This window comes from Vigna angularis, chromosome 1 (assembly GCF_016808095.1).
Source record: "Vigna angularis cultivar LongXiaoDou No.4 chromosome 1, ASM1680809v1, whole genome shotgun sequence".
Taxonomy (NCBI): Eukaryota; Viridiplantae; Streptophyta; class Magnoliopsida; order Fabales; family Fabaceae; genus Vigna; species Vigna angularis.
In genome coordinates, this window is record NC_068970.1 from 40,234,264 (window position 1) to 40,378,442 (window position 144,179).

Here is a 144,179-nt window from a genome sequence, read left to right on the forward strand (position 1 = left end):
AACCATCAATTAATCTCACTCAATTTCCGCTGCATCCACACTGTTGTTTTCCATCCACTGCACCAATACTGTTCTCTGGTTTTGAAGCTTTATCTGTAAGGTCCGGTCATTCAAGCATGGATAAGCTTCCATCATTTATGCTTGATTTCAGTGTTTTTGTGCAGATTTTAAGGTGAATTTAGTGAAAGAAGTGAAGAATGAGAGAGAGGGAATCAGAAAAGGAATCAAAGAGTGCAAAAAGAGAAGCCGCAACTGCCGCTCAGCGGCAGTTTACCGCTGAGCGGCACTCAGAAGCTCACGGGAGGACCGCTGAGGGGCAAAATGGCCGCTGAGGGGAAGAACCGAGCTGACGCACTTACCGCTGAGCGGTAGTTTACCGCTGAGCGGCACTTTAATGGGCTTGGACCTAAAATTTTGTAATTTACGAATGATATATAAGCCTTAGGGTTTCCTAGGGTTAGGCATCTTTGGCAGAAACGAGGCAAACACTTTCTCTTCCACCCCTTTGAAGGAGGATCTTGGATGCTCAGGCTACCTCTTCACCTTTTTAGGGTTTATTCTTTCATACTTTCATTGTAATTCATCTAGGTTCACCATGAATATGGTGAACTAAACCTTGTATGTTTGTTGGGGAATCAATGTAATCTCTTGAAGCTCTCATATATGGAATTTATGCTTGCATCTTAATCTAAGATTTATGCTTTCTTTCATCATTAGTTAGGGTTTTTCCTCTTTGCTTAATGCTTGCATTGTTTAACTCATTCGATGCATGATTATTGGTTTTGTCGATACGGGAACGTACGGGGAAGTCTAGATCCGGGGAATTTCTCCCAATATGATATTGGTTGTCGTTAAGCTCCTGCACTTATGAACTGATCATTAGGAATGCTAGGAATTGTATGAACTCGTGATTGGGGAGAAGCCTTCTAGAAAGGTACTTTAGAGAGTGGCATTAACAATGATGATTTGAATGTTGAATTCCTAAAATATATGAGAGTGGATAAGATGAAATTGACCCCCAACAACATATTCATTCATATATTTCATTGAAAGTGTTTATCTTTTGCTTTTTGCCATTGATCAAAACTTCATGCATACATATTTAATTTTCGTCTTTTGCATATAAGATCTCAATTATTTCGTTTGTAAGTCTTAGCTAATCAACAAATCACATAACTAAACTAGGCCGTGAGTCCTTTGGGAAGAACGATACTTGGTCCTACCAAGTTTATTACTTGAACGATTCGGTCATACTTGCCGATTGAAAAACAAGTTTGTGACATCATATTTTGGTGCTCATAAATTTGTCCATCAAGTTTTTGGCGCCGCTGCCGGGGACTCGTGGTTTAACTAGTTAATTTGTGTGATTATTGATTATCTTTGACTTTAATTTTGAATTTCTGTTTTTATTTTTCTGTTTTTATTTTTTTTTTCTGTTTTTATTTCATTTTATTTTATTTTATTTTATTTTATTTTCTGTTTTTATTTTATTCTCTGAATCTTATATCTTCTTTTATATCTTTTTGTGCTAACAATTGTTTTTAGGGTTTTGTGCCTAATGTCTGCAGAATGCAATTTGGTCAAGAATTTAATAGGCACTCAATTCTACTAAGGTAATTTCAACCACTGGTGGGATCTCACTCAGGCATGGATAATGATCAATTTTGGCAAGTTGTCAAACAATTTAAGAATCGACCACCACAACAATGGCAGCAAAAACCCTCTCTATCGGGAAAAAGGAGAACGTTGGAGGAGGCAGTTCAACAGTACATACAGATACCTGATTGTCATCACAAAACCACTCAAGCTGCCGAAGAATTTGATAGGCCGCCACCACAACAATGGCAGCAACAACCCTCTCTATCAGTAAATTTGGATGACACCCTTCAACGATTTTTGAAAAATTCCGACTCTACTCAGAAAAGCATTGAAGAATCATGTAAAAGGATGGAGATGCACTTTCGTTACATTAGTCAGAGATTGAATGATGAGGTTAATACTGAAGTTAACCTTAAGGAGGAAGGGCAAACCAATGTTACTGAAAGTGACAAGATTCTTGATGAGAAAAAAATAGAGGGAGATGAGGAAAAGATAGAGAGAAAAGAGAAAGAAGAGTTGAGTGAGAAAAATAAAGATGAAGAAAAAGAGAAAGAAGTGGTTGAGAGAGAAGAGAGAAAGAAGATTTGTGTGAAAATAAAGAAGTTGAAAAGAAAAAGAAAAAGGAAGAAAAAAATAAAAGAAAAGAAAAAGAGAAAATTTAGGGAGAGAAAAAGGAAGAAAAAGAAGATGAGAGGAAAGAAGAAGAAATCATATGAAAAATCCCATCCTCATCTAAAGAAGAATCATGGGAAGGAAAAGAAATTCAAGTGCTTTATGGAAATCTTCAAGAAATTGGAGATTAAAGTTCCTATGATTGAGACACTGCAACAGGTTCCTGGTTTGATCAAATTTCTGAAGAAGTTCAGTAGGAAGAAGAAAAAGAAGAAGGAACTTGAGCTTTACTGGGTCAAGCTAATGACGTTAAAAGAGCGCTTGCTGGGAGGCAACCCAGTGATTTGCAAACTTTTGATTTGGATTTTGGTTTTGTAATTTTTACTTTGTGGTCATTATTTTTGTAAATATTTTGTTGGATCCAGCATCTACGGAAGGATGCTAGGTGGTTAAGTATCTACTGAAGGATACTAGGTTTGAAACACCTACTGATGGGTGTTGGTGGATTTTGGGTCAGGCTCGTGACATTAAATAAGCGCTACCTGGGAGGCAACCCAGTTGATTGATTGTTTCTGTTTGTTTATTTTAGTTAGGATTTGCATAAGCATTTTTAACATTGAATTGCAGGGAACCCATGAGGGGCATGTAGGGAAGACACGTAGGTTAAGAAAAGAAGGAGAGGAACACATCACGAAAGTGCCGCTGAGCGGTATTTTACCGCTGAGCGGTACTCTCGCAGATTGGGCTTTAGTTCCCCTTAGCGGGACCCGAGCCCATTAGGGTATTTTTAAACCCTAAGCTGCGCAAAGTCTTATACTTTCTGCTTTTCTCTGCACAAACACTTCCACACACCTTCTCCTAGGTTTTCCACATCTTTTCACTCTTCCCTCTTAAGAAAATATCTCTTCCACTCATTTTTTCACTAGTGTGCCATCAAAGTTTGGGGTTGGAAGAGAGCATTCTAGCTTGGAAGCACTCTCATTGCATCTAGCATCTCCACCCAAGTAAGTAAAATGCATTTTGTTCATTCTAGGGTTCTTGAATTTGAATGTGATTGTCAAAGCATGAATATTTAGGGGTTTTGATTTTTATGCATGATTTGATGATATATTTGATGTTTGAACCGATTAAACTACATGATCATGAACTGGAAAACTGAAAATTGCATTTGGGTGGAGTTAGGACAGCTTTAAAATAGGTTTTTTCAAAAATCTGCAGAGTTACCGCTGAGGAGTAATCTGCCGCTGAGCGGCACTCTGCCAGATTTGGTTTTTCTGAAATTTTCGTGTTGGAATGTGGCACTGGTGGCGCTGAGGGGAAATTCTGGCCCTCAGCGGTGGTTTAGCTTCGAAAGGAGTTGTGTTCTGTGTTTTACTAATGATTAACATCATGTTCTGTGGTTTTGTTTGTGTTTTGAATGTAGGAATGGCATCTTCATCAGGAAAAAGATTGAAAACCATGGCAACTAGGAGAAAGGAAAAGGAACCAGAGCAACCCCATTCTGGCAGGTTCCTCTCTAGGAAACATGAGAAGCACTTTAGGGTGGTTCAGGACAGGAGACTTCTGATGGAGAGAAAGGTTGGAATGATACCTAACTTTGCTCCTCAATTTGGAGAGCAAGTGTTAGGGAATGATTGGGGAAAGCTAGCCACTTATCCTGCACCTGCCAACATAGCTGTGGTGAAGGAATTTTACACCAATGCAAAGAAGATTGGTGATTATCCAGCTGAGAATTATTTGGGCTATGTCAGAGGCCATGCTATCAGGTATGACCCTGATTCTATCAACAACTTCCTGGATACTGTGTGGGCTGGTGAGCAATGTCAGTTTGCTCTTTGCATGGAGGAAGGTGCTGATTTTGAGGATGTGGAGAGAGTGTTGTGTATACCTGGAGGACACTTCCAAAGGAGTAGATCTGGCTCAGTGGTTAACATTAGGAGGATAGATTTGAATCCTCTTGCAAAATATTGGATGGCATTTTCTCATGCCAACATTCAGCCATGTTCACATGTGTCAGATATTACTCTCAGCAGGGCACTATTCATCTACTGTGCTATCAGAAATTTGAATGTTAATATTGGGCAGGTGATAGCTGATGAAATTAGTGTATGTGCTAACACCTCAAACAACAAAGCACCACTAGGACATCCTTCTTTGATCACTCACCTTTGCAAGCTAGCTGGGGTGGACACTTCTGTTCCACCATTTGAGAGGCCAAGAAAAGCTATTGATGAGGCTTATTATAGACAGTATTGTGGAGGTGAGGATGTAGCTCAGCCAGTTCCACCACGCCGGGCTCGTAGAGAGAGAGGGCCAGCACAGAGCCAGACGTCTGCTGATACACATGAAGCAGAACCATTCCAGATGAGGGACATGTATATGTCTCTTATAGGTGCTCAGTTGCAGTCCATTCACAGAGGGCAGGTGGCCACTGCTGAGATGATAGTGGGGATGTATGATACACCTCCAGCCCACAGGTGGACTATGGATGAATTCCACAATGTAGTAGCTTGGCCAGAAGAACCAGTACATGGAGGAGGAGCTGGAGCAGCTGAAGCTTCAGCTAGAGATATGGAAGAAGATGAAGCTGAGGAGGAGGATGCATTTGATGATGATGAAGATGAGGAGGAAGAGGAAGATACAGAGGACAGCTCAGACTGATGAGGAGCTGAGATAGCATTTACTGATGAATGCTATCATATGATTATGCTTTTGTGGTTTAAGTTTTCTGAACTTATTTGTTTTTGTTTTTAGATTAGGGTTTGATGTACTCTATTGAACACCTGGTTTGTTATGATGGTTTGCTATTAACTGTGATTGTGTGATAAGTACTGCTTGATGATGCTTATTGATTGATGTTGAGATAGATGTGCACATTAAAATGCTTATACAGGTGGTTCACAAGCTTTGTGAACAAATGCATGATATTATGATTGTGATTGTGAGATTAAGCAGGATGTGTATGTCAAATGTGAATGAGCTTATATGTGAGGTTTTGAGCTCCAGAGTTTTTGGTATGATTGAATGCTATTACTTTGAAAGCATGAATGATTTTACCCAGGTTTTCTATGATTGAATCAATTGCTTGTTTTGCATCATGTGATCAAGGCCATTTGTTGGAACCCTTTTTATTGGCCAAATTCATAAAGTTAGCCTACTAAAAGAGAACACGTTGTGTTCTATCCTTTGAACCCTTAGCCTTGAACATACACTGAAAACCTTTGATTGAAAATCTTTACCTTGAGTTAAGTAGAAGATCTTGTATGGTATTGTTAAATGTTCAAGTTTGGGGTTGTTGGGAAAACATGAAAAGAAAAGCATTGAGCTAAGAGCTAAAAAGTAAGAATATGCAAAGAGAAAAGAAAAAGAAGTAAAGCTCAATGCAAATGCAAAGGTAAAAGAAAGTTGGGAATGAATAAGATGATTGTGTTGTTATGATTCTCTTAACTCAAGGATTTTGTGATCCAGAAAAACCAATTTTCTTGTTAACCCAGCCACATTATAAGCCATTGAAAAATCCTTGTGATGATGCATGCTTGTGAATGTTTTTGATTGTGGTAAAATGAAAGGTAAAGTTGATTCATGTGACATTGTGATAGTAGAGTGAAGGAGTGAAACACTTTACCTCTTATACACTTGTGTGTTGAGTGAAACACTTTACCTAGTGAGGAAATAGTCCATAAGCACGTGAACATCCATGCTTAATTGATTGATCATTCATGAAAAATAGCATTTGTTGGAATTTAAATGACTTTGTGAACACTAAAGCATGTGCACATCTTGAATGAACTCTTGGTCATAAGTTTGAGTGAAGTTGTTATTTATCTTGAAAAAGAGGATTTTTGAATGAGTGAACCATCATATGAATTGGTTGGAGATTGAGTTACATTTTGTTTGCTTGAGGACAAGCAAAGTTCTAAGTTTGGGGTTGTGATAACAGTTGAAAAACTGTTATTTTCATGCTTAAAATTGATACTAAAAGCAACCTTTAGACTTAGAAACTAGCTTGAAATCATACTTTTATCCATATTTTCAGAAATAAGAGAGCTGGACAGGTTTATGCTTGATTTCAGTGTTTTTGTGCAGATTTTAAGGTGAATTTAGTGAAAGAAGTGAAGAATGAGAGAGAGGGAATCAGAAAAGGAATCAAAGAGTGCAAAAAGAGAAGCCGCAACTGCCGCTCAGCGGCAGTTTACCGCTGAGCGGCACTCAGAAGCTCACGGGAGGACCGCTGAGGGGCAAAATGGCCGCTGAGGGGAAGAACCGAGCTGACGCACTTACCGCTGAGCGGTAGTTTACCGCTGAGCGGAACTTTAATGGGCTTGGACCTAAAATTTTGTAATTTACGAATGATATATAAGCCTTAGGGTTTCCTAGGGTTAGGCATCTTTGGCAGAAACGAGGCAAACACTTTCTCTTCCACCCCTTTGAAGGAGGATCTTGGATGCTCAGGCTACCTCTTCACCTTTTTAGGGTTTATTCTTTCATACTTTCATTGTAATTCATCTAGGTTCACCATGAATATGGTGAACTAAACCTTGTATGTTTGTTGGGGAATCAATGTAATCTCTTGAAGCTCTCATATATGGAATTTATGCTTGCATCTTAATCTAAGATTTATGCTTTCTTTCATCATTAGTTAGGGTTTTTCCTCTTTGCTTAATGCTTGCATTGTTTAACTCATTCGATGCATGATTATTGGTTTTGTCGATACGGGAACGTACGGAGAAGTCTAGATCCGGGGAATTTCTCCCAATATGATATTGGTTGTCGTTAAGCTCCTGCACTTATGAACTGATCATTAGGAATGCTAGGAATTGTATGAACTCGTGATTGGGGAGAAGCCTTCTAGAAAGGTACTTTAGAGAGTGGCATTAACAATGATGATTTGAATGTTGAATTCCTAAAATATATGAGAGTGGATAAGATGAAATTGACCCCCAACAACATATTCATTCATATATTTCATTGAAAGTGTTTATCTTTTGCTTTTTGCCATTGATCAAAACTTCATGCATACATATTTAATTTTCGTCTTTTGCATATAAGATCTCAATTATTTCGTTTGTAAGTCTTAGCTAATCAACAAATCACATAACTAAATTAGGCCGTGAGTCCTTTGGGAAGAACGATACTTGGTCCTACCAAGTTTATTACTTGAACGATTCGGTCATACTTGCCGATTGAAAAACAAGTTTGTGACATCATATTTTGGTGCTCATAAATTTGTCCATCAATGACGCAGCGGAAAAAGGACAAAAACTCGAAGAAGAACAAGAACAGAAGGTTAAACTTGAATAGAAAACCCTAAAATCATGAACGAACACTAGAAAAGAGGGAAAACTCAAAATGAACCGATTAATCGGTTCAAACATAAGATTGGAGGAAAACAATCGGTGGAAAAGAAGGATGAACGGAGGAAATAAGGTTTGTTCGGTGAAAAATGAAGGAATAATGAAAATGAAAGAGGAAGCGAGACGAAACCCTAGAGGAGAAGATGAGATTCGGTGGAGAACCTGGATCTAGAGCTGCAATGACGGAAGCAAGGTAGAATAGAGGTTGATCCTGGAATCTGTGATGAAACCAAAGCAAAACGGTGAAGAGGATGTGGTTGATGGCCGAGAAGCTATTGAGAGAGTGAAATGCAAATGACTGTGGCTGAGGCGTGATGGAATGAAGAATGTGAGGTAGAGCGCTGACGCATGCTCTAATGAGGTGGCAGCGAAGGAGAAATCAGTGTGGAGGATGAGAGAGAAAGCACCGTGAAATTTTGGAGAAATGGAAGAATGAGAGTGTGCTTGGAAGGTGGCTAGAGGGAGTCTTTGGACTCTTGATGGACAAATTTGTAAGCACCAAAATATGATGTCACAAACTTGTTTCACAATCGGCAAGTATGACCGAATCGTTCAAGTAATAAACTTGGTAAGACCAAGTATCGTTCTTCCCAAAGGACTCACGGCCTAGTTTAGTTGTGTGGTTTCTTGATTAGCTAAGACTTACAAACGAAATATTTGGATTATATTATGCAAAAGACGAAAATAAACATGTATGCATGAAATTTGATCAATGGCAAAGACAAAAGATAAACACTTTCAATGAAATATATGAATGAATATGTTGTTGGGGGTCAATTTCATCTCATCCACTCTCATACATTTTAGGAATTCAACATTCAAATCATCATTGTTAATGCCACTCTCTAAAGTACCATTCTAGATGGCTTCTCCCTAATCACGAGTTCATACAATTCCTAACATTCCTAATGATTAGTTCATAAGTGCAGGAGCTTAACGACAACCAATATAATATTGGGAGAAATTCCCCGGATCTAGACTTCCCCGTACGTGTCCGTATCGACAAAACCAATAATCATGCATTGAATGAGTTAAACTATGCAAGCATTGAGCAAAGAGGAAAAACCCTAACTAATGATGAAAGAAAGCATAAATCTTAGATTAAGATGCAAGCATAAATTCCATATATGAGAGCTTCAAGAGATTACATTGATTCCCCAACAAACATACAAGGTTTAGTTCACCATATTCATGGTGAACCTAGATGAATTACAATGAAAGTATGAAAGAATAAACCCAATAAAGGTGAAGAGGTAGCCTGAGCATCCAAGATCCTCCTTCAAAGGGGTGGAAGAGAGAGTGTTTGCCTCCGTTCTGCCAAAGATACCTAACCCTAGGAAACCCTAAAGCTTAAATACCATTCGTAAATTACAAAAAGTCAAGCCCAAGCCCATTAAAGTGCCGCTCAGCGGTAAAATACCGCTCAGCGGTAAAATACCGCTCAGCGGTGATTGCGCGTCTCGTTTTCTCCCCTCAGCGGCCATTTTGCCCCTCAGCGGACCTCCCGCAACCTCTTGAGTGCCGCTCAGCGGTAAAATGCCGCTGCGCGGTGACTTCGACTTCTTCTTTTTGCACTCTTTGATTCCTTTTCTGATTCTATCTTTCTCCTTCTTCACTTCTTTCACTAAATTCACCTTAAAACCTGCACAAAAACACTGAAATCAAGCATAAACCTGTCCAGCTCTCTTATTTATGAAAATATGGATAAAAGCATGATTTCAAGCTAGTTTCTAAGTGTAAAGGTTGCTTTTTGTGTTAGTTTTAAGCATGAAAATAACAGTTTTTCAACTGTTATCAACTCTCTAGCCTGACTTTCAAGAGAGAATTGTTTCTATTTCAGAAAACTTAATTCTCATTAATCTCAAAAGTGCTAATACAAGAGAGGAGTTGGGTATTTATAGTAACCCATGCTCCTTAAGAGCTAAGCTAGGAAAAGTAAAATTACAAAAGGAGGACTACGTCAAGGAGGATTCCATCAGTTCATTTTCCAAGGTCTTACAGCAGGCGTTGTAGGGTGCTAATACCTTCCCTACACGTAACCGACTCCCGAACCAAGAATCTCAGTTTCGCAGACCATGCCTTATCATTTTATGGTTTTTCGGTAGTTTTCCAGAATAAACTATGGTGGCGACTCCAAATCTCTTTTTCAAAACCGTTTTATTTTTGGATCGTCGTCCCGTCGCGATTCCGGTTGCGACAGACTATTACTATTTTATTAATAGTCAATCAACCATAGGAAATTTAATTAAAATATGTTTGGCTAAATTGTATTAAAAACGTTTAAAAAAGTTAATTATTAGTGTTTTTTATGGATATGTGTAGGACCGAGAGACGTACCTTTCTGATGGAGTTTTCCTGTAAAAGTCACTCTCACGTTGAAGTTATGCGTAATACAATCCAGTATTTGGAATATAGTAAAGCGTACTTACCCTTTTGGACTTAACATTCTATTTATAAGTTATCTCACACTTAGCATAGGTCCAATATATTAAAAATAAACTTACCTTTAGATTTGATCAGTTACTCGTAAACAGTTTATTAATATCTTTAATCAAATATCCTTAATTAACATTCTTTAATTATTTTGGTACTATTTTATTACCTGTTAGATTATTGGTCCAACCATAATATAAGTGTTAACTCAACTATGGTCCATCATAAATAACTCAGGGGTGTTTCATCCTACACCTCCAACATCTTATTCTGCACCTCCAAAAATTATAGTTTTCTTCCTCCTGGATCAAACACGAATCTGCAATACACATCAAATATATCGTCGGTTAATATCAATCCAAGAAAGAATTTTTCTTTAAAAACAAGAGAATAAGAACTTCTAATACTTTGATTAGCAATCTTTGACAATTTTAGAAGTCCAAATTCAATTTTATCTTGAGTTAATTGTTTTCTTAAAGATAACAATAACTCAAGATTTGAATTGTCATATTTTGAAAATGTTTTCATGACAATTGGTTTGAAAGAGAAGTCAAAAATTGAAAAGTAATCAATTATTGGAAAAGAAGTAATGATTTGGAAACCTTCCCTTTTAGGTTCCGCAGTCTTTGAAAGAATAGGATTTGTCATCAGTAACAATTTCTCCTTTTCTTTCTTCTCTCTTTCTTGCCTTTCTCTCTTTTCTTCTTTTCTCTCTTCTTCTCTTCTTAACTCCTCTCTTCTTCTCTCTTCTCTTTTCTCTATTTGTTCTCTCTCTCTCTCTTCTCTTCTTCTTTCCTTTCTTCCTTTTCTTTTCTCTCAATCTCTCTTTCTCTTTTCTTATCCTTGATCTCCTTAAGTCTTGCCCCAAATTCTAATTCTCTACGAAGAAACCCATGATCATTTAAACTCCCAAGAAATAATTTTCCATCATCAATGCAATCCCTAATTAGTTCTAGGTTTCTTTTAATGCTTGAAGGCACAAACTTTCTTCTCATGCAAGCTTTTAAATCATGCCAATCACGAATGGAAGACTTTCTACCTTTCCTAACATGATATTGTCTTTCATCCCACCACTCACTTGCATGCTCTTCTAACTTAGAGAGATATATGCTAAGGACATAATATTCACTCTCTTCATAAAACCAAGGATTTATTTTATCAATTTCTTTTTCCCAAGCTAGATATGTTAATGCACCTATGTCTTTACCAAAGAATGGAAGATTCCTAGCTTGTTTAAACATTTCATCAACTTTATCTAACCTAGAAGACCTATATGAACCATAAGAAGACATCTTTGTTTTTAAAAGTTTTCTTAATCTAAAGGGTTCAAAACTTTCACTTAGACAAGTCCCAGGTAAGAGAGGTGAGCTAAAGAGCTGCTTAAGTACCAAGTCTTGCCTTGCCAGAAATGTCTTAGGCTACTAACTAATTACCCCTTAAACTAAAATCACCTTTAGAAACAAAGTACACAACTCAAACAATCACAAACAATTAAGCACAATTAAAAGACTAGACTCTCGGACTCTAATGTGTGAAAAGGCTTAGAGTTTAATCCCTTTTAGCCTAATCACCCCTAAACGTGAACACAAAAATCAAATAAACAAAAAACACTAAAGAAACCAGCGGACTCTAATGACCCCTACGAGCTACACAAATCAAGTTAATATTAAATTCTACTCCTATGGTTAAGCTTGTAGCTTTGGCTAACAAGACACATTCACCTATCTAGCTATGCTAAAATTAAAGCAAGTTAAAGTTGCCAAGAGTTTGAAAGAGCACCAAGGACTCTTCCAAAGAACTTGGACTTTATAAAAGGCCCTTTTACAAAACAAAAGTTAAAACCAACAGTGGGCTAAGACAAGCCCATTACAAATCAGATGAATCAAACAAATACAGAGAAAATAAAAAAAATCAAAACCATGATGCGGTCCTAGACCACTTCTTCATCTTGCACGAAATCTTCCAGAGGCCAAATATTCCTTTCAATTCTCGGCCTAAATCAAGAAACTAGCTTGTCCAATCCTGCAATCACACATGCACAAAACTGCTATGAGTATTCACTTGGTTAAAACAGATTGCAAAAGAGGATATAGGGCAGTAAGAACTTCCCTTTCTCTTGGCTGCACAAGCTTTCCAAGCTTTCCACTAAGAATCTGCTGCTGCTCAATTAATGGTCTCAACTTATACTGCACAAACAATTCCAACTAAAATCAGCAGATCAAACAATTCTAATCCTACTGATTGCAGGCCATACTAAAGAATTTAAGCATATCAAAACAATTTGAGATAAAAGAAACTCCCTTTAGTTCAGATGACTGTTACTGTCTTCACTGAAACAGCTCACAATTTACAATATGCTACAGTACCATCAATATTGCTTTTCCCAAACTACACAGAAAATTCACACTAAATCAGCAGTTCATGCAGTCCACAATGAACAATTTTAAACCAAAGCAATGTAAACAATCAGAAGCAATTAAAGTAAATGACTCCCTTCAATTCAAAGCTTCCACATGAAGTGCTTAGGTTTTTGTCTTCTCAGTAAATTTCTGCTCAAGCTAAACTCTCAAGTATCAGCTCTGCACACACCAAAATCAAACCAGATTTCATTATACACATGCAAATGGTCATTATACCAGAATCAAAAGGATATAAGTCTACGCTGAAACCAAACTGATTAACAACCACCCTAGTCTAATCAAAATCAGATTAATCCAATGCAATGCAGAACAATTCCAATTCAGATTCAGATTCAGATTCAGATTGGCTAATCCTAGTGTACAAAAACTGTCATACCAGATTCAACATTATAGCAAGAATATTTCAACCAAAACAAAAGCAATTTAAGTTGAAAGAAACTCCCTTCAGTTTAACACTCCCACGTGAATTGCTTCTGCTTCTGGTTGCTCATTCTAAACTAATATCAACTTCTATTGGACACCCTGCACTGGTTCATTTCTGCATACAAAATCAAACCCAAATCCAGCAAATACAAATAGGAATGGACATTAACCAGATGCAATGGATGTAATTCAATCAATCTGAACAAAACTGAAATCTGCATGTGATTAATACCAGAAAAATATTTTCTATATGCATTCGGAAAAATGATCTCAACAAAGAAAGAATGATGGTGCTAATAAGGACTCAACAGATTTCAACAATTGTAAGCAAACCATGAAATCAGTAATCACATTCAGACATATAATATCTCAATGATTTCAGCAAACAGTTTATAAGCCAAAATGAATGCAATGTCAGTTTAAGCAAATCACAACTGCTCCAATCTAATTGATCCAATTTCTTTTCCTGCACAATGAACAATCACAAAACAGTTAGATTAACAATGAATTCTCTATTTCAAAGTGCCAAGGAATTAGGCCAAATTAGCCTCACGAAACTCACTACACTCAGGCTTCACTTTGAAAACTTAAAGCACTCAAAATGGAAAGGTTTGGAAGGGAGATTCTCCCTTGGCAGTACAAAGCTGGAGAGTCTTTCAGACCACCACCACCTAAGATGCTACCAAGCACACAAACCCTCTTTCAAATTCCAGAAACTAGAGTGTAACAACTTCTCAAACAGGCAAAGGATAGGCAAGGCAAAGTGATATGCAAAACAGAGCAGGACAGCCACAATACAATGACAGCATAGCAGATCTATGGCTTAAGACAACTCTAGATCAGATGAATAAAGCAATCAAAGCTCAAATTATGAACAGCAGAATAGATTGCACATGTGATAGACAAAACCAGAGTTATCAACCAAGACAAGCAAGAAACAAAGCTTTGAATAATGTGAGCACACAAACAGAACCTAACAAGGGATCTAGAACAGATTAAGAAAGCAAATAAAAAAATGCAGTAATGAATTGCAGAACTTGTTGGTGAACACAAGTTTCAGATGCAAAATTGAACTTGTCCCATAGCTATTTTTAGCAATTTCAATTCTGGACACAATTGCACACTGAAATCCATTCGAACAAGTTTAATGATGCTTGTTTTGATCATTCAAGGCCAGTTTACACAATTTCATAGGCTTTTACTCAAATTCACATGTTCAGTTCCTTGTTTTTCTTTTCAGAATTTGCCTCTTTTGAACTGATTTACTCAACTCATGCCTTTATTTCATTTTGGACCAAAGCAGTGATTAACAAGCATTGAAACAACTTAGTTCTGCAGTTTAGAAAGTTTAAAAACGGTTTGCAAAGACTCTAGGATTAAATATACAGAATTCCAGCAATGATCTACTACTGAAATGAACAAAAACAAAGCAAAATACTCAAGCAATGAAATATGCAGTTCGGCCTACTGCTTGCAAGTAATTTCTGCTGTGACTTTCACACTAACAACCAAGCTAATGCTGAGCATATCACGGCTTTTCTGGTTGGCTCTTTGTTACTAGTCATCTCAGCATTCCAGCTCAATTTTAAAAGTGCAGAATAGCTTCAATGTTCAGATTCAACAGCTTATTAAAACAAAAAAATTCACAACAGCAAATTCAAATCAGATCTGCTGCTCATTTCATGCATCCGAGCTCTCAGTATTGAATGTCATAGCTCATACGGTATGCACATTGAACATATAATCAGATCACCACAAACACAACTCAAATAAGAAATACAACTTGAAGTTATAACAAGAAAATTCAACTAACATGACTATGACAAAACAGAATTCGATTTAGAAATTAAAAGACTCAAACAAATTGGATTCACCGAATAAAATGATAAAAATATTGACTCAAGGCACAGAACAAGTCAGAACACTCAAGACAATGAAGGAAAATGATGAACACCTCAGAAATGAAAAGAAACAACACAAAATACTCAGAATTAAAAGCAAACCGAGACAAAATAAGATGAATGAACACCACGTAAATGAAGAAAACGCAACAGAGATGCGAAACAGAAACGCGAAACAGAAACTCAGAATCAAGATATCACAGACACAGATTCAACAAAAGACTCGAAACAACTCAAAAACTAAAGAAACTCAGAACAGAGACGAACCGAGATACTTACCTTCAAAGCGTGTTCGACCTTGCTCTGAATACCACTTGATGGACGAACGCCCGAGAAGCTGACGACCGAAGCTGTGCGAGCTCGATTCGGACTCCTCGAAGCTTCCTCCAGAGAGATGACGCAGCGGAAAAAGGACAAAAACTCGAAGAAGAACAAGAACAGAAGGTTAAACTTGAATAGAAAACCCTAAAATCATGAACGAACACTAGAAAAGAGGGAAAACTCAAAATGAACCGATTAATCGGTTCAAACATAAGATTGGAGGAAAACAATCGGTGGAAAAGAAGGATGAACGGAGGAAATAAGGTTTGTTCGGTGAAAAATGAAGGAATAATGAAAATGAAAGAGGAAGCGAGACGAAACCCTAGAGGAGAAGATGAGATTCGGTGGAGAACCTGGATCTAGAGCTGCAATGACGGAAGCAAGGTAGAATAGAGGCTGATCCTGGAATCTGTGATGAAACCAAAGCAAAACGGTGAAGAGGATGTGGTTGATGGCCGAGAAGCTATTGAGAGTGTGAAATGCAAATGACTGTGGCTGAGGCGTGATGGAATGAAGAATGTGAGGTAGAGCGCTGACGCATGCTCTAATGAGGTGGCAACGAAGGAGAAATCAGTGTGGAGGATGAGAGAGAAAGCACCGTGGAATTTTGGAGAAATGGAAGAATGAGAGTGTGCTTGGAAGGTGGCTAGAGGGAGTCTTTGGACTCTCTAGCCTGACCTTCAAGAGAGAATTGTTTCTATTTCAGAAAACTTAATTCTCATTAATCTCAAAAGTGCTAATACAAGAGAGGAGTTGGGTATTTATAGTAACCCATGCTCCTTAAGAGCTAAGCTAGGAAAAGTAAAATTACAAAAGGAGGACTACGTCAAGGAGGATTCCATCAGTTCATTTTCCAAGGTCTTACAGCAGGCGTTGTAGGGTGCTAATACCTTCCCTACACGTAACCGACTCCCGAACCAAGAATCTCAGTTTCGCAGACCATGCCTTATCATTTTATGGTTTTTCGGTAGTTTTCCAGAATAAACTATGGTGGCGACTCCAAATCTCTTTTTCAAAACCGTTTTATTTTTGGATCCTCGTCCCGTCGCGATTCCGGTTGCGACAGACTATTACTATTTTATTAATAGTCAATCAACCATAGGAAATTTAATTAAAATATGTTTGGCTAAATTGTATTAAAAACGTTTAAAAAAGTTAATTATTAGTGTTTTTTATGGATATGTGTAGGACCGAGAGACGTACCTTTTTGATGGAGTTTTCCTGTAAAAGTCACTCTCACGTTGAAGTTATGCGTAATACAATCCAGTATTTGGAATATAGTAAAGCGTACTTACCCTTTTGGACTTAACATTCTATTTATAAGTTATCTCACACTTAGCATAGGTCCAATAGATTAAAAATAAACTTACCTTTAGATTTGATCAGTTACTCGTAAACAGTTTATTAATATCTTTAATCAAATATCCTTAATTAACATTCTTTAATTATTTTGGTACTATTTTATTACCTGTTAGATTATTGGTCCAACCATAATATAAGTGTTAACTCAACTATGGTCCATCATAAATAACTCAGGGGTGTTTCATCCTACACCTCCAACATCTTATTCTGCACCTCCAAAAATTATAGTTTTAACCTTCTAATATCTATCTCATCCTGCACCTTCAACTTTTTCAAAAAAATAATTTCCTAATCTTAGTAAATATTTTTTAACTTTTTCTCATTTTTATTAAAATAACCCTCCACCCCTTTAACTCTACTCTCTTTTAATAAAAGAATTTAAAACTTTGTTTCTTATTTATAATTTAATAAATATGTGTAATGTAACATCCCAAAATACAGTAATTACCATAAATCAGAATTAATCACATTTAACAGTAAAGCAATGCAGTCTTTACACTAAGATTAAGATCCAAAACCCGTAAGGGCTTAAATACAGAATTCAGTACAATAATATCAGAATAACAGAAACTGAGACGAACGGTTTTACATAATTTAATAACCGAACGTCCAATTAAAAGTGAACATCTAAAACTAAAGAGAACGAGCGTTCTACTGTTCTGCTTTAACTTCCACTTCAACTAAGTTTTCTTCTTCAATCACGTCCTCCAAAGTGGCCTCGCCTTCTGCTCCCATCCACACGGATGATCATTGCAAGACAGGACGAACGTACATAGACAGTAGACAACACAAGGAAAAACGAAAGGGTAAGCTTATGTAATTTAATTTATACATCAACATATAAAATAAACATTTCAATCCACACAAGCACATAATTTAACATATAACATCATCCAAAATCTATATATATATATACTAGACCGACCGTCCGAACTGTATGAATCTGTGTAGTTACAAGCGTCCTTGCACCCGAGTGATGTAGTAACTGGGATACACTCAACAGCTGCCACTCGAGGTTAGTCCGTTCTTACGTCGCCCATGTTAACTTATGGACTAAGGACCTCCTGCCGTTCCCACACATGACATACTCCCTCTACATGAGGATGAGTATTCACAGAACATAAGGATGGACAACAAGTCTTAACTTATCCACAGTCATACTTTACCAAATTCAATATTCAATATATGTAAGAGTCGTTCCTCCCTGGAACGCTCGTTCAATTTCCATAATCGTATAATCATTCAATATAGTGTTCACACTTCAACATCTTATAATTTATCATCATCTTTATCTTCAGTTTTGAAAGTATAAAATAACGAACGTTCATACTTCTGAAGAACGAAGACGAACTCTAAAGACTAGATTTAGCAGACTCGTTGTCAAACAGAATAAGTTGACACATACTTATATGACGAACGTCACTGCTACCCGAATCAGTTGAATGAACCGACTCTTAGAGATATACAATCAATGTTCAGAATAATTTAGGTACAAAGACTCTAGGCCGAATCCAAATGAATAAAGACACAACAAGACAAATAATTAATTAGACTGAGAACAATTGGTTTAAAGAGATCGACTGCCAGTCAATGACCGAACGCGATAATATACATTTACTAATAATTTGGACGGACGCTATTTACGCCCCTATAGAAATCAAAGGTAAGGACGAGCGTTCGGTATAAGACCGAACACTTCTTAGGACGAACGCTAGTTATAAGGCCGATAATTAATTAGGACGAACGCTTGGTATAAGACCGAGTACTAAAGAGGACGAACGCTCCGTATAAGACCGAGCGCTACTGATTTGTAAGTATAAGGGGATAATACATTATGACTTAATTTAAAATATAAGGTTACCACTAGGCTGAGCCGAACGCTCAACATAGTATTTCACGGGACGCTCGTTCTCGATCAGAACTCTTTCCAAATGAAAGAATTCCTTTTTAAGCAATTGATTAGAAACCGAACGGTATAAGACCGTACGATGACGAACGTATTTTATCATAGTAAGGATTTCATATTTTCGATTTTCATCTAGTTCAATTATCAATTTTCACCGTATCAGTTCATACTTTATACTTCATATCAATATCAATTTCCAAACTTTATATGATTCACATTAATCATTCATACTTCAAAGGAATAAATCATCTCATATTCATGCGTATCAACCATAAACATACATTTCAACCAACCTATATTATATTCATTCAATACAATAACGTTCGTTCATGCATACTCAACCAGCATACATCTCATACATTCAGTTCATATCATGATTGCATACGACATACAAGTATCAATTAAATTACTAAGCTTCCCTTACCTGGATAGCAGTGTACGTCTAATAGTATAACTTGGACTTGCCCAACTATGGCTTTCTACCCTCCACGATCTTTCTTACGCTCTTCAACTAAGTCTAACCAAAGAAAACTCAGAGAACTCAGTTTATACCCTTGCATGCAACTGAATCTTAGTTTGCATGTAACACGGAAACAACGTCCAGAGTCGAGTGACTTACCGGTTACAGAACTTGGATCTGTTCGGTTCAGATTGAAGCTCACGGCGCAGGGAACGTTCCTACGGTTCTGAATGTTAAACGGAGAAGAAACGGGTGAGTAACAGTAGAGAGAAGTTGAAGGATTTCTAGAGAGAAGTTGGAGAAGAAGAAAGGTCAGAGTCTTGGTGGAGAAGAAGATGCATGCAGAGAGTGGGAGAAGTGTTTTCAGAAAAATTAGTTTTCTTCCCAAGGTCAAACGGACGGGCACTCTCATGCGGACACCTGTTTTCCACTACAGATTCAGAAGGTTCCAAAGTGACACTTGGCAGGCGTGCGTCAGAGTGTGTGAGTGCGTTTTTAATGAGACTGAATGTGTGTCATGGTGCATTAATGAGAGCAGCCAGGTGATTCAGCAGTGCATTTAATTGGATTAGACAGATGGCTTACGGTTAATTTTCCAAGGCCTCACATGTAACACCCCAAAAATACAGTAATCACCATAATTCAGAATTAATTACATTTAACAGTAACACATTGTAGTCTTTACACTAAGATTAAGATCCAAAACCAAAAGGGCTTAAATACAGAATTCAGTACAGTAATATCAGAATAATAGAAGCTAGGACGAATGGTTTTACAAAAGGAAATAACCGAACGTCCAATTCAAAAGTGAACATCTAACACTAAAGAGAACGGACGTTCTACTGTTCTGCTTTAACTTCCACTTCAACTAAGTTTTCTTCTTCAATCACGTCCTCCAAAGTGGCCTCGCCTTCTGCTCACATCCACACGGATGATCATTGCAAGACAGGACGAACGTACACATACGATAGACAACACAAGGAAAACGAAAGGGTAAGCTTATGTAATTTAATTCATACAGCAACATATACATTTAACATTTCAATCCATACAGCATGTAACTTATCATATAACAACATAGAAATATATATATATTTATATATATATATATATACATATATATATAGACAGACTGTCCGGACTGTATGAATCTGTGTAGCTATAGGCGTCCTGTTACCAATAAGGAGTATTGGTAAAACCTGAAGATGTGTTTTGATGATGTTGCAACTTATAGATTTTGGATGTAGTAGGAAAATATTTAAAAAAGCAACTTGTAGATTTTGAATGTAGTAGGAAAATGTTAAACATTGTAATTTTTACTAGTATAATCGATTATGGTTAAGCAATAATCGATTATCACAAGTCATACTTGAATAATCGATTATCACTTCATATAATCGATTATCACATTTTTGAAAACCTGTAACGGACTTGAATAATCGATTATCACTTACAATAATCGATTATTCATGGCAGTTGAGAGCTGACCTTTGGCACTCAGTGTACTTGGCTATATAATTTGATTTGGAGAAATCAGAAGGTAACGTTTTTGAACTGAGAAAGTTTAGAACACTGTGTGTCAGAGGAACGTTCTTAGAGAGCTTTTTGTTCATTGTTCCCTTGCTTGGTCTTGTGAAAGGAGAGGCTCGCGTATCGTGTGTCGATAGTCGGACCAGGATAAAAATTCTGTGTTGATCTTCTTATTCCCTACACTCATATTATTTTACGTATATCAACTGTTTGATTAATTTTCTGAAAGAAAATTATTTTTACTAAAAGGACAAAATTAATTTTAATTGTGATCGAATACGCTTTCCGCTCTCTGAGTTTTAATTCCGCTGCGCTATACTCTTCGAAAAATACCCCCTCCGATACCATCACGTCCTTGCACCCGAGTGATGTAGTAACTGGGATACACTCAACAGCTACCACTCGAGGTTAGTCCTATCCAAAGTACCCCTAAGGAATAGAACCTCCTGCCATTCCCACACATGACATACCCCCTCTACGTGAGGATGGTACTCACGGAATATCAGGATGGACCAAGCCAGCATTAGCATGACCACAGTCATACTTTACCAAATTCCATATTCAACATATATGAGTCGTTCCTCCCTGGAACGCTCGTCCAAAATCCAATATCATATAATCGTTCCATATAGTGTTCACCTTTTTAAATTTCATACTTTATTATCATTTTCATCCTTCGTTTCAAATACCCAAAATAACGAGCGTTCAACTCTCTGAAGGACGAGGACGAACGTGAAAAGCGAGATCGAGAAGAACTCGTTGCCAATCAGAATAAATCGACACATGATTATTTGACGAACATCATTGCTACTCAAATCAGTTGAATGAACTGACTCTAGAGTGATACCATCAATATTCAGAATATTTTAAGTACCAAGATGTTAGGCCGAATCCAATTGGATGAAGATACAACAAGACGAGTAATTAACTACGCTGAGAACCATTTGTTTAAAGGAATCGACTACCAGTCAATGACCGAATCGCGATAATATACATTTACTAAGTATTTGGACGAATGTTATTTACGTCCGTTAAGAAACCAAGGTAAGGACGAGCGTTCGGTATAAGTCTGAACACTACATTAGGACAAACGCTAGGTAGATGACCGAGCACTGATTAGGACGAACGCTTAGTATAAGACCGAGAGTTCTTTAGGACGAACGCTAGGTATACGACCGAGCACGACTTAGGGCGAACGCTTGGTATAAGACCGAGCGATATTTAGGACGAACGCTTGGTATAAGACCGAGCGCTACTTATCTTAAAGTAGAAGAGTGTAAAATACTATTATTTAATTTAAGGTATACGGTGCCACTATGATGAGTCGAATGCTCAAACATAGTATTTCCCAAAAGGACGCTCGTTCTCGCTTAAAATTCTTCCCGAATGAAAGAATTCCATTTTAAGTCACTTACTAGGAAACTGAACGGTATAAGACCGTACGATGACGAACGTATTTCATCATAGGGAGTAATTCACATTCAGATTTTTCATCTATTACAGATCCCAGATTTCAAAATATCAGTTCATACTTTATACTTCATATTAATGTCAATTTATAAACTTTATAACATTCATTCTAATAATTCATATTCAACATCATCATACAGATTTATTTCATACCCCATAAATATTCATGTTCATATTCATACATCTCAACCATCATCCATCATGCATTCATACTCATACGGCATACATACATTCATTCATTCATCAACATGCATTCGTTTTCAGCAAACATACAACAACGTACGAATTAAATCAATAAGCTCCCCTTACCTGGATTTGTGAGCAACTTGTCCTAAGCGCAAGATTTGTGGCTCAACCAACTAACGTCTTTCTACCCTCAGTGGTCACTTAACTCTTCCAACTCAAATCTAACCATAATAAAATCACAGTACTTAGACTATATCCATGCATGCAACCATAACTTGGTTTTGCATGAACCCTAAGAACGAATGACTAAGGGAGGAGACTTACCAGTTTCAAACGTGAGCTTGTTCGGTTTAACGGAAAGGACGCCGGGATCTCTTCTACGGTCTCTGAAATGGGATCGGAGTAGAGAACGATAAGTTACAGAAGAGAGAAGATGGAGGCTTTTTAGAGAGAAGTTGGAGAAAATGAAATCTGAGTTCTAGGAGGAAGAAGGTGCGTGCACGATAGTGGAAGGGTTTTTCAGAAAATTCATTTTGTTTTCCCCACGTCCACACGAACGTGCGTCTCTCCTGTCGACACCTGCAACCCCATTTCTGACTTCAATTCTTTCCTGGTGACACTTGGCGGAAGTTGCAGAGTTAAGGAAGTGGGTTTTAATGAAATCAGAGAAGGTTATCAGTGCATTAAATGTGATTTAACAGGTGGAGGCTGGTTTAAATCTCCCAGGTCTTACAATATGTAATTTAGTTTAAAAATATAATATTATATAATATATTTTCATAATTTAATAATTATTAAAATATAATTTGTATTATTATAATAGTTATATTAAAAAAATTTAAATTAAATAATTAAAATAAAAGTAATAATAATAAAAATAAAGAAACAAAAATAATAATATAAAATCTGATTTAATATATATAAATATATTAAATTATATTAAAATATTAAATTATTCTAACGAACGCTCAAAGATTAAGCCTAGTTCGAACACTACCTTTGACGAGTACCTCCTGAGGATTAACATCATCGAGAACGAACGCTCACAATCACAATTAAACCAACACTATTAATCCGGACACCATTAGGACGAACGTTTTGATTCTTGGTCGAACCCCTGGGTCACTTTGCCGAACACCTAAAGTACTGGACGATCGTCTAGAATCCTGGCCGAATGATTACAACTTAATCGAACAGTATTAAATCAAAGCCTGACCGAACGATACCAAAATCAAGACTTAACCGATCAGCAGAAACTAACGACCGAACGCTCATTAATCACTAATACCCCAAAACCGATCGTTCCAGATCCAAAACTTAAGAATAAGCAACTTAAAACCGAACGCTCACTTATACTCAAAAACCGAACGTTCAAGATTCAAACCTAAGAAGGTTAACTTATTACCGAAACGCTATAATCACTAATACATCAAACCGACCGTGTAAGATTCAAACCTAGAATATCAATTTAAGGCCGAACGCTCACAATCACTTATTCACCAAGACCGAACGATTTAGATTCAAACCTAAGAATCCAAATTAAGACCGAGCGCTCACAAGCTAAACCTGAGAATACCTCATCAAAACCGAACGCTTACTATTACTAATACAGAACCAAGACCGAACGCTAAGGATCACCGGCTGAGACTACCAAATTAAAACCGATCGTTATAATCACTAATATACGAAGACCGATCGCCGAACGCTAACGCTCGTTACTGTAGGAGGCAAGACCGAACGGTTAATTGTCCGACCATTAGGTTCAGCACTATTTGAGCGAACGCTCGTTCTACAATTTATAATTTGGCCGACCACTATTTGGTCGACCACCAAATGGACGTACTCTCGTTTTACATCATCTATATTTTGTCCGACCACTATTTGGTCGATCACTGTTTGGACGAACGCGCGTTCTGCAGAATTCTACAAAATCGCACCAGATTTCCAGATTTCCCAAAAACCCCAATTTTCATCCCTTCTTCTCAGATTTGCATCAAACACAGTATATTTCAACAATCAAACAAATAGATCTAGCTCCCCTTACCTTCTACCCATCATACACTATGTTATATCCCAAGTTAAACCCCTTACCTATGGAAGACTTCCTTTGCAACCTTGAATCCATGTTCACAAGGCTTGCAGCACCTTGGCCTCCTTGCAACTCTAGAAGCTCTCAACTTCACCTCTCTCACGGATTTTGATAGAGACCTTTTACATTACCGATCGTCCTTAACGCTCGTCATTGCTGTTCGGACGATCGGTTTGATTGTTATCCTTTTCTTTACCGATCGTTCTTACCGATCGTCACCACTGTCGACCGTCTCTACTCTCGGACGATCGGTCGTTCCGTTCGACAGGTTTAGTTGTCTGCTCTCTACCGATCGTCTCTATTCTAGGACGATCGGTCTAGGAAGTTGCTCGGTCTGCGTTTTACTTTTCTTAGTTGTTTCTTCTTTTTCCTGTATAAATACTTTGTTTTATTGTAATTTCTACAACTTTTTCAATACAATTAATTTTCAGTTTGTTCTTTCTGGTTTTCTCTTTCTCGTTTCTCTGATCACTTACAGATTTTGCAGCAACAACTCCACTCCCACAAGTGCAGAACCCAATTCCTCCTTTTCCCACACCTGTAGATCTGTCCAAGAGACACCATGGTCCCTTAATCCCCTAAGAAGCACTTGTTAATTGGAAAGGAGGTCTGTCCACGTCCCTCTCTAGCCCAAGGGACCGACCATTATGGTTATAGAGCATATTCCCCAACTTTCCACGCAATCCCCACTCATTGCAGATCTGGAAACTGATACCACTCGCGCCGGACGCCCCATTAGCTGCGCCGGGCGCCACTTTTTGCGCATGCCTCGCGCTTGGGCGACCCAGAGAAAAGGGCGCTGGGCGCAAGTTTCCTAGCAGCACAACTGTTACAACTTTGACAGTCCGGTTGACCCCTTTCCCGAAGTCGAAAATATGCGTATGAGTACTCAAATCGAAGCTCTTTGAGTCTACTATCCAATAAAGAAAAGATCAACTCAATTGATATTTTCTACAAAAAGTTATAATTAAAATAGTAAACCATGTCAAACTTTGCCAGCATTCTATTTTATATTATAACTTGAACTTTTTACAACTCTGTAAATTCTTGAGGTTCTAGGGTCTTACATAAACCAGATAGAAAACTAACTCATATAAAAAAATTATATTTTTTTCTAACCCAATCCACCTCAAATAAGTGGTGGGCCAAATTGATTCGCCGATTACAACCTATTTTAAGAACACTGTTAATTAAAAATATGTTAATATGACAAACAATACTATTATATATGTTCAAAAGTTAATGAATGAGTCAACTGTAGCAAATGAACTTACACCCAAGAATGTTATTTGTTATATTAACAAGTCTTTAATGTAATTTTTTAACTACATTTATTCATGACAAAATTAATTCAAAGAACGTTACTAAACTAAAAAAAATTCTACATTATATATATAGAGAGAGAGAGTTTTGCATAAAAATTTAACTAATTACAATAGTGTTATGTTTAATTTATTATTTTCTTTAACTGTGTTATTAACACGGTTTGATAGATTTTACTTGAAAGTATTATCTTATAGAAAAAAAGAAGAAAGATATAATAATTAAAAGGTTTAATAGGTTCGGAGGTCCCTATATTTGTGGGTTCGTTTCAATTGGGTCCTCCAATTTTGAAAGTGATCAATTTGGTCCCTAATTTAACAAAATTGAGTCAATAATACCCTTTCCGTTAAATGCAATGGACGTCATTAACTTTTTAAACATGTGGTATGTTGAAGCATCCTTCAAATAAAACTGTGCCACCTACAAATAAAAGGATGCCTCAACATGCCACATGTTTAAAAAGTTAACGCCGTCCATTATATTTAACGGAAAGGGTATTATTGACTCAATTTTGTTAAATTAGGGACCAAATTGATCACTTTCAAAATTGGAGGACCCAATTGAAACGAACCCACAAATATAAGGACCTCCGAACCTATTAAACCTAATTAAAATTTAGAATATAATGTTATTTGTGACATCCTAAATATACAGTCATCAACTATATAATAGAATAATCACATTTAATAATAATTCAGTACAGTCTTAAAAAAAAACGAACGCGCAAGGACGAACGTCCTTACAGAAGAGTTACAAAGTTAAATCCGAACAACATAGGTAAATAACTGACCGAACGGTTTACAAGAGAAACTACCGAACGGTCGTACATAGAAAGTAAGGTGATCGAACGACCACTGTCAAATGCATATACTACTAGCCGAACGTCTTACTGTTCGGTCTTCACCTCAACTTCTACTAAACTCTCTTCTTCCAGCGCATCTTCCAGCCGCTTGTCTCCTTCTACTCACATCCACACGGATGATCATTGCAACGATAGGACGGACGTACAAGGACGAGACAACACAAGGAAAAACACAGGGTAAGCTTATGTAATTTAATTCATACATCAACATTTAAATTAAACATTCCAAACAACACAAGAATATAGTTCAACATATATACATAATCATACGAAAACTATCTCTAGACGGACCATCCGGACTGTATGAATCTGTGTAGCTACAGGCGTTCTTGCACCCGAGTGATGTAGTAACTGGAATAATCTCATCAGCTGCCACCCGAGGTTAGCCCTAACCAAAGTACCCCTAAGGACTAGGACCTCCTGCCGTTCCCACACATGACCTACCCTCCTCTACATGAGAATGGGTACTCACGGAACATCAGGATGAACTGCCAGCATTAGCATAACCACAGTCATACTTTACAATTTCCATAATCATCCAAGAGTCGTTCCTCCCCGGAACGCTCGTTCAAAAGTCACAACATTCTTTTCATCTCATATACTTTTCGTCATTTATCATTCATCATTTATCATTTTACATTCATCTTTATCATCAATGCGAAGACCACTAAATACCGAACGTTCTGTCCTCACTAAGACCGAGGACGAACACTGTGGACGGGACCAAGAAGATGCTCGTTCCTATTCAGAATACGACTGACAGAGTCACGATCAGATTTGAGTAATATCAGATTCCAAGTGACGAACATTATTTACCATGTGAATCAGTTGAATGAACTGACTCTCGTGAGTTCAAACCAATACTTAAGGAATAAATTAAGTATGGAGGCCTTAGATCGGATCCAATGTAAGGAGGAAAAATCAAGATGTTAAAGACTATATTTAGAATAGTTCACATACGGACGTTCAATGCCAGTAAATGACCGAACATGGTAAAGGAAAATATTACTGAAGTTGGACGAACGCTATTTTATCAAGGTTGATTATACAATAGTACGAGCGCTTGGTATAAGATCGAGCACTACTTAGGACGGACGCTAGGTGTAGGACCGAGCGCTTCTTATTACTAACGCTAGGTATAAGACCGAGCGTTACTTATTACGAACGCTAGGTGAAAGACCGAGCGCTACTAACTTTAAAGTACCAGGGTATAAATATATATTACTTTATTTCAGATATCCAGATACCACTAGGCTGAGCCGAATGCTCAAACATAGTATTTCACATGAGGACGCTCGTTCTCGACCAGAGTTCTCTCCAAATGAAAGAGTTCCATTTTAAAGAGTTTACTAGAAAACCGAACGGTAGAGGACCGTTCGATGACGAACGTACATTATCATAATGAGAAGTTCATATTCAATTTTGCAACTATTTTCAACTTAAGTTTTCAACATATCAGTTCATACCTTATAAATTCATATCAAATAACCATTTACATACTTTATAGCATCCACATTAATAATTCATACTTCAAATTGATAACTCATATTCACATTTATACAAATCAAACATCATCATACAGATCAACCAGCATACACCATATTCATTCAATCAAACAGCGGTCGTTCATACAAAACACAACATACGAATTAAATCAAATAAGCTTCCCTTACCTCTAAAGGTTACTGAACGTTCCCAAACGCAGAAACACAACTTCTCTACTACAGGTTCTCCTACCGTCAACGCTCGTTAATCCCAACTACAACAAGTGAACCCTGACACCATCAGATCTACTCATTTTAAGAATGGTGATCAACGTACGAACTCATAACTGAGTTGCATGCTTGGAAAACGAACGACAGAGAGCAGGGAAAGACTTACCAGTCCATCTTCACAAACCGAACGGTTTCTCTAGAAGCTCTTGTCACCGTGAGTCCTTCTAGTGTACCGGAATACTGATCGGAGGAGAGGAAGTGGTTGTGTTCTTAGAGAGAAGGTGGAGAAGTCGTAGAGAGAAGGAGGAGAGGAAGGGTTTCTTCGGAAACGAGAAAAGAGGTTGCATGCAGAGAAAGTGGGTAGATTTTCTGAAAATCTAAGTTTTGCTTTACACGTGAATTTCACTAAACAATACGTGCATGGATTTTACTGGTTTCTGACTTCTGATTTTACTGGTTCTGACATTCCCCCTAACTACAAAAATTTTCGTCCTCGAAAATTAGGACATACTAAAGAATAGACTAGAGTACTTGTCTCTGCTTGAAATATTCAACTTCCCACGTAATGTCGTCAATCTTCTCGTCCTAGACTACACTTACCAATCTGATGACTTTCCTCTTGTAGCACTTGGTTTGGCTATCTCCAATACGTACTGGTTGTATGTCTACCGATCGGTTCCCACGAATACGAACGTTTTCTAATTCTAGCACACGAGACGAGTCTCCAATATACTTCTAGAGTTGAGATACGTGAAGACGGGTGAAGGTTGGAAGCTTGAGGAAGCAAGGCAATGTCGTACGCAACTGGCCCGATTCTCCTTAAGGGTGTGTTCGGTTGAAGGGAATTCACTGTTTACAGTGATTTGTGAGCGACGATGGAAAGAGCGAACGTGTTCGTTTGTAGCGATTGTCGACGACGGAAAAAGGATGGATTTGCGGGATGGCACGGTTTGATCGATCGTCGCACTACTGAGATGATTTGAGCGGATTGTTACCACATTTACACATTTTCCCTGAGCCATTTCCATAATACCCAGGAAGATGCACGGTCAAAGGCCATGCGAGTGCACGTTATTAACTTTGGCTGGCAAACGCGTAATCGGTTTCAACCATACCGATCGGTTATATTTGAGTAAGGCTGAATGATTATGGGAAGAAAATGAACTATGGAAGAACTCTGACGTAAAGAACTGGTTGATAACATTCCATTAAAGAGATAATGGCTTTGAAAGGTCGACCGACTGATGACATAAATACAGAATAGGAAAATTACTAGTAGGAAATCACGAGTCTTCCAAAGAAAAAGGTGAAATGGGAAAGTTTATCACTGTTTGATTCGAGTGTGAAACAGAGAAACAGAAGAAACCAGAAAATAGAGAAGAGAAAACACAGAGAGGAAAAATTTGAATATCACAGGGTTGAATTATTATTGAAAACCAAGGCAAACTAATATATGTGTATAGTTATATTTATATATATAGAATCAATCAAAGTAAAGGATGGAAATAACGAACGTCCAAGAAGAGAAAATAGAACACGAACGTTGATGAGTGCATATTTATGCCCACATTTATGTTTGAAAATTAAAATTTTGATGGGAAAATTGTGTTTAAATGGTTGATTTTAAGTGAATTTGTGATGATTGGAATTATTGGGTTTGGGAAATATAAAGACGTAAAAAGTGAGTTTTAGCGCATAAATTATTCTTGGATGTTCTAATGTTTATTTGTGCAGTTGAGAAAATAAGTTTTATTGGTCCAAATGGCAATTCAAGGCCCAAAATCAGATTTTATTTGGAAAATTCAGAATGGGCTAAAGTGCAGATAGAAGAAATTTCAGGGCATTTGTGCAATTTTGGAAAGTCAGAAAATCTAAAAGATAAAATTCAGTTGTTGAATTTAATTTGGGAATATCAACAGAAAATATCTTCCAAATAATTTTATCATTATCTAAATAATTTAGTTATTTGGAAGATATAGGATATAAGATAATTAAGTTAATATCTATCAAATATTCTTTAAAACTGATTTAATCTAATGAATATTTGAAAGATATAATATATCAACAAACGTCCAAGAAGAGAAAATAGAACGTTCGTTTATAACCCACGCGTAGAAGGAAGAGAAAGTTTTGCCACAAACGATTAGACGAAAACCGAACGACTAATCAGCAAGGAAACTGTAACGCCCCGACAATCCGAGAAGGTCACCCATCCCAGAATTACTCCAGGCTAAGCACGCTTAACCATGAAGTTCTTATGAGTTAGGCTACCGAAAAGCAAATGCATTTTTGGTGATATGAGTAGTCAAATCAATTCCTTTAAGTTATCCTTCAACTGTATAGTCCCATACCTACACAGTCTCCAGATCCCTCTCATTCCGGTGTATGTTCGATTCATCCATGTGTCCCTTCCACTCGAAGCCTGCCAGGAGCCGCTCCTTGTCTATGCCCCCTACACCATGCCTCTTGCACCGGCGTCACTCCCCGCCCTCGTCTCAGTGCCCGGGTGTCACATGCCCACCAGCTTCCGTCTGGTTCATCCTCGAACCACACCGTACTGGGAGAGGCTAGGCTCTGATACCATCTGTAACACCCTTTCTCGGAATGTCACAGAAATTTTTTTCAAAATAATTGTTTACATTTAAAGGCACAACATTTAATATTACTACCGAAAATACATCAAAGTATTAGAGGGTAATTATTGGACTACAAACCGAATATGAAAAGTTGTTTTAAAATTACAAACCATAACAAATTAAAAGTCTGCTTAAAATACAATACTTCACAACAATTTATTTTCACACTTTAAAATTTCCATGTAAATTTCCCAACACGCTCCCCGTTCTAAACTTCTTCAGCTTCACCTGGAACATCATCTACTCCCGTATAACGATACGCGTTATACGATCATCGTAGTCACACAAATAGGGTGAGCTAACCATAATCATAAAGATAATAATTTACAGATAAGCATACGCACTATAAACATCTAATAATATTAATAGCGTATTAATGAGATCGTAACACCTCTTGCCGAAAGAATTTATTACCATAATTGAAATTGACTAGGCAATTTATTCATGAGTGAAATTAAGCTTGTTTATCTTCTTGTACTATATCATGTAAAGCTTAGATAACTAGAGCAAGGAAATTTCTTCGGACATGACTCGAAGTTATCAGACTTATTGATTTTGTCCTTCACACGCAGCTAATGGACGTTGGTCCTTCACACGCAGCTATTGGACCTAACTCGGTTCTTGTCCTTCACACGCAGCTATTGGACATTGGTCCTTCACACGCAGCTATTGGACCTATCTCGGTTCTTATCCTTCACACGCAGCTATTGGACACTGGTCCTTCACACGCAGCTATTGGACCGCGGATAAGAGTCGTCCTCCACACACCGCTTTAGACATATCTTCCCAGATCTTCAAGGACTTACGAGTAAAACATTGGTGAGTAACATCCATTCACCAAGCACAATACTTAGCACGAGTTAGAATTTGACGGGCTAGATATATGTATTTCCCTCAAAAGAGTAAAATGACAGAACTCGTATCCACCTATCGCCTTATATAGGCAAAAGGAAATTATCCTTTTAATTGCCGAGATACAGCATAAAAAAATATTTTTGATTATACACGATAAGACTATAAAATTCTTAAAGGCTATCTAATTAAATCCCACGAAAACAAAGTACATGCCATCTTGCATTAAATACAGAAATCACAGTACAGAATATATATATATATATATATATTCAAAACATATTGCACACTCAATTCAATCCGGAATAAAAGCAGAAGAACTTAGAACCGAACACTATTGGCTGGGCACTATTTTCCGAACACTATTTGGCCGAACACTATTCATCGACCGTTATTTGGATGAACACAATTTACCAAACGCCATCTGCCGAACGCTATATTGTCGAGCCCTACGCTACTTGGACGGACGCTAGGAGATCCAACATAATCGGGCCGAACGCTAAAAACGAGCACCATATTAGATTGAACACTATTACAACGAACACTGTTTGGACGAACGCTCACTATGGACGATCACTAGAAATAAACATCAGTAAAACCGAACGCTACCTATCACTAATACAACGAGACCGAACGCTTAAGATCGAAGCCTGAGAATACCTAGTCAAGATCGAACGCTAACTATCACTAATACAGCAAGATCGAACGCTTACCAACTAAACACCAGAATACCCAATCCAGGTCGAACACTAACGATTACTAACAGATATCAAAACCGACCGCTCAAGATTACTATCTAAGGATAATAAATTAAGAACGAACGCTTATAATTACTCTTACGCCAAGACCGAACGCTTAAGATTCAAACCTAGGAATCCAAATTAAGACCGAACGGTACAAACTAAACCTGAGAATACCTCATCAAAACCGAACGCCTACAATTAGTAATACAGAATCAAAACCGAATCGTAAAGATCACTCTCTGAGAATACTAATTTAAGGACGAACGCGAACGATCACTATCTCACGAAGACCGAACGCTCAAGATTGAAACCTAATAATATCAATTTATGAACGAACGCTTAAGATCACCATCAGAGACTACCAAATTAAAACCGAACACTACAATCACTATCACACCGAAACCGAACGTTTAAGATTCAAACCTAAGAATACATATTAATACCGAACGCTCATTATTGAGACCTAAGAATACCACATGAAGACCGAACGCTCAGGATTAAAACCTCAAAATACCAATTTAAGAACGAACACTCAAAATTGAAACCTAAAATACCCAAAATGAGAACGAACGCTCACAAGCACTAATCTACCACGATCGAACGCTTAAGATTGCTTCATAAGAATACTAAAGGACGAACGCCTAAGATCACTAATTCACTGAGTTGAATACTATTGGACGAACGTTTCATGTATTACTAACTTTTTGTCCAAGGACGAACGCTAATGCTCGTTACCTTAGAACACAAAACCGAACGCCCACTTTGGTCGACCACAAATTGGTCGAGCACTGATTGGACGAACGTGCGTTTCTGCAGAATCGCACCAGGTTTTCCAGAAACCTAGAAACCCCATTTTTCATCCCCAAATTCCCAGATTTGCATCAAAGAGCAGAATATAACAGATCTCAAACACAGTTTAATATTTCTACAATCTATAGAAACAGATCTAGCTCCCCTTACCTCTTTCTCCAGCAAAGATTGGTTGGTTCCTTAAGATTTCAGCCCTGACTTTGTTGATCTAAGTCTCCTTCTTCCTTAGTTTCTCAACTTCACCGGCAAGAACGATCATCCAAAAGTGACAATAAGGGACGATCGGTTGTGGATGAATTCCTGGACGTTTTTCCGGAAGAAATACCTGGACTTCCCCCTCCTCGTGAAGTTGAATTCACCATTGATTTGGTGACGACGACAGCACCCATCTCTGTTCAGCCTTATCAAATGTCGCCTGCTGAGTTAGTTGAACTTAAAATGTAGATTGAAGAATTGATGGATAAGCAGTTCATCAGGCCGAGCGTATCACCCTGGGAGCGCCGGTTCTTTTGGTGAAGAAGAAAGATGGCAGCTCTCGGCTGTGTATAGATTACAGGCAATTAAACAAGCTGACCATCAAGAACAAGTACCCATTGCCAAGGATAGATGATTTGTTGGATCAACTACATGGGGCCACAGTGTTTTCGAAAATTGATTTGAGATCTGGATATCATCAAATCAGAGTTAAGGAGGAAGACATCCAGAAGACAGCGTTCAGATCTCGTTATGGACATTATGAGTACGTAGTGATGCCATTCGGAGTAACGAATGCCCCAGCAGTGTTCATGGAATATATGAATCGCATCTTCAGGCCATACTTGGACAAGTTTGTGGTCGTCTTCATAGATGATATTCTCATCTACTCCAAAACCCAGGACGAACATGAGGAACACTTGAGAATTGTACTTGGCGTACTGAGGGAGAAGGAGTTGTACGCCAAGTTATCAAAATGTGAGTTCTGGATGAAGGAAGTTCAGTTTTTGGGACACGTGGTATCGGCTGGAGGTATCTCGGTAGATCCAGCTAAGGTACGAGCGGTATTGGAATGGGAGAGTCCCCGTTCGGTCACTGAGGTTCGTAGCTTTGTGGGGCTTGCGGGTTACTACAGACGTTTTATTGAAGGATTTGCTAAGATAGTGGCTCCGCTAACTCAGTTGACCCGGAAAGATCAGCCGTTCGCATGGACCGATCGGTGTGAAGCGAGCTTCCAGGAGTTGAAAATGAAATTGACGAGCGCTCCAGTTTTGATTATTCCAAACACAGCCAAACCGTTCGAGGTATACTGCGATGCTTCTCACCAAGGTTTGGGTTGTGTGCTGATGCAAGAGAAGCGAGCGGTAGCGTACGCGTCTCGTCAGTTGAAGATTCACGAGAGAAATTACCCAACGCACGACTTGGAGTTGGCAGCGGTCGTTTTCGCACTGAAGATTTGGAGGCATTACTTGTACGGATCCACATTCCAAGTCTTCAGTGACCACAAGAGCCTCAAGTATCTATTTGATCAGAAGGAGTTGAACATGAGGCAGAGACGTTCGCTGGAGTTCTTAAAAGATTATGACTTCGAACTGCTTTATCATCCGGGAAATGCTAATGTAGTGGCGGACGCCCTAAGCAGAAAAGCAGTTCATGTCTCGGTTATGATGGTGAAAGAACTCAGTCTAGTGGAGAGCTTTAGAGATCTAAGGTTGTAGTTCGAGTTGGAACCGAACAACATCAAATGCTGTAACCTTAGAATATCTAGTAACGTTTTTGACCGAATCAAGATGAAGCAACGAGAGGATGAAGACCTGGTAAAGATTTTGAACACGCTCGGTTCAGATCAAGCTAAAGGATTCAATATTGGAACGGACGGCCTATTACGTTACCTGGGTAGGACGTGCGTTCCAAACGATGGAGATTTGAAGCGGATTGTTTTGGAGGAAGGGCATCACAGTCGTCTTAGCATACACCCTGGTATGACTAAGATGTATCAAGACCTCCGACAATCGTTCTGGTGGCCTTGAATGAAGAATGATGTCGCTCGTTTTGTGGCATCATGTCTGACTTGTCAACGAGCGAAGGCTGAACACCAGAGACCAGGCGGTTTGCTTCAGCAGTTGGAGATTCCTGAATGGAAGTGGGACAGCATTTCCATGGATTTTGTGACCCACCTACCACGCACGGTCAGAAATCATGATTCAATATGGGTGATTGTGGATCGGCTAACGAAGAGCGCCCACTTCCTGGCAGTCAACTTGAAGATGTCGATTACCAACTTAGCTAAGTTGTACATCAAGGAGATTGTTCGTTTGCATGGAGTCCCTTCAAGCATCATTTCTGACCGAGACACGAGATTCACATCTCGATTTTGGCAATCTTTGCAAGGAGAATTGGGAAGCAAGCTGCAGATGAGTTCAGCTTATCACCCTCAGACGGACGGCCAGTCTGAACGGACCATCCAAAAATCTCGAAGATTTACTGAGGACGTGCGTCCTAGATCACTTAGGCGCTTGGGATGAAGTCTTGCCGCTAGTGGAATTCACGTACAACAACAGTTTTCAGTCTAGCATCGGAATGGCGCCGTTTGAAGCTCTCTATGGTAGGAAGTGCCGAACGCCACTTTGTTGGTTCCAAAAAGGAGAGAACGTGCTAACTGGACCCGAACTTATCCAGCAAACGACTGAGAAGGTGAAGCTAATACAAGAAAGATTGAAGACGTCACTTAGCAGACAGAAGTCCTATGCGGATAGACGAAGAAGACCCTTGGAGTTCACCTCAGGAGATCATGTGTTTCTTCGACTAAATCCGATCACTGGGGTAGGCAGAGCCGTTCGTCCAAAGAAGCTATCCCCCAAGTTTGTCGGGCCGTATCAAATCTTGAGAAAGATCGGACCAGTGGCGTATGAATTGGCCTTACCACCCCAATTGTCCAACCTTCATCCGGTATTCCATGTTTCCCAACTCCGAAAATACATAGCGGATCCCTCCACATACTGGAGTTGGAAGACGTTCGTCTTAGTCAAGACCGGACGCTGGAGATGCAACCCGTACGTGTGGAAGATAGTCGCACCAAGTACTACCGGGGAAAGGACGTTTGTTTAGTGAAAGTGGTGTGGAATGAAAGGACTGGCGACTCTACATGGGAAGTGGAAGAGGCTATGAAAGATTTATATCCTCACTTATTTCCGGGTAAGTTTTAATTTTCGAGGACGAAAATTTTTGTAGTTAGGGGGAATGTAAGACCTTGGAAAATGAACACCATTAATCACCTGTCACATCCCCTTTAATTACTTCCAAAACCCTTCTGCAGTGCATTAAAAACGCACTTCCATACTCTCTGCATTCTCGCCAAGTGTCGCGATGGAATGTTCTGAAGTCAGTTAATGGAGTGCAGGTGTCAGCAGAAGAATGCACGACCGTTTGGACGTGGGGCAAACAAAATGAATCTTCTGAAAAAAATCTGCCACACTCTTCTGCATGCACCTTCACCTTCCAAACTCTGACCTCCATTTTTTCTCCTCCTTCTCTCTAGAAAACCTCTCCCTTCTCTCTACTGCAACTCACTCTTCTCTGCTTCGATCACTGTTCAGGCACCGTGGAAGGATTCCCGACGTCCTGAGCTTTCATCTGAACCGAACACTTTAGAGTTCTGAAGCCGGTAAGTTCTTTTCCCTTCAACGGTTCGTTCTGGTGAACATGCACACCCAACTCTGGATGCATGAGTTCTTAAGTTAAATACTGAACCCCGTTTTCATCTGTCTTTGATGTTGATTCATAGAGTAGTAAGTGTTGCGGGTAGAAGGGAATCGTAGTTGACAAGTCAAGTTGCAAACTTAGGACGAACGTTCACGTTAGAGGTAAGGGAAGCTTATTTAATTTAATTGATACTTGTATGTGGTATGAGCGTCCGTTATTGACTGAATGTATGAAGTATATGCTGATTGAATATGTATGATGATGGTTGATATGTATGAATGTGAATATGGATAATTATTGTGGGGTATGAATTGTTAATATGAATCCTATAAAGTATATGAATTGATAATTGATATGAAATTATAGGATATGAACTGTGTGATAAATGTTGAGTTAGAATAGATGAAAAATCTGAATATGACATTTCTTACTATGATAATGAACGCTCGTCATCGAACGGTCTTATACCGTTCGGTTTTCTAGTAAATGGTTTAAAATGGAATTCTTTCATTCGGAAAGAACTCTGGTCGAGAACGAGCGTCCTCCTGTGAAATGCTATGTTTGAGCGTTCGGCTCATCCTAGCGGTATCCGAGCCTCTGAAATAAAATAATAATATTTATACCCTCGTACTTTAAAATGAGTAACGCTCGGTCTTACACCTAGCGTTTGTAAGAAAAAGCGCTCGGTCCTATACCTAGCGTTCGTCCTAAGTAGTGCTCGGTCTTATACCAAGCGCTCGTATTATTATATAATCAACCTTGATAAAATAGCGTTCGTTCAATTACAATAATATTTCCTTTCCTTACGTTCGGTCATTTACTGACATCGAACTTCCGTATGTGAATTACTCCAAAGATAGTTCTAAATGTTTGGCTCTTCTTCTTACATTGGATTCGGTCTAAGGTCTTCATAATAAAATTTTCTCTAAGTACGAGTGTAAATTCAAACGAGTTAGTTCATTTAACTGACCGCGTAGAAAGTAACGTCTGTTACAGATTTCTTAGTTCATTCAGTCCATTTTCTTATCGTTCGTCCTCGTTCTTCAGAGGGCTGAACGTTCGTTATTTTATGTCTATGAAACTAAAGATGAAAATGATAATAGAATATAAGATTTTAAAGGGTGAACATGATATGGATTAATTATACGATTATGAATTTTGGAAGAGCATTCCAGGGAGGAACGACTCATATATATTGAATATTGGATTTGGTAAAGTATGACTGTGGTTATGCTAATGCTGGCAGTCCATTCTGATGTTCCATGAGTACTCATCCTCACGTAGAGGGGGTAGGTCATGTGTGGGAACGGCAGGAGGTCCTAGTCCTTAGGGGTACTTTGGATAGGGCTAACCTCGAGTGGCAGCTGTTGAGTGTATCCCAGTTACTACATCACTCGGGTGCAAAGACGCCTGTAGCTACACAGATTCATACAGTCCGGACGGTCTGTCTAGTAATATATTTTCTACGATGTTATATGTTGAATTATATGCTTGTGTGAATTGAAATGTTTATTTGATATGTTGATGCATGAATTAAATTGCATAAGCTTACCCTTTCGTTTTTCCTTGTGTTGTCTATTGTCTTTGTACGTTCGTCCTGTCGTTGCAATGATCATCCGTGTGGATCTGAGCAGAAGGCGAGGCTACTTTGGAGGACGTTATTGAAGAAGAGAACCTAGTAGACGTGGAGGTTAAAGCTGAACCCTAGAGCGTTCGTTCATTTTAGAGTTTAGTTGTTTTAGTTTTTTTTAAACGTTCGGTTAGTTAATTTTGTAAAACCGTTCGTTCTGAATTTCTAGTAGTACTGAATTACTGTATGGAATTCTGTAATTAAGCCTTTTGGCTTTTGAACCTTGAGTCTAGTGTAAGACTGCATTATTTAACTGTTTAATGTAATTAATTCTATTATATGGTGATTACTGTATTTTGGGATGTTACAGGAATCATGTTGGTCACTAGAAAAGGATAATATTGGTTCTTAAGGTCAAAATTTCGTTCAATGTCTCCCACAGAGTCGTTTCATGATGATAGTTTTGTCCTATTGTGTGCACTTAAGAAGATATTGTGTTTTGTTTACACAAAAGGTGACCCCAAGGTAAAGAAAATAGACCATAACCGTGAAGAGTGGAGAAAGCAACAATAATAAAAATTATCAAATGAAGTGGGAAAAGGTTGGTCATGGTTGAAGGAGAAAAGATTCATGCTACTCAATATGGCCCTTAGTATGCACGAAGATAAATTCTTCACGTGGCCAATGTATATACATTCAAGCTTTCAGAACTAAAAAAAAATATGAAGAATTAATTATAATGATAAAAGACAAACAAACAAAATAAAGAAAATTATGAAACTTTGAAAAGAAGAAAAATGTTAACGGTTTTGCAGAGAAGTCAAGATGGAATTGTAAGAGTTCTAAACCCATTTAATTCAATAACCATGATAGTTTAACAAAGTAAATAACATAATAGAATTACATCTTAAACACTTAAATACACAATTACCATCACAAAAAAAAATAAGAAATTCTTACTAACTAAATATTAGTTGCAAAATAAATTATCTTATAGTATTAATTTTTTTTTTTTGGGTCTTACAGAAACCAACTAAATAAATTAAAAGTTGGTCTAACCGACAGTTACAGGGCATATAAAATTTTCCAAGTGATTGATGGAGAGTATCAAATATCTTAGGTTTAGGCAAAGACTGGATTTCTTGGTCATTGGAGGAAATGAGACTTCTTTTCTAACCCCAAATCGATTCTAAACGCGCGTACATCCTAGGGCAGAATTACGGTTCGCCTGACTACAATCCCTTCTATCCCTACGTTCAACAATCTAGTTTCAAAATTTGAAACTGTTCGGTTCGAATTGTATGTACGCCTAGACCTTCACGTTCTTGAATTGTCCTATCCGTCTGACCGTTCATCTCTAACTCAAAATCTTTTCGTTGCTCCCTTCCTATCGGTTCTACCGAACGGTTCACTCTCTACTCTCAACTAAGGCACCTAATAACGTTCGTATCCTCACTTATAATACTAAGTTCTGGAAACTCTCAACTAAACCCGACTCTCAATTTATCATTACTTACACACACACCCTAGTACTTACACTCTATTCATCCAGTAATTCACACTTCACACAATTCTTCACACAACTCTCCTTATCTTTTAACACTCCTAACAATGCTCTCAATTGTTCCACTCTGATTCATCCTTCTTGTATGCCAGCAAAACGAGCGTTCCACATAACGAAACGTTCAATTCACTTAAACTGATTCTTGAGTCCCATCCATTCGACTAATGCTACTTTGTAAGAAGTTATTGACGTTATTCTAACACCTGGCATTAGTGCAAAAGAGACTAAACTTTACTCTGAGTAAATAGCCTTGTGCCTCTTCAGAAGGACTCACTAATCCGAACGTTTACTATTACCGTTTGGCTACTCTGTTGCTACCGAACGGCCTAACTCAACAGATACCGAACGCCGACATCCCATTCCCGTGAAGTATCCCCTAAGTTATTCAATTCTGTATAATAACACTCTCACTAACATAGAAATAAACATCTATCTTATGGTTCGGATCACCGTTAAAACAACGCACAACAAAACAGTTCATACCATAAGCAAGTGCTGGTGAGAAGTGTACCTGAGCTCGTTGCCTCAACACCCGTTATGGCATAGACGCGTCCGACTGCCTGTGTTCGGCCACCTCTTCCTTGTTGACCTCTTCCCGCATTTGGTGGCCTCAACCCTGCTCGTCCACCCATGTTGCACTCGTTCTCCACATGCCCGCTTCCCCTACAGCGAGTGCAATATTTTGCTACCATCAGTTGAGGACACGACGACCGATAGTGGGGTCGCCCACACTGAAAACACCTCACCACTCCCTGCTGCCCAGACGGTCCGACAACACTCATTGATCTAGTGTAAGACCCACCAGTATTTGAAGGCAATTCTGAACGAGCGTACGGTGTTCCCCTTCGATCAACATTGCTCCTTGAAGATATGGGTCCCCTTACTGCTTGTTGTTGTTGTTTCTTCTGTTGTTCCACCTCTGCCACATTCTTCTCCAATACTTTGGCTCTCTCCACCATTGTTGGAAAAGACTTAATACAAAGGCTTGAAATCAGTACTTTGAGATCGCTCCTTAACCCATTCTCAAACTTTCGACACTGCCACTCTTCACTGGTAGCCATGGTGTTGAATCGTACTAAGTTTGGTAAAAAGCTTTAGAGATCTAAGGTTACAGTTTGATTTAGAAGCGAACAACATCAAATGCTGTAACCTTAGAATATCAAGTAATATTTTTGACCGGATCAAAATGAAGCAGCGAGAGGATGAAGACCTGGTGAAGATTTTGAGTACGCTCGGTACAGATCAGGCTAAGGAGTTCAACACTGGAACGGACGGCCTATTACGCTATATAGGTAGGACGTGCGTTCCAAACGATGGGGATCTGAAAAGGATTATCCTGGAGGAAGGACATCACAGCCGTCTTAGCATGCACCCTGACATGACTAAGATGTATGAAGACCTCCGGAAATCCTTCTGGTGGCCTGGAATGAAGAATGATGTAGCTCGTTTTGTGGCGTCATGTCTAACATGTCAACGTGCGAAAACGGAGCACCAGAGACCGGGCGGCTTACTTCAGCAGTTGGAAATTCCTGAATGGAAGTGGGACAGCGTCTCCATGGATTTCGTGACTCACCTACCCCGCACTGTCAAGAATCACGACTCCATCTGGGTTATAGTAGATCGATTGACTAAGAGCGCCCACTTTCTACCAGTCAACTTGAAGATGTCGATGACCAACCTGGCCAAGCTGTATATCAGAGAGATCGTTCGTTTGCATGGAGTACCTTCGAGCATTGATGAATCATTATTTTCTTCACTTCACTTAGCTTATTGTACCGAATTTAATCAGGGAATTGTGCTAGAATGTCCGATATTATCCCATTTTGCTAATTGTGCTTAACTTGACCAGAAATTCTAATTTTGATTAATTTGAATCATCTGAGCTAATTATTCGCATTAGTAATTGCAGGAAAAATATTGGAAATACAATTTGGGACATTTGGAAGAATATTCATTTATACAGAGTGTTATTTACTTGGAAGATTTATTTTGTGTGGTGATCCGTGGAAACTTGAGATGAAATATTTTGTTTGAATGGGCTAAAAGTTAGAAGTGCACGGTCCAAAGGTTTTGTGGCAACATCCAAAATTACACATGCTTTCTCACGTGAACTCCTTTATTTCTTGGATTTTAAGGGGCATTAATTGGCATACATGGCATGTCACGGCTGAAATATCAATCAGTGGAGGGCCCCTTGTTAGTTTTGGTTGAAGAAAATATGGAAAGAAGGTGGACACTTCACGGCTGCAAACACAAATAATGGGGAAATCTCTTTTGTCTTTTGGAAGTGGAGCCGCCACCTAGGATTGGAAAATTTGGCTTGGGAAGAGTTATTGCTGATTTCACGTAGCCTTACTTTAGAAATCACACTAATTCAAATTACATTTTAATAGCACAAAGGTCACGTGAACAATTTGGAAAAGTGGTGATTAATAAGTGAATGGAAAAGCACACGGCCCACACTAATTTTGGAAGCACATTCCATCCTCTTAATTGAAGCTGCACGTGACCAAGCTCAAGGTACGCTTCTAGAGAACACCGTCCAGCAGGGGTGCACCGGCCAGCAACCATTTTCATCACCATCCAGCTGAGTTGGAAGCAGCGTTCAACAAGCGTCCAGCAATGGGCAACACACACACACGTTCATGTCTTCTTTCTTTGAGAGGATAAGCATGGAGACTAGAGATTGGAGAGGGAGAGAAAAGGAGAAGAGTAACACGGCCCAGTATCCAGAAACGAAGAAGCACCCAGCTGCACGTTGGAAGCATTCACGCGAACAGCAGCATCATTCAACAAGCATGAGCAGTGCACGGTGATTTGATTAGAGGGAGCACCAAATGGTAATTAATTGGATAAAGAAAGTCAAAAGATGAAGATAAAGACAAAGAGGTGGAATGTGAATGGTGACATGGAGGGCATTTGGAAATTGGAAGAGAATGAGACGGTGCAGACGTTTAGACACCAATTCATGGAGGACCCCATTATTCACGGACAGAGGCTGACTGGAAACATAAAAGGGCAGCTTGGGTCAGAAATTGGAGAGGCCGAGAGGGGACTGCTGAGTAGAATAAGTCCAGCAACAGCTGGACAGTAGAGAAGGAGGGCTGGAACGGTGTAGGGGCTGGAACGGTGTAGGAGCTTGAAGAATCACATTACACAAAGTTGATGCACTCATCTAGTAATGTTGAATTTCCAATTTACTTTTCCTCTTCTTTTGTTGTAATAAACTCATCTACAATTTCAATTCAATGTATTTACTGTTTCTAAAATTTAATTTCTGCTTTACTGTTTTTTTTTACTGCTGTAAAATAAATTCTGTTGTACTTTAATTTCAGTTATTGTTTCTACAATTTAATTTCTACTCTTCTTTATTTTTGCATGTTGATCATTTACGGTAATTTTATTCTCTTTATTTTACTGCAATAATTTTGATTCTGCTTTTACTGTTTTCTAAAATTTACTGTTTTCTATTTTTACTATTTTCTGTATTTATTATTTTCTGTATTTTCGTTTTCTGTATTTTAATTTTACTGTTTTACTGATTTTGAATTTCTGTATTTACTGTTTTTACTGTTATTATTTACTGCTGTAATTTCATTTTCTGTTTTTACTGTTTTCTGCATTTACTGTTTTCTGTATTTTCATTTTCTGTATTTTCGTTTTCTGTATTTTCATTTTTGTTTCAGATTTATTTTTACTATTTCATGTGACTGTATTTTAGTTTTTACTGTTTTCTAAAATTTACTGTTTTCTGTTTTTACTGTTTTCTATATTTACTGTTTTTCTGTATTTTCGTTTTTACTGTAACAATTTCGTTTTTACTGTTTTAAAATTGTTTTACTGCTTTAATCTCGTTTTACCGGTTTTATTTTTATGGTTTTGATTTTACTGATGCTTTTACTTTTGCGTTTAATGTTCTACGTTTTTGTACGTTTACCGTTCCAGCATTTTCACTTTCAAAGTCCAAGTAAATTTTGTAATTTGTTTTTATTGTTTACCGTTTGGGTTTACTTTTGTTAAAATTCATTTCAGTTTAATTTAATTTTATCGCATCAAAACCATCAAAACCCCCCCACTACGTGTTGATCCGAAACTGAACCAAATTTGGTCCTTGTGAGACGACCTAGGAGTCACATCCTAGCTATACTGCATTCATTATTTGCAGATCAAATTTGACGGGTCGCGACGCCCGCATCAAGCATCATCTCTGACCGAGACACGAGATTCACATCTCGGTTTTGGCAATCTTTGCAAGGCGAATTGGGAAGCAAACTGCAGATGAGTTCAGCTTATCACCCTCAAACGGACGACCAATCTGAGAGGACCATCCAGACGCATGAAGACTTATTGAGGACGTGCGTCCTAGATCACTTAGGCGCTTGGGATGAAGTCTTGCTGCTAGTGGAATTCACCTACAACAACAGCTTTCAGTCTAGTATTGGAATGGCGCCGTTTGAAGCTCTCTACGGGAGGAAGTGCCGAACGCCACTTTGTTGGTTTCAAGAAGGAGAGAAGGTGTTGACTTGACCTGAGCTTATCCAGCAAACGACCGAGAAGGTGAAACTGATCCAAGAAAGGTTGAAGACGTCACAAAGCAGGCAGAAGTCTTATGCGGATAAGAGAAGAAGACCTTTGGAGTTCACTGCAGGAGATCACGTCTTTCTTAGACTGAATCCGATCACTGGAGTAGGCAGAGCCGTTCGACCAAAGAAGTTATCTCCCAAGTTCGTCGGACCTTATCAAATATTGCGGAAGATCGGACCAGTGGCGTATGAGTTGTCCTTACCTCCTCAACTATCTAACCTTCATCCAGTCTTCCACGTTTCCCAACTCCGGAAGTACATAGCTGATCCCTCTCACATACTGGAGTTGGAAGACGTTCGTCTTGGTCAAGACTGGACGCTGGAGATGCAACCAGTCCGTGTGGAAGATAGCCGCACCAAGTACTACAGGGGAAAAGACGTTCGTTTAGTGAAAATGGTGTGGAACGAAAAGACTGGCGACTCTACATGGGAAGTGGAGGATGCCATGAAGGACTTGTACCCTCACCTATTTCCGGTAAGTTTAATTTTCGAGGACGAAAATTTTTATAGTTAGGGGGAATGTCAAGTCTCATTAAATGCACCCAAAGCCACCTGTTTGCTCTCATAAATGCACCCCACAACTCTGATCAGATGCATTAAAAATGCACTCAACTCTGACGCGCTACTGCCAAGTGTCAAAATGGAAGATTCGGAAGTCAATTAGTGGAGTGCAGGTGTCAGCAGAAGAACGCACGACCGTTTGGACGTGGGGCAGACAAAAATGATTTCTGAAAAACCTGCCCACACTCTTCTGCATGCACCTTCTCCTTCCAAACTCTGACCTCCATTTCCTCCTCCTTCTCTCTAGAAAACCTTTCCCTTCTCTCTACTGTAACTCACTCTTCTCTGCTCCAATCACCGTTCAGGCACCGTAGAAGTATTCCCGGCGTCTTGAGCTTTCACCTGAACCGAACAGTTTAGAGTTCTGAAACCGGTAAGTTCATTTTCCTTCAACTGTTTGTTCTTGTGAACATGCACAAACAACTCTGGGTGCATGAGTCCTTAAGTTAAATACTAAACCCTTTTTCATCTGTCGTTGATGTTGATTCAAAGAGTAGTAAACGTTGCGGTAGAAGGGATTGTAGTTGGCAAGCCAAGTTGCAAACTTAGGACGATCGTTCACATTAGAGGTAAGGGAAGCTTATTTGATTTAATTCGTATGTTGTGTTTTGTATGAACGTCCGCTGTTTGATTGAATGAATATGGTGTATGTTGATTAATCTGTATGAGGATGTTTGATATGTATCAATGTGAATATGAGTTATTAATTTGAAGTATGAATTATTAATGTGGATGCTATAAAGTATGTAAATTGATATTTGATGTGAAGTATAAAGTATGAACTGGTATGTTGAAAACTTAAGTTGAAAATAGTTGAAAATTTGAATATGAACTTCTTACTATGATAATGTACGTTCGTCATCGAACGGTCCTCTACCGTTCGGTTTTCTAGTAAACTGGTTAAAATGGAATTCTTTTGATGAGAGGGTCGCACCTCTCACAAAAGTTGTGCATAAAAGAATGCAGTATAGACTAGGAAGTGACTCCTAGGTCGTATCTCAAGGACCAAATTTGGTTCAGTCTCGGATCAACACGTAGTGGGGGGGTTTTGTGATTTTTCTGGTTGCGGTAAAATTAAATTAAACTGGAAATTAAATAAACACGACCGAATATAATTGAAAGCATTAAGGTGCATGAAAACATTTAAAGAAAACGATACAATAGATAAATATGCAAACACAATTCAAATTATAAAAATGTAACACTTAAGCTAAAACATTAAATGCAACCTGAGAATAAAGACACCAATTTAAAATTAAATACACTGCTCCAAATTAAATCACCTCATACACTAAAAGCAAAAACGAATTGTCCCGCTTGGTGGATTGGCAGCTGCGTGCACTTTCTCTTCATGTGGCAGCCGACCATGTGGTTAACTTCAATTGAAATCAGCCCTTCCATGTGCCATCCTTCCAGCCGTGTCATCATTTTCCAACTCCACGTGCTCCTTTCTTCAATCCCGTGCTTCACCATTTCTTCATCCTTTCTTTCATTCTTCCAGCAACCGTGACCTTTCAAACACCTAACACATACCACTTCAAACCTCAAACACGTGACCATGCACTATTCAAAACAATATTCAAAGCCAAGACCCACTTCCTTTTTCAATCACCGTGCACTCCACTCAGCACCTACTCCAAGCCTAATCACCTCTTCATTCTAATGTATACTGCTGACAACATCCCATCATTCTCCCACTTTTACCGTGACATGACTCCTTTTTAATTTCCTTCTTCAATTTTTTTATTCATAACCGTATGAACTATGCTTCTAGACAATCCCTTTTCTAATTTTTTATGCAAATGAATGTTCTTTTCAGCAATTGCCGTGACCACTTCCTACACATTACAGCTGCAAAATACCTTCACACGTCCCATCATTCAATCACCGTGCACACCACCAAATTCAACGTATCCTACTTCTTTTCCCAAATAAAAATTTCACACCTCTACACCATCTTCCTTCAATGATTAACTAAAGAGAATAAAACTTTCTAGCCTCTTGAAAGTGCTTCATCACCGTGCACACTATGGTCCACATTCACGTGAATCACTCTTCACGGTTCCAGCACTTCTAGCACCGTTTGCTTCCAGCAGTGACATCATTTTCAACCTCAACGCTGCTTGCAGCCGTGGCAGTAGCGTGCTTCTTCCACCAACCAAACCGTACAGCAACTCTCGCACAAAGAAAACAGAATTCTACTCACCAGCCAAGATGAAAATGGTTCACCGAATGCACATCACAAGTCCTGGAATCAGCGCATCCTCTTCCAAAATAAAGCCCACCATACAGTTTAATAATGAAGCACTACTGGACCTAAACTTCACTCCAGTTCATGAGCCAAAATGAAATTAAATGGGAAACTGAAAACGAAACTGCATGCACAAATCAAAGCAAGGAAATTAAATTCAATACGTCCTTCGCAACAGCGTTTTCAGCCAAAGAAAAGTTCCCCCCAAACCAAACACCGAGAGAATGTGTACAGTGCCAATGGCAAGTGGCGGCCTAACCTAAAGGCCGTGTGTCTCCCCTTTAATAAGGGTGGGGTCCACACAAAAGAAAAACCCTAGGGTCCAAGTCACTCACTTCTAATTTTTGGGTCTAATCTAATTTACCAAAAATTGACCCAAAATATAAGAGTTGATTCAAAAATTCTAAACTACTGAATTACAATTTAATTAATTCAAAAATGTCTGTGTGGAAAGTCTTGAATTTATTTGGCATTCTTCCTGATGTCCCAAAATGTATACACCTGCTGAGGCCAGGCAATTGATTGAGAAAATGGCTTCCAACTCCCAGCAGTTTAGCACCAGGAATGATGCCATTGTGGTGAGGGGCGTACATGATGTTGTTGCCCAGTCTTTATCAGCTGTTGAAAGCAAGTTGGAAGGAAAGATTGACTCTCTTACGAAGATGGTGACACAGTTGACTACCAACCAGAGATCTGCAGCTCCATCTGCATCTGTTGCACGACTATGTGCTATTTGTCCTTCTAGTGACCATTGTACAGATGCTTGTCCTTCTTTGCAGCACTCTGCTGCCTCTGATGTGCCTCAGGCTTATGCTACGAACATCTACAACAACAGGCAGCAACAACAGCAAAATCATGACTTATCCAGCAACAGGTACAACCCAGGGTGGAGGAATCACCCCAATCTGAGATGGAACAATGCGCCACAGCATCAACAGCAGGCACCACCTTTCCAGAATGCTGGAGCACCTAACAGATGTGTGCCTCCACCTATGCAACAACACCAGAGGCAACAACAACAGCAGCAACAAGAGGCACCTGCCCAACCAGTTGCCCAACCTTCCACTTCGTCTGAACCTTCATTGGAAGAGTTAGTGAGACAGATGACTATGCAAAACCTGCAGTTTCAGCAGGAGACTAGAGCTTCCATACAGAGTCTCACTGACCAGATGGGTCAGATGGCTACTCAGATAAACCAGGCGCAGTCTCAGAATTCGGATAAGTTGCCATCCCAGACTGTGCAGAACCCAAGGAATGTGAGTGCCATAACCCTTAGATCAGGGAAGCAGATTTTTGTGCCTTCAGAGCCCGCTTCTACACCTACACCCATGCCTGCTACTTGTCCTAGAAAGAACGACCATGACGGTCCGAGCAAGGCATTTGAGGTGGGTGAATCTTCTTCTCCAGCCGGTGGTTCTTCTGCAGGTGGATCTTCTCCCTCTTCCACCACCACCGCTGCCGCACCTTCTCCATTGGTTGACCGACCTATCCCTCTACCATTCCCTTCACGGGCACTTCCTAGCAAAAAGATGGAAGAGGTGGATAGGGAAATTCTGGAGACCTTCAGGAAGGTAGAGGTGAACATACCTCTACTCGATGCCATCAAGCAGATACCGAAGTATGCCAAATTCTTGAAGGAGCTGTGCACACACAAGAGGAGGATGAAGGGAAATGAGAGGATTAGCATGGGAAGGAATGTATCTGCGCTTATTGGTAAGTCGGTCCCGCACATTCCTGAAAAGTGCAAGGACCCAGGTATATTTTGCATTCCTTGTGTGATTGGAAACAATAAATTTGAAAATGCCATGCTTGATTTGGGTGCTTCTGTTAATGTCATGCCTTTGTCTATATATGCATCTTTGTCTCTTGGTCCTTTGCAAACCACGGGTGTGGTCATTCAGTTGGCCAATAGGAGTGTTACCCACCCAGCAGGTTTCATAGAGGATGTCTTGGTTAGGGTTGGTGAATTGATTTTTCCTGCTGACTTTTATGTTTTGGAAATGGAGGAGGGATTCTCTCATGGATCCGCTCCCATTATCTTAGGCAGGCCATTCTTGAAAACTGCCCGAACTAAGATTGATGTGTATGCTGGAACTTTGTCTATGGAATTTGCTGATATTGTTGTTCATTTTAATATCCTTGATGCAATGAAATTTCCAGCTGAGGACCATTCTCTGTTTAGGATCGATGCATTGGATGACATTATTGATAAATATGTTGTTGAAGACTTTCATTCTGTGCATGAGAAGAAACATTCTTTTCTATCTTCTTTGCATTCATGCATTGAATCTGGATTTGAATCAGGATTTGAGAATGATGTTGATAATGTTGTGGATTTTGATGAGGATTGTGATGTCCAGGATATTGATGTTATGCATGATATTGATGATGTTGTTGACATATCTGTGATGGACATTAATTTGGATTGTGATGAGATGAGTGTTCTGCCTTTACCTGTACACTCTTTAGAGTTAGGATGCATTAACCACGTTGCAGGAAGTACACTTGAATCTGACTTGCAGGCACCCATTCTTGAGCTGAAATAGCTCCCAGATAACCTCAAGTACGTGTACTTGGAGGATGATGAGAAGAAACCGGTGATCATTTCTACCTCCCTTGATTCTGTTCAAGAGGAGAAGTTGCTTGGGGTGCTGAGGAAGCACAAGAAGGCCATTGGTTGGAGTTTGGCTGACATACCTGGTATTAGCCCATCCACTTGCATGCATAGAATTCTGTTGGAAGATGGGACAAAGCCAGTGAGACAGCCACAAAGAAGGCAAAATCCCGTGATCATGGACGTCATCAAGAAGGAGGTGACCAAGCTTTTGCAAGCTGGGATCATCTACCCTATTTCAGACAGTCAGTGGATTAGCCCCATCCATGTTGTGCCCAAGAAAACTGGCCTCACTGTGGTGAAGAATGAGAGGGATGAGCTTATCCCAGCTAGAGTGCAGAACAGCTAGAGAGTCTGCATTGACTATAGGAGGCTCAACCAAGCAACCAGGAAAGATCATTTCCCCCTGTCATTCATTGATCAGATGCAGGAGCGCCTGGCAGGTAAATCTCATTATTGTTTTCTTGATGGTTTTTCTGGTTACTTTCAAATAAATATTGCGCTTGAGGATCAAGAAAAAACCACATTCACCTGCCCCTTTGGCACTTTTGCCTATAGGAGGATGCCCTTTGGTCTATGCAACGCCCCTGGTACCTTCCAACGGTGCATGCTTAGCATTTTTAGCGACTTTCTTGAGAGTTGCTGATAACAGTTGAAAAACTGTTATTTTCATGCTTAAAATTGATACTAAAAGCAACCTTTAGACTTAGAAACTAGCTTGAAATCATGCCTTTTATCTTTATTTTCATAAATAAGAGAGCTGGACAGGTTTATGCTTGATTTGAGTGTTTTTGTGCAGGTTTTAAGGTGAATTTAGTGAAAAGAGTGAAGAAGGAGAGAAGTGACATTAGAAAAGACAAGAAAGAGTGCAAAAAGAGAAGTCGAAGGCACCGCTCAGCGGTAATTTACCGCTGAGCGGCACTCAAGGAGTCACGTTGGTACCGTTGAGGGGCAAAATGGCCGCTGAGGGGAAGAAAGAAGACGCGCAACCACCGCTGAGCGGCACTTTTTGGGCTTGGGCTTTTGTAATCTTTTGTAACTCTAGATTAGTATATAAGGGCTTGCACGTCCTAGGGTTAAACATCTTTGGCAGAAACGAGGCAAACACTCTCTCTTCCACCCCTTTGAAGGAGGATCTTGGATGCTCAGGCTACCTCTTCACCTTTTTAGGGTTTATTCTTTCATTCTTTCATTATTGTTCATCTAGGTTCACCATGAATATGGTGAACTAAACCTTGTATGTTTGTTGGGGAATCAATGTAATCTCTTGAAGCTCTCATATATGGAATTTATGCTTGCATCTTAATCTAAGACTTATGCTTTCTTTCATCATTAGTTAGGGTTTTTCCTCTTTGCTTAATGCTTGCATTGTTTAACTCATTCTATTGCATGATTATTGGTTTTGTCGATACGGACACGTACGGGGAAGTCTAGATCCGGGGAATTTCTCCCAATATTATACTGACAATATTATATTGGTTGTCGTTAAGCTCCTGCACTCATGAACTAATCATTAGGAATGCTAGGAATTGTATGAACTATTTGATTAGGGAGAAGCCATCTAGAATGGTACTTTAGAGAGTGGCATTAACAATGATGATTTGAATGTTGAATTCCTAAAATGTATGAGAGTGGATGAGATGAAATTGACCCCCAACAACATATTCATTCATATAATCCATTGAAAGTGTTTATCTTTTGTCTTTGCCATTGATCAATTCATGCATACATGTTTAGTTTTCGTCTTGCATAATATAATCCAATTATTTCGTTTGTAAGTCTTAGCTAATCAACAAACCACACAACTAAACTAGGCCGTGAGTCCTTTGGGAAGAACGATACTTGGTCTTACCAAGTTTATTACTTGAACGATTCGGTCATACTTGCCGATTGTGAAACAAGTTTGTGACATCATATTTTGGTGCTTACAAATTTGTCCATCAAGTTTTTGGCGCCGTTGCCGGGGATTCGTGGTTTAACTGGTTAATTTGTGTGATTATTGATTATCTTTGACTTTTTGAATTTCTGTTTTTATTTTTTTCTGTTTTTATTTTATTTGATTAGGTTAGATTTTATTTTATTTTATTTTATTTTATCTTTTAGATTAGGTTAGATCTTATTTTATTTTATTTGATTAGGTTAGATTAGATTTTATTTTATTAGGTTAGATTTTATTTTATCTTTTAGGTTAGGTTAGATTTTATATTTTTTAGATTAGGTTTTATTTTATTCTATCTTATTTGATTCTATCTTCTAAATCTTTTTATCTTCTGAATATTTATCTATCTTCTCTATCTTTTTGTGCTAACAAATATTTCCTAGAGTTTTGTGCCTAATGTCTGCAGAATGCAATTTGGTCAAGAATTTAACTATATGGGCACTCAATTCTATCAAAGTAATCTCAACCAATGGTGGGAACCTCACTCAAGCATGGATCAAAGCCAATTTTGGCAAGCTGCCGGACAATTTGAGAACCAACCACAACAACAATGGCAGCAAAAATCCTCTCTATCAGAAAGTTTGGAGGACACCCTTCAACGATTTTTGAAAAGTTCCGACTCTACTCAGAAAAGCATTGAAGAATCATGTAAAAGGATGGAGATGCACTTTCGTTACATTAGTCAGAGATTGGATGATGAGGTTAATACTGAAGTTAACCTTAAGGAGGAAGGGCAAACCAATGTCACTGAAAGTGACAAGATTCTTGATGAGAAAAAAATAGAGGGAGATGCGGAAAAGATAGAGAGAAAAGAGAAAGAAGAGTTGAGTGAGAAAAATGAAGATGAAGAAAAAGAGAAAGAAGTGGTTGAGAGAGAAGAGAGAAAGAAGATTTGTGTGAAAATAAAGAAGTTGAAAAGAAAAAGAAAAGGGAAGAAAAAAATAAAAGAAAAGAAAAAGAGAAAATTGAGGGAGAGAAAAAGGAAGAAAAAGAAGATGAGAGGAAAGAAGAAGAAATCATATGAAAAATCACATCCTCATCTAAAGAAGAATCATAGGAAGGAAAAGAAGTTCAAGTGCTTTATGGAAATCTTCAAGAATTTGGAGATTAAAGTTCCTATGATTGAGACACTGCAACAGGTTCCTGGTTTGATCAAATTTCTGAAGAAGTTCAGTAGAAAGAAGAAAAAGAAGAAGGAACTCGAGTTTGGGTCAAGCTAATGACGTTAAAAGAGCGCTTGCTGGGAGGCAACCCAGTGATTTACAAACTTTTGATTTTATTTTGGTTTTGTAATTTTTAAGTTGTGGACTTTATTTTGTAACTAGTTTGTTGGAGATAGCATCTACTGAAGGATGCTAGGTGGTTAAGTATCTACTGAGGGATACTATGTTGTAACACCTACTGATGGGTGTTGGTAAGAAATTTTGCACCTACTGATGGGTGCTGGTAAGTTTGAAACACCTACTGATGGGTGTTGGTGGATTTTGGGTCAGGCTCGTGACGTTAAACAAGCGCTACCTGGGAGGCAACCCAGTTGATTGTTTGTTTGTTTATTTTTAGTTTTTGCATAAGCATTTTTAACATTGAATTGCAGGGAACCTATGAGGGACATGTAGGGAAGGCACGTAGGTCAAGAAAAGAAGGAGAGGAGCACTTCACGAAAGTGCCGCTGAGCGGCAATTACCGCTGAGCGGTACTATCGCAGATGGGCTTAAGTTCCCCTCAGCGGGACCCGAGCCCATTAGGGTATTTTTATATCCCAAGCTGCGTTTTAGGGTTTTTGTTCTGGCTTCTCTCTGCACAAACACTTTCACACACATCCTCTTAGGTTTTCTACATCTTTTCACTCTTCCCTCTTTAGAAAATTTCTCTTTCACTCACTTTTACACTAGTGTGCCATCAAAGTTTGGGGTTGGAAGAGAGCATTCTAGTTTGGAAGCATTCTCATATCATCTAGCATCTCCACCCAAGTAAGTAAAATGCATTTTGTTCATTCTAGGGTTCTTGAATTTGAATGTAATTGTCAAAGCATGAATATTTAGGGATTTTGATTTCTATGCATGATTTGATGATATACTTGATATTTGAACCGATTAAACTGCTTGATTATGAACTGGAAAACTGAAAATTGCATTTGGGTGGAGTTAGGATAGTTTAAAAACGAGATTTGCAAAAATCTGCAGGTCACCGCTGAGCGGCATTTACCGCTGAGCGGCACTCTGCCAGATTTGGGTTTTTCTGGTTTTGCGTGTGTTACTGGTGGCGCTGAGGGGAAATTCTGGCCCTCAGCGGTGGTTTAGCTTCGAAAGGAGTTGTGTTCTGAGTTTTACTAATGATTAACGTCATGTTCCGTGGTTTTGGTTTGTGTTTTGAATGCAGGAATGGCATCCTCTTCTGGAAAGAGGTTGAAAACCATGGCAACCAAGAGAAAGGAAAAGGAACCAGAGCAGCCCCATAATGGCAGGTTCCTCTCTAGGAAACATGAGAAGCACTTTAGGGTGGTTCAGGACAGGAGACTTCTAATGGAGAGAAAGGTTGGAATGATACCTAACTTTGCTCCTCAATTTGGAGAGCAAGTGTTAGGGAATGATTGGGGAAAGCTAGCCACTTATCCAGCACCTGCCAACATAGCTGTGGTCAAGGAATTCTACACCAATGCAAAGAAGATTGGTGATCATCCAGCTGAGAATTATTTGGGCTATGTCAGAGGCCATGCTATCAGGTTTGATCCTGATTCTATCAACAATTTCCTGGATACTGTGTGGGCTGGTGAGCAATGTCAGTTTGCTCTTAGCATGGAGGAAGGTGCTGACTTTGAGGATGTTGAGAGAGTAATGTGTATACCTGGAGGACACTTCCAAAGGAATAGATCTGGCGCAGTGGTTAATATTAGGAGGACAGATTTGACTCCTCTTGCAAAGTATTGGATGGCATTTTCTCATGCCAACATTCAGCCATGTTCACATGTGTCAGATATTACTCTCAGCAGGGCACTATTCATCTACTGTGCTATCAGAAACTTGAATGTTAATATTGGGCAGGTAATAGCTGATGAAATCAGTGTATGTGCTAACACCTCGAACAACAAAGCACCACTAGGACATCCTTCTTTGATCACTCACCTTTGCAAGCAAGCTGGGGTGGATACTTCTGTTCCACCATTTGAGAGGCCAAGAAAAGCTATTGATGAGGCTTATTATAGACAGTACTGTGGAGGTGAGGATGCAGCTCAGCCAGTTCCACCACGCCATGCTCGTAGAGAGAGAGGGCCAGCACAGAGCCGGACATCTGCTGATGCGCATGAAGCAGAACCATTCCAGATGAGGGACATGTACATGTCTCTTATAGGTGCTCAGTTGCAGTCCATTCACAGAGGGCAGGTGGCCACTGCTGAGATGATAGTGGGGATGTATGATAATCCTCCAGCCCACAGGTGGACTATGGATGAATTCCATAATGTCGTAGCCTGGCCAGAAGAACCATTGCATGGAGGAGCTGAAGCAGCTGAAGCTTCAGCTAGAGATATGGAAGAAGATGAAGATGAGGAGGAGGATGCATTTGATGAAGATGAAAATGAGGAGGAAGAGGAAGATACAGAGGACAGCTCAGACTGATGAGGAGCTGAGATAGCATTTACTGATGAATGCTATCATATGATTATGCTTTTGCGGTTTAAGTTTTCTGAACTTATTTGTTTTCGGTTTTAGATTAGGGTTTGATGTACTTTCTTGAAAACCGGGTTTGTGTGATGGTTTGCTATTAATTAACTGTGTTTGATAAGTAATGCTTGATGATGCTTGTTGATTAATTGATGTTGAGATGATGTGCACATTAAAATGCTTATACAGGTGATTCACAAGCTTTGTGAACAAATGCATGATATCATGATTGTGATTGTGAAATTAAGCAGGGTGTATGTCAAATGTGAATGAGCTTATATGTGAGGTTTTGAGCTCCAGAGTTGTTATTGTTGAATGCTATTACTTTGAAAGCATGAATGATTTTGCCCAGGTTTTCTATGATTGAATCAATTGCTTGTTTTGCATCATATGATCAAGGCTGTGTTGTTGAAACCCTTTTTATTGGCCAAATACATAAAGTTAGCCTACTAAAAGAGAAAACGTTGTGTTCTATCCTTTGAACCCTTAGCCTTGAACATACACTTGAAACCTTTGATTGAAAATCTTTACCTTGAGTTAAGTAGAAGATCTTGTATGGTATTGTTAAATGTTCAAGTTTGGGGTTGTTAGAAAAGCATTGAGCTAAGAGCTAAAAAGTAAGAATATGCAAAGAAAAAGAAAAGAAAAGAAAAAGAAGTAAAGCTTAATGCAAAAGCAAAGGCAAAAGAAAGTTGGGAATGAATAAGAAAAATTGTGTTGTGATGATTCTCTTAACTCAAGGATTTTGTGATCCAGAAAAACCAATTTTCTTGTTAGCCCAGCCACATTATAAGCCAGTGAAAAGTCCTTGTGATGATGCATGCTTGTGAATTGTTTTGATTGTGGTAAAATGAAAGGCAAAGTTGATTCATGTGACATGGTGATAGTGGAGTGAATGAGCGAAACACTATACCTCTTATACACTTGTGTGTTGAGTGAAACACTTTACCTAGTGAGGAAATATTCCATAAGCACATGAACATCCATGCTTAATTGATTGATCATTTATGAAAAATAGCATTTGTTGGAATTTAAATGACTTTGTGAACACTAAAGCATGTGCACATCTTGATTGAATCTTGGTCATAAATTTGAGTTAAGCTGTTATTTATCTTGAGAAAAGGATTTTGAATGAGTAAACCATCATATGAATTGGTTGGAGATGGAGTTACATTTTGTTTGCTTGAGGACAAGCAAAGTTCTAAGTTTGGGGTTGTGATAACAGTTGAAAAACTGTTATTTTCATGCTTAAAATTGATACTAAAAGCAACCTTTAGACTTAGAAACTAGCTTGAAATCATGCCTTTTATCTTTATTTTCAGAAATAAGAGAGCTGGACAGGTTTATGCTTGATTTGAGTGTTTTTGTGCAGGTTTTAAGGTGAATTTAGTGAAAAGAGTGAAGAAGGAGAGAAGTGACATTAGAAAAGACAAGAAAGAGTGCAAAAAGAGAAGTCGAAGGCACCGCTCAGCGGTAATTTACCGCTGAGCGGCACTCAAGGAGTCACGTTGGTACCGCTGAGGGGCAAAATGGCCGCTGAGGGGCAAAATGGCCGCTGAGGGGAAGAAAGAAGACGCGCAACCACCGCTGAGCGGCACTTTTTGGGCTTGGGCTTTTGTAATCTTTTGTAACTCTAGATTAGTATATAAGGGCTTGCACGTCCTAGGGTTAAACATCTTTGGCAGAAACGAGGCAAACACTCTCTCTTCCACCCCTTTGAAGGAGGATCTTGGATGCTCAGGCTACCTCTTCACCTTTTTAGGGTTTATTCTTTCATTCTTTCATTATTGTTCATCTAGGTTCACCATGAATATGGTGAACTAAACCTTGTATGTTTGTTGGGGAATCAATGTAATCTCTTGAAGCTCTCATATATGGAATTTATGCTTGCATCTTAATCTAAGACTTATGCTTTCTTTCATCATTAGTTAGGGTTTTTCCTCTTTGCTTAATGCTTGCATTGTTTAACTCATTCTATTGCATGATTATTGGTTTTGTCGATACGGACACGTACGGGGAAGTCTAGATCCGGGGAATTTCTCCCAATATTATACTGACAATATTATATTGGTTGTCGTTAAGCTCCTGCACTCATGAACTAATCATTAGGAATGCTAGGAATTGTATGAACTATTTGATTAGGGAGAAGCCATCTAGAATGGTACTTTAGAGAGTGGCATTAACAATGATGATTTGAATGTTGAATTCCTAAAATGTATGAGAGTGGATGAGATGAAATTGACCCCCAACAACATATTCATTCATATAATCCATTGAAAGTGTTTATCTTTTGTCTTTGCCATTGATCAATTCATGCATACATGTTTAGTTTTCGTCTTGCATAATATAATCCAATTATTTCGTTTGTAAGTCTTAGCTAATCAACAAACCACACAACTAAACTAGGCCGTGAGTCCTTTGGGAAGAACGATACTTGGTCTTACCAAGTTTATTACTTGAACGATTCGGTCATACTTGCCGATTGTGAAACAAGTTTGTGACATCATATTTTGGTGCTTACAAATTTGTCCATCAGTTGCATAGAGGTGTTTATGGATGATTTCACTGTGTATGGATCCTCTTTTGATGCATGTTTAGACAGTCTGGAAAAAGTTTTGAAAAGATGCATAGAAACAAACCTTGTTCTCAATTTTGAGAAATGTCACTTCATGGTTGAACAAGGTTTGGTTCTAGGGCATATCATTTCTGAAAAGGGAATAGAGGTAGACCCTGCTAAGATATCTGTTATTTCACAGTTGCCTTACCCCTCTTGTGTGCGAGAGGTGCGATCTTTCCTTGGACATGCAGGTTTCTACAGGCGCTTCATCAAAGATTTCAGCAAGAAGGCGCTTCCCTTGTCCAGACTGCTGCAGAAGGATATTGACTTTGCTTTTGATGACAGATGCAAGCAGGCGTTTGATTGCCTGAAGGAAGCTTTGACCACTACCCCTATCATTCAGGCACCGGATTGGACAGCCCCATTTGAGCTCATGTGTGATGCGTCTAATTATGCATTGGGGGCTGTCTTGACACAGAAAATTGACAAGCTGTCGAGAGTGATCTACTATGCTTCACGCACTTTGGATGCTGCCCAAGCAAATTATACCACCACTGAAAAAGAGTTGTTGGCAATTGTTTTTGCCCTTGATAAGTTTAGGTCATATTTGCTTGGATCACCTGTTATTGTGTATACTGACCATGCAGCTCTTAAGTTTCTGTTGAAAAAGGCTGAGTCAAAGCCTAGATTGATCAGGTGGATGCTATTGCTCCAGGAGTTTGACTTGCAGATTAAAGACCGGAGTGGAGCACAGAATTTGGTTGCAGACCACCTCAGCCGGATTGAGAGAGCTGGGAATGAAGCTGATGTGTTGCCCATCCAGGATGCTTTTCCTGATGAGAGTTTGTTGATGATTTCTTATTCTCACCCCACTCCTTGGTTTGCACACATTGTAAATTATTTGGTTGCTTCTGTTTTTCCTCCCTTAGCATCACGTGCTCAGATTGCTAAAATTAAGAGTGATGCTAAGTATTATGTTTGGGATGATCCATATTTGTGGAAGTTGTGTAGTGACCAGGTTACTAGGAGATGCATTCCGGACCATGAGATTGACTCGGTCCTGCAGTTTTGTCATGCCTCCTCACCTGGTGGTCATCTAGGGATACAGAGAACAGCTCGCAGGGTGCTTGACTGTGGTTTCTATTGGCCTTCCATCTTCAAAGATGCGGAGAGGATTTGCAGCACTTGTGAGCCTTGTCAGAGAGCAGGAGGATCCATTTCACAGAGACAAGAGATGCCTCAACAACCTATGCTGTTTTGTGAGGTGTTTGATGTATGGGGTATAGATTTCATGGGTCCTTTTCCTGTTTCTTTTGGTTTCTCTTATATTCTCCTTGCTGTGGATTATGTTTCAAAATGGGTGGAAGCTAGAGCCACCAGGACTAATGATGCTCGGGTTGTTGTAGATTTTGTTAGATCTCACCTCTTTTGCAAGTTTGGAGTGCCTAGAGCAATTGTTAGTGATCAAGGAACCCATTTTTGCAATAGATCCATGCAAGCTTTGCTCAAGAAATATGGGGTGATGCACAGAGTTTCTACATCTTACCACCCCCAAACAAATGGGCAGGCTGAGATCTCCAACAGGGAGATTAAGAGGATTTTGGAGAAGATTGTCCAGCCCAACAGGAAAGATTGGAGCAATAGGTTGGACGATGCTCTTTGGGCCCACAGGACAGCCTACAAAGCACCGATAGGGATGTCTCCCTACCGGGTTGTCTTTGGAAAGGCATGTCACCTACCGGTCGAGATTGAGCATCGGGCATATTGGGCTGTGAAGATTTGCAACTTCTCCATGGACCAAGCTGGAGAGGAAAGAAAGTTGCAATTAAATGAACTGGATGAGATCCGATTGGAGGCCTATGAGAACTCGAAGTTCTACAAGGAAAGGACAAAGAAGTTCCATGATAGTTCTATTGTTAGAAAGGACTTCGAGGTTGGCCAACAGGTTTTGTTGTATAACTCTAGACTCGGCCTCATGGGTGGTAAGTTGAGATCAAAATGGACTGGACCTTTTGTTGTGACTAATGTTTATCCTTATGGTGCAGTAGAAATCCAAGGTCCATCTACAGCTAAAAACTTCAAGGTGAACGGGCATAGACTGAAGCCCTTCCTCAGCAACCCTTCTTTAGTGGATGTAGTGGTGGAGGAGACGTCTTTGGTCCACCCCACCTATCCTCCTATCTGACTCAGGGAGTTTCTTTTCTCCTTCCCTCCTCACTTTTATTGCACTTTGTCGATATCTGATGATTGTTCTGATTGTTTGATCTGCTGATTGTGACACATTGAGGACATTGTGTCGTTTAAGTGTGGTCTATTAGGGGAGGATGTTTCTTTGTTCATGTTTCGATTTTTATGTAGTTTGTTGTGTCTTGTGTACAGTTTTGCATGCTTTTCGTAAATTCTGGATTGTGGTTAGGTTGTCAGTTTTCCTTCACTTCATTGATACTCTGAGATGTTGGATTCCCTGTTTTTCTTTGCTTGGAAGATGATCATGATGTTTGAGAGTTGAATTGATTATGACACAAATGCCCTGTGTGAGAATTTGAGCCACTTTATGTTCTTTCTTGTGTGTGATATGTCTCTTGATTGCTTGCACATATGCCTTGGCTTGACTCTTGTTGATAATTCTTGATTGATATGCATGTTTGGAAGTGATAAAGGCAGTTTTGTTCTTGAGCCTCTCTAGCCAAATAAGCTTACCTTGTTCTAATCTTTTGAAAACCCTTTTTGAGCCTATACTTTCCCCATTTCTTTGTTTTGAATGCTCATACACTAGCCCTAAGTGAAAAACCATGATTACCTTAACCTTAGGGAATTTTGGAGCTTTGGAAGTGTTTTGGGAACAAGTGTGGTCTCTTGGGGGTTTCTGATGAGTTGGCTAATTGGTTCCTCTTCTTGTTTTGTTTTGGTAAATATATGTGTATCTTGTCTTTTACAGTTTTGTTTTGAAAAGAGAGAAAAGAAAAGAGACAGGATGAAAAAAAAAAAAATAGTGAAAAAAAAAATATGAATAATTGTGAATAATGGAGTCAAGAAGAGGATGGAATTAGAGGTTGTGGGTGTGTTTGAATGTGTTTACACTTGTTCCCCATTGCTCCTCTGTTCCTTATGGTTTGTAGCTTCTTATCCAGATATATCCTGCCTTGTCCTTGGCCCCATTACAACCATGAAAAGACCTTTTGATTTGAACATGCGTATGTGCTTGAGTGTTGATATTAGGGGCTTGCCAAGTCTATTTGTGTTTGCTTTCTTGAGTGCATTGAGTGACATTGATTTACCTTAAACACTTGAGAGAGAAACACTGAGTGTGTGCATCTGTGAGGCTCTGTTGCTTTTGATTCATCTCTTGAACTGATTGAATGTTTTCCTTGTACTGAACTGTTTGGATGATTCTTTGAGTATTTGCTTTCATTGACTCTGTGTGGGATTCTGCCTATACCTTTTACCGTCCAGATTTTGTGAGAATTGTGCAACTGTGTTTCTGTTTTGGAGTCTTTGTTGTCTGTCTGTCGAGTCTGTGTCGGCTCCCTGATGTTTGAGTAGTTCCCTGGTTTTCGTTTTGGTTTTGCCCAGGAGTGCAAAAGACTAAGTGTGGTCTATTTTGATGAGTCGTTATTTCTTGAATTATATTTAGTTTATTGCACTTAAATAAACCAGGGAATTGTGTTTAATTGTTTGTTATTTCCCCGTTTTCCGAATTCTGCTTAATTTGGTCGGAAATTTGTAATTGTGCTAATTTGGGTTTTCTGAGCTGATTAAGTACATTTTTGAAGTGCAGGAAAATTTCGGAAATACATTTTGGGACATCAGGAAGAATGCCAAATAAATTCAAGACTTTCCACACAGACATTTTTGAATTAATTAAATTGTAATTCAGTAGTTTAGAATTTTTGAATCAACTCTTATATTTTGGGTCAATTTTTGGTAAATTAGATTAGACCCAAAAATTAGAAGTGAGTGACTTGGTCCCTAGGGTTTTTCTTTTGTGTGGACCCCACCCTTATTAAAGGGGAGACACACGGCCTTTAGGTTAGGCCGCCACTTGCCATTGGCACTGTACACATTCTCTCGGTGTTTGGTTTGAATCCTTCTTCAATTTTTTTATTCATAAACGTATGAACTATGCTTCTAGACAATCCCTTTTCTAATTTTTTATGCAAATGAATGTTCTTTTCAGCAATTGCCGTGACCACTTCCTACACATTACAGCTGCAAAATACCTTCACACGTCCCATCATTCAATCACCTTGCACACCACCAAATTCAACGTATCCTACTTCTTTTCCCAAATAAAAATTTCACACCTCTGCACCATCTTCCTTCAATGATTAACTAAAGAGAATAAAACTTTCTAGCCTCTTGAAAGTGCTTCATCACCGTGCACACTATGGTCCACATTCACGTGAATCACTCTTCACGGTTCCAGCACTTCTAGCACCGTTTGCTTCCAGCAGTGACATCATTTTCAACCTCAACGCTGCTTGCAGCCGTGGCAGTAGTGTGCTTCTTCCACCAACCAAACCGTACAGCAACTCTCGCACAAAGAAAACAGAATTCTACTCACCAGCCAAGATGAAAATGGTTCACCGAATGCACATCACAAGTCCTGGAATCAGCGCATCCTCTTCCAAAATAAAGCCCACCATACAGTTTAATAATGAAGCACTACTGGACCTAAACTTCACTCCAGTTCATGAGCCAAAATGAAATTAAATGGGAAACTGAAAACGAAACTGCATGCACAAATCAAAGCAAGAAAATTAAATTCAATAAAAGCGTCCTTCACAACAGCGTTTTCAGCCAAAGAAAAGTTCCCCCCAAACCAAACACCGAGAGAATGTGTACAGTGCCAATGGCAAGTGGCGGCCTAACCTAAAGGCCGTGTGTCTCCCCTTTAATAAGGGTGGGGTCCACACAAAAGAAAAACCCTAGGGTCCAAGTCACTCACTTCTAATTTTTGGGTCTAATCTAATTTACCAAAAATTGACCCAAAATATAAGAGTTGATTCAAAAATTCTAAACTACTGAATTACAATTTAATTAATTCAAAAATGTCTGTGTGGAAAGTCTTGAATTTATTTGGCATTCTTCCTGATGTCCCAAAATGTATTTCCGAAATTTTCCTGCACTTCAAAAATGTACTTAATCAGCTCAGAAAACCCAAATTAGCACAATTACAAATTTCCGACCAAATTAAGCAGAATTCAGAAAACGGGGAAATAACAAACAATTAAACACAATTCCCTGGTTTATTTAAGTGCAATAAACTAAATATAATTCAAGAAATAACGACTCATCATCTTTCATTTGGAAAGAACTCTGATCGAGAACGAGTGTCCTCATGTGGAAATACTATCTTGGAGCGTTCGGCTCAGAACAGTAGTACCCTGATATTCGAAATAAAGTAATATATATATATACCTTGTACTTTAAGATTTGTAGCGCTCGGTCTTACACCTAGCGTTCGTAATAAGTAGCGCTCGGTCTTACACCTAGCGTACGTCCTAAGTAGTGCTCGGTCTTATACCGAACGCTCGTACTCATCTTTAATTATTAAACGTGTGGCAATAGCGTTCATCCAAATTCAGTAAAATCCTCTTACCGCGTTTGGTCATCGACTGACAGTCGGTTTCTATAATTGAATTATTCTCGTTATGGTTCTTTAATCGTATTGAGGTGTCTATGTCCATTGGATCCGGCCTAGAACCTTTGTACCTAAATTATTCTTAGAGTATTGATCTGATCTTCCGAGAGTCAGTTCATTCAACTTATTCAAATGGTAAATGACGTTCGTAAAAAATGATGCGTATTTGTAGTCGAATTTATTCTGCTCTGGAACGAAGGTTTCTCGTTCTTTTTCCTCACGTCCGTCCTCGTTATGAAGAGGACTGAACGTTCGTTATTTTATGAACTTGGATTGGAAGACGAAAATGAAAATAAAGTGAAATATTATAAATGATGAACAGTATATGAGATGAATAAATGATGGTGGATTTTGAACGAGCGTTCCAGGGAGGAACGACTCTATGCATTGAATATGGGAAAATTGTATAGTATGACTGTGGTAAAGCTACTGATGGCAGTTCATCCTGATGTTCCGTGAATGCTCGTCCTCACGTAGAGGAGGGTAGGTCATGTGTGGGAACGACAGGAGGTCGTAGTCCTTAGGAGTACTTTGGACTGATAGGGCTAACCTCGGGTGGCAGCTGTTGAGTGTTTCCCAGTTACTACATCACCCGGGTGCACGAGCGCCTGTAGATACATAGATTCATACAATCCGGACGGTCTGTCAAAATGAGAGTTTTTAGATGGTTATATGTGTTGATCTATTTTTGAATGGTTGGTATGTTTAAATTGTATGTTGATGCATGAATTAAATTACATAAGCTTACCATGTGTTCTTTCTTTGTGTTGTCCTGTATCTGTACGTCCGTCCTGTCATTGCAATGATCATCCGTGTGGATGTGAGCAGAAGACGACGCCCTGTTGGAAGAAGTGATTGAAGAGGAGAACCTGGTGGACGTTGAAGTAAACGCCGAGCCTTAGGTCGTTTAGTAGTGTTAGATGTTATTTGAGTTGTAAATAATCGTTCGGTACTAGGTTTTGTAAAACCGTTCGTTCCTGACTCCTTCTCTTTTCTCTTACATGGTAGATAAATCTGTACTTAATGCCATTCGGCTTGTGAGCATTAGTATTATTGTAAGACTGCACTGTTTTATTATGAAATGTAATTAATTCTATGATATGGTGATTACTATATTTTTGGGATGTTACAGAGAGCACAACCTCCCTCACAAGACAATAATGTTTGTCACAAAACTCAATAATCAAAAGCATGTCTTTAACCTGTACTCTAACCTTATTTATATTAATTATTTCCCGCCCATCTCTTATTAAATATTCCTCTAGAATATATCTGCATTTAATATAAATATCCTTATATTTAATATTTAATATAAATATCCTTATATTTGATATAAATATCTCTCTGTATATTATCCTAGCATATATCCCTAATTATAAATATGTTATATTGAATATTTTCCTAAATATATATTTATTTACTCTAATTAATTTATACTATATTTATTTACTCTAATTAACTTATACTAAATATTCTCTCTGCTCATATACTTTCCAACCCTTATTATTACCCCTACCTTAGATCGTAACATTACTCCCCGCTGCAAAACAACCTTGTCCCCAAGGTTGGATTTGATCTCATGGCTCCTCATCAATTCAAGTCTGGAGGTTTGGGTGGTGGAAATTCTTCGTCGTCCTTTGCATATATCAGGACTCTCAAACTCCTGTCCGGACAACGGTGCGCAGACCGAACCGCTCGCCGCATCTAAAGCACCTTCCTTCCTTCCTACGTTTTTCATATTCCTCATAAGGTAGATACCTCACGTTTCTTTCCTTTCGTCTGGTCCCCACATTCTCCGTGATGTCCGCTCGGCTCTCCACGGCAGTTAGCGTTCGGCCTTGGTTCGGGCGACTGAGCTCCAGTCGCGTATCCACCCCGTTCGGTTTTTCTCCAGATTGATTCTCGATCACACTTCCGCTCCCAGCCTTCACGCCCCCTTGGAACTCTTCCACGTCCTTTGCCAGTCTCATAACGTCCATCAACTCCCGCGGATCAAGTAATCCGAGTTGATTACAGATCCCCTCCTACAATCCTGCCATAAAGTACCCCATCAGCTGTGCGTCGGGCATTGTTTCCGTTTGGCCGACCAAGACTTCAAATTCTTGGATGTATTCTTCCACGGTTCCTGATTGTTTACAGGCCGCCAGTCTCTCGAAGACAGTTCCCCGGTTTCCTCCAAAACGGATCACCATTGACTCCTTTAATCCTGCCCACGAACGGTTCCTAGCCTTCTCCCTCCAGAATCTGAACCAGTGTCCCGCGATTCCCTCCATGCTGATATAGGCTAAGTGCAACTTTTCTTCCTCCGACACTCCTTGTAGCTCAAAGAATTTGTCCACTCTATTGATCCAATTCAAAGGATCGCTTCCTTCGAAGATGGGTAAGTCTACTCTTCTCCTCCAATACCGTTGCTCCCCTCGGTGTCCACCATCTAGCTTGCTGCCATCTCTCTCGTCCTCCTCATTCCTTCTCCCGTTGACAGACCCCTGACTTCCATCAGGATTTCCCTCATGTCGTCGATCTCGCTCTCCCATCACCTTCACCAGTTCCTGGACTGTTGCCTCCAGTCCTCCCATGGAGATTTCTATGACCTCTAATCTTCCTTCAATGACATTCACTCTTCCCTCCATGATGATCCGGCAGGTCGGACCAATTGTTACGTACCTGAGTACGTAAACTAACCAAATACAACCTTTCACACTCTCTCACACGTAACAGAACAATAAACAAATGATATTTGATGAATGAATCTCTTTTATTGATGGTAATATTTGAATAAACAAGGATAAACAATAATTGGGAGCATAACCTCCTTCAATTACTTTGAGAGCATAACCTCCCTCACAAGACAATAATGTCTGTCACAAAACTCAATAATCAAAAGCATGTCTTTAACCCTGGACTCTATCCTTATTTATATTAATTATTTCTCGCCCATCTCTTATTAAATATTCCTCTAGAATATATCTGCATTTAATATAAATATCCTTATATTTAATATTTAATATAAATATCTCTATATTTGATATAAATATCTCTCTGTATATTATCCTAGCATATATCCCTAATTATAAATATCTGATATTGAATATTTTCCTAAATATATATTTATTTACTCTAATTAATTTATACTATATTTATTTACTCTAATTAACTTATACTAAATATTCTCTCTGCTCATATACTTTCCAACCCTTATTATTACCCCTACCTTAGATCGTAACACTTACTCTAGGCATCTTAACTTCTTTTCTTTTATACTCAATTATTGTTGGTCTTTTTTATTTTCCCTTTTCTGGCCCTTTATTTCAGATCTATTATTATTTGAAGATGAAATAAAATTTATTTTAGTACTATAGCCTTCTCAATTCTTCATGGTTTTTAGTAGTGAGTTTTTACTTCCCTGCGATAGTAGTTGTCTTCAACCAGCAAACTTAAGCCACATGGGGCCTTTTGACTTTTTTTTGCTAAAAGGATTATAAGTTATGTTTCATAGGTCATTTTTATTGTGTGACACTATCTCTCTTTTCAGTCATGCTCTACCATTGCAAAAAGCTCAAGCTGTTGCTGAGGAGACCTTAATCATTTGGTGTTCACTTGCTTCAAGATTGGGACTGTGGGCCTTGAAAGCTGAACTGGAAGATTTATGCTTTGCTGTTCTACAGGTCTTCTATTAGTAAATATGTTTCTTTTGCTTTGAGAGTGCTCAATTATATTAATGTAATGTTGTAGACACACACACATATGAGTGAGGAACAACTTTTACCTTATAAACCAGTTTTATATGATTAAATTGAACCCAAACTCAAGTTTTAAGGTAAACAACAAAATATTAGCATTATCAAGACTAGCTCCCTATTATAATTTATTGACATTGGCATGCCTATGTTTGTATTTGTTCCTCGATACCAGCCTCAAATATTTCAAAAGATGCGAGCTGATCTAGCTTCCATGTGGAGTCCTACTAGCAGAACAGGAAACCTGAGAAGATTCTCTATAAAAGGCAATTTGATACATTTGAATGAGAACAATTCAACTTCTTTCTACAACGGATCCTTGACATGCAATGGGGATGTGAGTATGAAGGTAATAGTTTTTAATTGCAAGGATTGATTCCTTCATTCTACTTGTTTGTATTGTATGTATGATCATGAGATTTGACTAAATTTTGTTGTATGCTTTCCTTTGTGGTTGCTTTCTGGTTGTGCCGGTGCTTATTGCCACTGTAACAATCTACACAAAAATGGTAGTTTTGCCTTGGCCATGAAATATGAAAGAGTAAAAATAATTCAATGATTATACTGTTTGCTTATATATATTTCTGTTATTTTACAAGTTCCAATTGTTTTCTACTATTATTATAGAGAAAAATGAACGAGGAGAGGAAGTGAGGCTGAAAAGCACGTGAACTATGAAGTATTGTTACCTTCAGTTGTTCTTAACATCCCGTATGTAGCTCAATAAAAAAAGTATATTTCAAGTTAGAAGAAGCATGTAAAGCTTTCTTTTGGTACTTATTATCAAATATATTTTATTCAAAGTATACTATAGTTACATAAAATTCCTGAAGATAACTGTAAGGTGGCTATATGAAGTGAATTGCATCGCTTTATTTTTATTGTAATTGCATCGCTTTGTTTTTAATTTTACTTTTCAGGATCTTTTGGAAGCTGTAGTACCATTTGATATATTGTTGGAAAGGAGAAAAAGGGCTAACTATCTCAACAGTATTGGGAGTAATCTTGGGACATGCACAAAACCAAAGGTTGTACAAGATGCTGGGTTAGCTTTGGCATCATTGGTAATTTGTGAGGAAGCACTTGAGCGAGAAATGATTATATCAGCTTCGTATGTTCTTGTTTACCATTGTCATTTACCACTTTTACATTTTAATATCGTACATGGCAAAAGAATGGTGAACCATATTTTTGTGTTTTATGAAGCACTATCTATTGGTGATGTAAGGCCTCGAAAACTTAACCAGTTTCCACCTATCAAATCATGCTATTAATGCCCAAAAACCCTGTTCAGACTTTGTATTAAGAAACGTAACCAACCCCACACTCTGACCATCATTAAATGCACCCGCGCCGCACGTTCAGTGCCATTAAAACGCACTCACACCCACTCTGCATGCAACTTCCAGGTGTCGTTAAACAATAATCTGGAATCAGTTAGTGGAGTACAAGTGGCAGCGGGAGAATGGACACTCGTCCTACGTGGGAAGGGAAAATGATTTTTCTGAAAAACTCTTCCCACTCTTCTGCATGCTTCGTCTTCTTCCCCAAAATTCTGATTTCCAATTCTCTACCTTCTCTCTAGAAACCACCATCTTCTCTCTACCGTAACTCACTTTCTTCTTCTCCGATCCAATTTCAGAGACCGTAGAAGAGATCCAGACGTCCTAAGCTTTCCATCAAACCGAACAAGTTCAAGTTTTGAATCTGGTAAGTTCGTCCCTTAGTCGTTTATTATTAGGTTTCATGCAAAACCAAACCTGGTTACCTGCATTCTCCTTGTCTGAATCAAACTTTGATTCTGTAAATGGTTTTAGTTCGCAAGAGTTGAGTGATCTGAGGATAGAAGTGGTAGTTGGGCGAATCCAGAATTTGCACGTTAGGACGTTCGTTCACGAATCCAGGTAAGGGAAGCTTATTAAGTTTAATTCATGTGTATGTGTTGTACAGTATAATATTATATGAGTTATGAAGCATGAAATCTAAGTTAATTGATCTTTGGTATATGATCTGGATGATGATATGATATATGGAATTTATGAAATGTGCTATGATATGAGTATTTAAATGTATGAAAGTTTTTACTGAAAAATGAGTTTACTGTAAGTGAGATTCTGAATATGAAATGCTATGATAATGAACGTTCGTTATCGAACGATCTTTGACCGTTCAGTATTCTAGTAATTCCCTTGAAAAACAGAATTCTTTCATTTGGAAAGAATACTGATTTAGGACGAACGCCCTCTTATATTGGTCATACGTTTGAGCGTTCGGCCAAATGTAGGTGTTCTGAGTGTTATGTGAGAAATTGAGAAGCTTGAAAAATACAAATTTCTATACTTAGTCAATTCCTAAATAATTCACTCTCCTATGGTTATCTTATAAATTTCTATTCTATTAATATTTCGCATCAGCGATGGGTCTCGACCAAAAAAAATGTTCGTTTTGAGTGTCGTTCGGTCTTATACCGAACGCTCGTCCTTACACTCGATTACCAAACGTATGTAAATAGCGTTCGTCCAAATATTTAATAAATAACTATTACCGCGTTCGGTCATTGATTGGCGGTTAGTCTCTTTTATTAAATCATACTCGGTATCAGTATCTAAACGCCTTGCGGTGTATTTATCCATTTGGATTCGATCTATAGTTATTGTACTTAAATTATTCCAAGTATAATCTGAGTCGTTCTAGAATTCAGTTCATTTAACTGATTCAAGTGGTCATAACGTCCGTCCTTGGAAAGACGTTCGTTTCCTTTCTTTCAGAAATGAGAACTTCTCTGTATCATATTAACGTTCGTCCTCAGTATGAAAGGGGCTGAACGCTCGTCTTTTTATGAAACTAAAATGGAGTATGAAAATGATGTTAAGTTGGAAAGTTATTGATAATGAATAGTATATGAGGTGAAAGTATGGTTGTGGATTTTGAACGAGTGTTCCGTGGAGGAACGACTCTCACATTGAATATTGGAAATTTTATAGTATGACTATGGTAAAGCTGCTGATGGCAGTTCATCCTGATGTTCCGTGAGTGCTCGTCCTCAAGTAGAGGGGAGTAGGTCATGTGTGGGAACGGCAGGAGGTCCTAGTCCTTCTGAGTACTTTGGACTGATAGGGCTAACCTCAGGTGGCAGCTGTTCAGTGTTTATCAGTTACTACATCACCCGGGTGCATGAACGCCTGTAGATACATAGATTCATACAGTCCGGACGGTCTGTCTTATGTGGATTTCGAATGATTGTATATGTTGTGATAATCTTATGAATGTTGATATGTTGATTTGTATGAATGACTTTTGAATTAAATTCAATAAGCTTACCCTGTGTTATTTCCTTGTGTTGTCGTTTGTACCTGTGCGTCCGTCTTGTCTATGCAATGATCATCCGTGTGGATGTGAGCAGACGGAGAGGCGTTGCTTGAAGAAACGCTGGAAGAAGAAAATTTGGAAGACGCCAATCTAGTTGAAGTAGAGGTTAAAGCCGAGCCCTAGAGCGCTCGTTAAGTTTTGGTCCTTAGTATTTCTGTTTATCTTTTTGGACGTTCGGTTAATGTTTGTAAAACCGTTCATCTCTGAACCTTGCAATACTGCTGTGTTGTAATTATCATTGTACTTAAGCCGTTCAATTTTGGAGGTTTAATATTAGTGTAAAGACTGCACTGTTTTACTGTTGAATGTAATTAATTCTGATTATGGTTATTATTGTATTTTGGGATGTTACAGGTGACTACTGTTTCATGGTATAAATGATTTTATAGTCCTTAAAGGATTCTGTCTGTATTTGCAGTTATGTTCCGGGAATGGAAATCACCTTATGCAGCCGGTTAAAAAGCCTGTATAGTTTATACAGCAAGGTATTGACAAATTCATGTTTTACCTTTGAAATAAAAATACAAGTCCATATGTAATTTTGCTATACCCAGTGTGCAATTGTATAGAATTGAGGCATCATATGTATGGTTAGCGTTATAATTGTAGAAACAAGGAGCATGTTTTATATAACCAAGAATATATAGATTTTGTATGTATTATTAAGAACATTTTTATTTATTAGCATACCATATCTTTATTATTAGAGGAAATTTTGTCTAGTCTGAGTTGTGAATCATTTCAGTTAGAAAAACACATTTACAGTCTTTTCTTGATAATCTTAATAAAAATGTTTCATCTCCTTTTTCTTTAGTTCACTTTGATATTTGGAATCCTTCCAGTTTTAAATATTTTGTTATCTTTATTAATGATTATTCTTGATGTACTTATTTAGTTAATGCAGAATCAATCAAAAGTGTTATTTCAAAACCGTTTTAATGAAATCAAAAACACAATTTGGTATATTTGTACATGTTTTTCGTAGGGTGAGAATTTGTCTCACCAATTCCAATAGTTCATGACATCAAATGGTATTCTTCATCAAATTTCTTATTCTCATACCCCTCAACAAAATAGAGCAGCCGACCCAAAAACAAACATCTTATAGAAACTATTTGAACATTTATTCATAATCATTTTCCTCACCGTGTTTGTCAGGATGTTATCCTTATAGTATGTTATCTCATTATTAGGATGTAATCGCTTATACACCACTCTATCTCATTCCCCTCTATACAGTCTTCCTTTATTTGAAGCTTAATTAACGGTGGAGGAAAAAAAAACTGTGGTGGTCCATATTAATTCCTGATTCATCCAAATGTGGGAAGAATGGAGAATTGAAAGTTGGTCATCAAACAAGAAGACCAAAATACTTATAATTTTTTCTATTTGAGTTTTTTATTAGGGACATTTATGTCTTTTTTTATTTCATATTTTTATCTTTCCTTGTACCTCTACCCAACCAAACAAAAGGGAATATAGTTTACAAAATCATCTCATTTTCTATACTAAACATACCAAGAGCCACACTTACATTTTCTTTCTACACCAATGATGATTATACGGGGTGCTAGCAAATACACTTTATACCTAAGCGAACAAGGAGTTTTGCTTGTGCATAAGAATGAATAGCATTTGATGATTGAAATCCCCTCACATAGTGGTGTACCTTGTTCAAATAAAGTAACATCTTGGATAAAAGGGTAAGTGCAGAAGTATTTTTGTTATAAGGATAAGTTAGGAATCCAGATTCCCAAGTTTGGGTTGTCGGAGGTAGGTTGGTTATATGAGGTTCCCATGGGTTTGGGAAGATCTCTAGTATTAAGAACAATTTTATTCCTTGGACCATCTTTTCAAATATTGTCTCAAGTATGAATAGACAATGAAATAAATGGAAGCCATACAAGTGTATGGAAATGAATTTGCTGAGGTTTCTAATGCCGAGTTTCAATATTCATTTTATTTTAACGCTAATACATTCGTCGTCATTCCTTTTATAGTATGCCACAAGCGTTGAATGTTTTTCTTTCCTAGTGTGGAATGATTGCACTAGTGATCTTAAATTTTGTTGAGATCACTTGGTAATAGCTAATTGAATGGTAAAAGTCATGATTCTACTGTGTCTTGTGTAGATGAAACGAAAGGAGACAAGTATTGATAAGGTATATGATGCACGTGCATTAAGAGTAGTTGTGGGAGACAAGAATGGGACTTTACATGGTTCTGCAGTTCAATGTTGCTATAGTCTTCTTGACATTGTACACAGGTAAGAAAATGATCGAATATCATACTATTTTAATTAACAACCTATACATAAGTCGTTAAATGCAATCACTGTATAAAGATAGACATAAAGTTATTTTGACCTTCTTTACATGCAACATGTTGGTAGGCTTTTTATATGTATATTTTTTGCTTAACTAGGAAAGAAATCCATAATAGAAGTAATAATGGAGCAAAGAAGCAGAGGAGGATAAATATTCTCCTAGAGATAAAAACCATGAAAAACACATCAACTAAATTAATCTCTTCTACATTTCCATCATTTTTTCCTTTTCATTTATTTTGGACTATCTGTGAGGTGGGTATGAACTTGTGTGCTTATTGTCTTTGTTCTTAAGAGTAAATGGCTAGAAGTATAAATCTTATGGATCTTTTTTAATCCATCAACCCCATTGTCCCTTGAAAATGGCTCTAACTGATGTGTATATTTTATCTTTTATTATACAGGCTTTGGACTCCAATAGATGGTGAATTTGATGACTACATTATTAATCCAAAGCCTAGTGGCTATCAGGTTAGGCTTTCATGTTAATTTTTCATAAACTAAACTGAATGATGTTTTTCTTTTAATTGTGAGAATTGTGCTCATGATTGTATTAACCTGTTAATATTGCAGTCCTTGCACACTGCAGTTCAAGGTCCTGACAGCTCACCTTTAGAAGTACAAATAAGAACACAGGTGCTAAACTATTTCGCATATGCTATAGAGTTACTTGTTTGTATTTTAGTTCTTCATATTTTAATTTATCATGTTGCATGATAGAGGATGCATGAGTGTGCTGAACATGGACTTGCCGCACATTGGCTTTACAAGGAAACTGGAAATCCATTTTTGTCCATAGACAAAATGGATGAACCTGAAAAAGAAGCATCCTCCTGTTTCTCCAAAGATTTAGAGGGAGGAAATTCTGCAGATATTTTATTAAGCAAATATAAGTCATTCAAGGCTGGACATCCAGTCCTCAGAGTAGAAGGAAGTCACTTACTTGCTGTTGTTATCATCAGGTGCATAACTTTCATTTCAAACGGATGTTTAATTATAAAAAGCTATCCATATTGTTAGTCACCCATGTTCATTATCTCTTCAGTGTAGAAAATGATGAAAGAGAATTACTTGTTGCTGTGAGCTTTGGACTAGCTGCTTCTGAAGCAGTTGCTGACAGAAGATCTTTCCATGTCAAGCGATGGGAAGCCTATGCACGACTATTTAAAAAGGTTTGATACTTAAATTAACATTTTTAATTAAGCGATGGCTCATGATGAATGGTTTATCGAAAGGACGCATTGACTAGTAACACCTTCTGAGAAGATGGATCACTATGTGTGACAGTTAAGCTTATTGACTGGCTTACTACATGCTGTATTGCTCCCTCCATGACCAGATCCTGCTGTTGTGTAATTTTGTTGTTTTTATAGTATTTATAGTTTTAAATTACCTGGGTCAACTTGCTTACTATCCAGGTATCTGATGAATGGTGGTTTGAACCAGGACATGGGGATTGGTGTACTTGTCTAGAGAAGTACATACTATGTCAAGATGGAATGTATCATAAGGTATGTTTTTCTAAGAGTATCAATGAACACTACAATTTATCTTATTTTGGTTTATTAGCAATTGACACAGTGAGTGATATACACCAAAATTGTTTTGGATATGAAAACCCATTATTTGCGTACTGGCCGTGTTATAGTCCATAATCTCCAACATGAGCTGTAAATATATCTGTGGTGTCGAAATTACTATAGAGAAACTATAGTCATTTTGGGCAGCCTTTTGCGGAGTCAATATTTGAAGGTGCTCAGTAATCCAGCAAATTTGTGTTAGAGCTCATTCTCCTGTGTTGACTAAATGCTCGATAAAACATAAGGAACAGATACTTTTCGGAAACATTATGTCCTCAGGTAGTGCAGAAAAATATTAAAATCAAATGAATTATACAACTAGCATTATATTCCAGAACATAAATAATAGTTACCGTTCTGATGATATCTTGTTATTTCTCTGTATCCATATTAATCGGTCACATTTTTTAATTTTTCATCATTTATGTCATTCTTTATCGTATTTCTAGTGTTAAAGATAAATATGATATTTAGTCTCTGATGTTTCGAATGCCACGTGATGGATAAAATAATTGTTTTCAAAATTTTGATCATAATCTAGAATTTACTTTGCATTGTGAGGAAACTGATTTAGTGAAGTTGTTGCACATGATTACATGAGAATGTAAAACTTTTTTATATTGAAAATGTAGAAAAAACAATATATTTATGTAATGTTGATTTCTTTCATTACTGATTTTCTTAGAACTATAGTGGGTTTGCAAACGCAGACTGCTGTACTGAAGAATTTTATATTATTATTTGCATCATTCGCAGCAAGACCAATTTGGGAGACTACTCCCAACTTTCATCCAAGTTATCAATTTTACTGAGCAAGAAGAATCTGAATATTGGGCTGTTGTGGTGGCCGTGTTTGAGGGCAGACAAGTTAACTGGATAACATCTCACTCAAAATTTGACTTGGTTGCATCAGCTTCTGCTGAAGCCGGCATCAATAACAAGGTATTTGGCAACCATCTTACCTCTCTTACACAGATTGTGCAAATGGAGATTTCTCTTGTTTGCTTTCCTTTGTTTTCATTGCCAATCAAATTATATAAATGCAATTATTTTCTTGAAAAGTTGATATTTTATTTTCACCCTGTTATTCATTCCAGTAGATTTGTGAATGTAGATGAATGTTTCGGTGATTGTGTATGTAATTCATCCTTTAGGTAAAGCTTTTGAGAACAATGCTTTCCTGGGAAGAGCAATTGCGCTCTGAAGTAAGTGTCAAGCAAACAAAATACGACTCAAAGTTTTATGATCTTCACGGTTCTCTTGGGGAAGTGGTAATTATTTGTTGGCCTCATGGTGAAATTTTGAGGTTAAAAGCTGGAAGCACTGCTACTGATGCTGCTCAAAGAGTTGGTTTGGAAGGAAAGTTGGTTTTGATTAATGGACAGTTAGTACTGCCCAACACAAAACTCAAAGATGGAGATGTAGTTGAAGTAAGAATTTAAATTATTCTTTCTTTGAAAAATGTAAATAATTCTTTATGGGTAGAGTGTGTTTAAAGTGGATGGGATAGAAATAATTTTTATTTTCTCATTTTATTTTATTTGGGGATATGGGATTTCTCGGTGGAATAACTCATAAAAATTCAAATGTGGTGCTTTAGACTAGATTCCAAGATATGTTTGATAACCACATGTGCATCATACAATTACATTTTTTATTATTATTTTGGTTGTATATGTGGTTATTCCTATTTTTGGAACTGTGGTTATTCACGGTATTGGGAACTAAGCAATAAACCACAACATTTTAAAATTCTATGAAGCTGCAGTGATTGTGTCAAAAATCTTTGGTAAAGATGGCCAATGCCAGGGAAAAGGTTGTGATTTTTTATTACTAATAATAGTTACAGTTGCATGCAACATTTACTTGACAGCCTGAAAACAAGGTTCGTTATAAGCAGACAGTCTCAACGAATTTGAACATGCCTGCCATACACTACAATGTTATAATAAATATTTTACTAAATTGCAATTTCAGTTTCTTTTAGCATTGGATCCATTCAATATAAATTCACAAAAGAATGTTCTAGTTCGTATAATTCAATATAATTTAATTAATTTTTGTTGAGTGACGGCTAAACATATTTCTTCCTCCTCAGAATTCCTCTCCACTTTGTAATTAAGAAAGAAATGGAGAGTTCAATTGCAGACAAAAACCGGCAATCTTGTAACTAGCAGGACCAAAATCTACAACGACTTATTAAGACGAGAGAAGTTCAAACCAGCACAGAAAGACTAGCATGTGTCCACTAATAAGTCAAAGTCACTGTCATTCACCGTCTTTCCAGCAACTAACCCTTAAGCAATCTCCAACTTCTCCACTGCCACAATCCAATCAACATTCCGTAGCTCAAGACTTTCAAAATGCACAGGGGTTTACGGATATTCTGTCTTAAAGTAAGAAAAACATTATAAAATACAAAGAATAGCAAGAAAAACACAAGATGACAGAACAAGGTTCACTCAAAAAGATGAAGTACCTCATCAAAAACCGATAGAAAAGGGCCAAGATGTTGTTACCTACAGTAGAAGGATCATCACCAATATCACAATCCGACCTTTCTTGAACCAAGTTTATCTCCATGCAGAGTGACTTTCCAGCAATCAACTTGGAATACAAATACAGAACCCTTTTTGGGAACAACTGCGTGATACCAAATAGATAGTAAGAATTTGGTCATCACAAGTTTGAAACGAATAATAACAACTTCAACTTCACCAAAAAAATCCCAGAATTTGTTATGTTTAAGGTTCCTAGTTCGTAAAAACTAATTCACAATATTGAAAGGGATACTGATCAACCTAAAATAAGGATTAAGGAATTCTCAGAACGAGAGCACAGGTGATAGTAAGTCAAAACCTATTTAATTTTCCTAGTGAAAGTGGTAACTTGTGCATGAATGGCATAATTGCTCAGATACGCCCACAATTTTAAGTGGCGGCTAGGAATTAGGAAAATTTGTTCGGTCTAAAAATCTAGAAACAACCGTATAACTTCATACAAGCTTACAGGAATAACCACTTTGATAATGCAACGCCAGTCTCTATTACCTCGAAATTTATCATCTTCAGTAATTATCCCAAAAGCTTCTGCAGTTTCACGAATCATGATGCCGTGAATTCTTGTAAAATAAGTTATTTTACACTTCACAACTGCAAAAACAGATGGACTAGGTATAGTCAGTGATAACATGCAGATGATTATATAGGAGATAGAGGCTAAGACAATTAATCTTTTCATATTGACACATCAGAAGCCCAACTCTTTTTTCTTCTGATGGACGGTGAAAAGGGTTATGCAGGAAAGAGGGGATTTCAAAGGCAACGAAGAGCACTGATCAGGGAATGTTTCTTGAACAAGAGAAGCAAACACTTGGTTTGCACCCTGAACCAACCGGGCAGGTTACTCCACTATTGAACTCATTGCCATAATTTAAAAAAGGATCATATAAAAGATTTCACATCAATTAAAAATATGATCAAATTATAATATATAAATAGACAAAAATCTAATCTTACAAGTCAAATTTATAATGTTGAAATAGATTTAAATTCCACTTTCAAACAAAATATCATAGCCCAATTTTAGTAAGGTCTATTGATCCTACTGTGTAACCTTTTAACGAATTGTTATCAAATCATCAACAAATTTCCACTTCCATGCTTAAAATATTATTGAAGATTCATGTAACATCCCAAAAATACAGTAAACACCATATAGTAGAATTAATTACATTTAATGATAAACCAAATCAGTCTTAATTAACAAAAGCATAGGTTCTGGCCGAACGGCCTTACAAGAAGCAAAATACAATTAACGACGTTCGACCTAAGCTTACCAGACCGAACGGTTTACAAAATAGAAATACCGATCGGTCAATAAAATCAAAAGGGAAGGGGTCATTCTAATATTGTACTCTAATCTAACTAAACTAACAGATAACCGAATGCACTACTGTTCGGCCTTCACTTCGACCTCGACGAGGTTTTCTTCCTCTAAGAGCTCATCTTCAAGCGCATCCTCAAGTAGCGCCTCTCCATCTGCTCACATCCACACGGATGATCATTGCAAGACAAGACGGACGTACAAGGTCGAGACAACACAAGGAAAACGAAGGGTAAGCTTATTGAATTTAATTCAAGTGATAACATGCATTTCATAATACATCCAACATATCGAATAATTCACAACATATAATTCACTCAATTCTTTAACTCAATCAATTCCTGATACTAGACTGACTGTCCGGACCATATGAATTCTGTGTAGCTACGACGTTCGTGCACCCAGGTGGTGTAGTAACTAGAATTTATCATCAGCTGCCACCCGAGGTTAGTCCCTTCCATCCAAAGTATTCCTAAGGACTAGGACCTCCTGCCATTCCCACACATGACATACTCCCCTCTACGTGAGGACGAGCACTCACGGAACATCAGGATGAAGCACCAGCTAAGCTTTGTCCACATTCATACTTTACAAATTCAACCTTTCATCCAAGAGTCGTTCCTCCTTGGAACGCTCGTTCAAAATCCACAACCATCATTTCATCTCTTATATTGTTCATTCTTTATAATTTTTCACCTTAATATCATTTTCGTCTTCTGTTCCAATTACATAAAATGACGAGCGTTCAGCCCCCTTCATAACGAGGACGAACGTTAAAAACGAGACCGAGAGATCCTCGTTTCAGAACAGAATGAAACCGACACCTAATATTTGACGAACGTCATTTACCACTTGAATCAGTTGAATGAACTGACTCTAGGAAGATGATGAGAGGGTCGCACCTCCCACAGAAGTTGTGCATAAAAGAATGCAGTATAGTACTAGGACGTGACTCCTAGGTCGTCTCTCAAGGACCAAATTTGGTTCAAATCTCAGGTCAAACACAGAGTGGGGGGTTTGAAAGTGTTTTTGTGATTCGAAAAAAAACTGGAAATTAAAGACAACCAAAAATAATTGAAAGCATTGAAGTAAATTAAAATATTAAACAGAACAATGCAATAGATAATAAAGAAACACGTGGTGTGCTATTCCAATGCAACACTCAAGCTAAAACATTAAATGGACAATGCAACAGTAAAACTTAGAATCACAGTGAATGCAAGAAAGTAAAATTTAGGATTAACCATGCTAAATAGCTCAACAGTGTACTCACAAAATAAGACAATAAAAAATTACAGTGGCAAGAAACAAAGAAAGTAACGCATAAATAGGAAATCTGAAATTTAAATGCAAGAATTGTAACAAAAAAAAATCATAACCCCAATTTAAAAATCTCTGCAAAAGAAAAGAAATGAATGTGTTTAAACTAAGATAAATATTCCAGCCAAGAAGTCAAATTAAATTCTCTGGACATCACCGTCCATGTGCATCCACTTCTTACTCCCATAATGTGTGTTTTCACCAAAGCCAAAAGTAAATTCCACCGTGAAGCATTTTCTCCCTTCTAGGTGGTGACACATCCTCTTAAATCCACGCGTCCAAGAAGAATCCAGCATGTGAACTTCTTCTTGTCCGTAACACCCCTGCACCCTCTTCTCCAATCAACATGCACCGTTGCATACTGTAAAACAGAACCAAATCTGCACCTCCTTGGTTCAAGTGTTCCAGCTGCGTGACACCTCCAGCTTCAATGCTTCCTCTACGAATAAATTCATCTTCTAATTTCAGTGGCTGCTCCAACGCATTACCGCTTCATTCTCCATCCAGCTGCCCATTCCTTTAGCACGTCCCATCTCCTATATTCCTTCACGTGGGCATCAAACGGCTTGGACACCACTTCACTTCTTCCTTCAATTAAAGTTTCTCCTCCTTATTCCATTCAGCCGTACCGTGACAAGACTCTGCTTCCAACCATCACCGTTCCATTTCTCTCTCTCCGTGGCAATCTACTTGCTCCATGCTTATTTCAATCACCGTGTTGCTTCCAAAACGTAACACCGAATGCTTCATTCTCCTAGAAAATAAATCAATGCCTCTCCTTCCTTCCTCCAACTCCACGTATGCGTGCACACCATTCTGCAATTCCAACATCCATTTCTTTAAAGAAAAAGCAAACCGAGAGCTCCTGGATAACGCATCACTTCTCCTTACCGTGACAGCATCAAGCAACAGCGCATAAAAACCATGAATGCACCAAGCTTAAATCAAAGCTAGCTTTCATAATAAAAATTAAACAGGGATTGCTCATGAATCCAGCGCTTGCAAAAAGGAAATGGAAAAATTCAAAGTGTGCTTTTCATTCATGCTGAAAACGTTCAAAAGCCAAAAAACTTAGAACCAAAACCGAGAGTGTAAAAAGTGCCAAAATGTGTGGCGGCTGGGCACCTCTCTAAGGACGTGTGTCCTCCCTTTAATAGGGATGGGGTCCACACAATAAAACCCTAGGTCCAAGTCACTAACTTCTAATCTTTGGGTCTAATCTAATTTACCCAAAAATTGACCCAAAATATATGAGTTGATACAGAAATTCTAAACTACTGAATTACAATTTAATTAATTCTAAAATGTCTATGTGGAGAGTCTTGAATTTATTTGGCATTCTTCCTGATGTCCCAAAATGTATTTCCAAAATTTTCCTGCACTTCAAAAATGCACTTAATCAGCTCAGAAAACCCAAATTAGCGCAATTACAAATTTCTGACCAAATTAAGCACAATTCGGAAAACGGGGAAATAACAAACAATTAAACACAATTCCCTGGTCTATTTAAGTGCAATAAACTAAATATAATTCAAGAAATAACGACTCATCAGAAGATCCGATCAATACTCAAAGAATAATTTAAGTACAAAGGCTCTAAGCCGAATCCAAATGGATAGAGACACCACAAGACAAATAAATAACTATATCGAGAACAATTCAATTATAGAGACCGACTGCCAGTCAATGACCGAACGTGAAAATATGTATTTACTGATATTTTGGACGAACGCTATTTCCACCCCGTTTGGTAATTAAAGACAAGGACGAGCGTTCGGTATAAGACCGAGCGCCACTCATAACAAACGCTTTGAGTCGAGACTCATCACTGATTCGAATTAATAATAGAAATAGAAATTTTATATTAGACGAGATGATAAAGTTAGGTTTTTAAGAATGACTAAGTGTCAAAATATGTATTTTCAAGCTTCTCAACTCCTCACTTAACACTCAGGGCATCTACGTTTGGCTGAACGCTCAAACGTAGCACTAATACAAGAGGGTGTTCGTCCTCAACTAGAATTCTTTCCAAATGAAAGAATTCCATTTCAAAGAAGTTTACTAACAACACCGAACGGTCAAGGACCATTCAATGACGAACGTACGTTATCATAGGGAAGTTCATATTTAAAGATTTCAATTCCATTTACTCATTTTTCAGCATATACATTTCATACTTTCAATTAATCATATCATAGTACATCTCATATTCAACATACTTCAGTCCATACTTATGATCAGATATCAAAATCCAATAACATAGATCATGCTTCATGCAACACAAAAAGTCCATACAGCACAAATAAAACATACGAATTAAATTGAATAAGCTTCCCTTACCTCTTGAAGTGAACGAACTTGTTTCAGCCTAAGACAGGGTTCGCAGAAATAGACTTCTTCTACCCACAACGCTCAAACAAATTCTTCAAACTAAACAATTTACAGAAGACCAAGATTGGTTCAGATAGGGTGACCGCGTGCAGCCAAAGTTTGGCTTGCATGCTCAGATGAACGAACAACTAGGGATGAGAAACTTACCAATTTCAGAACGCGGAAAGGATCGGTTCAAACTGAAGCTTACGGCGCCGGGAGTACTTCTACGGTTTCTGAAATGGGATCGGAGAAAGGAGGGATGAGTTACAATAGAGAGAAGGAAGAGGTTTCTAGAGAGAAGGAGGAGGAAAATGGAAGGTCTAAGTTTGGGAAGGAGAAGGTGCATGCAGGAGAGTGACGCGGATTTCAGAAAGTTCAGTTTTGTTTAAAACGAACGTTCGTTCTCCTGCTGACACCTGTATCCCACTAACAGATTCCCGAAGCTTCTACTGCGACACTTGGCGTTAGCGCAAAGAGTGTGTGAGTGCGTTTTAATGGTTCTGAGCAGGGTTTTGGTGTAATAATTGAGATTAGACAGGTGGGTTTTGGGTGCATATTTACGAGGTCTGACAATTCACATAGAGTAAAGATGACAAATTATTATTATTATATATATATATATATATATATATATATATATATATTGACACACACACACACTTAACCTCACAAGAAGATTGTAAGATGATGAGCTTTGTATCTACTAATCAAAATCATTAGCTCTTTCCACGAGAATCAAAAATAAGCTTTGACAATTCTAGTAGAGGTAACAACAATTTTAACACTTTTCAACGTACATAAAAGAATTACACATTAGAACATTTTTGTCTTTTGAGAGAGAAAAAAATAGATAATAATTGTACTTCCGGTCAATGATTGTCTAGTTATGCAACTTTTTCCTTTTTATTATAAGATTGTCGTAGGTGTTTTTAACTCATTAGAAAGTAAAAAAGAATGTGCTCAAACCTAAAATGAAAGCACCATGTAGATCTGCACCTAGGAGACATTGAGTCAGTTGATTCTTCCTGCAATATTAAACAAGTTAATAGTCATAAAAGCCTCAAGAGGAAAGCAGCATAAATGATTATTTTCAACTCAACAAAAATTAAACATAAGATGTACCCAGTTGATTTAAGAAGCAACATTAGGTAATCTTTCCACATTTCATGCATTGGCTTGAAAATATCGAATCTGCAAGCAGAGTAAACTATTAGGGAACAAAAGAAACATCATTGTAGAAAAAGTGTGACCAATAAACTTGTACAAAACATTATTTGTAATAGCATAAAGCTAAACTTCCCAAACAAAAGCTGATGCTGAAATAAAAGATTCCTCACAAAAATATACATTAACAATTGCAGCAGTTAAAACTAACATTAAGGATCAACATATTGTCAGGAAGTGTCTTTTTAACTTACTTTTGGAACTCTTGAGGAAGATATAATGATCCACACTTTTTATGCTGTCTCATAGACATGTGTTTCTTAGAGCGTTTTGAATGGATTTGCAAAGCTCTAGTTTGAGAGCTAGAAGAAAGCACCCGTCCTTGTACAAAATTATCAAGAAGGATCCAGTTGTCAATTTTCATGTTTCCAGATCCTTGCATGTACTTTTGTGCAGCATCTCCCTTCTGAAGAAGCTCATGCAATATGCCATCAATCGAACCTCTTCTTTCGGTGGAAAACTGCAAAATATATGTCAATGGTGACAAATACAAATTTCCACCAATTTATCATTGCTAATGGAAAAAACTGCATCTTTCAAACTGGAAGATAAAGAAACTTCCACATTTTGGTTAGATTGAGAGCACACAGTTAATTGGTTAAAAGGTGGCTTTTAAGATCTGTGAATTATTCCATGCATCCGTGTTTGTTTTAAGAGTTAAGCCGTTAGAGGAGATTAATTATTACGGATTTATAATGAAAATTTTTATCAGCAAATGCTTTTATTAGATTTCTTTTAATATTCTCAGCCAGGACATGAGCTCCAAGCAAGGAATTACCTCACTATATGGGAGCAGATTGACATTTACAGGCACAGAAAGTTGGGCATATACGAGACCATCTTCAATTTCTGCAAATAATTAGTAACATCACTTTGTCCATATATATTGAAGTGATAAGTTTAAAATATACTTCGCATAAAACCCTCAAAATCAAAAGGATGAAAATATAAAAGAAAGAACTTATATATCAAAGGGTAATATGACATTGAGTTTCTAGTACCTGGTGAATTGGTATGACCAGAAAAGCTGAAATTTCCTAAAAGGGGGAAATGGAAATTATCAGATAAATGTCAAACAAGATATTTACAGATATTCGCATCAGTATTGTAAGACCTTGGAAAATGAACACCGTAACCCACCTGTCAAATCAAAATTAATGCACTAAAACCCTGCTGATGGAATTCTCCTTGACGTAGTCCTCCTTTTGTATTTTTACTTTTCCTAGCTTAGCTCTTAAGGAGCATGGGTTACTATAAATACCCAACTCCTCTCTTGTATTAGGACTTTTGAGATTAATGAGAATTGAGTTTTCTGAAACAGAAACTATTCTCTCTTGAAAGTCATAGGCTAGAGAGTCCAAAGACTCCCTCTAGCCACCTTCCAAGCACCACTCTCATTTCCATTTTCCAAATACCACCGTGCTTCTCTCTCACGTCACCATTGTTCCAATCCGTTTCATGCTAGTGGCTTCAGCACTCTACAGCCACGCGTCAACCTTTCTTTTGCACACATCATCGCCACATTTCATTCTCGCGCATCCATCCACATGAGCGTCTCATTCTCGCTCTCAATAGCTCCTCGGCCATCAACCACATCCTCTTCACCGTTTTGCTTTGGTTTCATCACAGATTCCAGATTCAACCTCTATTCTACCTTGCTTCCGTCATTGCAACCCTAGATCCAGGTTTTCCACCGAATCTCATCTTCTCCTCTAGGGTTTCGTCTCCCTTCCTCCTTCATTTTCATTATTCCTTCATTTTTCACCGAACAAACCTTATTTCCTCCATTCATCCTTCCTTTCCAACGTTCAATCAGTTGTTTGAACCGATTAATCGGTTCATTTTGAGTTTTCCCTCTTTTCTAGGATTCGTTCATGGTTTTAGGGTTTTCTGCAATCGATTTCGTTTCTCTCAGTTTCCTTCGAGTCAGATCTCAATCTAGAACTTCGTTTCCATTCCGCTGCGTCTTCACTCTCTGGAGGAAGCTTTGAGGAGCTCGCACAGCTTCGGTCGTCAGCTTCTCGGGCGTTCGTCCATCAAGTGGTATTCAGAGCAAGGTCGAACACGCTTCGAAGGTAAGTATCTCGGTTCGTCTCTGTTCTGAGTTTCTTCAGTTTTTGAGTTGTTTTGAGTCTTCTGTTGAATCTGTGTCTGTGATATCTTTATTCTGAGTTTCTGTTTCGCGTTTCTGTTTCGCGTTTCTGTTTCGCATCTCTGTTGCGTTTTCTTCATTTACGTGGTGTTCATTCATCTTATTCTGTCTCGGTTTGCTTTTAATTCTGAGTATTTTGTGTTGTTTCTTTTCATTTCTGAGGTGTTCATCATTTTCCTTCATTGTCTTGAGTGTTCTGACTTGTTCTGTGCCTTGAGTCAATATTTTTATCATTTTATTCGGTGAATCCAATTTGTTTGAGTCTTTTAATTTCTAAATCGAATTCTGTTTTGTCATAGTCATGTTAGTTGAATTTTCTTGTTATAACTTCAAGTTGTATTTCTTATTTGAGTTGTGTTTGTGGTGATCTGATTATATGTTCAATGTGCATACCGTATGAGCTATGACATTCAATACTGAGAGCTCGGATGCATGAAATGAGCAGCAGATCTGATTTGAATTTGCTGTTGTGAATTTTTTTGTTTTAATAAGCTGTTGAATCTGAACATTGAAGCTATTCTGCACTTTTAAAATTGAGCTGGAATGCTGAGATGACTAGTAACAAAGTGCCAACCAGAAAAGCCGTCATATGCTCAGCATTAGCTTGGTTGTTAGTGTGAAAGTCACAGCAGAAATTACTTGCAAGCAGTAGGCCGAACTGCATATTTCATTGCTTGAGTATTTTGCTTTGTTTTTGTTCATTTCAGTAGTAGATCATTGCTGGAATTCTGTATATTTAATCCTAGAGTCTTTGCAAACCGTTTTTAAACTTTCTAAACTGCAGAACTAAGTTGTTTCAATGCTTGTTAATCACTGCTTTGGTCCAAAATGAAATAAAGGCATGAGTTGAGTAAATCAGTTCAAAAGAGGCAAATTCTGAAAAGAAAAACAAGGAACTGAACATGTGAATTTGAGTAAAAGCCTATGAAATTGTGTAAACTGGCCTTGAATGATCAAAACAAGCATCATTAAACTTGTTCGAATGGATTTCAGTGTGCAATTGTGTCCAGAATTGAAATTGCTAAAAATAGCTATGGGACAAGTTCAATTTTGCATCTGAAACCTGTGTTCACCAACAAGTTCTGCAATTCATTACTGCATTTTTTTTATTTGCTTTCTTAATCTGTTCTAGATCCCTTGTTAGGTTCTGTTTGTGTGCTCACATTATTCAAAGCTTTGTTTATTGCTTGTCTTGGTTGATAACTCTGGTTTTGTCTATCACATGTGCAATCTATTTTGCTGTTCTTAATTTGAGCTTTGATTGCTTTATTCATCTGATCTAGAGTTGTCTTAAGCAATAGATCTGCTGTACTGTCATTGTTTTGTGGCTGTCCTACTCTGTTCTGCATATCACTTTGCCTTGTCTAGCCTTTGCCTGTTTGAGAAGTTGTTACACTTTGGTTTTTGGAATTTGAAAGAGGGTTTGTGTGCTTGGTAGCATCTTAGGTGGTGGTGGTCTGAAAGACTCTCCAACTGTGTACTGCCAAGGGAGAATCTCCCTTCCAAACATTTCCATTTTGAGTGCTTTAAGCTTTAAGAGAGAAACCTAAGTTTGTGAGCTTTGTGTGGCTGCATCTAAGAGCCAAATTTCTTGCTGAGAGTGTGTTCTTGTTTAAGTGCTGAAATAAGTTTTGACCTTGAAATGTGCTGACCATTTAGTTGTGCAGTTTTTGTTCTGATTAACATTTACAGGGAGTAAAGTTGTTCAAAAGCAGTTTGTAAGTGTGGGAAGTCTAACACAAGAGTACCTCAAGTGGAGCAAAAGGAGCTTTGCTACCTGCATAAACTACACCAAGCTGAATAGGGAGTCTCTTTATTCTATTGTGCAGTTTCGTATTAGATTTGTGCATGACTAAAAATAGTAAACCATATTTGCTTAAATATTCTGTTTGGATATCATATGGTTTCATTTTTTTTCCTTAACATGCGCAAACTGTTTCTTTATGTTAATTCAGACTAATAAATTGGATGTTGTACTTGTTGATTGAAAGCTGACATGATCTTTTAAGGGTTCAGCAACACCAATGCAGGGAGAAAGTCTAGATTAGGGATGGGATTTGTTTTCTGTGTTTATAATAATCCAATCTGAATTGTGCTGTTATCAATTTTGAATTTTTATTGTTTTTCTCTGGGATCTTGGTGTATAGAAAAACTGCAGCATTGAGTGGGATTTGGGAGTGCAGACCAAAACCTTCACTGATACAGCTATAGCACCTCAACAGAGTATAGATTAAGCAACCAGAGGCAGAAACACGTCTTGTGGGAGTGTTGAACTAAAAGGAGTCTTTCACCTTAAATTGCTTCTGTTTTGGTTGAACTATTCCTGTTATAGCTTGTATTGCTTAGCATTATTTGGAAGTTGATCTGGTATGATAATTTTTGTACACTAGGATTAGCCAATCTGAATCTGAATTCTGAATTGGAATTGTTCTGCATTGTGTTGGATTAATCTGATTTTGATTAGACTGGGTGGTTGTTAATCAGTTTGGTTTCAGCGTAGACTTATATCCTTTTGATTCTGGTATAATGACCATTTGCATGTGTCTAATGAAATCTGGTTTGATTTTGGTGTGTGCAGAGCTGATACTTGAGAGTTTAGCTTGAGCAGAAATTTACTGAGAAGAAAAAAAAAAAAAAAAAAAACCTAAGCACTTCATGTGGAAGCTTTGAACTGAAGGGAGTTATTTACTTTAATTGCTTCTGATTGTTTACATTGCTTTGGTTTAAAATTGTTCATTGTGGACTGCATGAACTGCTGAATTAGTGTGAATTTTCTGTGTAGTTTGGGAAAAGCAATATTGATGGTACTGTAGCATATTGTAAATTGTGAGCTGTTTCAGTGAAGACAGTAGCAGCCATCTGAACTAAAGGGAGTTTCTTTTATCTCAAATTGCTTTTGATATGCTTAAATTCTTTAGTATGGCCTGCAATCATTAGGATTAGAATTGTTTGATCTGCTGATTTAGTTGGAATTGTTTGTGCAGTATAAGTTGAGACCATTAATTGAGCAGCAGCAGATTCTTAGTGGAAAGCTTGTGCAGCCAAGAGAAAGGGAAGTTCTTACTGCCCTATATCTTCTTTTGCAATCTGTTTTAACTAAGTGAATACTCATAGCAGTTTTGTGCATGTGTGATTGCAGGATTGGACAAGCTAGTTTCTTGATTTAGGCCGAGAATTGAAAGGAATATTTGGCCTCTGGAAGATTTCGTGCAAGATGAAGAAGTGGTCTAGGACCGCATCATGGTTTTGATTTTTTATTTTCTCTGTATTTGTTTGATTCATCTGAATTGTAATGGGCTTGTCTTAGCCACTGTTGGTTTTAACTTTTGTTTTGTAAAAGGGCCTTTTATAAAGTCCAAGTTCTTTGGAAGAGTCCTTGGTGCTCTTTCAAACTCTTGGCAACTTTAACTTGCTTTAATTTTAGCATAGCTAGATAGGTGAATGTGTCTTGTTAGCCAAAGCTACAAGCTTCACCATAGGAGTAGAATTTAATATTAACTTGATTTGTGTAGCTCGTAAGGGTCATTAGAGTCCGCTGGTTTCTTTAGTGTTTTTTGTTATTTGATTTTTGTGTTCACGTTTAGGGGTGATTAGGCTAAAAGGGATTAAACTCTAAGCCTTTTCACACATTAGAGTCCGAGAGTCTAGTCTTTTAATTGTTTGTGATTGTTTGAGTTGTGTACTTTGTTTCTAAAGGTGATTTTAGTTTAAGGGGTAATTAGTTAGTAGCCTAAGACATTTCTGGCAAGGCAAGACTTGGTACTTAAGCAGCTCTTTAGCTCACCTCTCTTACCTGGGACTTGTCTAAGTGAAAGTTTTGAACCCTTTAGATTAAGAAAACTTTTAAAAACAAAGATGTCTTCTTATGATTCATATAGGTCTTCTAGGTTAAATAATGTTGATGAAATGTTTAAACAAGCTAGGAATCTTCCATTCTTTTGTAAAGACATAGGAGCATTAACATACCTAGCTTGGGAAAAAGAAATTGATAAAATAAATCCTTGGTTTTATGAAGAGAGTGAATATTATGTCCTTAGCATATATCTCTCTAAGTTAGAAGAGCATGCAAGTGAGTGGTGGGATGAAAGACAATATCATGTTAGGAAAGGTAGAAAGTCCTCCATTCGTGATTGGCATGATTTAAAAGCTTGCATGAGAAGAAAGTTTGTGCCTTCAAGCATTAAAAGAAACCTAGAACTAATTAGGGATTGCATTGATGATGGAAAATTATTTCTTGAGAGTTTAAATGATCATGGGTTTCTTCGTAGAGAATTAGAATTTGGGGCAAGACTTAAGGAGATCAAGGATAAGAAAAGAGAAAGAGAGATTGAGAGAAAAGAAAAGGAAGAAAGGAAAGAAGAAGAGAAGAGAGAGAGAGAACAAATAGAGAAGAGAGAAGAGAGAAGAAGAGAGGAATTAAGAAGAGAAGAGAGAAAAGAAGAAAAGAGAGAAAGGCAAGAAAGAGAAAAGAAAGAAAAGGAGAAATTGTTACTGATGACAAATCCTATTCTTTCAACTGGGGAACCTAAAAGGGAAGGTTTCCAAATCATTACTTCTTTTCCAATAATTGATTACTTTTCAATTTTTGACTTCTCTTTCAAACCAATTGTCATGAAAACATTTTCAAAATATGACAATTCAAATCTTGAGTTAGTGTTATCTTTAAGAAAACAATTAACTCAAGATAAAATTGAATTTGGACTTCTAAAATTTTTAAAGATTACTAATCAAAGTATTAGAAGTTCTTATTCTCTTGTTTTTAAAGAAAAATTCTTTCTTGGATTGATATTAACCGAAAATATATTTGATATGTATTGCAGATTCGTGTTTGATCCAGGAGGAAGAAAACTAGATCTAAAAGAATAAGGCCACCCCAAGATGGCCATGCTCCCAAAGATTGTGTGGAGTTTCTTCATAAGGCGATTGCCAGATTTGAGGACAAATCTTTTCTTAAGAGGGAGGGCATGATGGAATCCTCCTTGACGTAGTCCTCCTTTTGTATTTTTACTTTTCCTAGCTTAGCTCTTAAGGAGCATGGGTTACTATAAATACCCAACTCCTCTCTTGTATTAGGACTTTTGAGATTAATGAGAATTGAGTTTTCTGAATCAGAAACTATTCTCTCTTGAAAGTCATAGGCTAAAGAGTCCAAAGACTCCCTCTAGCCACCTTCCAAGCACCACTCTCATTTCCATTTTCCAAATACCACCGTGCTTCTCTCTCACGTCACCATTGTTCCAATCCGTTTCATGCTAGTGGCTTCAGCACTCTACAGCCACGCGTCAACCTTTCTTTTGCACACACCATCGCCACATTTCATTCTCGCGCATCAATCCACATGAGCGTCTCATTCTCGCTCTCAATAGCTCCTCGGCCATCAACCACATCCTCTTCACCGTTTTGCTTTGGTTTCATCACAGATTCCAGATTCAACCTCTATTCTACCTTGCTTCCGTCATTGCAACCCTAGATCCAGGTTTTCCACCGAATCTCATCTTCTCCTCTAGGGTTTCGTCTCCCTTCCTCCTTCATTTTCATTATTCCTTCATTTTTCACCGAACAAACCTTATTTCCTCCGTTCATCCTTCCTTTCCAACGTTCAATCAGTTGTTTGAACCGATTAATCGGTTCATTTTGAGTTTTCCCTCTTTTCTAGGATTCGTTCATGGTTTTAGGGTTTTCTGCAATCGATTTCGTTTCTCTCAGTTTCCTTCGAGTCAGATCTCAATCTAGAACTTTGTTTCCATTCCGCTGCGTCTTCACTCTCTACAGGAAGCTTTGAGGAGCTCGCACAGCTTCGGTCGTCAGCTTCTCGAGCGTTCGTCCATCACCTGCTCAGACCATTTAAAACACACTCCCAAACTCTGCACACTGACGCCAGGTGTCAAGAATGGAACGTTCGAAAATCAGTAGTGGAAGACAGGTGTCCGTATGAGAGTGCGCGTTCATTTTGCCTGGGAAAGAAAAATGATTTTTCTGAAACACTTCTTCCCACTCTCTGCATGCACCTTTCTTCCTCCTGAAACCTGACTTTTCATTTTCTCATCCTTCGCTCTAGAAAGCTTCCATCTTCTCTCTACTGTAACTCACTACTCTTTTCTCCGATCAACATTCAGAAACCGTAGGATCGTTCCCTGAGTCGTGAGCTTCAATTTGGACCGAACAGTTTCAGAATCTGAAGCTGGTAAGTTTCTTCCCTTAGCTGTTCGTTCTTCGGTTTCATGCAAAACCAAGTTTTGGCTGCATGCAAGGGTATAGTCTAAGTATTTCGATTTTCATGTGTTTAGATTAAGTTGGAATTGTTAAGTGATCGTGTGGATAGAAAGCTGTAAGCGGACGAACCAAAACCTTGAATATAGAACATTTCAGTCACGAATCCGGGTAAGGGAAGCTTATTTGATTTAATTCGTATGTTGTGTTTTGTTTGAACGTTCGTCTAAGTTGATTAAATGAATATGATGCATTCTGATTGACATGTATGATGATGCCTGAGAAGTATAAATGTGAATATGAGTTATCATTTTGAAGTATGAGTTGTTAATGTGAAATTCTGTAAAGTGTGTAAATTGATATCTGATATGAAGTTATAAGATATGAATTGATATGATAAAATGTGAGTTGCAAAATAGATGAAAAATCTGAATATGATATTCTTACTATGATAATGTACGCTCGTCATCGAACGGTCCTCTACCGTTCGGTTTTCTAGTAAACGGTTTAAAATGAAATTCTTTCATTCGGAAAGAACTCTGGTCGAGAACGAGCGTCCTTCTGTGAAATGCTATGTTTGAGTGTTCGACTCAGACTAGTGGTATCCGAGTATCTGAAATAAAATAATAATATCTTTATACCCTCGTACTTTAGAATAAGTAACGCTCGGTCTTACACCTAGCGTTCGAAATAAATAGCGCTCGGTCCTATACCTAGCGTCTGTCCTAAGTAGTGCTCGGTCTTATACCAAGCGCTCGTATTATTGTATAATTAACCTTGATAAAATAACGTTCGTTCAACTATAATAATATTTCTTTTCTCGAGTTCGGTCATTTACTGGCATTGGATTTCCGTATGTGAATTACTCCAAAGATAGTTCTTAATATTCTTGGCCCTTCTACTTACATTGGATCCGGTCTAAGGTCTCCATAATGAAATTTTCTTTAAGTACCAGAGAAAACCCAAACGAGTTAGTTCATTTAACTGACCCGCGTAGAAAGTAACGTCCGTCACAGATTTCTTAGTTCAGTCAGTCCATTTTCGTAAATTCTACAAGTACTTATCCTAATCTTATTCTGTTCTGAACGGGAAAATCATTGGTGTCATTCTTATCGTTCGTCCTCGCTCTTCAGAGGGCTGAACGCTCATTATTTTATATCTTTGGAACTAAAGATGAAAATGATAATAATGTACAAGATTTTAAAGGGTGAACAATATATGGGATGATTTTACGATTATGGAATTTGAACGAGCGTTCCAGGGAGGAACGAATCATATGTTGAATATTGGATTTGGTAAAGTATGACTGTGGTTATGCTAATGCTGGCAGTTCATCCTGATGTTCTGTGAGTACTCGTCCTCACGTAGAGGGGGGTAGGTCATGTGTGGGAACGGCAGGAGGTCCTAGTCCTTAGGGGTACTTTGGATAGGGCTAACCTCGAGTGGCAGCTGTTGAGTGTATCCCAGTTACTACATCGCTCGGGTGCAAGAACGCCTGTAGCTACACAGATTCATACAGTCCGGACGGTCCGTCTAGTGATAGTTTTTGGATGATTATATATGTTGAAATATTCTTGTGTGTTTGAAATGTTCGATTCAAATGTTGATGTATGAATTAAATTACATAAGCTTACCCTTCGTTTTTCCTTGTGTTGTCTCGTACTTGTACGTTCGTCCTGTCATTGCAATGATCATCCGTGTGGATGTGAGCAGAAGGAGAGGCATTGCTAGAAGGCGTTATCGAAGAAGAAAACCTGGTAGACGTGGAAGTCAAAGCCGAGCCCTAGAGCGTTCGTTTAATTTAGATGTTATCTTTGTAGCTTTTGAACGTTCGGTTATTTGTCTTTGTAAAATCGTTCGTCCTGAACTTCTATTAGTTCTGAATTAATGTATGAAATTCTGTAATTAAAGCCTTTTGGTTTATGAACTCTAATTTTAGTGGAAAGACTGCATTGTTTTACTGTTAAATGTAATTAATTCCATTATATGGTGATTACTTTAAATTGGGATGTTACATTAGTGGTATCAGAGCAGTTTTGTTCTCTTAAGGACACTGTAGGTTATGAGTGCACTATGTTTTTGCTGTGTGCTTAATGTGTGTTTAATGAGTTATTCTTCAACTCTTTGAACATGACTAACACTCGTTTTTCTCTGTTTCCCAGAGAACAAATGGCACCTAGACTTCCTCCTCCACCACAACCCAATGAACCTAATGTGCCCAACAACACTAGGTTGTTGGAATCGGTGATAGATAGGCTACAACAACAGAACACTACACTAATGGAGCAGAACGCAGCTGCCCTACAGAGTTTGGAGGCTGCTCGCGCCAACTCTCTAGCTACGCAGAGGCAGTTGATGGAGATTATTGCAGCTACTAGGAACCCGTCGGGAGCGTCCTCTTCAAACGCTACCCATCAGGCTGAGTGGAGCTTGGAAAGCTTCCTGCAACACCACTCAGCCAAGTTCAGTGGAAAGTGCCTTCCTGATGAGGCAGATCAGTGGCTGAGGGACATGGAGAGAATTTACAACGCCAAGAGATGTCCGGACGAAAACAGGTTGGCGTTCACTGAGTACCTACTAACCGGAGAAGCGAGCCACTAGTGGGCAAGCATGAGGGCCATTTTGGCGGACGCCCAAAATCCCATCACATGGGAAGTATTTCGGAGCAAATGTTATGAAGAATACTTCCCTGACAGCGTCCGTTTTGCAAAGGAAGTAGAATTTCTTCAGCTGGTACAAGGTGGAATGTTTGTCTCGGAGTACACCAATAAGTTCAAACACCTTGTCCGTTTCAATACGATGACCACCAGTGAAGAATGGCAGTGCAGGAAATTTGAGAACGGACTAAGAAGTGACCTGAAGGTATTGATATCCAGCTTGTATATTCGGTCTTTTCCTGCCATGGTGGAAAGGGCCAAAGTACTGGAGAAGAATATGGCAGAAGTAGAACGGCAGAAGAAGCAACAACAGGTGGTTAGGGGACCGATCGTATCCAGAGGCAATGTTAATCAGAGGAGAACCCCTTATACTCGTTCAAATCAATCACCAAATACAAGTGGATCTCAAGCGCTGGTCACTGCCGGACAGTCTGGGCAGCAAAGAAACGTTACTTGTTTCCAGTGTGGAGGACCACATTACCGTTCGTCATGTGTAAGATCCTTAAAAATATTTGTAAGTTAAATACTATATATAAAAAAAAATATTTTTGGAAAGGATAAGTGTTCCACGTAGCTTTGAGATCAGAATTCATCAAATTGCAAATAAAAAATTATTTTTGTACTAGTAAAATGAATAAAAAAATGAATAGTTAAAATGAATAGTAAAAAATGAATAGTAAATTTTTTTTGCTATAAATAGCCAAGGGGGGGGGGGGGGGGGGGGAGGGGGGAGGCTGAAAATTTACACCAAAGAACTTAGAAAATTTTTGAGAGAAGAGAGTTGGAAGAATTTCTAATTGCAAAGGGGATATTCTGGAAGTTTTCAGAGAGCGAGGAGATTAAGTCTGTAATAGAGGTAAGGGAAGCCACTCTTATACTTTGCTTTTCTCTAATCTTAAATCTTGAATATGTAGTATTTTGTTGCTATATGGTCTTGAATTTTGAATGAGAACATTTATTTGTTTCTTTTGTAATTTTGGAAGGACGAGAAGTTGTCTAACCGGCTCTGCCAGATTCAACTTCTTGTTTCCCCAAAGCTTTGGTTGTTTCTTATATCTTTACATTGTATTTTTGGAAGGACGAGAAGTTGTCTAACCGGCTCTGCCAGATTCAACTTCTTGTATCCCCACACCTTTTATTTCTTCTTTTTATTGTATTTTTGGAAGGATGAGAAGTTGTCTAACCGGCTCTGCCAGATTCAACTTCTTGTTTCCCCAGATATTTTATTGTTTTATCTATTTTTTTTATTGCATCTTTTTGGAAGGATGAGAAGTTGTCTAACCGGCTCTACCAGATTCAACTTCTTGTTTCCCCTGAATTTTTATATTAATATTATTTTGATGGTAAGGGCAACTAATTATTTTTGTATGAATTTATATACATATGAATGTTGAACTGGTGTTCTCTTGTGAAACTGTTTTATGACTTTTATTATATTGGGTGTTATAACTGAAATTGTTAAATTGTACATGTTGTGATGTGATGAATTTAATCTATTTTGAATGAGTTTGTTGGCTGAAATTGATCTTGTTGGAAGGTCTAGAGTAAGGGTTCTGTAATAGCTTGTATATGGGTATTAAATAGATGTACAGATACTGTTTGAGGTTGTTGTGAGAGGAAGTAAAAATATTAAAATTAGGCATTTTAGATTTAGAGCATAAGAGAACAAGGTAGATAATTTAAATAAATAAATTGTTAATTATTGAGGGCCTCCCTTTGTTGGTAGGATAGAGGAACCTTAAAAACCTGAGTTGGCACATCCCTGATCATAGAGCAGCCCTGGCCTGGTCCAGTCAGTTGTGACTAGTCATATGTGCTGGCGTCGAAGGTGAGTTTGATGCGTTCAGACATCTGGGTCCTCTCCGGTGACCAATTGGGGTAAAGAAAGATCTCTACTAGGATGAAAATAAAATAAAACAAGTTGATTGTAGATGCATAAAGTTATCATGGTAAAAAAAAAAAACTTCACATATATATATTTCATTTATCGTTACATTGAGCTCAGACTTTAATATGTAGTTGCTAAAATATGTTGAAGTGTTTTGGCTGATCTATGATCTTTGATTGGTGAAAATATGTTGAGTTATACTCGTTATGATCAAAATGAGTTTATAATATGAAGTATGATATCTGGCAATATGTTTAATTTATTGACACCAAAATAGGTTATTGTCAAATTATGATTAGAGAATGAACATGATTGAGTTATGTGGATAAGAGGTTATGAATTGTTGATTTGATGAAATGTTGGAGTGGATAAGAGGGTATGAAATGTTGATTTGATGAAATGTTGGAGTGGATATAAGAAATCATTGTTTATGAAATGATGTTTACTACGGGGAGTAGTATGTTCGGTGTATACCATGAGAGCTTGATATGAGCAAAGTAACACCTGAGGTTTATGAAAGCAGGCAGAAAGTGGTCTGACCATAAGGCTTTGACATAAATATATGGTTCATAAGTTTTATGGAAGCAGGCAGAGAGAGGTCTGACCATAAGGCTTCAGAAAGTAAGACATAGTGTACAGGTGAGGCTTAAGGAAGCAGGCAGAGAGCGGTCTGACCATAAGGCTTCGTGAGTAAGCATGGTACACTTGTAAGGTTTATGAAAATGAGGAAGATGATTTTGATAATGATGAATTAATGACATCGGGATAATGATATTTTATCAATTGCAGAAATACATGATTGAAATATTTTTATTACAAGTTTAATGATTTATATGATATGGTTGGCTTACCCTTATTTGTTTGTGCTATGATCATATAACTCATGTTATATGTGAATAGATAATGTTGCAGATGCGGTTGAAAAAGCTTAGAGATGAGAGAGATGCGGGGAAAAAACTTTCAGGGATATTTTGTAAAAAGAATAAATTTGTATTGGAAAAATTATGTTGTGTAAGACTTATAAGTTGAAATTTCGAATTTATGTTAAGTGGTGAAGACTATATTGTTTGAAGTTTGTAAGTTTGGTATTGTACTTTGGAAGAATTGAAATAAAGTTTGATTGTTTATAGAAGATATCAAATTAATTTAGTCTCTACTATCAGTAATACCCTTTAAAATATTAGGGTGTTACATTGTGGTATCAGAGCAATGGTTTTCGAAAATATTTTGGGACTCTGGGGAGTGAAATTATTATTCTTAGTAAAATTATTAATGGTTTATGATGAAAATGACTATTTGAGGAAATTGATATCATATGCTAAATTGTATTGTTATCTTTTTGAAGTAATCATTTAAAACTCGACAAAGATGCAGCAACAACAAGTTGATCAAGTACCTCAAAATCATTCTAGCTTGAATGACTTCTTAAGGCATGATCCAACTAAATTTAATGGGGAGGCTACTCCTGATGAGGCTGACTCTTGGCTAAGGCAGAATGAGAAGATTTTTCGGGTAATAACTTGCTCAGAAGAACAAAAATTAACTTATGCATCATTTCTTTTGGTGGGTGAGGCTGAATATTGGTGGGAAAGTATGCAACAGTTGATGACGGTTCGTGGTGAGACTGTGAATTGGGAGAACTTTAAGATAAGGTTCCTGGAAAAATATTTTCCAAACAGTGCAAAATTTGCAAGGGAGGCAGAGTTTCTGACCTTACAACAAAGAAGGCTATCAGTACAAGAGTACGTAGTAAAATTTAATTATCTCTCAAGATTTTATACTCAGAATATCACAGAAGAATGGAGATGTCGAAAATTCGAGGGAGGACTAAGGCATGAACTGAAGAAGGTACTTATGCCATTGGAAATACAAGAGTTTCCAGCATTGGTAGAGAAAGCAAGAATGATAGAATTGTTAGAGTTTGATCCAAGTAGAGTTTCCAGACTTGCAAAGGGAGAATCTTCAATAAAATTCAACAAAAAGCCTTATGAAAAACCACAATTATCATATCGAGGAACAGTGAAGTGTTTTAAGTGTGGAGGAGCACATTTCAAACGTGACTGCCCTAAACTTATTGGAGAAAGAGTTGAAGGGAAGAGATGTTTCATCTGCAATGATCCGGGACACTTTGCTCATGTTTGTCCAAAGAAAAAGAAAGTGGGTGAACCACAACAACAAGATTCTGCTGAAGTAAAGCCCCGGGCAACAGGAAGAGTATTCGCAATGTCTGTAGAAGAGGCTACTAAGCCAGGTACATTAATCTTACACACCTGTATGTTGTTAGGAGAATGCGTATATGTTTTGTTTGACTCTGGAGCCACACACTCCTTTATATCCCTAGCATATTTAGAAAGACTCGGATTACCGATGCTTGATCTAGGGTGTGAATTAGTAGTTTCTACACCAGCATCGGGACCAGTTGCGACCAGTTCAGTCTGTGTCGGATGCCCGATCCAAATTGCAGGACGCAAGTTCAAAGTGAAATTGATCTGCTTACCCCTTCAAAATCTAGACATTATTTTGGGAATGGATTGGTTGACTGTCAGGAGAAAAGAGAGAATACTGAAGAACAAATCATCGGAATACCTGTGGTAGAAGAATATGTTGATGTTTTTCCAGAAGAAGTGCCAGGTTTACCACCTAGTCGAGAGATCGATTTCACAATAGATCTAGTGCCCGGAGCTGGCCCGGTTTCTATGGCTCCATACAGAATGGCTCTTGCCGAACTAGCAGAGTTGAAAAAGCAAATCAAAGATCTGTTGGAGAAGAAGTTTATCCGTCCAAGTGTGTCTCCATGGGGAGCTCCTGTATTGCTGGTGAAGAAGAAGGATGGAAGTTCAAGGTTGTGCGTGGATTATCGACAGTTAAACAAGGTTACAATAAAGAACAAATATCCTTTGCCAAGAATCGATGATCTATTAGATCAGTTGAGAGGAGCAGAGGTGTTTTCAAAAATTGATCTCAGATCTGGGTACCATCAGATTCTTGTCAAGACGGAAGATGTACAAAAGACGGCTTTCAGATCTCGCTACGAACACTTTGAGTACGTAGTAATGTCGTTTGGCGTGACGAATGCTCCAGCGATTTTTATGGACTACATGAACAGAATATTTCGGTCATGTTTAGATAAGTTCGTGGTAGTATTTATAGACGATATTCTTATCTATTCAGAGAATAAGGAAAAGCATGCAGAACACTTGAGGGTGGCGTTGGAAATTTTGAGAAAACATCAACTGTATGGGAAACTGTCAAAGTGTGAGTTCTGGATAGAGAAAGTACAATTTTTGGGTCATGTAATTTCTGCTCAAGGAATCTCAGTGGATCTAGCAAAAGTGGAAGTTGTGCTAAAGTGGGAGCGGCCGAAAACTGTAACTGAAGTACGAAGTTTTGTAGGATTAGCCGGTTATTACCGACGTTTTGTCGAAGGGTTTTCCAAGATTGTAGGTCCTCTAACTCGGTTAACTCGTAAAGATCAACCATTTCTGTGGACTGACAAGTGCGAAGCCAGTTTTGAAGATATGAAGCAACGACTAACGTCAGTACCAGTATTAATCATTCCAGACTCTAGCAAATCTTTTGAGGTGTACTGTGATGCGTCATATCAAGGATTGGGGTGCGTTCTAATGCAAGGAAGGAGACCTGTAGCTTATGCATCTAGGCAGCTAAAGGCATATGAGAAGAACTACTCAACGCATGACATAGAACTTGCAGCAGTAGTATTTGCATTAAAGACATGGAGACACTACCTCTATGGGGCAAGTTTCCAAGTTTTTAGCGACCATAAGAGTCTAAAGTATTTGTTCGATCAAAAGGAGCTGAACATGCGACAAAGAAGATGGATGGAATATATGAAGGACTATGACTTCGAGCTTTTATATCACCCATGAAAAGCCAATGTGGTGGCAGATGCATTGAGTAGGAGACAAGCTCAAATAACAACAATGATGGTGAAGGAATTAGAACTGTTAGAAAAGTTACGTGATATGAACTTGGGGTTGCAGTTAACCCCAGATCATATATGGTGTGGTCATTTAGTAATCACTAGTGACTTCTTACAACAAGTGAAGGTGGAGCAGTCGATGGATCAAGAGTTGCAGCAAAAGATCAGGTTGTTGGACACCGATCAAGCTAAGGAGTTCGTTCTAAGTAAAGATGGCATCCTTCGATTTAAGAACAGAGTGTGTATACCTGCAAAGAGTGAAGTAAAACATTTAATTTTAGATGAAGGCCATAAAAGTCGTCTTAGCATACATCCAGGTATGACTAAGATGTATAAGGACCTGAAAGAGTCATTTTGGTGGAATGGAATGAAGAGGGATGTGGCCGAGTTTGTAGCAGCCTGCTTGGTGTGTCAAAAGGCAAAAGTAGAGCATCAAAAATCGGGAGGGATGTTACGACAGTTAGACATTCCTCAATGGAAGTGGGACAGTATCTCGATGGACTTTGTAACACATTTACCAAAATCATCAAAAGGTCATGATTCTATCTGGGTTATCGTTGATAGACTAACCAAGAGCGCGCACTTTTTACCCATTAATCAACGTATGTCACTAGAAAAGCTGACGGAGTTATACATCGGGGAAGTAGTGAGGTTGCATGGCATACCTACAAACATTGTGTCAGACAGAGATCCAAGGTTTACTTCAAGGTTTTGGCAGATGCTACAGAAGGCTCTGGGAACACAGTTGAGGATGAGTTCGACTTATCACCCTCAGACTGATGGTCAAACAGAAAGGACTATTCAGTCTTTGGAGGATTTTCTAAGAACTTGTGTATTAGATCATCTTGGAAGTTGGAATGAGATACTACCATTAGTAGAATTTACTTACAACAACAGTTATCATTCCAGTATTGGTATGCCACCATATGAAGCTTTATATGGAAGAAGATGTAGAACCCCGTTGTGTTGGTTTCAAGATGGGGAAGCACTGACAGTGGGACCCGAGCTATTACAGCGAACCACAGAAAAAATAAAATTAATCCAAGATCGGATGAAAGCAACTCAAAGTAGAAAAAAGTCATATGCCGACAAAAGAAGAAGACCGTTAGAATTTGAAGAAGGAGATCATGTATTCTTACGAGTAACACCAACTACAGGAGTCGGGAGAGCTATCAAGATGAGGAAACTCACACCAAAATTTCTCGGACCGTATCAAATTCTCAAAAAGATTGGGCCAGTGGCTTATGAGATAGCATTACCACCTCGATTGGCAAATTTGCATAACGTTTTTCATGTATCCCAACTGAGGAAGTATATTCCAGATTCAAAGCATGTGTTAGAAGTTGATGAAATTCAGGTCAAGGAAAATTTAACAATGGAAGTTGGACCAGTGCGTATACTAGATGTTCAAATGAAAAAGCTAAGAGAGAAGGATATTCGCACGGTAAAGGTACTTTGGAATGAAGACACACAGGAAATGACTTGGGAATTGGAAGAATTTATGATAAAGGAATATCCATATCTCTTTTGTAAGTAATCTTTTGTTAAATAGTCTTTGTTTAAATAAATAATTTTCGAGGGTGAAAATAATTGTTGTTGGGGAGATTGTAAGATCCTTAAAAATATGGTTTAATCCTTTTCGACATCCCTATTTATGTACGAATGTCTCAATTGGGTCCTCGTTTTTTAAAGTGTATCAAAATGGTCCCTAATTTTGAAAATTGATATCAATTGAGTCCTTTCCGTTAAGTTGGCTGGACGGCGTTAAAAAAATTGATGAGTGGATGCTGAGATGACGAACGAACGCTCGTCCACCAGCGAACGAACGCTCGTCCACCAGCGAACGAACGCTCGTCCACCAGAGAACGAACGCTTGTCGACCTCTTACTGCTGGACGACCGTTCGTTCCACACTGGACGACCGTTCGTTCGGTGGTCGACGAGCGTTCGTTCGCTGATGGACGAGCGTTCGTTCGCTGGTGGACGAGCGTTCGTTCGTCATCTCAGCATCCACTCATCAATTTTTTTAACGCCGTCCAGCCAACTTAACGGAAAGGACTCAATTGATATCAATTTTCAAAATTAGGGACCATTTTGATACAGTTTAGAAAACGAGGACCCAATTGAGACATTCGTACATAAATAGGGATGTCGAAAAGGATTAAACCTAAAAATATTTGTAAGTTAAATACTATATATATAAAAAAAAATATTTTTGGAAAGGATAAGTGTTCCACGTAGCTTTGAGATCAGAATTCATCAAATTGCAAATAAAAAATTATTTTTGTAATAGTAAAATGAATAAAAAAATGAATAGTTAAAATGAATAGTAAAAAATGAATAGTAAATTTTTTTTGCTATAAATAGCCAAGGGGGGAGGCTGAAAATTTACACCAAAGAACTTAGAAAATTTTTGAGAGAAGAGAGTTGGAAGAATTTCTAATTGCAAAGGGGATATACTGAAAGTTTTCAAAGAGCGAGGAGATTAAGTCTGTAATAGAGGTAAGGGAAGCCATTCTTATACTTTGCTTTTCTCTAATCTTAAATCTTGAATATGTAGTATTTTGTTGCTATATGGTCTTGAATTTTGAATGAGAACATTTATTTGTTTCTTTTGTAATTTTGGAAGGACGAGAAGTTGTCAAACCGGCTCTGCCAGATTCAACTTCTTGTTTCCCCAAAGCTTTGGTTGTTTCTTATATCTTTACATTGTATTTTTGGAAGGACGAGAAGTTGTCTAACCGGCTCTGCCAGATTCAACTTCTTGTATCCCCACACCTTTTATTTCTTCTTTTTATTGTATTTTTGGAAGGATGAGAAGTTGTCTAACCGGCTCTACCAGATTCAACTTCTTGTTTCCCCAGATATTTTATTGTTTTATCTATTTTTTTTATGGTTTAATCCTTTTCTACATCCCTATTTATGTACGAATGTCTAAATTGGGTCCTCGTTTTTTAAAGTGTATCAAAATGGTCCCTAATTTTGGAAATTGATATCAATTGAGTCCTTCCCGTTAAGTTGGCTGGACGGCGTTAAAAAAATTGATGAGTGGGATGCTGAGATGACGAAATGTTACTGACGTGGCATTGACCTGGCTTAATGGTGAGTTTAAATATATTTAAAAAACGTGAAATTTGTAAACCAAAACGCAACGTTTTGATTTTTAACATAAACAACGAACGCTTTATGAGAAGGACGAATCCCTAAATTGAAGAGGGTTTTGTCGAGAGTTGTCTTTTGTGGTTCCAATTTGGCGGACAATAGGTATCGTTTCTAGATTTGCGAGTGATCTATCGGTGGTATTTCGGTAGAATCAGGAAGGTGTTGGCGGTGAAGCACGTGGAAAGTAGTGGCGAAAGTGTTCGAAGTGAACCACGTGTTCAGGTTAGTAAATGTGCTTTTGATTGAATTTTGTGATGAATTTGTCCTTTATGGTTGTCGTAACCTGTTGTATGTTGTATATTGTTTCGTTTTCGATTGCAATGTGGTCCCTCGTTATTAAAGCGTTGTTTGATTGTCTTTTTCAGTGGGTTGTGGTTTGAATATATTGTTAATGCTTTTTTTTTGTGGTCCCCCATTGTTAAAGTCTTTTCTTACTTTATAGGTTAAAATATAATTGTTGTGTTGTACGTAATGGAAGGAAATTTTGAAGTTGTTTTTCACCATGGTGGAAAGTTCATAAATGAAGGAAAACTTAAGTATGAGGGGGAGAGTACAAGTTTATCCTTTGACCCAGACATGTGGAGCTATTTCCTTGTAGTCAGTGTAGTAAAAGGTCTAGGTTATGATGGGTTTAAGGAGTTGTTGTACTGCGTTGGTGGTGGTTTTGTTTTGGAAAATAGGTTGGAACCTTTGTTGGATGACATAGGAGCTATGCACATGATTACCTTAGCCAGGCTTAATGGTGAGGTTCATCTATTTGTTGTTCACAATGTCTCTGAACCTGAGGTGATAAATATGTTAGAATATATTCCTCAAAATACAGATGAAGTAGAAGTTGAACCTGTAGGTATGGTTATGGGTGAAAGTGAAGAGGAAGGCGGGGGTATGGTTGTTGAACCTGTTTTAGAAGAAAGAATTGAGGCTGATGATGTTGTTGAAGGAGAAATTGAAACAGAGGTTGGTGGGGGTGAATGTGAACAACATAGTGAAAGACAATTTGAGGTGGCTGTTAATGAAGGTGAGAGAGGCCAGTGTGATGGAATCAATGAAAGTGTTGTGGTGTCAGAAGAAAGAGTTGAGGCTGATGATGTTGTTGAAGGAGAAATTCAAACAGAATGTGAACAACACAGTGAAAGTCAATTTGAGGTGGCTGTTAATGAAGGTGAGAGAGGTGAGGATGATGATGTTGTTGAAGGACAAATTCAAACACATGTTGGTGCAGGTGAGGTTGAAGAGGATGGTTGTGATGTTCGAAGCTGGACCAGTAGTGGTCATGATGATGGCAATGAGGAGGTTAATTACGACTGTATGGAAGGTCTGGTTGATGTTAATGTTGAGTGTGATTTAGAAGAGGAGGTAGGAGACAGAGTGGCAGATTGGTTTGGTAATGTTGAAGTTGATGTGCAATCTGATGATAGTGATGTGGATGATGGAATCAATAGTGATCATCATAGAGGTTTGTCCGATGATGAATGGAAATCTAATGAATTGGACAGTGGAGCAGACAGTGGAGCAGAAAGTGAAACAGAAGATGATGAAGAGGAGGGTTATGGGAAGTTTGTAACCTTCTGCATGCCTAAGACAATGGTAGATTATAAATGGGATGTGGGAACTTATTTTGCTAAGAAGGAAGACTTTGTGGATGCCATTAAAACATATGGAATAGAAAATGGCAGAAATATTAAATATATTAAAAATGATAAGAAGAGAATGAGGGTAAAATGTATATGGGTGCTAAAGGAGAGTGCCCCTGGATGGCATATTGTGCTTATATGGAAGCCATTCATACGTGGCAATTAAGGACTATTGTTGATGACCACAGATGTAGTAGAGAGCACAAATTAAGATTAGTTAATGCAAAATGGCTCAGTAAAAGGTTGGAAAAAACTGTTAGAGAAAATCCACAAGTAAAGGGAAAGGAAATTCGTGAGAAGATAAATCGAAAATGGAATGTAGGTGTATCTAGATGTATGGCTTATAGGGCAAAGGCCATTGCTTCAGACAATGTTGATGGGTCTTTCAAAGACCAATATAGAAGGTTTTATGATTATGCCAATGAGGTTTTAGCTCGTAATCCAGGATCCACAGTAAAAGTCAAAGTTCAAGAGAATGTGGATGGAATCAGTTTTATGAGGTTTTATACATGTCTAAAGGCCTGCAAGGATAGTTTTGTGTCCTGCAGGCCAATAATTGGGTTGGATGGTGCTTTTCTGAAAGGAAAGTATGGTGGTGAAATGTTAACTGCTGTTGGTAGAGACGCAAATGATCAAATGTTACCTCTTGCGTATGCCGTGGTCGAAGTAGAGAACAAGGATACTTGGAAATGGTTCCTCCAATTTCTGGTTGAAGATCTCGATGGGGAGGAAGTAAGTTCATCATTTACATTCATGTCGGACCAGCAAAAGGTAATGCACATGACCTATTCCCCGATTATGTTAATTATCTTTGAGGTTGAAATCATATCTCTAACAACACTGTCATAATTTGATTCAACAGGGACTACTACAAGCTGTACAAGAAGTAGTGCCTGGAGTTGATCAACGTTTCTGTGTTAGGCACTTATACGCTAATTTTAGAAAGAAATTCCCTGGAAAACAACTCAAGCGTTTGATGTGGAAGGCAGCTACAGCAACCTATCCACAAGCATGGGAAGCAGAAATGAGAAATATTAAACAGCTTAACGATGAGGCTTTCAAATACTTGTTAAAAATCCCTCCCAGGTTTGTATTTAAATTTCTATTCTTAAAAATCTGCCAAATATTCACAGTAACATTGATGAACATATATATGTTGTAGGTACTGGTCAAGATCAAGATTTAGCAGCAAGGCTCAGTGTGATACTTTTAGTTAACAACTTGTCGGAGGCTTTCAATAGTGTAATGGTGCATACAAGGTCTAAGCCAATCGTAACCATGATGGAGGAAATCCGGCTTTACTTGATGAAGAGATGGGCAACTAACAGGACAAAAAGTCAATCACTTTCTGGGAACATTTGTCCAAAAATCAAGAGTAGACTAAATAAGGAGTCTCAGTTAACTAAATATTGGATACCGTGGTAAGAATGAGGTTTGTTCACTTATGATTTGTTTTAAAATGTGTTAGTGGTTTATGATTATAATGTGTTTCTTGTTTTGATTTTACAGCTGGTCAGCAAACAAGATTTTTGAAGTTCGCCATGTGTCCCAAGCCGGTGACAAATTTGTAGTCAATTTAGATGAAAATTTGTGTACATGCAAGAAGTGGGAAATCACTGCCATACCATGTTGCCACTCGTTAGCTGCTATGAAATTCCTAAATCTTGATGCAGAGGAATTCATTCCATGTTGCTTTAGGAAGTCAACATATGAAGAAACATACTCTTCAATTATCTATCCAATAAATGGTAACAATATGTGGGAGATTACCACATATGAAGATGTTCTCCCTCCACCAAAAAGAACTTTGCCTGGAAGACCAAAGAAGAAGCGAAGGTTGGAGCAATGGGAGTTAGTGAAGGATGACAAAAGAATGAGGAAGGGTGGTTTAAAGAAAAGATGTGGCATTTGTAAGGAACTCGGCCACAACAGGACTTCTTGCACCAAAGCACAACAAACACAACAAAGTACCCCATCAACTCAACCAAACATCCCATCATCAAATGAAGAAGAAGCTGCAGTTTAAGGGGATAAATGAACAACTTTAATGTATTTTTTAATGTCTCTTTGTATTAGACAGCAACTTCGTGCTCTTTTTGTATTAGACAGTACTTTCGTTATCTTATGTTAATTACACAGCTGATAATGCTAATTTTGATGTTAAATCCTCTTTTTTTGTCTTCTTTTGTAAATAATTTTTATGTCTTGTTTTGTAAATAAGAGCACGCTCGTCCACTGTGGACGCTCGTCCACTGTGTACGCATTAAAGAACGCTCCCTCAGCGACAAAAAAGACGCTAGTCCACTGTGTACGCATTAGAGAACGCTCCCTCAACGACAAAAAAGACGCTCGTCCACTGTGGACACTCGAGAGGACGCTGGCCAAGCGATAAGAGCACGCTCGTCCACTGTGGACGCTCGTCCACTGTGTACGCATTAGAGAACGCTCCCTCAGCGACAAAAAAGACGCTCGTCCACTGTGTACGCATTAGAGAACGCTCCCTCAGCGACAAAAAAGACGCTCGTCCACTGTGTACGCATTAGAGAACGCTCCCTCAGCGACAAAAAAGACGCTCGTCCACTATGGACACTCGAGAGGACGCTGGCCAAGCGATAAGAGCACGCTCGTCCACTGTGGACGCTCGTCCACTGTGTACGCATTAGAGAACGCTCCCTCAGCGACAAAAAAGACGCTCGTCCACTGTGTACGCATTAGAGAACGCTCCCTCAGCGACAAAAAAGACGCTCGTCCACTGTGTACGCATTAGAGAATGCTCCCTCAGCGACAAAAAAGACGCTCGTCCACAGACTCCTAAAAACACCTCAGATATGCAAACATTTTTTTAGACTCATCACATTTCATAACAAAAATAAAGTTTTAACTAGTAAGAAGTCTGACTTTCATTGAAATGGAAGAAAAGTACAACACGGTTACAACCCATCAGCCCATTCTCATCAACATTGATACGCAAATTGTATTTATTACACATAAAAGAAAAACCAAAAATATGAACACCTTCATCCAGTTCTGAACAACCAACAAAGATTTCTCAAACTTAACTAAAATTTTCCTATAACTATCCATTTCTTCACTGTGCACCGAACTTTCTTTGTTTCCTTCACACTTCAAGCATTTCCCCCTTTCCTCTTCCACAACATCATTGAACCATTTGAAGTAGTTGCAACCACCCTCTTCAGCACCACTCTGTATAAACAACAATCGATTCTCAAAAACACTTCCACATAATACAAACGTCAAATAAATCATACCTTATACTTCGAGCATCCCCAAAATTGCTTGCCACGATTCTTCAGAGTTTTAGCAGTTCTCAGCGCGCATCTCAGTCCACAGTGGCAAATCGGTGAACACAAATTACGGTTTTCCTTCCGCCACACACTGCATGTCGACGAACAACAAGAATGCTCCTTCGACATCGTCTTCGAACAACTACGTTCTTAAACCCACCCACCTGCGACGAACAACCACGTTCTTAAACCCACCTACCTACGTCGAACAACGACGTTCTTAAACCCACCCACCTGCGACGAACAACTACGTTCTTAAACCCACCTACCTGCGTCGAACAACGACGTTCTTAAACCCACCCACCTGCGACGAACAACTACGTTCTTAAACCCACCTACCTGCGTCGAACAACGACGTTCTTAAACCCACCCACCTGCGTCAACCGATTTGGGGATTTCTTCAATTTAGGGATTCCTCCTTCTCATAAAGCTTTCGTTGTTTATGTTAAAAATCAAAACGTTGCGTTTTGATTTACAAATTTCGCATTCGGTCACGGAGGTCAGAAGCTTTGTAGGACTCGCGGGTTACTATCGGCGTTTTATTGAAGGATTTGCTAAGATAGTAGCTCCGCTAACTCAGTTGACCAGGAAAGATCAACCGTTCGCCTGGACCGATCGGTGTGAAGCGAGCTTCCAGGAGTTGAAAGGAAAATTGACGAGCGCTCCAGTTTTGATTATTCCAGACACAACCAAACCGTTCGAGGTGTACTATGACGCTTCTCACCAAGGTTTGGGTTGTGTGCTGATGCAAGAGAAGAGAGCGGTAGCGTACGCGTCTCGACAATTGAAGATTCACGAGAGGAACTATCCAACGCACGACCTGGAATTGGCAGCGGTCGTCTTCGCACTGAAGATTTGGAGGCATTACTTGTACGGATCCACGTTCCAAGTCTTCAGTGATCACAAGAGCCTCAAGTATCTATTTGATCAGAAGGAGCTGAACATGAGGCAGAGGCGTTGGTTGGAGTTCTTAAAAGATTATGATTTTGAACTGCTTTATCATCCGGGGAAGGCTAATGTGGTGGCGGACGCCCTAAGCAGAAAAGCAGTCCATGTCTCGGTTATGATGGTGAAAGAACTCAGTCTGGTTGAAAGCTTTAGAGATTTAAGGTTGTAGTTCGAGTTGGAGCCGAACAGCATCAAATGTTGTAACCTTAGAATATCCAATAATATTTTTGACCGGATCAGAATGAGCAGCGGGAGGATGAAGAACTGGTGAAGATTTTGAGTACGCTCGGATCAGATCAAGCTAAGGGATTCAACACTGGAACGGACGACTTATTACGCTATATGGGTAGGACGTGCATTCCAAACGATGGAGATCTGAAGAGGATTATCTTGGAGGAAGGGCATCACAATCGTCTTAGCATACACCCTGGTATGACTAAGATGTATCAAGACCTCCAGAAATCCTTCTGGTGGTCTGGAATAAAGAAGGATGTAGCTCGTTTTGTAGCGTCGTGTTTAACTTGTCAACGAGCGAAGGCAGAACACCAAAGACCGGGCGGTTTACTTTAGCAGTTGGAAATTCCTGAATGGAAGTGGGACAACATTTCCATGGATTTCGTGACCCACCTACGACGCACGGTCAGAAATCATGATTCAATTTGGGTGATTGTAGATCGCCTAACGAAGAGCGCTCACTTCCTGGCAGTTAACTTGAAGATGTCGATGATCAACTTAGCCAAGTTGTATATCAAGGAGATCGTTCGTTTGTATGGAGTACCTTCGAGCATCATTTCTGACCGAGACACGAGATTCACATCTCGGTTTTGGCAATCTTTGCAAGGTGAATTGGGAAGCAGACTGCAAATGAATTCAGCTTATCACCCTCAAACGGACGGCCAATCTGAGAGGACAATCCAGACGCTTGAAGACTTACTAAGGACGTGCGTCCTAGATCACTTAGGCGCTTGGGATGAAGTCTTACCGCTAGTGGAATTCACTTACAACAAGAGCTTTCAGTCTAGCATCGGAATGGCACCGTTTGAAGCTCTCTATGGTAGGAAGTGCCGAACGCCACTTTGTTGGTTTCAAGAAGGAGAGAACGTGTTAACTGGACCCGAACTTATCCAACAAACGACCGAGAAGGTGAGGTTAATACAAGAGAGGTTGAAGACGTCACTTAGCAGGCAGAAGTCCTATGCAGACATGAGACAAAGACCTTTGGAGTTCGCTGCAGGAGATCATGCTTTTCTTCGACTCAACCCGATCACTGGAGTAGGCAGAGCTGTTCGTCCAAAGAAGCTATCCCCCAAGTTCGTCGGACCTTATCAAATTCTGAGAAAGATCGGACCAGTGGCGTATGAGTTGGCCTTACCACCTCAATTGTCTAACCTTCACCCAGTCTTCCACGTTTCCCAACTTCAGAAGTACATAGCGAACCCCTCTCACGTATTGGAGTTGGAAGACGTTCAACTTCGTCAAGATCGAACACTGGAGTTACAACCAGTCCGGGTGGAAGATAGCCGCACCAAGTTATACAAAGGAAAGGACGTTCGTCTAGTTAAAATGGTGTGGGACGAGAAGACTGGTGACTCAACGTGGGAAGTGGAGGATGCTATGAAGGACTTGTACCCCCACTTATTTCCGGGTAAGTCTTAATTTTCGAGGACGAAAATTTTTGTAGTTAGGGGGAATGTAAGACCTTGGAAAATGAACATCGTAACCCAGCTGTCAAATCAAAATTAATGCACTAAAACCCTGCTCAGACCATTTAAAACGCACTCCCAAACTCTGCACACTGACGCCAGGTGTCAAGAATGGAACGTTCGAAAATCAGTAGTGGAAGACAGGTGTCCGTATGAGAGTGCGCGTTCATTTTGCCTGGGAAAGAAAAATGATTTTTCTGAAACACTTCTTCCCACTCTCTGCATGCACCTTTCTTCCTCCTGAAACCTGACTTTTCATTTTCTCATCCTTCTCTCTAGAAAGCTTCCATCTTCTCTCTACTGTAACTCACTACTCTTTTCTCCGATCAACATTCAGAAACCGTAGGATCGTTCCCTGAGTCGTGAGCTTCAATTTGGACCGAATAGTTTCAGAATCTGAAGCTGGTAAGTTTCTTCCCTTAGCTGTTCGTTCTTAGGTTTCATGCAAAACCAAGTTTTGGCTGCATGCAAAGGTATAGTCTAAGTATTTCGATTTTCATGTGTTTAATATGGGTAGGACGTGCATTCCAAACGATGGAGATCTGAAGAGGATTATCTTGGAGGAAGGGCATCACAATCGTCTTAGCATACACCCTGGTATGACTAAGATGTATCAAGACCTCCAGAAATCCTTCCGGTGGTCTGGAATGAAGAACGATGTAGCTCGTTTTATAGCGTCATGTTTAACTTGTCAACGAGCGAAGGCAGAACACCAAAGACCGGGCGGTTTACTTCAGCAGTTGGAAATTCCTGAATGGAAGTGGGACAACATTTCCATGGATTTTGTGACCCACCTACCACGCACGGTCAGAAATCATGATTCAATTTGGGTGATTGTAGATCGACTAACGAAGAGCGCTCACTTCCTGTCAGTTAACTTGAAGATGTCGATGATCAACTTAGCCAAGCTGTATATCAAGGAGATCGTTCGTTTGTATGGAGTACCTTCGAGCATCATTTCTGACCGAGACACGAGATTCACATCTCGGTTTTGGCAATCTTTGCAAGGTGAATTGGGAAGCAGACTGCAAATGAGTTCTGCTTATCACCCTCAAACGGACGGCCAATCTGAGAGGACAATCCAGACGCTTGAAGACTTACTAAGGACGTGCGTCCTAGATCACTTAGGCGCTTGGGATGAAGTCTTACCGCTAGTGGAATTCACTTACAACAAGAGCTTTCAGTCTAGCATCGGAATGGCGCCGTTTGAAGCTCTCTATGGTAGGAAGTGCCGAACGCCACTTTGTTGGTTTCAAGAAGGAGAGAACGTGTTAACTGGACCCGAACTTATCCAGCAAACGACCGAGAAGGTGAGGTTAATACAAGAGAGGTTGAAGACGTCACTTAGCAGGCAGAAGTCCTATGCAGACATGAGACAAAGACCTTTGGAGTTCGCTGCAGGAGATCATGCTTTTCTTCGACTCAACCCGATCACTGGAGTAGGCAGAGCTGTTCGTCCAAAGAAGCTATCCCCCAAGTTCGTCGGACCTTATCAAATTCTGAGAAAGATCGGACCAGTGGCGTATGAGTTGGCCTTACCACCTCAATTGTCTAACCTTCACCCAGTCTTCCACGTTTCCCAACTTCAGAAGTACATAGCGAACCCCTCTCACGTATTGGAGTTGGAAGACGTTCAACTTCGTCAAGATCGAACACTGGAGTTACAACCAGTCCGGGTGGAAGATAGCCGCACCAAGTTATACAAAGGAAAGGACGTTCGTCTAGTTAAAATGGTGTGGGACGAGAAGACTGGTGACTCAACGTGGGAAGTGGAGGATGCTATGAAGGACTTGTACCCCCACTTATTTCCGGGTAAGTCTTAATTTTCGAGGACGAAAATTTTTGTAGTTAGGGGGAATGTAAGACCTTGGAAAATGAACATCGTAACCCAGCTGTCAAATCAAAATTAATGCACTAAAACCCTGCTCAGACCATTTAAAACGCACTCCCAAACTCTGCACACTGACGCCAGGTGTCAAGAATGGAACGTTCGAAAATCAGTAGTGGAAGACAGGTGTCCGTATGAGAGTGCGCGTTCATTTTGCCTGGGAAAGAAAAATGATTTTTCTGAAACACTTCTTCCCACTCTCTGCATGCACCTTTCTTCCTCTTGAAACCTGACTTTTCATTTTCTCATCCTTCTCTCTAGAAATCTTCCATCTTCTCTCTACTGTAACTCACTACTCTTTTCTCCGATCAACATTCAGAAACCGTAGGATCGTTCCCTGAGTCGTGAGCTTCAATTTGGACCGAATAGTTTCAGAATCTGAAGCTGGTAAGTTTCTTCCCTTAGCTGTTCGTTCTTAGGTTTCATGCAAAACCAAGTTTTGGCTGCATGTAAGGGTATAGTCTAAGTATTTCGATTTTCATGTGTTTAGATTAAGTTGGAATTGTTAAGTGATCGTGTGGATAGAAAGCTGTAAGCGGACGAACCAAAACCTTGCATATAGAACGTTTCAGTCACGAATCCGGGTAAGGGAAGCTTATTTGATTTAATTCGTATGTTGTGTTTTGTTTGAACGTTCGTCTAAGTTGATTAAATGAATATGATGCATTCTGATTGACATGTATGATGATGCCTGAGAAGTATAAATGTGAATATGAGTTATCATTTTGAAGTATGAGTTGTTAATGTGAAATTCTGTAAAGTGTGGAAATTGATATCTGATATGAAGTTATAAGATATGAATTGATATGATAAAATGTGAGTTGCAAAATAGATGAAAAATCTGAATATGATATTCTTACTATGATAATGTACGCTCGTCATCGAACGGTCCTCTACCGTTCGATTTTCTAGTAAACGGTTTAAAATGAAATTCTTTCATTCGGAAAGAACTCTGGTCGAGAACGAGCGTCCTTCTGTGAAATGCTATGTTTGAGCGTTCAGCTCAGACTAGTGGTATCCGAGTATCTGAAATAAAATAATAATATCTTTATACCCTCGTACTTTAGAATAAGTAACGCTCGGTCTTACACCTAGCGTTCGTAATAAATAGCGCTCGGTCCTATACCTAGCGTCCGTCCTAAGTAGTGCTCGGTCTTATACCAAGCGCTCGTATTATTGTATAATTAACCTTGATAAAATAATGTTCGTTCAACTATAATAATATTTCTTTTCTCGAGTTCGATCATTTACTGGCATTGGATTTCCGTATGTGAATTACTCCAAAGATAGTTCTTAATATTCTTGGCCCTTCTACTTACATTGGATTCGGTCTAAGGTCTCCATAGTGAAATTTTCTTTAAGTACCAGAGAAAACCCAAACGAGTTAGTTCATTTAACTGACCTGCGTAGAAAGTAACGTCCGTCACAGATTTCTTAGTTCAGTCAGTCCATTTTCGTAAATTCTACAAGTACTTATCCTAATCTTATTCTGTTCTGAACGGGAAAATCATTGGTGTCATTCTTATCGTTCGTCCTCGCTCTTCAGAGGGCTGAACGCTCGTTATTTTATGTCTTTGGAACTAAAGATGAAAATGATAATAATGTACAAGATTTTAAAGGGTGAACAATATATGGGATGATTTTACGATTATGGAATTTGAACGAGCGTTCCAGGGAGGAACGACTCATATGTTGAATATTGGATTTGGTAAAGTATGACTGTGGTTATGCTAATGCTGGCAGTTCATCCTGATGTTCCGTGAGTACTCGTCCTCACGTAGAGGGGGGTAGGTCATGTGTGGGAACGGCAGGAGGTCCTAGTCCTTAGGGGTACTTTGGATAGGGCTAACCTCGAGTGGCAACTGTTGAGTGTATCCCAATTACTACATCACTCGGGTGCAAGAACGCCTGTAGCTACACAGATTCATACAGTCCGGACGGTCCGTCTAGTGATAGTTTTTGGATGATTATATATGTTGAAATATTATTGTGTGTTTGAAATGTTCGATTCAAATGTTGATGTATGAATTAAATTACATAAGCTTACCCTTCGTTTTTCCTTGTGTTGTCTTGTACTTGTATGTCCGTCCTGTCATTGCAATGATCATCCGTGTGGATGTGAGCAGAAGGAGAGGCATTGCTAGAAGACGTTATCGAAGAAGAAAACCTGGTAGACGTGGAAGTCAAAGCCGAGCCCTAGAGCGTTCGTTTAATTTAGATGTTATCTTTGTAGTTTTTGAACGTTCGGTTATTTGTCTTTGTAAAACCGTTCGTCCTGAACTTCTATTAGTTCTGAATTAATGTATGAAATTCTGTAATTAAAGCCTTTTGATTTATGAACTCTAATTTTAGTGTAAAGACTGCATTGTTTTACTGTTAAATGTAATTAATTCCATTATATGGTGATTACTGTAAATTGAGATGTTACAAGTATCATAAAGCAGAATTCAATTATTAACTACAAAAAGCAAGACACAAGACAAAATACTTCCTAATGTAGATAACAAGTTCTTATGATACAACTAAATAAAAAAATGTGCAAGTGAAACATCCTACAATGTATTAATTTACTACCAGCAGTGAAGAAGGAAGGAAGTAAGAACAATCAACAACATTGAAAGATGAATTACCTTTCTTGGGTGTGACTGAAGATGAATGCAACAAATGCGGGGAAGGATCTTTAGAAGTAGAATCCGTAGGAATAAGTGGTTTGCCATTTTCATTTATATTCTTTTTGTTTCTCTTTTCTTTTTGAAGAACCTCAGCTTTAGCAAAAGCTATCCTTCTCTCCAAAGCCTCCAATGTGCGTTTCCTTGAATCTGTAGTCATGGACACCTACCCAGGCACAATATGATAAAAAAGAAGAGAGAAAAGGTGACAAACGCTCCAACTCTAATAGCGCAAAAGTATCATCAAATTGATATGTTCTTCTCAAACATGAAAATGGAAAACAATTGCAGAATAAAGAAGATTCTTAGGCTGCCATAAAATTTCTGAGAAAACACACACATGCAGAATAAAATCTAAAGTTCCAAAAAGAATAATTTTCTTCAATTTAAAAAATATTAAATAAAACTATTTTTGTTGTGCTCTTCTGCCGTAGCGTGTGAAGTTCCGACATGGCCGTGGCATCGCACTTCCCGTTTCGGACGCAATACGAACACGGACACGTCGGTGGTGACACGGTCCAATGTTTGGACGCGCGTGTCATACAAAAAACCTACTTAAATTTATTTTAATAAAAAAAATAAAGATAAATATACAGAGTAATAAAAAAGCTCAAATTATCTTTCAATAATCTTTCAATAAAAACTGAAATAATCTTCGAATATCTATATTCAAATATCTTTATGAGATAATCTAACAGTAGTCTCAAAAATAATCTTCAATAAACGAATCAAAACTGAAATAATCTTTGAATATCTTTATGAGATTAAAAACTGAAATAAACTTTGAATATCTTTATGAGATTAAAAACTGAAATAAACTTTGAATATCTTTACAAAATATCCTAGCAAGAAAAATAGTGAGTCGAGTTTGCTGAGCGGCGGAAAAAAAACATACACGCAGTCTAAACCATTTCATTCAGAAGCAATATAGCACAGTAAAAAGTGATAATTAAAGAAATCGACAAATTTACAGAGTGGAACAAACTCAAATTCACAATTGTTTACTTTTCGGGCAATTTATCAAACAAAACAAAGGCATTTGTCATGAATCAATTAAAAACATGAAGCCGTAAATATAGCTTGAAATAATCGGTGATATTTTGAAGTTTTCTGGAAGTATTATAAAACTATGACTAAAAGTAGTAGCAATGAGAGAAATAAGCCATGGAGGTTCCGATTGAAAATTGTAACATCCCATAAATACAGTAATAAACCATATAAAATAGAATATTCACATATATTAATATATCAAATCAGTCTTACACTTAAAGAAATAAAGCACGCTCGTGGCCGAACGGCCTTACATAAACTAATACAATTATCTGAAAATGTTCAATCTAAGCATACTTGACCGAACGGTTTACAAAATAAAAAAATACCGAACGGCCAAATTAAGCAAAAAGGGGAGGGGTCGTTCTAATACAGCACTCTAATCTACTAAACTAAACAGATAACCGAACGTACTACTGTTCGGCCTTCACTTCAACATCGACGAGATTTTCTTCCTCTAAGGTTCCCTCTTCAAGCGTCTCCTCAAGCAACGCCTCTCCATCTGCTCACATCCACACGGATGATCATTGCAAGGACAAGGACGGACGTACAGATACAGGACAACACAATGAAAAATGAAGGGTAAGCTTATTGAATTTAATTCAAGTAATACCATACATTTCATAACACATCAAACATATCAAGTACATTCCAACATACAATTCAAACAATTCTTTAAATCAATCAATTCCTGATGCTAGACTGATTGTCCTGACTGTATGAATTTTGTGTAGCTACAACGTTCGTGCACCCAGGTGGTGTAGTAACTGGAATTTATCATCAGTTGCCACCCGAGGTTAGTCCCTTCCATCCAAAGTACCCCTAAGGACTAGGACCTCCTGCCGTTCCCACACATGACATACTCCCCTCTACGTGAGGACGAGCACTCACGGAACATCAGGATGAATCGCCAGCTAAGCTTTGTCCACATTCATACTTTACAATTCCAACTTTCATCCAAGAGTCGTTCCTCCCTGGAACGCTCGTTCAAAATCCACAATCATCATTTCATCTCATATACTGTTCATTCTTTATAATTTTCCACTTTAATATCATTTTCATCTTCCGTTCCAATTACATAAAATGACGAGCGTTCAGCCCTCTTCATAATGAGGACGAACGTTAAAAACGAGACCGAGAAATCCTCGTTTCCGAACAGAACAAAACCGACACATATTATATGACGAACGTCATTACCACTCGAATCAGTTGAATGAACTGACTCTAGAACGATCCGATCAATACTCATAATAAGTTAAGTACAAAGGCTCTAGGCCGAATCCAAATGGATAGAGACACCACAAGATGAGTAAATAACTATACCGAGAACAATTCAATTAGAGAGACCGACTGCCAGTCAATGACCGAACGCGGTAATACGTATTTACTGAAATTTTGGACGAACGTTATTTCCACCCGTTTGGTAATTAAAGACAAGGACGAGCGTTCGGTATAAGACCGAGCGCCACTCATAACGTACGCTTTGGGTCGAGACCCATCGCTGATTTGAACTCATAATAGAAAAAGTAATAAGGGTACTATAGGATAGTGAAGATAGAATTCAGAATGACTAAGTATCCAGTTATGTTTACAAGTTTCTCAATTCCTCACACAACACTCAGGGTATCTACGTTTGGCCGAACGCTCAAACGTAGCACTAATACAAGAGGGTGTTCGTCCTCAACTAGAATTCTTTCTAAATGAAAGAATTCAATTTCAAAGAAGTTTAGTAACAACACCGAACGGTCAAGGACCGTTCAATGACGAACGTTCATTATCATAGGAAATTCATATTCAAAGTTTCATTTACATTAAACTCATTTCTCAGCATAAACTTTCATACTTTCAAATACTCATATCATAGTACATTTCATACCTCTCATACATCAACTCATAATCATAATCATATACCAAAAATCAAATAATACAGATCATACTTCAGGCAACACACAGAACGTTCATACAGTACAATACGAACATACGAATTAAATTGAATAAGCTTCCCTTACCTGGATCAGTGGTGAACGTCCTAAGAGTATGATTTTGATTCGACCAACTACAGCTTTCTACCCTCAACGATTTTCTTAATTTCTCCAACTAAGTCTAACCATAAGAAAATACAGAAGAATTTAGATTATACCCCTGCATGCAACCAAATCTTGGTTTTGCATGTAACCCAAGAACGAACGACTAGAGACGAGGACTTACCAGTTTCAGACTCAGGAACTGTTCAGTCCCTCAAGAAGCTCACAACGCCGGGAGCACTTCTATGGTTTCTGAATGATGAACGGAGAAGAGAAAGGGTGAGTTTCAGTAGAGAGAAGGGAGAGTTTTCTAGAGAGAAGGAGGAGAAAATGGATATTCAGAGTTTGGGAGGAAGAAGGTGCGTGCAGAAGAGTGTGGCAGGTTTTTCAGAAATCATTTTTGTCTACCCCACGTCCAAACTGTCGTGCGTTCTTCTGCTGACACCTGCACTCCACTTACTGACTTCAGAATGTTCCATTTTGACACTTGGCATTTTGTGCGTCAGAGTTTGAGTGCATTTTTAATGCATCTGAGCAAGGGTCGTGGGTGCATTTAATGATACTAACAGGTGACTTTGGAGGTATTTTAATAGGTCCTGACAAAAATCATGTAAATCATGAAAGTTTCCAATGCATACCGGAAACATAGAAGGTTTCAAGAAATTCAAATCGACTAAAAGATCTTCTTCGCCGCGAAAAATTGATCAGATTGAAAGAGAAGCCCCGCTTCTCAGAACGGCCGCGGAGAACTCTTCGTGCAGCGCATTAGTAAAACGTTTTTCTTTTATATATATATATATAATGACGCGGGAAAAACGGGTTGGTTCTTTCAATATATCAATAAAAAAATAATATTACCCGATCAGGTACGCTTTTGTTTGAACGGATCGAAATAAAATAGTGAAAAAAAAAATAAAAAGATAAAAGCAGAAAAATTATAAGATGAATAAGATATAAGTTTGAAAAGATATATAAAAAGAAAAAAAAAAGGAAATTTCCTTTTTATTTATTTAAAACAAAAAAATATGGTCCAATGAAAATCACAATCAAAAAAATATTTCGATATTAATTAAAAATATAAATAATGTTTTAAACTAATATTAAAATCATTTGTTGTTTTACAAAAATTACTATAATTTTTTTTAAGATGAGAGGTAGAGAGAATTTCTATCTCATTCATTCCAATTTGGTAGGAAAGTATCATTAGGTGATCCTATCAAATTCATTTGGGTTAAATATGTTTTTATTCTCTAAACTATTGGTCGTTTTTGGTTTTAGTCCCTCTTTCAAAATAAGGTACAATTTGATCCTTATTTTTTTCGAAATTTTGGTTTTAGTCATCGAAAACTAACGCCGTTAAAAATGTATTGACGTGTCTAACGTCTCTGTCCACGTGTAATTGCTTATCTCCTCAGGTTTTGCTTTCTTCCCATTTTTCATCTCTTTCTCCCAATTCTCGCTCACTCGCTCACACTCTCCCTCTGCTGCAGCCTCGGTGCTCGTATCTCTCCCCAACCCAAAACGGTGAGCCTCCCCTCTCCTTTTCATATTTTCTGAATCAATTTTGGAATCTCCGTTTTTTATTACTCACTCAACTTATGCAGGAACCAGGTTATTCTTATGAGGAGAAGCCAGACCCTCCTTTATCTGCTCAAGACGACCTTGTAGAATCTGATGTAGAGTTGGATAATGCCAATGTTGTTGAACCCGATAATGACCCTACTCAAAAAGTATTATATATTGTGTATGATTTGTGCGTGTGGACTCACTGCAATGCCTTCCACGTTTCAGCAACTCTGTAATTTAAGCTGTATTGCTATTGCAGATGGGAGATCCTTCTGTTGAAGTGACAGAACAAAATATGAATGCTGCTCAACTAGCAAAGTCAAAAGCAGTCGATGCTATCTCAACACAAAAATGCACGCGCAGATGAACCACGAACCAAAATCAAAGCAAAAAAGCAATTACACGTGGACAGAGACGTTAGACACATCAGCATATTTTTAACGGCGTTAGTTTTCGAGGACTAAAACCAAAGTTTCGAAAAGAATGAGGACCAAATTGTACCTTATTTTGAAAGAAGGACTAAAACCAGAAACGACCAATAGTTTAGGGACTAAAAACATATTTAACCCAATTAATTTTTATCCTTTCAATCATCAATAGGAACTTAATATTTTAATTATATTTTCTCTCTCTTTTTTCTTATTTATTTTCGTTTATAGAAATAATTTTTATTTCAGAGATTTAGTCAATGAAATACTAAACATTTCACTAAGTTTTCAAGAAAAAATAAATTAGTTGTATGGTAAAAATGGTAAGGGAGTTCATAGTTTTGAAGATTGAAACTTTATCCCTTGTGAGTTTTTAAGTCCTAAGAAAGTTAGTGTATCCATTAGCTTTAGATCGGGAAAAGTTTATCACCCCTGCTAGCCCTTTTCGACTTTCACCTTAATTATAATCGGTCAAATTCAAGAGTTTATAATGGTAAAATTAGAAAGCTAAAATTAATATGCCATTTCAAATCACTCAAGTCTATTATACCCCATAACACACCATAACACAGGGCACCCTTGTGCAAGCAAAGGCTCTTAGGCCTAAACATGAATTGAAACTTAAAATCCAGGGCAGATAGAGCTAAAAATGCCCTAAAAAGTTGCAAAATATGTCATTAGAGACTGATATCTGATATCCCCAACTTAACCCCTGTTAGTATGATTTGCTATGTACAAAATAATCACCTAAAGCAAAAACCATACTTTTACCTCCCCGTGTACTCCTACATTCTCAATCACAAATCACTGACTGCCAAAACGTTCAAAAAATGAAGCATCACAACTTTCCCCACCAAGTAATTTAAGACTCTGCGCTTATCATATTCTATCCTCTTCAGTCTCATATCAGACCAAAGAACTGCAACATGTTTTCTTCTCCTCCCCCAAACATTCATCCAACAAAATTTATCCTAAATAAGACAAAGCTAAAAACAAAAGAAAACAATAGACCATATTGACGCTACCCTTTCAAAGCAAATTGTTATAACCAAAGTTTTAAATTGTGGTTGTCGCTGTATCTTTGATATTCCAAGAAAATATGATCAAACAAAGTCAGTACTGCCGTAGTTTTGCTTGCTTTGTTGTGTCAGAAAAACTACAGAAACCTTGACATACTCACAGTCCTAACTGTGTTTTGAAAACCTTGGACTATTGCGAAATCTAAGACTGTTGCGAAATGACAGCAGCAGCATCAGAGGAGACTGAAACTCTCCTAGCAGGACGAGTAGACTTCTTCACATAAGATGAATTCCACTCGCCACCATCTTGAGCATAGTAATCCATTGGATAATCTCCACCAAAATCTTCCCCTCCCTTTGCATCCCCCTCACAGCAAGCACCACTCCTCTTACAACAACCCACACCATCTTCACAAACTTCATTCTTCTCCCACCACCCAGGTATCACTCCCAGAGCAACCTCTGCCTCAAACGAAGTAAGCATCGGTTTCACAAACGCCTCACCCCAGTCAATGGACAACCTCGGACACGCAATATGAATCCAGGCGTCCACAGAATCCTCAAACAGAGCAACCCTCCCAGGACTTAACTCCGACATCAAAACCATAGTGTAATCCAACCCTCTCTCCTTCATCTTCTTCTCCAACCTCTCCAAAATCCTCGGATTCCCTTGTCTCCCAAGAGTCCCCAAAACCACACCCCAACTCCGAGCCTTCCTCGCTTTCAAAATCGCATTTTTCCTCGACCGCTTCATACCCACGTGATCATATTCCTCCAGAAACAACTTCCCCATGTAAGGGTCATACCTGAATGCCCTAATCCCCGAATTTGCAATCATGAACGCCTCCAAATGAAACCTTCCATCCGCCACAAACACCAAAACGCTTTCACCAACGCCACAACCAAGCGAATTCCCCGAGACCCTGGGCGCCATGCAACCCAGAACCTCACCCGCGGAAAGCGGCTTCGACTGAGGAACCAAAACCCTAAACCCTAACTCCTCCAATTGGGGCTTCGCAGCGCGAATCGCTGAGGCGAATTGAATTGTCCCAGCGACAACGAGTGTTTGGGGACGGGATTCAAGGTTCAACCTGACGGTGTCGACGAAGTGGGGGACGTCGATTTTGATGTCGACGAAAACGTAGAGGGAGGGGATCGTAGTGGCGTCGATGGGGACGAGGCAGCTGTGTCCGTAGTGGATGAGGAGGTCGGCACCGAGGGCGGCGACAGAGAAGTCGTCGACGCAGCAGGCGCCGTAGGTTACATCGCCGAGGATGTAGCAATGGGTAACGGCGACAAAGGTGGTGAAGATGTCAGAGAGGGAAAGAGAGTACATAAGGAGGCCCTCGGGAAACTGGAGGGCGACACGCTTGGCGCCCGTGGAGAGCACGCGCCAAACGGACTTGTGAATCTCGAAGTTGTAGTTGGAGGGGAGGACGGAGATGGCGGCGTTGAGAAGCGGGTCGTTGAGGATTGAATCTGGAATTTGATTTTTCACGAAACGCTTTGGCTTTGGCTTTGGGTTTGCAGCATTGTTGGGTTGGAGAGGAGATGAAGAGTGGGGAAGAAGGAGCATCTCTGTTCCTACTTTGCTTTGCTCTGACTCCATTGCCATCCTTTCTCTACTAAACGCCTTCTTCTTTTGTTCTACTTTCTTTCCTCTCACACCAAATCTTTTTAAATATGCAATTATTCTATTCTTCACTCATCTAGGATCAAATTTAATTACCTCCTTAATTCACTTAATTATTTCACTAAATTATATACTATATCTTTTCCAATTAAGATTTTTAAAATTTTGGTTTTTTTTAATTGCGTCGTTGACTATTACTATTTTATTAATGGTCAATCAACCATAAGAAATTTAATTAAAATATGTTTGGCTAAATTGTATTAAAAACGTTTAAAAAAGTTAATTATTTGTGTTTTTTATGGATATGTGTAGGGCCGAGAGACGTACCTTTCTGATGGAGTTTTCCTGTAGAAGTCACTCTGACGTTGAAGTTATGCGTAATACAATCCAGTATTTGGAATATAGTAAAGCGTACTTACCCTTTTGGACCTAACATTCAATTTATAAGTTATCTCACACTTAGCATAGGTCCAATAGCATAAAAATAAACTTACCTTTAGATTTGATCAGTTACTCGTAAACAGTTTATTAATATCTTTAATCAAATATCCTTAATTAACATTCTTTAATTATTTTGGTACTATTTTATTACCTGTTAGATTATTGGTCCAACCATAATATAAATGTTGGTCCAACCATAATATAAGTGTTAACTCAACTATGGTCCATCATAAATAACTCAGGGGTGTTTCATCCTACACCTCCAACATCTTATTCTGCACCTCTAAAAATTATAGTTTTAACCTTCTAATATCTATCTCATCCTGCACCTTCAACTTTTTCAAAAAAATAATTTCCTAATCTTAGTAAATATTTTTTAACTTTTTCTCATTTTTATTAAAATAACCCTGCACCCCTTTAACTCTACTCTCTTTTAATAAAAGAATTTAAAACTTTGTTTCTTATTTATAATTTAATAAATATGTAATTTAGTTTAAAAATATAATATTATTTAATATATTTTCATATTTTAATAATTATTAAAATATAATTTGTATTATTATAATAGTTATATTAAAAAAATTTAAATTAAAATAATTAAAATAAAAGTAATAATAATAAAAATAAAGAAACAAAAATAATAATATAAAATCTGATTTAATATATAAATATATTAAATTATATTAAAATATTAAATTAATGAAATATTATTATTATAATAATATAAATTATATTTTAATAGTTATTTAAATATAAAATATATTAAATAATATTAAATTTTTAAATTAAATTAAATAGTTAATAAATTATAAATAAAAAACAAATTTATAAAAATTTTCTTTTCGGAACTGAAAATCCGGATACCAATATCCGATGATTATTTTTTTCTAAATTTTATTTTCTATTTAAAATTTAATAATAATTTAATTTAATTTAAGATTTATATGTACATTAAATCAGATTTTATATTATTATCTTTGCTTTTTTATTTTTATTTTAATTATTTTAATTTTAATCTTTTTAATATAATTATTATAATAATATAAATGATATTTTTATAATTATTAAAATATGAAAAAAAATACTAAATTATATTAAATTTTTAAATTAAATTAAATAGTTATTAAATTATAAATAAAAAACAAAGTTTTAAAAATTTGTTAGAGGGGTGCGGTAAGACCTTGGAAATTTAACACTGCAAACCATCTGTCAAATCATAATTAATACACCCCACGTCACTTGCTCAGAGTAATTAAAACGCACCCAAACCCCTCTGCGCTAACGCCAGGGGTCGAGTATGGAAGGTTCGAAAATCAGTAAGTGGGATGCAGGTGTCAGTAGGAGAACGGACGTTGGTTTTTAAACAGAACTGATTTTCTGAAGTCCGCGTTACTCTCTGGATGCACTCATCTTCTCCAAAGACCCTGATCTTTCGAATTCTCCTTCTTCTCTCTAGAACAATCCCATCTTCTCTCTACTGTAACTCACCACCCTCTTCTCCGATCAACTTTCAGAAACAGTAGGAGCGTTCTCTGAGCTGTGAGCTACAAGTTGGACCGAACAGTTTCAGAAGCTGAAACTGGTAAGTTTCTCCCTTAGTGGTTCGTTCTTAGGTTTCCTGAAAAACTAAGTTTTGGCTGCATGATAGTGTGTAGTCTAAGTACCTCAACTTTCTTGTGGATAGATTTGATTGGAAGAGTTAAGTGACTGTTAAGGGGGAAAACGTTAGCTGGTCGAGCCACACTTCTTACGTATAGAACGATTCAGTCTCAAATCCGGGTAAGGGAAGCTTATTTGATTTAATTGATACTATATGTTTTATGAACGTCCGATATTGACTAAATGTATGAGATAAATGATGATTGATTATGTATGAACGATCGCTGTTATAATGAATGAATATGGTATATGTTGGTTGATATGTATGCTGATGGTTGATAAGTATGAATGACTAATGTGAATCTTATAAAGTTTGTAAATTGATATTGAGATGAAGTTATAAAGTATGAGATGATATGTTGAAACTTGAGATTTGAAATAGATGAAAATCTGAAATATGAAATCCTCACTATGATAATATACGTTCGTCATCGTACGGTCTTATACCGTTCGGTTTTCTAGTAAAGTGCCTAAAAAGGAATTCTTTCATTTGGGAGGAATTCTGATCGAGAACGAACGTCCTGTAAAATACTATGTTTAAGCGTTCGGCTCAGCCTAGTGGTACCCGTATATCTAAAATAAAGTAATAATACATTTCTACCCTTATACTTTAAAATTAGTATGCTCGGTCTTATACCAAGCGTTCGTCATAAGTAGCGTTCGGTCTTACACCTAGTGTTCGTCCTAAATAGTGCTCGGTCTTATACCAAGCGCCCGTATTATTGTATAGTAAACCTTGATAAAATAGTGTTCGTTCAACTGTAATGATATATTTTTCCATGTTCGGTCATTTACTAGCATCGGACTTCCGTATGCGAATTACTCCAAAGATAGTTTTAAATATTCCTGGCTCTTCTTTTTACATTGGATTTGGTCTAAGGTCTTCATAATAAAATTTTCTCTAAGTACCAATGTAAATTCAAACGAGTTAGTTCATTTAAGTGACCGCGTAGAAAGTAACGTCTGTTACAGATTTCTTAGTTCATTCAGTACATTTTCTTATCGTTCGTCCTCGTTCTTCAGAGGGCTGAACGTTCGTTATTTTAGGTTTTTGAAACTAAAGATGATAATGATAATAAAGTACAAGATTTTGAAGGGTGAACAGTATATGGAATGATTATACGATTATGGGATTTGAACGAGCGTTCCACGGAGGAACGACTCCTATATTAAATATTGGATTTGGTAAAGTATGACTGTGGTTATGCTAATGCTGGCAGTTCATCCTGATGTTCCGTGAGTACTCGTCCTCACGTAGAGGGGGTAGGTCATGTGTGGGAACGGTAGGAGGTCCTAGTCCTTAGGGGTACTTTGGATAGGGCTAACCTCGAGTGGCAGCTGTTGAGTGTATCCCAGTTACTACATCACTCGGGTGCAAGAATGCCTGTAGCTACACAGATTCATACAGTCCGGACGGTCTGTATAGTAATATAATTCGTATGATGTTATATGTTGAACTATATGTTTGTGTGGATTGAAATGTTTATTTTATATGTTGATGTATGGATTAAATTACATAAGCTTACCCTTTCGTTTTTCCTTGTGTTGTCTGTTGTCCTTGTACGTTCGTCCTGTCGTTGCAATGATCATCCGTGTGGATGTGAGCAGAAGGCGAGGCTACTTTGGAGGATGTTATTGAAGAGGAGAATTTGGTCGACGTGGAAGTTAAAGCCGAGCCATAGAGCGTCCGGCTGTTTAGTTGATAGTTAGTTGTTTTTAGTTTTGACGTTCGGTTATTGATTTTTGTAAAACCGTTCGTTCTGAAATTTCAATACTTCTGTATTATGTATTTAGTTCTGCACTTTAAGCCGATCGGCTTTTGAACCTCAATTTTAGTGTAAGACTGCATTGCTTAACTGTTTAATGTAATTAAATTCTATTATATGGTGTTTACTATATTTTGGGATGTTACATTAGTGGTATCAGAGCAGTTTTGTTCTCTTAAGGACACTGTAGGTTGTGAGCGCACTATGTTTTTGACTGTGTGCTTAGTGTGTGATTAATGAGTTATTTTTTTTAACTCTTTGAACATGACTAACGCTCGTTTTTCTCTGTTTCCAGAGAACAAATGGCACCTAGACTCCCTCCTCCACCACAACCCAATGAACCTGATGCGCCCAACAACACTAGGTTGTTGGAATCAGTAATTGATAGACTACAACAACAAAACGCTACCCTAATGGAGCAGAATGCAGCTGCTCTACAGAGTTTGGAGGCCGCACGCGCCAACTCTGAAGCTACTCAAAGACAGTTAATGGAGATCATTGCTGCTACCAGAGGCGCACCAGGAGCGTCCTCTTCCAACACTAATCATCCAACCGAGTGGAGTTTGGAGAGTTTTCTGCAACACCATCCGGCCAAATTCAGTGGGAAGTGCCTCCCTGATGAGGCAGATCAGTGGCTAAGAGACATGGAGAGGATTTTCAACGCCAAGAGATGCCCGGATGAGAACAGGTTGGCTTTCACAGAATACCTACTAACTGGAGAAGCAAGCCACTGGTGGGCGAGCATGAGAGCTATCCTGACGGACGCCCAAAATCCCATCACATGGGAAGTATTTCGGAGCAAGTTTTATGAAGAGTACTTCCCAGACAACGTCCGCTTTGCCAAGGAAGTGGAGTTTCTGCAGCTGGTTCAAGGTGGGATGTCCGTTTCTGAATACACCAACAAGTTCAAACACCTTGTCAGTTTCAATACGATGGCCACCAGTGAAGAGTGGCAGTGTAGGAAGTTTGAGAACGGTCTGCGGAGTGATCTGAAGGTTTTGATTTCCAGCTTATGCATCCGGTCGTTTCCTACTATGGTTGAGAGAGCCAAGGTATTAGAGAAGAATATGGCAGAAGCGGAACGACACAAGAAGCAACAACAGGTAGTTAGGGGACCAATCGTATCAAGAGGCAACGTTAATCAGAGGAGAATCCCTTACGCTCGTCCAAATCAACCATCTAATGCAAGCGGGTCTCAAGCATTGGTTCCTGCCGGACAGTCTGGGCAGCACGAAAACGTTACTTGTTTCCAGTGTGGAGGACCACACTATCGTTCTTCATGTCCTCAGCTGGTGGGAGGAAAACACTGCACCCGTTGTGGACGGAATGGGCACTTGGAGAACGAGTGCAACATGGGTGGACGTGCAGTGATGAGACCACCAAATGATGGAAGGAATCAACCGAGAGGTGGCAGAGCTCAAGCAGTGGGACGAGTGTATGCTATAACTGGAGCGGAAGCAGCAAGCTCAAGTAATCTTATCACTGGTGAATGCTTGCTGTATGGATTATCATGTCATGTGTTGTTTGATTCTGGGGCGACTCACTCCTTCATCTCGAAGGCGTGTGTTGAAAAATTGGGAATAATTGAGAGGGAGATGCAGTTCGACTTGGTGGTGTCAACCCCAGCGGCTGGAGAGATTAGGACGTCTACCGTATGCATTAGATGTCCTATTGTGGTTGAGGGGCGTAGTTATAAGGTGAACTTGATCTGTTTACCTTTAAAGGAGTTAGAAGTGATTTTAGGAATGGATTGGTTGGCTACCAATCGCATTCTCATAGACTGTAGTAAGAAGGAGTTAATTTTTCCGGATGAAGAAGAAGAAGAATTATCAGTGACGCTCGGCCAACTGAAAGAAGACATTATGGAGGGCGCCAGCTGTTTCCTGATTATGACGCACGAAGATCAGGAATTCGGAAGGTTGGAGCAAGAACGATCATCCAGTAGTGACAATAAGGGACGATCGGTTGTGGATGAATTCCCGGACGTTTTTCCGGAAGAAATACCTGGACTTCCCCCTCCTCGTGAAGTTGAATTCACCATTGATTTGGTGACGACGGCAGCACCTATCTCCGTTCAACCATATAGGATGTCACCAGCTGAGTTGGTGGAACTTAAAACGCAGATTGAAGAATTGATGGATAAGCAGTTCATCAGGCCGAGCGTATCACCCTGGGGAGCGCCTGTACTCTTGGTGAAGAAGAAAGATGGAAGCTCTCGACTGTGTATAGATTACAGGCAATTGAACAAGCTGACCATCAAGAACAAGTACCTATTGCCAAGGATAGATGATTTATTGGATCAACTACATGGGGCCACATTGTTCTCGAAAATTGATTTGAGATCTGGGTATCATCAAATCAGAGTTATGGAGGAAGACATCCAGAAGACAGCATTCAGATTTCGTTATGGACATTATGAGTACGTGGTGATGCCATTTGGAGTAACGAACGCCCTAACAGTGTTCATGGAATATATGAATCGCATCTTCAGGCCGTACTTGGACAAGTTTATGGTCGTCTTCATAGATGATATTCTCATCTACTCCAAGACCCAAAACGAACATGAAGAACACTTGAGAATTATACTTGGCGTACTGTGGGAGAAGGAGTTGTACGCCAAGTTATCAAAATGTGAGTTCTGGATGAAGGAAGTTCAGTTTTTGGGGCACGTGGTATCGGCTGGAGGTATCTCGGTAGACCCAGCTAAGGTACGAGCGGTTTTGGAATGGGAGAGTCCCCGTTCGGTCACTAAGGTTCGTAGCTTTGTGGGGCTTGCGGGGCTACTATAGACGTTTTATTGAAGGATTTGCTAAGATAGTGGCTCCGCTAACTCAGTTGACCCAGAAAGATCAGCCGTTTGCATGGACCGATCGGTATGAAGCGAGCTTCCAGGAGTTGAAAGTGAAATTGACGAGCGCTCCAGTTTTGATTATTCCAGACACAGCCAAACCGTTCGAGGTATACTGCGATACTTCTCACCAAGGTTTGGGTTGTGTGCTGATGCAATCGAAGCGAGCAGTAGCGTACGCGTCTCGTCAATTGAAGATTCACGAGAGAAATTATCCAATGCACGATCTGGAATTTGCAGCGGTCGTTTTCGCACTGAAGATTTGGAGGCATTACTTGTACGGATCCACATTCCAAGTCTTCAGCGACCACAAGAGCCTCAAGTACTTATTTGATCAGAAGGAGTTGAACATGAGGCAGCGGCGTTGGTTAGAGTTCTTAAAAGATTATGAGTTTGAACTGCTGTATCATCCTGGGAAGGCTAATGTAGTAGCGGACGCCATAAGCAGGAAGGCAGTTCATGTCTCGGTTATGATGGTGAAGGAACTCAGTTTGGTTGAGAGCTTTAGAGATCTAAGGTTGCAGTTCGAATTGGAGCCGAACAGCATCAAATGTTGTAACCTTAGGATATCTAGCGATGTCTTTGCCCGGATCAAAATGAAGCAGCGAGAAGACGAAGAACTGGTGAAGATTTTGAGTACGCTCGGTTCGGATCAAGCTAAAGGATTCAATACTGGAACAGACGGTCTATTACGTTACATGGGTAGGACGTGCGTTTGTAGACAAGGTCGCACCTCCCACAAAAGTTGTGCATAAAAGAATGCAGTATAGACTAGGCAGTGACTCCTAAGTCGTCTCTCAAGGACCAAATGTGGGTTCAGTCTCAGATCAAACACGAAGTGGGGGGGTTGATGAAGAGTGTTTTTGTGATTCAAAATGAACTAAATTAAAACTTAAAATTAAACACAACTGAATACAATTAAAGATATTCAAATGCATCACCTAAACTAGAACATTAAATGCACAATGTTGTAAGCTATCCTACACATTCACCACCAAAAAAAATCATTTCAACATATAATATAAAATATTTTAAGGCAAAAGAAATAAAAGAAATTAAACTTCTCTACCATTAACCACTCATTCATCTATCAAAAGAAATTGAAATTGGCAAATACTTCTAAAACATACTCCTTGGCCGTGACACTTCCAAGAGTTCTCTTTAAAGAAAATTAAAATCATTGGAATGCTTCTTCCTTCCAGCATGGTGCCCTTCCAACATCTTCTCTCAAATTACCACCGTACAACTACTACTCCCATCTAATGAAAAATTCTCAGAGAAATGAAAGAATTGCATCACGTGGGTGCTTCTTCTTTCTTCACGTAATTCACCAGCCACTGCCACTTTTTGCTTTCTAAAGTGGATGACTTATTCTCCACATGGCAGCTGCACCAAGCCGTAATCTCCCTACCCTTCACCTAATCACTTCTTCCTTCCTTAAAGAAAAGTGGTTCCAGCTCACATTCTGCTGCCAAGTCTTGGCATGTCCCATCATCCTATACTTTATCCTAATCCACTCTTCTTATTCTCTGAATAAAAATAAAGACACCATCCACCTACTCCTTTCAATCAGCGCTTCCTCTCCGTGTGCACACCAACGCACCTCTCCCACCTAATCTACTTCATTTCTCATTCAATTTCTCCGTGCTTCTTGAATCTCCTTGAATCTGCACTTCTCGGCTCACTCCAGCTCCTTCACCATTTCTGAATAAAATAAGGACACCATCCTGGAGCATTCTCTCCCTCTCGGTTGCAGCTGGAACAGCCCCAGGACCAGGCACCGTGACACCTACTGCAGCTTCCCTTCTTCCAACGCAACACGCCTAATGCTCTACTGCTGGGCCGTGCACACCATTCATTCCGCACCTTCTCTTACTGGACTGGGATGACCGAAATTTCACTCAAGTTCATGAGCCAAAATGAAATTAAAAATGGAGAAGTAAAACGTAACAGCGTCAAACACAGTGCATAAAAAACGAAAAATGAGAAGGCAATGAGAGTTTAGCCACTGGAACAAAACATTCTCCTCCAATCCAAAACAGCGTACAAGGTAAAAAAAAAAACCAAAATCAGTGTGGCCAGTGGCAGTGTTCACATTTTTCTCCCCCAAAAAGCGTTCCAGCCAAAAATAAAATGAAAATAAGTGAGGGTTCCGGCTCTCTCAAGGCCGTGTGTCTCTTATAATGAGGGTGGGGTCCACACAAAGAAAAACCCTAGGTGCCAAGTCACTCCCCTCCACTTTTGGGTCTAGTTTACTTTACCAAAAATTGACCCAAAATATAAAAGTTGATACAGAAATTCTAAACTATTGAATTACAATTTAATTAATTCTAAAATGTCTGTGTGGAGAGTCTTGAATTTATTTGGCATTCTTCCTGATGTCCCAAAATGTATTTCCGAAATTTTCCTGCACTTCAAAAATGCACTTAATCAGCTCAGAAAACCCAATTTAGCACAATTACAAATTTCCGACCAAATTAAGCAGAATTCGGAAAACGGGGAAATAACAGACAATTAAACACAATTCCCTGGTTAATTCTAGCACAATAAACTAAGTGAAGTGAACAAAATATTGACTCATCAAAATAGACCACACTTAGTCTTTTGCACTCCTGGGCAAAATCAAGACGCAGATCAGGAAATAGTTCAAAGGACATCCAGGGTATGACACAAACTTAGCACACAGAAAAACAAAGACTCGCAAGGAAACAAACAGAATTTACACAATCCTCAAGAAATCTGGACAGAGAAAAGAAGTAGACAATTCCAACACATAATGAATCAGAGAAAGCAGATACTCATGAAATCATCCAAGCAATTCAAGACATGGCAAAATGATCAATAAGCTCAAGAGGTGAATCAAAAGTAACAAAACCTCACAGATGCACTATTAGTGTTTCTCTCAAGTGTCTAAGGTAAGAAATGTCAACTCAATGCACTCAAGAAAACAAACACAAACAGATTTGGCAAGCCTCTAATATCAATGCTCAAAATATATGCATGTTCAAATCAAAAGGTCTTTTATGGATGTAATGGGGCCAAGGACAAGGGAGGATAAATATGGATGAGAAGCTACAAACCAAAAGAAACATCAGCCATCACATCTGCAACAATATCTGCTCCCGTATAACATCACGCATTATACGATCATCGCATTCACATGCACAAACAAGCAAGTGTGAGCTAACGAAAATACAATTCATATACATCATAAATATACTCATAATAACATACTATCATCCACACCTTAACCAGATCAAACTATATACCCAAGTACGAATTATGCTTCAACCATATGCATATACCAATATGTATCAAAATATCAAATTAGAATGCATACACCAATATGCATTACAAAATAAATCAGACTATATCCACCAATATTACAGATCAATCAAAATACATACACCAATATGTACTAGCGTCACTCCCATCACTCTTTTCAGAGCTTCCCCGGGCCGTTACACATTACCCTAATGTGTAGTGCTTCTTCCCATCACTCTATAGGGAGATTCCCCGAGCAAGTACACAAGTCACCCTCCATCACTCTAATCAAGAGCTTCCCCGGACAAGTGCAAGTATACCCCTCATCACTCGCCTAAAGAGATTCCCCAGGCCCGCAAGCACAACGCCAATCAAATTTGTAATGAGCTTCACCGGACTAGTACCCCACGTCACCCCCATCACTCTTACATAAATGTAAGAGATTCCCCGGGCAGTTACACACGTTACCCGTGTATAGGGTTACTTCCCATCACTCTATAGAGCTTCCCCGGGCCAGCAACCACAACACTTACTATCCACCACTCATTTAATGACACCAACCAGTCAAAAATACACATATCCAATAATCCTCACAATACCAATCCAACCACACCATAACGCACATATCATATCATCATCACATAATCATCACAATACCAAATTGTAAACAATTCAAGTTCTTCATTTAACATGAAACTCATAATCAAATCTTATACAACCATGATTTCAACAGTACTTAACCATCCAAACATCATTCTCCTATCAATTTGCAATCTCAAACAGATCACCCAACATTCCCATAGCAAATAGATATATCAAACAACTCAAAACAGTGTACACCTAACACATTTTCTTTATATCCTTTTAATACTCATTTTTAGGTAACTCAAAAAGCTTTGAAACCATTACCAACAGTTCCGGAAGGGTCAAGAACCCCCAAAACGACCTAGAGAACGTCCAAAACGGACATTCGGAACCCCCAAAACTATCGAAAACAAATTCTGCAAAGTGCAGGTGCGAGTTAACTATTTGGACGAACGTCATAAACCATTGGACGGACACTGTTTGGACGAACGTTGTTACTCTTAGTTGGCACTATTGGGACGAGCGTTGTTACTCTTAGTCGAGCACTGTTGGGACGAACGCTGTTAATGCTAGCGCTTCATGGACGAACACTGTGAGATCAAACACTAGGCCGAACGCTCAAAACCGAACACCATATTGAATTCAACACTGATTGAACGAGCGCTCCACGATCAAACCTTATGAAGACCGAACGCTAATTAAACCATCAACTGACCGAACACTACTAAACCAGCGAATGAACGAACGCTACTAACCAACACCTGAGCGATCGTTACTAAACCATAACTTGAGCGATCGTTATTTAAACCAATGACCGAACGCTATTAATATCATCCCCTAAAACCGAACGCTCTCCAGACAAGGACGAACGCTAAATGCCTAAGCCAAAGCATGATTATGACCGAACGCTACTACCAAGAACGAACGTTAACCAAATCAACATTTGACCGAACGCCACTCAGCACATGGCATGACCGATCGTCCAAATCTGACATGGACGAACGGTCAGTTTTCGCATCATGCAGAATTCTGCAGAATGGTAGCAGAACCTCCCTTGACCATTTCTAACCACTTTTCTCAACTTCTTAGACTCTTAATTCTCGTTTTAGACTTAATTAAACTTATCCAAATGATTCTAAGCATTTCTACTACCATTTTTAAGTGATTAAAGTTCACTTTCAGCTCCAAAACACTAACTTCAACATCTTAGGGACCCAAATTTGATTCTACTACTTGGAACATGTTTTAGACCACTTTTATGTTTCTAACAAGTCACAATAGACTTGTCTAGACTGCCCAAACAGTCCAGGAACACTGCAGCCTTCATTTACTCAAAATCCCTACCTCACTTCCTCTAAAATAGCCCAAATTGACCATAAAGACACTTGATTTCCTTTCTAACAGCACTACCACCGAATTTTCATGTCAACACAGATCCAACATACACAATTCCAATAATCATCTCATACTCCCATCAATTCATCCAACCAAAAATTCATTAACTAAGCAAAACACACAATTTTTCGTATTCCATGGAAAGTGAGTTAAAACTTCCTTGTTTACCACCCTAATTCACACCCAAATCCATCAAAACTTCATTTACGCATATACCAACATGCTAGAACGAATTTCCATCATCCAATTCACATATATTCATCACCTTACACAATTATTTCATCATCCAACTTATGCAGAATTCATAGATTAAATCTAACTTCCCTTACAACTTTACCTTCAAGCTTCTTTCATATTCAGAATTCTCAATCCATCATTTAATTATCTCACATTATCATATTGATAATAACAAGTCCATAGATTCAAACAGAAAACCAAAGATCAAGGATCAATCTAACATCATCTCCATATGCTTAAAACATTTCATCCAATTCATACAAATTTTCCACAAAGTAAAATACATAGATTAGCTCCCCTTACCTCTTGAAGATCTTAACTTCTTCTTCCAAGAGAGTAACTCTTCCCTTCCTTGGTTGACCAAGCAAGTTCCAACACCTCTGCACACTTAGAATTTCGTTCTCCTCACACCAAAAAGCTCTCCACTCTCTCCTATCTTCCAAGTCTGATTTGGATCTAAAGAAATGGCTCCAAGACAAGCAAGGACCCAAGATATTGTAATTTAGCAATAAAAGACCAACATCTGGCCATCCTAATCCATTTTCCAGCCCCAAAATCCGGAAAGAATGGTATGTGGGAAGATTCCCCAACCTTGCACGCTCAAAAAAACGTGTTCCAGGCTGTTATGTTTCCAAAACTGACGTAGCTAATCGATTAACTCAAGTGCTAATCGATTAACTTGAGTCCAGAGGCTAAAACACGAATTTTCTCTGTACTAATCGATTAACTACAGCAGTTAATCGATTATGTAGTTAATCGATTAACCAGCAGAAAACTCAAAATAACATTTTTCGTGACTTGTTTGATTTGGTTGAGGCCCTTCCCGATGTTGAAAAAAAACGTATGAGTACTCAAATCGAATCTCTTTGAGTCTACTTTCTAATGGAAAAAGAATCAACCCAAAATATTAATTGTATAAAACGTTATACATAAAATAGTAAACCATGTCAAATTTTGACAGCATTCTATTTTACACTACAACTTGAAATTTTTACAACTCGGTAAAATTTTGAGTTTACAAGGGTCTTACAAAGATGGTGTGGGACGCAAAGACTGGTGACTCAACGTGGGAAGTGGAGAATGCTATGAAGGACTTGTACCCCCACTTATTTCCGGGTAAGTCTTAATTTTCGAGGACGAAAATTTTTTAGTTAGGGGGAATGTAAGACCTTGGAAATTTAACACTGCAAACCATCTGTCAAATCATAATTAATACACCCCACGTCACTTTCTCAGAGTAATTAAAACGCACCCAAACCCCTCTGCACTAACGCCAGGTGTCGAGTATGGAAGGTTCGAAAATCAGTAAGTGGGATGCAGGTGTCAGCAGGAGAACGGACGTTGGTTTTTAAACAGAACTGATTTTTCTGAAGTCCGCGTCACTCTCTGCATGCACTCATCTTCTCCAAAGACCCTGATCTTTCGAATTCTCCTTCTTCTCTCTAGAACAATCCCATCTTCTCTCTACTGTAACTCACCACCCTCTTCTCCGATCAACTTTCAGAAACAGTAGGAGCGTTCTCTGAGCTGTGAGCTACAAGTTGGACCGAACAGTTTCAGAAGCTGAAACTGGTAAGTTTCTCCCTTAGTGGTTCGTTCTTAGGTTTCCTGAAAAACTAAGTTTTGGCTGCATGATAGTGTGTAGTCTAAGTACCTCAACTTTCTTGTGGATAGATTTGATTGGAAGAGTTAAGTGACTGTTAAGGAGGAAAACGTTAGCTGGTCGAGCCACACTTCTTACATATAGAACGATTCAGTCTCAAATCCGGGTAAGGGAAGCTTATTTGATTTAATTGATACTATATGTTTTATGAACGTCCGATATTGACTAAATGTATGAGATAAATGCTGATTGATTATGTATGAACGATCGCTGTTATAATGAATGAATATAGTATGTGTTGGTTGATATGTATGCTGATGGTTGATAAGTATGAATGATTATTGTGAATCTTATAAAGTTTGTAAATTGATATTGAGATGAAGTTATAAAGTATGAGATGATATGTTGACACTTGAGATTTGAAATAGATGAAAATCTGAAATATGAAATCCTCACTATGATAATATACGTTCGTCATCGTACGGTCTGATACCGTTCGGTTTTCTAGTAAAGTGCCTAAAAAGGAATTCTTTCATTTGGGAGGAATTCTGATCGAGAACGAACGTCCTATAAAATACTATGTTTGAGCGTTCGGCTCAGCCTAGTGGTACCCGTATATCTAAAATAAAGTAATAATACATTTCTACCCTTATACTTTAAAATTAGTATGCTCGGTCTTATACCAAGCGTTCGTCATAAGTAGCGCTCGGTCTTACACCTAGTGTTCGTCCTAAATAGTGTTCGGTCTTATACCAAGCGCCCGTATTATTGTATAGTAAACCTTGATAAAATAGTGTTCGTTCAACTGTAATGATATATTTTTCCATGTTCGGTCATTTACTGGCATCGGACTTCCGTATGCGAATTACTCCAAAGATAGTTTTAAATATTCCTGGCTCTTCTTTTTACATTGGATTCGGTCTAAGGTCTTCATAATAAAATTTTCTCTAAGTACCCAAGTAAATTCAAACGAGTTAGTTCATTTAACTGACCGCGTAGAAAGTAACGTCCGTTACAGATTTCTTAGTTCATTCAGTACATTTTCTTATCGTTCGTCCTCGTTCTTCAGAGGACTGAACGTTCGTTATTTTAGGTTTTTGAAACTAAAGATGATAATGATAATAAAGTACAAGATTTTGAAGGGTGAACAGTATATGGAATGATTATACGATTATGGCATTTGAACGAGCGTTCCACGGAGGAACGACTCCTATATTAAATATTGGATTTGGTAAAGTATGACTGTGGTTATGCTAATGCTGGCAGTTCATCCTGATGTTCCGTGAGTACTCGTCCTCACGTAGAGGGGGTAGGTCATGTGTGGGAACGGTAGGAGGTCCTAGTCCTTAGGGGTACTTTGGATAGGGCTAACCTCGAGTGGCAGCTGTTGAGTGTATCCCAGTTACTACATCACTCGGGTGCAAGAACGCCTGTAGCTACACAGATTCATACAGTCTGGACGGTCTGTATAGTAATATAATTCGTATGATGTTATATGTTGAACTATATGTTTGTGTGGATTGAAATGTTTATTTTATATGTTGATGTATGGATTAAATTACATAAGCTTACCCTTTCGTTTTTCCTTGTGTTGTCTGTTGTCCTTGTACGTTCGTCCTGTCGTTGCAATGATCATCCGTGTGGATGTGAGCAGAAGGCGAGGCTACTTTGGAGGACGTTATTGAAGAGGAGAACTTGGTCGACGTGGAAGTTAAAGCCGAGCCATAGAGCGTCTGGCTGTTTAGTTGATAGTTAGTTGTTTTTAGTTTTGACGTTCGGTTATTGATTTTTGTAAAACCGTTCGTTCTGAAATTTCAATACATTTGTATTATGTATTTAGTTCTGCACTTTAAGCCGATCGGCTTTTGAACCTCAATTTTAGTGTAAGACTGCATTGCTTAACTGTTTAATGTAATTAAATTCTATTATATGGTGTTTACTGTATTTTGGGATGTTACAGGTGCAGTGTTAAAGATGTGTATGATTATTTTAATAAAAAAAAGAAAAAGTTAAAAATATATTTACTAAGGTTAAAAAAATAATTCTAAAAAAATTAAAAGGGTAGATGAAATGTTGTAGGTGCAAGGTGAAACATCCAAAATGAAATTTTTGAAAAAATAAAAGTGCATGGTAGATGTTTGTCGCAACCGGAATCACGACGGGACGACTATCCAAAACAAAAACGTAATTTTTGAAAAAAAGATTTTTGGAGTCGCCACCATAGTTTATTCTTGAAAACTACGAAAAACCATAAAATGATAAGGCATGGTCTGCGAAAATGAGATTCTTGGTTCGGGAGTCGGTTACGCATAGGGAAGGTATTAGCACCCTACAACGCCTGTCTGAAGGCAGTACTTTAATTAAATGTGCAAAGTCAATGTGGTTTTCAAAATGATTATAATTCCATGAAAATAAGATTACAAGACAATGCAAAGAAAAAGATATATTTTTTATTTTTTAGGAAGCCCGACAAGGATTGGCCTTGCTCCTACGTATTCTCATGTGAGAAATCAGGAGTACGTAGTTCTTTTGAAACTTGTTTGAGAGATTTGTTTTGAAATGATTTTGAATTTTTGGGGAATGACAAGGACTAGCCTTGCTCCTACGTATCTCCACTTTGATGGAGAATAAGGATCACGTAGTTCTGGCTAGCAATATTGTTTGTTGATATTTTTGGTTTTTGAAGATTTTATATTTTTTGTATTTTTTTCTTTTAAGAAAAAGAAAGTGAAAAGATTTTTTTTATTTTATATATATATATATATTGTGATTTTTTGTAATTTTGTCTTATTGTTATTTTATTTATTTATTTTTGTGATTTTTGTTCATTATAAAAGAGTGAGTGTGTGCAGTGTTTGTTAAAAAGCAATAAATAAACAAGACAAATACAGCACAGAGGGGTGAAGGTTATCATACAAGGGGATTACTGTGAGATCCAGAAAATTAACTCTGCAAATTATCTGTCACATCACCATTAATACGCACGCCACGTCACTGCTCAGGGTAATTAAAACCCACTACTGCACTGAAAGACGCGCCACGTCACCCCACTGAAACATTAAAAGCGCACTTTACACCGCATGCACGCACGCCACCTGTCGCGAGAGAAGCTTCCAATTCAGAAGTGGGTGTGCAGGTGTCGGCTTGAGAGACGTTCGTTCGAACGAACGTGGGTTTAACAAAACTGGGTTTTTGAAAAACTCTCTCTCACCTGCACCACTCATCTTCTTCCTCTGAACCCAACCTTTCGTTTTCTCCCGCTTCTCTCTAAAAACCTTCAACTTCTCTCTATTGTAGATCTCACGCCTCTCTTACGATCACATTTCTGAATCGTAGGAACGTTCCCGGAGACGCGGACGTTATTTTGGACCGAACAGAATTAGAATCTAAGTTGGTAAGTCCTCTTCTCTAGTAGTTCGTCCATTAGGGTTTCATGCGAAACCAAGTTCTGGGTTCATGCATGGATTATATCTGAGTCATCTCTGATTTTGGTGTTTAGATCAAGTGAAAGTGTTTAGTAAAACTGAGGGTAGAACGCTGTTAGAGGACGCACCATACCCTTGCTTTAGGACGTTCGCATACTGATCCGGGTAAGGGAAGCTTATATATTTAATTTATACTTGCATGTTGTATGATTTGACTTGGATGTATGAAAAATATGCCGATTTAGCTGTTATGAACGATCACTGATATTGAATATGTTTTCTGTTGTTTGAAATGCATGTTGATTTGGATACGTATGAAAGGTGTATGATTATAGTATGGTTTGATTTATTAATATAATGAAATCTGTATAGTATGAGAATTGATAATGGATATGAATTTTCAAAGTAAGAATCACATGAGAAAGGTTGAGTTAACTTAGTTGAAAATCTGGATATGATAAATTCCCTATGATAAATTACGCTCGTCATCATACGGTCTTATACCGTTCGGTTTCCCTGAAAATTACTTAGAGTAAAATTCTTTCATTTGGGAAGAATTCGATTTGCGAACGAGCGTCCTTATTTTCCAATTACTATGTTTGAGCGTTCGGCTCAGCATAGAGATGTCGTACACCTTAAATTGAATAAAACTGAAATAAGTAACGTTCGGTCTTATACCAAGCGTTCGTCCTAAATAGCGCTCGGTCTTATACCAAGCGTTCGTCCTAAATAGCGCTCGGTCTTATACCAAGCGTTCGTCCTAAATAGCGCTCGGTCTTATACCAAGCGTTCGTCATAATTGATGCTCGGTCATCTACCTAGCGTTCGTCATAATCGGTGTTCGGTCACATACCAAGCGCTCGTAATATTGAATAATCACTTGGATAAAACATCGTTTGTTCAAGTATTAAAATATTCATCTTCCTACGTTTGTTCAAATACTAGTATCGGTTTTTCATATGCAAACTTCTTCAAAGAAAATTTCTAAGTATTATTGAACATCCTTCTTATATTAAATCTGGTCCAAGATCTCTATTATGAAATTTTTCTAAGTATCAGTACACCTTCAATTGAGTCAGTTCATTTAACTGACCAAATAGATAGTCATGTTCGTCCATCCAGTGCCTTATTTGGACGTTCGTCCTAATCCTTCAAAGGACGGAACGTTCGTCTTTTTATACTCTTAAATCTAAAGATGAGAAGGATGATAATTTATAAGAAATTACAGTGTGAACACTATATTAAATGATTATACAATTATGGAATTTGAACGAGCGTTCCAAGGAGGAACGTATCAGATATGTTAAATATTAAATTTGGTAAAGTATGACTGTGGATAAGTTAGGACTCGCTGTCCATCCTGATGTTCCGTGATACTCATCTTCATGTAGAGGAGGGTAGTCATGTGTGGGAACGGCAGGAGGTCCTTAGTCCATAAGTTAACATGGGTGACGTAAGAACGGACTAACCTCGAGTGGCAGCTGTTGAGTGTATCCCAGTTACTACACCACTCGGGTGCAAGGACGCTTGTAACTACACAGATTCAAACAGTCCGGATGGTCGGTCTAGTATATATATATGAATATGTTGGATGATGTTATATGTTGAGTTATGTGTTATGTGTTTGAATGAATTGAAATGTTAGTGAATGTGTTGACGTATGAATTAAATTACTTAAGCTTACCCTTTCGTTTTTCCTTGTGTTGTCTATTGTCTATGTACGTTCGTCCTGTCTTTGCAATGATCATCTGTGTGGATGTGAGCAGATGGAGGTGCGTCACTTGAAGAAGTGCTAGAAGAAGAAAATTTGGAAGACGCCAATATGGTGAAAGTGGAAGTTAAAGCCGAGCCTTAGAGCGCTCGCGTGTTTGCTTTCTTAGTTCGTTAGTTTTATTTTAGGACGTTCGGTCATAGTTTTGTAAGACCGTTCGTCTCTGAACTTTCTGTCTTTATCGCGTTCGTTATTTCTGTATGTTAAACCGTTCGTTTTTTTTTTTTTCCGCTCGTTCAGAATTGTAAAGACTGCACTGTTTATTTGCTTAATGTAATTAATTCTGATTATGGTAATTTCTATATTTTGGGATGTTACATTAGTGGTATCAGAGCAGTTTTGTTCTCTTAAAGGACACTATAGGTTATGAGTGCACTGTGTTTTTGCTGTGTGCTTAATGTGTTTAAATGAGTTATTTTTCTCAACTCTTTGCACATAACTAACGTTTGTTTTTCTCTGTGTCCAGAGAACAAATGGCACCTAGACTCCCTCCTCCACCTCAACCTACTGACCCAGATGCGCCCAACAACGCTAGGTTGTTGGAAACGGTGATTGACCGACTGCAGCAGCAAAACACGACTTTGATGGAGCAGAACGTCACTCTGATGCAGCAGAATCAGAGTGCCATGCAGAGTTTGGAGGCCTCTCGTACCAACTCTGAAACAACTCAAAGACAGCTGATGGAAATTCTAGCAGCAACCAGGCACACTACGGGAGCGTCCTCTTCCAACGCTGCCCCGCCTGCTGCTGAATGGAGCTTGGAGAGTTTCCTCCAACACCATCCGGCTAAGTTCAGTGGGAAAGGCCTCCCAGACGAAGCGGATCAGTGGTTAAGGGACATGGAGAAGATCTTCAACGCCAAACGATGTCTAGATGTAAATAGGTTGGCGTACGTTGAATATTTATTGACTGGAGAAGCGAGCCATTGGTGGACGAGCGCGAGAGCTATTCTAACGGACGCGCAACAACCGATCACTTGGGAAGTGTTTAGAAATAAGTTTTATGAAGAATACTTCCCTGACAGCGTTCGATGTGCAAAGGAGGTGGAATTTCTACAACTGGTTCAGGGGGGTATGTCCGTTTCAGAGTACACCAATAAGTTCAAGCACCTCGTCATATTCAATACTATGGCCACAAGTGAAGAGTGGCAGTGTAGAAAATTTGAGAACGGTTTGCGGAGTGACCTGAAAGTGTTGATTTCCAGCTTGTGTATCCGAACGTTCCCTGCCATGGTTGAGAGGGCCAAAGTTTTGGAGAGGAATATGGCAGAAGCTGAACGACAGAAGAAACAGCAACAAGTGAGTAGGGGACCGATCGTGTCCAGGGGAGGTACTGTTCAGAGAAGGACTCCTTACGCTCGTCCTAGTCAGCCATCTAACATGAGCGGTTCTCAAGCTTTAGTTCCTGCTGGACAAGCTGGGCAGTACGGAAACGTTACTTGTTTCCGGTGTGGAGGGCCGCATTATCGGAATTCATGCCCTCAGCTAGTGGGAGGAAAGCACTGCAATCTTTGTGGAAGGAACGGGCACTTGGATAACGAGTGCAACATGAGCGGACGTGCAGTGACGAGACCACCTAATGCTGGAAGGAACCAACCGAGAGGTGGTAGAGCACAAGCAGTGGGACGTGTGTATGCCATAACTGGGGCGGAAGCAGCCAGCTCAGGTACACTCTTCATCAGTACATGCTTAGTATATGGTAAATCTTGTTGCGTGCTGTTTGATTCGGGAGCAACACATTCCTTCATCTCGAAGGCGTGCGTTGGCAAACTGGGATTAGAAGTGAGTGAGATGCAGTTCGATCTGGTGGTGTCAACCCCAGCGGCTGGAGAGGTTAGGACGTCCACCATGTGCGTCAATTGTCCCATAGAAG

At 38.5% G+C, this 144,179-nt stretch overlaps 5 protein-coding genes and 1 pseudogene across 5 annotated transcripts; 4 read left to right on the forward strand and 2 right to left on the reverse strand.

The window, feature by feature from the left end:
- The first annotated feature begins 41,194 nt into the window (after positions 1-41,194).
- Positions 41,195-47,309, forward strand: LOC128195006 (uncharacterized). Its single transcript, XM_052871776.1, has 4 exons — positions 41,195-41,525; positions 44,072-44,308; positions 44,507-44,874; positions 46,941-47,309. The coding sequence occupies exons 1-4, from the start codon at positions 41,195-41,197 to the stop codon at positions 47,307-47,309; spliced, it is 1,305 nt and encodes a 434-aa protein (XP_052727736.1).
- A 393-nt stretch (positions 47,310-47,702) lies between these two features.
- LOC128195007 (uncharacterized) lies at positions 47,703-60,165 on the forward strand (annotated as a pseudogene).
- A 6,927-nt stretch (positions 60,166-67,092) lies between these two features.
- Positions 67,093-76,260, forward strand: LOC108319516 (uncharacterized). Its single transcript, XM_052875523.1, has 12 exons — positions 67,093-67,289; positions 67,537-67,710; positions 68,282-68,472; positions 71,149-71,215; positions 72,863-72,996; positions 73,461-73,527; positions 73,630-73,692; positions 73,777-74,018; positions 74,102-74,228; positions 74,475-74,567; positions 75,393-75,578; positions 75,791-76,260. The coding sequence occupies exons 1-12, from the start codon at positions 67,110-67,112 to the stop codon at positions 76,076-76,078; spliced, it is 1,812 nt and encodes a 603-aa protein (XP_052731483.1). The 5' UTR covers positions 67,093-67,109; the 3' UTR covers positions 76,079-76,260.
- A 405-nt stretch (positions 76,261-76,665) lies between these two features.
- LOC108319512 (ribonuclease MRP protein subunit POP4-like) lies at positions 76,666-84,349 on the reverse strand. The gene is made up of 7 exons (XM_052872015.1): positions 84,217-84,349; positions 83,633-83,898; positions 83,337-83,405; positions 83,181-83,239; positions 77,687-77,788; positions 77,116-77,279; positions 76,666-77,026 (listed from the first exon to the last, which is right to left on the reverse strand). Exons 2-6 carry the CDS (start codon positions 83,818-83,820, stop codon positions 77,182-77,184), a joined length of 516 nt encoding a protein of 171 aa, XP_052727975.1. The 5' UTR covers positions 83,821-83,898; positions 84,217-84,349; the 3' UTR covers positions 76,666-77,026; positions 77,116-77,181.
- A 21,067-nt stretch (positions 84,350-105,416) lies between these two features.
- LOC128195009 (uncharacterized) lies at positions 105,417-107,106 on the forward strand. Its single transcript, XM_052871784.1, has 4 exons — positions 105,417-105,851; positions 105,943-106,166; positions 106,214-106,501; positions 106,590-107,106. The coding sequence occupies exons 1-4, from the start codon at positions 105,417-105,419 to the stop codon at positions 107,104-107,106; spliced, it is 1,464 nt and encodes a 487-aa protein (XP_052727744.1).
- Positions 107,107-121,709: 14,603 nt separating this feature from the next.
- Positions 121,710-123,357, reverse strand: LOC108319515 (uncharacterized). The gene has a single exon (XM_052868997.1). The coding sequence runs from the start codon at positions 123,293-123,295 to the stop codon at positions 121,883-121,885; it is 1,413 nt and encodes a 470-aa protein (XP_052724957.1). The 5' UTR covers positions 123,296-123,357; the 3' UTR covers positions 121,710-121,882.
- Between the last annotated feature and the right edge of the window lie 20,822 nt (positions 123,358-144,179).

Excerpts from the sequence above, each read along its gene's own strand:
- LOC108319516 (XM_052875523.1), top strand. The coding sequence starts at position 67,110 with ATGTTTCATAGGTCATTTTTATTGTGTGACACTATCTCTCTTTTCAGT. Across the intron at positions 67,290-67,536 it reads TATGCTTTGCTGTTCTACAG|CCTCAAATATTTCAAAAGAT; the intron begins GTCTTCTATTAG and ends CCTCGATACCAG. Across the intron at positions 74,568-75,392 it reads AAGATGGAATGTATCATAAG|CAAGACCAATTTGGGAGACT; the intron begins GTATGTTTTTCT and ends CATCATTCGCAG.
- LOC108319515 (XM_052868997.1), bottom strand. The coding sequence starts at position 123,295 with ATGGCAATGGAGTCAGAGCAAAGCAAAGTAGGAACAGAGATGCTCCTT.
- LOC128195006 (XM_052871776.1), top strand. The coding sequence starts at position 41,195 with ATGACTAAGATGTATGAAGACCTCCGGAAATCCTTCTGGTGGCCTGGA. Across the intron at positions 41,526-44,071 it reads GTATATCAGAGAGATCGTTC|GCGAATTGGGAAGCAAACTG; the intron begins GTTTGCATGGAG and ends AATCTTTGCAAG. Across the intron at positions 44,309-44,506 it reads GAAGTGCCGAACGCCACTTT|GCAGAGCCGTTCGACCAAAG; the intron begins GTTGGTTTCAAG and ends TCACTGGAGTAG.
- LOC128195009 (XM_052871784.1), top strand. The coding sequence starts at position 105,417 with ATGGCTTATAGGGCAAAGGCCATTGCTTCAGACAATGTTGATGGGTCT. Across the intron at positions 106,167-106,213 it reads TTGTTAAAAATCCCTCCCAG|TAACATTGATGAACATATAT; the intron begins GTTTGTATTTAA and ends AAATATTCACAG. Across the intron at positions 106,502-106,589 it reads ACTAAATATTGGATACCGTG|CTGGTCAGCAAACAAGATTT; the intron begins GTAAGAATGAGG and ends TTGATTTTACAG.
- LOC108319512 (XM_052872015.1), bottom strand. The coding sequence starts at position 83,820 with ATGCAAGGATCTGGAAACATGAAAATTGACAACTGGATCCTTCTTGAT. Across the intron at positions 77,789-83,180 it reads ACATGGTGCTTTCATTTTAG|TTGTGAAGTGTAAAATAACT; the intron begins GTTTGAGCACAT and ends CTGTTTTTGCAG. Across the intron at positions 77,280-77,686 it reads TGAAGATGATAAATTTCGAG|TTGTTCCCAAAAAGGGTTCT; the intron begins GTAATAGAGACT and ends GGTATCACGCAG.